The 126,753-nt window shown below is 45.7% G+C and overlaps 16 protein-coding genes and 1 non-coding gene across 22 annotated transcripts; 9 read left to right on the top strand and 8 right to left on the bottom strand.

The window, feature by feature from the left end:
- Positions 1–2,740: 2,740 nt before the first annotated feature.
- Positions 2,741–5,677, bottom strand: LOC128303539 (uncharacterized). Its single transcript, XM_053040522.1, has 3 exons — positions 5,589–5,677; positions 5,010–5,502; positions 2,741–4,938 (listed from the first exon to the last, which is right to left on the bottom strand). The coding sequence occupies exons 2-3, from the start codon at positions 5,486–5,488 to the stop codon at positions 3,333–3,335; spliced, it is 2,085 nt and encodes a 694-aa protein (XP_052896482.1). The 5' UTR covers positions 5,489–5,502; positions 5,589–5,677; the 3' UTR covers positions 2,741–3,332.
- A 729-nt stretch (positions 5,678–6,406) lies between these two features.
- Positions 6,407–7,194, top strand: LOC128301246 (40S ribosomal protein S13). Its single transcript, XM_053037627.1, has 2 exons — positions 6,407–6,687; positions 6,788–7,194. Exons 1-2 carry the CDS (start codon positions 6,478–6,480, stop codon positions 7,031–7,033), a joined length of 456 nt encoding a protein of 151 aa, XP_052893587.1. The 5' UTR covers positions 6,407–6,477; the 3' UTR covers positions 7,034–7,194.
- A 2,019-nt stretch (positions 7,195–9,213) lies between these two features.
- Positions 9,214–12,589, top strand: LOC128300573 (kynurenine 3-monooxygenase). Its single transcript, XM_053036686.1, has 7 exons — positions 9,214–9,480; positions 9,895–9,964; positions 10,058–10,297; positions 10,422–10,509; positions 11,298–11,952; positions 12,015–12,176; positions 12,418–12,589. Exons 1-7 carry the CDS (start codon positions 9,391–9,393, stop codon positions 12,568–12,570), a joined length of 1,458 nt encoding a protein of 485 aa, XP_052892646.1. The 5' UTR covers positions 9,214–9,390; the 3' UTR covers positions 12,571–12,589.
- Positions 12,590–13,027: 438 nt separating this feature from the next.
- On the bottom strand, positions 13,028–16,330 carry LOC128301589 (2-acylglycerol O-acyltransferase 2-like). Of its 2 annotated transcripts, none has more exons than XM_053038155.1 (6): positions 16,050–16,330; positions 15,819–15,980; positions 15,650–15,747; positions 15,444–15,575; positions 13,890–14,431; positions 13,028–13,806 (listed from the first exon to the last, which is right to left on the bottom strand). In XM_053038155.1, the coding sequence occupies exons 2-6, from the start codon at positions 15,948–15,950 to the stop codon at positions 13,649–13,651; spliced, it is 1,062 nt and encodes a 353-aa protein (XP_052894115.1). In that variant the 5' UTR covers positions 15,951–15,980; positions 16,050–16,330; the 3' UTR covers positions 13,028–13,648. The 2 variants fall into 2 exon arrangements, with proteins under 2 accessions (XP_052894115.1, XP_052894113.1); XM_053038153.1 differs by having other exon boundaries at positions 16,079–16,330.
- Positions 16,331–17,098: 768 nt separating this feature from the next.
- Positions 17,099–17,195, top strand: Trnay-gua (transfer RNA tyrosine (anticodon GUA)). Its single transcript has 2 exons — positions 17,099–17,135; positions 17,160–17,195. It is a non-coding gene; the product is annotated as a tRNA-Tyr (tRNA).
- A 21,832-nt stretch (positions 17,196–39,027) lies between these two features.
- LOC128304703 (basic proline-rich protein-like) lies at positions 39,028–41,469 on the bottom strand. The gene is made up of 2 exons (XM_053041915.1): positions 41,458–41,469; positions 39,028–41,328 (listed from the first exon to the last, which is right to left on the bottom strand). Exons 1-2 carry the CDS (start codon positions 41,467–41,469, stop codon positions 39,028–39,030), a joined length of 2,313 nt encoding a protein of 770 aa, XP_052897875.1.
- Positions 41,470–50,506: 9,037 nt separating this feature from the next.
- Positions 50,507–61,799, top strand: LOC128302515 (basic proline-rich protein-like). The gene is made up of 6 exons (XM_053039354.1): positions 50,507–50,676; positions 57,784–58,762; positions 58,835–58,850; positions 58,923–59,941; positions 60,025–60,954; positions 61,024–61,799. Exons 1-6 carry the CDS (start codon positions 50,674–50,676, stop codon positions 61,680–61,682), a joined length of 3,606 nt encoding a protein of 1,201 aa, XP_052895314.1. The 5' UTR covers positions 50,507–50,673; the 3' UTR covers positions 61,683–61,799.
- A 264-nt stretch (positions 61,800–62,063) lies between these two features.
- On the top strand, positions 62,064–67,709 carry LOC128300246 (calcium homeostasis endoplasmic reticulum protein). Its single transcript, XM_053036248.1, has 10 exons — positions 62,064–62,308; positions 62,388–62,558; positions 62,659–63,080; positions 63,141–63,303; positions 63,946–64,018; positions 64,603–64,677; positions 65,171–65,247; positions 65,336–65,534; positions 65,615–66,628; positions 66,698–67,709. The coding sequence occupies exons 1-10, from the start codon at positions 62,278–62,280 to the stop codon at positions 67,509–67,511; spliced, it is 3,039 nt and encodes a 1,012-aa protein (XP_052892208.1). The 5' UTR covers positions 62,064–62,277; the 3' UTR covers positions 67,512–67,709.
- Positions 67,710–67,874: 165 nt separating this feature from the next.
- Positions 67,875–69,933, bottom strand: LOC128301573 (ubiquitin-conjugating enzyme E2 J2). Its single transcript, XM_053038127.1, has 2 exons — positions 69,710–69,933; positions 67,875–69,639 (listed from the first exon to the last, which is right to left on the bottom strand). Exons 1-2 carry the CDS (start codon positions 69,777–69,779, stop codon positions 68,975–68,977), a joined length of 735 nt encoding a protein of 244 aa, XP_052894087.1. The 5' UTR covers positions 69,780–69,933; the 3' UTR covers positions 67,875–68,974.
- A 959-nt stretch (positions 69,934–70,892) lies between these two features.
- On the top strand, positions 70,893–72,245 carry LOC128302313 (mitochondrial E3 ubiquitin protein ligase 1). Its single transcript, XM_053039107.1, has 3 exons — positions 70,893–71,064; positions 71,148–71,317; positions 71,385–72,245. The coding sequence occupies exons 1-3, from the start codon at positions 70,960–70,962 to the stop codon at positions 72,127–72,129; spliced, it is 1,020 nt and encodes a 339-aa protein (XP_052895067.1). The 5' UTR covers positions 70,893–70,959; the 3' UTR covers positions 72,130–72,245.
- LOC128302310 (FGGY carbohydrate kinase domain-containing protein) lies at positions 72,092–74,494 on the bottom strand. Its single transcript, XM_053039106.1, has 4 exons — positions 74,274–74,494; positions 72,821–73,924; positions 72,520–72,738; positions 72,092–72,453 (listed from the first exon to the last, which is right to left on the bottom strand). The coding sequence occupies exons 1-4, from the start codon at positions 74,460–74,462 to the stop codon at positions 72,307–72,309; spliced, it is 1,659 nt and encodes a 552-aa protein (XP_052895066.1). The 5' UTR covers positions 74,463–74,494; the 3' UTR covers positions 72,092–72,306.
- Positions 74,495–74,899: 405 nt separating this feature from the next.
- LOC128302284 (ribonuclease P/MRP protein subunit POP5) lies at positions 74,900–77,294 on the top strand. Of its 2 annotated transcripts, none has more exons than XM_053039072.1 (3): positions 74,900–75,105; positions 75,183–75,423; positions 75,496–77,294. In XM_053039072.1, the coding sequence occupies exons 1-3, from the start codon at positions 75,086–75,088 to the stop codon at positions 75,670–75,672; spliced, it is 438 nt and encodes a 145-aa protein (XP_052895032.1). In that variant the 5' UTR covers positions 74,900–75,085; the 3' UTR covers positions 75,673–77,294. The 2 variants fall into 2 exon arrangements, with proteins under 2 accessions (XP_052895032.1, XP_052895033.1); XM_053039073.1 differs by having other exon boundaries at positions 75,056–75,105; positions 75,270–75,423.
- Positions 75,990–77,460, bottom strand: LOC128302283 (protein yellow-like). Its single transcript, XM_053039071.1, has 3 exons — positions 76,892–77,460; positions 76,617–76,813; positions 75,990–76,542 (listed from the first exon to the last, which is right to left on the bottom strand). The coding sequence occupies exons 1-3, from the start codon at positions 77,282–77,284 to the stop codon at positions 75,990–75,992; spliced, it is 1,143 nt and encodes a 380-aa protein (XP_052895031.1). The 5' UTR covers positions 77,285–77,460.
- A 1,036-nt stretch (positions 77,461–78,496) lies between these two features.
- LOC128302476 (uncharacterized) lies at positions 78,497–80,635 on the top strand. The gene is made up of 2 exons (XM_053039306.1): positions 78,497–80,051; positions 80,125–80,635. The coding sequence occupies exons 1-2, from the start codon at positions 79,214–79,216 to the stop codon at positions 80,436–80,438; spliced, it is 1,152 nt and encodes a 383-aa protein (XP_052895266.1). The 5' UTR covers positions 78,497–79,213; the 3' UTR covers positions 80,439–80,635.
- A 360-nt stretch (positions 80,636–80,995) lies between these two features.
- On the bottom strand, positions 80,996–82,094 carry LOC128300760 (60S ribosomal protein L7a). The gene is made up of 2 exons (XM_053036947.1): positions 81,997–82,094; positions 80,996–81,931 (listed from the first exon to the last, which is right to left on the bottom strand). The coding sequence occupies exon 2, from the start codon at positions 81,917–81,919 to the stop codon at positions 81,104–81,106; it is 816 nt and encodes a 271-aa protein (XP_052892907.1). The 5' UTR covers positions 81,920–81,931; positions 81,997–82,094; the 3' UTR covers positions 80,996–81,103.
- A 469-nt stretch (positions 82,095–82,563) lies between these two features.
- Positions 82,564–97,441, top strand: LOC128303331 (protein zer-1 homolog). Its single transcript, XM_053040257.1, has 11 exons — positions 82,564–82,638; positions 84,778–85,431; positions 94,100–94,700; positions 94,798–95,019; positions 95,093–95,295; positions 95,370–95,541; positions 95,954–96,115; positions 96,220–96,381; positions 96,496–96,645; positions 96,716–96,961; positions 97,046–97,441. Exons 2-11 carry the CDS (start codon positions 85,253–85,255, stop codon positions 97,259–97,261), a joined length of 2,313 nt encoding a protein of 770 aa, XP_052896217.1. The 5' UTR covers positions 82,564–82,638; positions 84,778–85,252; the 3' UTR covers positions 97,262–97,441.
- Positions 97,442–98,983: 1,542 nt separating this feature from the next.
- Positions 98,984–113,501, bottom strand: LOC128303573 (protein slit). Of its 4 annotated transcripts, none has more exons than XM_053040564.1 (5): positions 113,407–113,501; positions 111,322–111,854; positions 102,781–103,798; positions 102,492–102,690; positions 98,984–102,220 (listed from the first exon to the last, which is right to left on the bottom strand). In XM_053040564.1, the coding sequence occupies exons 2-5, from the start codon at positions 111,621–111,623 to the stop codon at positions 101,223–101,225; spliced, it is 2,517 nt and encodes an 838-aa protein (XP_052896524.1). In that variant the 5' UTR covers positions 111,624–111,854; positions 113,407–113,501; the 3' UTR covers positions 98,984–101,222. The 4 variants fall into 4 exon arrangements, with proteins under 4 accessions (XP_052896524.1, XP_052896526.1, XP_052896527.1 ...); XM_053040566.1 differs by lacking the exon at positions 113,407–113,501 and adding an exon at positions 113,159–113,179; XM_053040567.1 differs by lacking the exon at positions 113,407–113,501 and adding an exon at positions 112,903–112,965.
- Between the last annotated feature and the right edge of the window lie 13,252 nt (positions 113,502–126,753).

Here is a 126,753-nt window from a genome sequence, read left to right as displayed (position 1 = left end):
TACGACGCTCGCACAGGGCAGGCATGGACACTCTCCATCCAGTAACGTACGTCAGCCAGCCATCCAAACCTTGTAGTCAACGACGATGGTTGCTCCCCGCAAAACTCACCAACTGATAAGAAATGATCCCGCCAGCACGGTGAGAACATACTCCTCCGTTGTCTCGGGCTATGCTTGCTGGGTGTTAGTAGGTGAGTGTCTGATCTTCAGACAGCTGGGAATGGTTTGGAGTTTCCAGTGACGCCGGAAACACGCGTTACAAGTCTCGCGACTCTAGCGCGACACCAAAGGCTGCTGCCCCGCAAGCAGCGATAATGTTTATGGCCTCCGATGGGAAACAAACCACCCGAGCCGGAGCCGGATGGACATAAAAAGCCCGGGAAAGCATCTTTGGTCGTAAAGAATCTTCGTACTAATGAGTTTCCTGTTGCTCTTGGCATGGTTCATTAAGCAAGCGAGTGCATCGCAAGATCTGCACCTTCAGGGACAATGGATGCGGCTATGATCGTGCTTTCGCCTTATATGTCAGCTAGAAACAGCAACCACACATGTTCACCAACGGTCTGCCATTTCGTGTTGGCGCGCATGGCTTATCAAAAACCCATCCCAAATAACGATCGTCCGAAACATCGAGAGAATGTACGAACTTTTATAATGAAAATAAGTGAGCAAAAAACATCAACAGTTTTGTTTCTTCAAAACATTCAAAGAGGACATGTTTGTTGTGTGGGGAGCCCCCTTTCGTCACGCGTGGCACACGAGTTTACGATAGGAACGAAAACGTGGACAGCCATTCGTTCTGTCACATGTGATCAAAATGCTTTGTCCCATATTGAACCATGGTTTCCTCTGTGTTTAAATTCTCTGTTTCTGCCTCCGTGGTTTTGTGACAGACATTTGCTTTGGGGGTTTCCAATAAGCTCCCAATTGTCTCCCAGTGGCAATGTTTGAAGTGATCATGTTCAGATCTTCCTGCACGTTCACGGCAGCAAACAAACGTTCGCATAGTATTCCAGGAATTATCTGTGTATTCACTTAGCTCTAGGAAAGCTGTTGACGACGATAGTGGCGGATTTCAGAATCTCGGAACCCCAAACGGTGCGAGAAAATGGAACTCCCTCTATCGCTCCTGTATGTACAGGTGGATTTATCTTATCACGGAGCTCCAAACGGTATGATAAAATGCTCCCAAAATGTATCAATACCAACACATATTCAACATTAATCAATTACTATTTTAAATAATAACATTTAATCTACAAAATATTTGTAGACGTAAATGTCCTAATGGACCATCCGGTATAGGTTCCGAGGCTTAAGGAGTTGTTAGTCCGTAGGCCTTTCGGTGAATCGGGCTGTGTTCCCTGACTGTGACAGTTGACGACATTGCTGTTGATATTTTATATACCTCTCCAACCATTTCTTTCGGCTTTTGATATAATAAGACCAGTAAAATATTCCGAAAGGACTTGCTCATCATAACCTCATAAACTGCCCGAAATAACATAAAATCCCGAAAACTTCGTAGCTTCTTTCGTTGCGCGCATTGAAGAATCAAAAATGTAAACAAAACGTAATCTCGACCTAGGAGGTTTGATTATTAGTGAGGCGCTCTGCATGACCATTTTGTCTAGACTTGAGACCATCAACAAATTTATTCAAAAACAAACTCAATTTTTTATTGTTACGAGCAAGACACGCATGTGCTGTGTGCATCGACTTAACTCACTGTTGATAACTGCAAGAACAAATGTAATAAAATACTGTTCACCAAACAAAAACGAACTGTTATATTGAGTAGTAAAATACGCCACTGAACGATGGTAATGATGAACATACTTTGTCATAAGCAATTTCGAGTGTGGTTCAACAGTTTCGAAGAGGGTGATGTCTAAGGGAAGTGTTGGAAGTGGGTTTTTGCTCTTAATTACTTACTTGCATTTCCGGCGATACCACCGATTCGCGGTCTTGGCCAGCAGTCTTGCTAAACTGCCCAAGGTCGAGTGCCGTCCTTAGCCAATCGATTATTCAGGCAATTCTGGTGGACTGATCAATGCCATCACTCCATCTCAATTTGGGCCTACCTTGCCTCCTCTGTCCCCTTTAAGGACCTAAAAGGACTTTATAGGCTGGGTTGTCCGGTGTCATTTTTACGACATGAGCAGCCCACCAGATTCGGCCTTTCTGGCGGGCACATCAACGTCATCACTCCATCTCAACTTGGGTCTACTACGCCTCCTCTGTCGATGTGTACGTCCTTCAAGGACTTTCCGGACTGGATCGTCCGGTGTCATTCTCATGACATGACCAGTTAACCAGAGCCTCAAAGATCTAATTCGCTATAAGATAGTGAGTTCGTCGTACAGCTCTCGTAGAGCTCGTCGTTGTAATGGCTCCTCCATTGTCCTTTCACACATCCTTCTAGGCCATAAATCCTTCTGAGCATCTTTCTCTCGAACGTGGCTAAGAGGATTTTGTTAGTTTTAGGCAAAGTCCATGCCCCTAAGTCGTATTTGAGTACTGGAAATATATAAGTTCTATAAAGTCCTGGCTTTTCTTTCCTTGCGACAGGTCTTTTGTGTGGAGAGGTCTCCTCAGACTGTAGAAAGACCGGTCGGAAAGTCAGCCTGGAAATGGGGTGTTCCCGACAATATGGACTCCTCAAGAAATACTCAATAAATTTCTTTCTTCAAGGTCCGTTAGGACAAATCAAATAAGTCGAATTACTTACTGCTAGACATTTGATTCACATTTCTATTCAACATTAGGTCCATATGGATTTATATTCAACTGTTATGTTTCAATCTCAATCTCTTCGCTCTGATGCGAAGTACTTTGTCATTTCGTTTGATTGCATGTTTTGTGTATACTAAAAATACAAGCGTGCGCGCATGGTATAGTGTGCATGTATACAAGGACACGGTTCGGTGCAAACAGTGCAGCAGGAATAGTCACTACTCGTACAAGAGAGACAGAGCGGAAAACTGGAGTGGGAAACTGTTTGCTTCTGTTGGCTTATTGCCACCTCAAGACCCGTATTGGCCACTTACACCCGGCACTTCTTCCCAAATCTTACCAAATTGCTATCATTATCGTCTGTTGGACTTGTTTTGCTTATCCTATCTTCACTATTATTAAGCTGTACGGGTTGTTGGTGAATATCGGCACCCTTTTACTAGCCTAGTGCACAGTGACAATCCTATGAGGAGAAAAAAGGAAACGAACGACATTGATGTAACGTAAAGCTAGTGGAACGAGGTTGGTATGAGATCACAAAATCACTTGTTTTTTTTGGAATGCGACCTTCCTTCTGCTGGATGGTCACTCCTTCTTTAACGATGCTTGACGCCATCCGACTCCTGACCGGCAGACGGAGTGTACAGTTTCGGTAGCTCCGACTCGAGCCGCAACAGCTGGACGAACGTCTTCAACTTCATGGTCGCTCCGGGTCCAACGCCGACACCGGCTCCCATCCCGTCTGCATCGTTGGTGGCGGTTTTGACGAAGGTCGAATAATACGACACAAGCTCCTGCGAACCATCGTCGTCCAGATCGGCGATTAGTAGCGAGTTTTCCTGATAATTCAAATCGGGCTGGCAGAGCACCTCCGCCGGATCGCCGCTGATCGTTTCGCGGCAAAACTGGATCACATTGCTCTGGCTCGTGTTTTCGATCTTGATGTAGCTCGAGTTGAACACGATCAGCTTGATCGTTTCCTTGAGGTAGCGCATGCGCGTGCGGAACACACCGGACGGGCGGGCCGAGGAGCTCGATTGGTTTTGACCCCGCGCTGACGAGGATGTTTTCGAGATGGCGTCCAGCCCGGGCGGCCCTATCCAGGGCTGCTGATGGATGAAGCGCTGCTTGCTATCGTCATCCCGCGTGCCGAACAGCGCGCGCTTGAACCGCGAGCTACGGTTGTCCGGATCACGCTGGCTCCACTCCCAGAACTTAATCACGAACCCGTACATGGTGGAACGGTTATCGGCACCGAAGTTGGAGAAGCTTAACCGTACCGGTTGCATGCCGTACAGCTGGCGACCGGATACGTTCCACAGCAACTCACCGGTGGACTCTTCCGTCAGCAGCACGGAGGTGGAACAATTCTCCGGACATTTACCACGATTCTCCACCACGAGCTGTTTGCCACCGACGTTTGTTATCGTACGCTGCTTCTCGGTGTTGCGCCTTTGGCCAAAGAATTTGTGCTGGGGCAGATCGGTGGGCATTCGTCGAACCACACGCATATCTAGCGCTTTGCGATGTATGAGCTTGTACAGCTCGGGTAGTGACTTGGCTTTCTGCTGTTCAGACTTTTCCTTGACGCAGTTAAACTTCACGTTTAGTTCCTCGTCCAGCATGAGCTTGTGGACGTACAGACACTCTTTAACTGCGTATGAATCCCCGATTGTGATGCCCTTCCGACCAGATATCATTACCAAACGGTTGTGTTTGGTCTCACTGGAGCTGGTCACGAACAGCAGATCGTACACGCCGTCCCCATCGACGTCCGGTATAAGCAACGGGAAGTCGAGCATGTCGTTCTGCTTGCCACTGTTGCTTCGCTTGTTGTATCCTTCCGCGTGCCACAGCCACTCCCCGGACAGCGGATCGATACACTCTAGCTGACCGTACTCATCCAGCACCAGACAATCTGGTGCACCGCTACGATCCGCATCGAGCAAGGTGCAATCGATACTCTTCGGTTCGTTTATCATCTGATCGTACCAAGCGACCTTGCCGGAGCTACCGACCAGGGAAATGATGCCGTTTCGTCTTCTGTACGACTCGTCAAACTCTGGGAACAGCTTATCACCGCGGTACATGAAGACGAGGTTCTTACTCTTACCGTGTACACCCTCGACAACGTTTATCACACCCTTCAGTTCGATTTTCTCGTAGTTACGTATCCAGTTTTGCGTTTTTACCCGTTCCGCGCTGGAAGATGGAAGTTTTTCGAGTTATGAACAATCTGAAAAGGCGACAAATTGGGCCGAGTAATAACTTACCGTGCAGGACAGGACAGCTCATCCGAACACGGAATAATCCAAAGAAACACTATCACCGCAAGGAAACATATGACCAGCGAAGCCACGAAGCAACATTTTCTCGGGAAGGACATTTTGTGATCCGGAATCGATACGGCCTCGTGCAAAATGGCCACATTGTCCGCGTGAAAGACGCCACTGGCATCTTCCACATCACTCGGGCTCGGTGGATAACCGCCGTTGTACAGGGTAGCACCACCATTTTCGGTTCCTGTAGCCGAGCGAATCTCCGCCACCGGTCGTCCCTTCATACCGTTCATCATGATTGCCGTCACAACACCGCCGCTCCCACCCCTGGTACTTCCGCTAAACGTGCGTTCCGATATTCGGCGGACTGTTACTGTGGTGCGTCGCAGTAGCTCTTCTTCACTCTCAGAATCGGTCAGTGTCGTCTGTGGAAGAGGGGAGTATATACCACCGGACGAATCACTATTGGGCATGCTATGGAGAGACACTGTGGCATGCGAGTAGGATGGAATCATGCAAAAGTTAATTAATCGCCTGCGTTAACGAGTAGATTAAAGTTCGTCCTTTCATTACCGTTTGGAGACGTGCGAATCTTGTTCCCGGGAATGTGCTCCAACAGTGATGAGCGAAGTGTTTGTGGCTGGGCTGCACATTTACGACCAGCGATGTGGTTCCGCTGGGCAGTTGTAGACCCACCCCACTGACTCCATCTTCACCCGTGACACGTTTTTAATCCCGATCGAATCTAATCAAATTTAGGGCTTTCCCACAAATGAACTTGTTTATTATTCAAGGAATCGAGGACAGTGCAAAGCGATGGGACGATTGTTTTGCTGTGTTTTTGCTTTTCCTGACAATTTTTCCGATCATGCGTGGAAACAAAAATTTGAACTCCTTCTTGTTGTTTTCTTTTTCCGCGAATGAATTGTGCATTCAACTGTCGAATAATAGTGAAACATATGGGACAAATTAAAAACATTAGCTGATTGTTGCTAATGGTGTATTCGATGGATATTGGCTCCCAATGTCTTTTAAAAATATTAAATTGTAAATGAAACAATCAAAAAGGAAGCCAAGTTTAATTATTCGCGCGCCTCTGAAAAGGCCTTTTTAGTGCGATGGCCCTCTAGCTGTGGAAATGCGAACTAATCATTTGCACTGTTCATTTTGAAAATCGCATGGGACTTACAACATAACAGAATTGTAAAATATGTTTTTTAAAACAAATACACAGCCGGAATCGTTCCCAGTAACAAATTTACAAAAGTTTGTGGAAGAAAATAAAAACCTGTTGACACACTCCGTTTGACAGCGCAACTGTGACGAGTGATGTCCCGAAGGGCCGCCCTATGTGCGGGAACCGTGCCGTGTCATAAGTTGACGTCTTCCTCCATCTTTCTTTTTGTCAAAGTCTCGGTGAACTAAACACGCGGTGCGAAAGCACGAATAAAAATATCGAAAAATGGGTCGTATGCACGCTCCTGGTAAGGGTATTTCCAAATCCGCGCTACCATACCGTCGTTCCGTGCCGTCGTGGCTGAAATTGAACGCCGATGATGTCAAGGAGCAGATCAAGAAGCTCGGCAAGAAGGGCATGACACCGTCGCAGATCGGCATCATTCTGCGGGATTCGCACGGTGTCGCTCAAGTGCGCTTCGTCAATGGCAACAAGGTTAGTTTGGCTTCCGGCCGGCAAATGTCGTCGGCCGTATTTGTGTTGGGATCGGATGCTACAGAACAGTGTATTAATGTGCAATGGTTTGTTGTTGTAGGTCCTGCGTATCATGAAGGCCGTTGGCCTGAAGCCTGACATTCCGGAAGATCTGTACTTCCTGATCAAGAAGGCCGTATCGATCCGCAAGCATTTGGAGCGTAACCGTAAGGACATCGACAGCAAGTTCCGTCTGATTCTGATCGAGTCTCGCATCCACCGCCTGGCCCGGTACTACAAGATCAAGGCAGTCCTGCCACCGAACTGGAAGTACGAATCGAGCACTGCTTCCGCTCTGGTTGCCTAAGCAGGAAAGTGGGAAGTGAGACCCCCGGCGAAGAGACAGACAGACCGGTGTGAAGGAAAGAAAAATGCATTGATGGTCTGATGATGTTCAACTTCAAAAGTGGGATGTTGAAAATGTAATAATACACAGCAGCTGGCATCTGGACGGAGTCAGTTTCTCTACGAAGAAAGTGTCGATTGTTCTTGGCGAAGCCGAAAATGCATTTCAACAGTTAGTTATTGATGTTCCGTCGTAGAAGAGTGGTTGAAAAATGGTTGCAGGTATTGTTATGATAGCGTCCGGTGATGTTGTTGGTGTTAGGGTGGTCAATTTTGTAATCGATTATTAACTTGAATCAATCGTCAACTTAGCAAAGGCTTTCCTTTGTATATGTAACAACAGGTTACATTTCCAAGACTCAACAACAAAGCCGTTGATGTTGAATATTGTCTATTATCAATGGAATTTACATACAGCACAGGGAACATTAGTTTTGCGTAACATACACAATGGATGTAACGCATCGGTGCTATATGGTAAATGTATGATGGTGTACAGAAAGGTTAGTCCTTAATCTGATTTTAGGTTTTTTTTTTGATTTTAGTCTTTTTGAAAGGTTCCAATTGTCTTCGAATTAATTTGCTCCAGCTCTTCCTAACACTACACCTTTTTTATGTCATCCCTGTAACAAAGCTGTTTAAATATTTTTCCGCTTAACTTTTCGAGTATTTGCCGAAAAAACATGCTAAAACCTGACCGATGTCACATACGGCGATGCGTATCTGCGATAAGACCAATCGCCATGGATCAACAACAGCACGTCGCTTCGCTCTATGGGTCGTGATCCTCCAGTAGGTTTAGCGAACCGTGGATAATCTTTCCGGATTGATCACCAACGTTTCGAACGACAGTAACATACTGATAACCAAAACAGTTTTGGTGCTCCTATGAGTCAACCCCTATATACGATCCACTAGACATTGTGATAAGAACGGGCACACTCTAGATTTGTCTGCATCTCGTCTAGTCTGGCGGGCGATGATCTCTGCTGCTGTTTAACGCGTGACAGTTGCAGGAGACCCTTCTTGATCTTATCATCCGAAGAAAGCGTATGTATGTACGTATCTCTCACTATTCGTGGAATTTACCGTCGTTTACAACGAAACAAGCATACTGTTAAACTATTTCAACCAATAGATTACACTCTCCAGCAGAGAGCATCTACGTGACAATAGCGACGGGGGTACTTGTGTTGGATGATAAACGGTAGCACATGGCACCAGTAACAATGCATACAGTCAATAGGCCATTTATTAGAGCGCTGTAATCCGCTGTAAGATTTTGCTAAGAGTTTTATTTATAACTTAACTTAACCAAACAAAATGTCCGTTGGAACTTTCCGGTGACTTTCTTTGTTGGCATTAGGGAATATTGTGATTAGTGCGTATCGTATGCCTCATTAAACTACACAAAACATTTTAATCATCCAAATTATGCATTGAGCATTTTTCCCATAAAAAAAATATTTTCCACCATGATAACACCGTAACCAATCAGGCGTAAATAATCTGTATTAAAAAATGTATGCACATTGATCCTTTGTGTGTGTTACCGCTACAGTGTAGTTAGTCCGACGAACCACGTGTTTTTGTTTTTTGTAGTGGATTCATTTCATTTTAATTAACTTCCTTCGCAAAGAGTAATCAAACAAAAACGTACAGAATCGTGTTGTTATCACTCCCTTTCGTCAGGACACAAAAAAGTTATCTTCCTCCTCATGCGGTTATTGGTAGGGAATGGAATTTTCTTTGCAGCTTACGGAGCTAATGTTACCACTAGAAACAGCGTTTGGCATCGTATTAGCGGCACGCACAAATACCCCAGCAGTGTCAAAGGAATGAAAACTATTGGTAACGTGATAACGGGCCCTGCCCCCCTCATCATGTTCTACTAAGCTTTTGTGCCGGCAGCAGCAGCAGCAACGTGATGAGACGCATTGAAGGAGAACCAGCAGAAGGGACTGATTCGAGTGCCGTGCAGAGAAAAGGTACGAAAGAGATAGACCACCGCAGGTTGAGCAGCAGTAGCGTGAAGATAGAAGGAGGAGGATACGGCAGCAGGACGATCGAGTCGCGTCGAGGCTTTTTCTGTCCAGTTTGATACGGCGCTGGGTTCAATTCCATTCGGGCGCTTGACCGTGCTGGTTCTTCGAATTGGTACCCCAAAAAAGGGAGCCACGTGTAGTGTAGGTGTGTCTAGTATTTATTGTTTGCGTCCCAGTCAAGGCAAAAGCTGTTTGTCGTCTATTGATCGTCCATTGCAAGAGCAATTGTTTTAGTGAACCTTATTTGTGTGAAGTTGAACGATATATTCGCAAAATGGTAACCGCTAGTGGCCAGTACAAGCGTACAAACACCAATGGTATGCAGCATCAGCCACTGGACGTGGCCATCGTTGGTGGCGGATTGGTAAGTATTCCCCTGACAGGTTTTAAACAACAAATGTGTCGAATAGAATTTTTATTTTGGAAATGTTTTTTTTTGAATAATAACTCATTTGTCTATAAGCATCTTTCGCATCTTTGTTAGCTTCTTGGCTTTCTTGTGCGTTCCAGAACATTTGTGTGTGTTTTTTTGTTACAACTAAATACCATTCCTCGTCGGCCCGCCTTATCAATTACGACTTTGACGGTTGTTTGGCGGTAAAGTTCTTCTGGAAGTAATCTTGCGCCTATTTCGCAACATAATGCGATCGATTCACCGTCACACTGACCGTGGTCAATAGTGTTTTTTGGGCCCCAATCCGTTCGGCTAGAGATAATGGCGAGCGGGACAAATGATAGTAACTACAAATAATGTATTCTTCTTTTGTTCCTTTAATAGGTTGGCTCACTGTTGGCATTGCATTTGGGTAAGAAAGGGCACGAGGTGAATCTGTACGAATACCGCGAAGGTAAGGATTTGGAAAGTGCACACCATTGTGCATGGTTCTGGAATGTAAATTATTTTAAAATTAACCTTTTTTTTTGGGGCGAATGTTTTACAGATATACGCACCGCCGAATTGGTAATTGGACGGAGTATCAACCTAGCCCTGTCGGCCCGTGGTCGGCGGGCGCTGGCCGAAGTTGGGCTTGAGGAAGCCCTGCTGGAACACGGTATACCGATGTCGGGACGGATGCTACACGACATTCATGGCAACCGGAAGATTGTACCGTACGATGCAAACACCAACCAGTGCATTTATTCCGTTGGCCGCAAGCATCTGAACGAAGTGTTACTAAATGGTACGTTGTACAGCCGGGCCGTTGAGGCAGCAGGGTATTAGGTTACAGTTGTCGGAAACTATCGGTTTCCACCGGTTGGGTACAGAGTTCTAAGGTTTCTTTACCTCTTCTGTTTTGCTTACAGCGGCCGAGAAATACCCGAACATTCACATGCATTTTAACCACAAGCTGGTCGGCGCCAATTTGGACGAAGGCAATCTGTCTATGGTTGAGTAAGTAGCAAACATGTAACCTGCGGGCATTGTACCTTGAAGGAATTCTTTCCATTTCTGGAGCGTTCCATGAATTTTGACGATTGCTTGAAATTTATGTCAAGAATACCCATTTAGAACCATTAGGAGAGAGAGCTTCCGATTGTGAAGAAGATGAACGTTTAACGTACGCGTTTTATATGCCTCACGTGTTTTCTCCAAAACTGATGATTGAAGTCTTTTCTGGACCCCCCATGATGGCGTGATAGAATTTGCTACCGTTTATAAATGACACAATCTTCAATCATCGCATGTATCGCATCAAGATCGTGCCTGAAGATGTCTCGATAGTTAGCGTTGTAAGAAAGCAATCTAATGTCACTCATTATATTTGTTGGACGGTGAATTGTCTTTCATTGATTGTTACGCGTACGATGCGGATGCTTCTTATCTGCTTAGATGATTGCAAGAAACCCCTATTGAGGATTGTTCCGTGCGCAGTTGATGCATTCGGGGGTTGTAAACTGTCCTCGCCAGACGGTGGGTTTTGCAGGTAGTTGTAGATTCATTCAGAGGGATTTCGTTATCTTGAAGAGTCCTTTAATCATTCGAATTTTCCCTCTGACTCATCACATGCATGTCTATCCAGCAAGTATCTTGAAGTAGTTGGAAATGCCACACAAGTGCGGATTAAGACAAGTACTTTTTTCATACTGCAGAATACCTTACACTCGAACTACACCATTCGCGTGACATTCGATTGGACCAAAATAAATAATTAAACCTCTTCCACCCGCCGTCACTTGCAGTCCGCTCACGAAAGAGGTGAAGAGCGCCAAGGCGGATCTGATCGTTGGATGCGACGGTGCGTACAGTGCCGTCCGGAAGGAAATAGTCAAACGGCCACGCTATGACTACAGCCAGACGTACATTGAGCACGGCTACCTGGAACTTTGCATTCCGCCAAAGGCTGATGGAGCGTTCGCGATGCCGCACAACTATCTGCACATCTGGCCCCGGGGACAGTTTATGATGATTGCACTTCCCAACCAGGACCGCACCTGGACCGTGACGCTGTTCATGCCGTTCACACAGTTCCACAGTATTACCGATCAGGACCGGCTGCTCGAGTTCTTCCGCCAATACTTCCCGGACGCGATCGAACTGATCGGACGCGAGCGACTGATAAAGGATTTCTTCAAGACGAAACCACAATCGCTCGTGATGATCAAGTGTAACCCGTATCACGTTGGTGCGAAGGCACTCATCATTGGTGACGCCGCACATGCGATGGTACCGTTCTATGGGCAGGGTATGAATGCGGGCTTTGAGGATTGCAGCGTACTGACGGAGCTGTTCAACAAGTACGGTGCTGATCTGACGCGTGTCCTGCCAGAGTTTAGTGAGAAGCGCTGGGAGGATGCCCATGCCATCTGTGACTTGGCGATGTACAATTACGTTGAGGTAAGGTCTATTCCGTTTGGGTTTGATTTTTTTTACCGTTCTGGATTTTCTTTCTGTTTTAGATGCGAGATTTGGTCACCAAACGTTCATACCTATTCCGCAAGAAGCTGGACGAGCTGCTGTTCTGGTTGATGCCGAACACTTGGGTTCCGCTGTACAACTCCGTATCCTTCTCTCACATGCGCTACAGCAAGTGTATTGCCAACCGTGCCTGGCAAGACAAGGTATGTTTGTGCAAAATAATGCGCCAATTTGCGTGTGGCTCTAGTGAGATTAATGAGAGGCAATGGCATCGCTTCCATTTCGGACGGCGGAACAGGTCAATCATTGCAAACGATCGTTAATTGCACCAATTGTAAATAGGCTGCCCATGCACATGTCATGCCAAAAAGATCATCCATTGAAAATGCCCACAATCGTATTTAACTCTGATAACGGTTTCTGCATGTGCTTCTTTTGTTGCAGATTCTCACACGCGTATTGTATGGCGCTTCATTTGCCTCGATCGCAGCTATCGGTGGTTTGTGTTACCGCCACGTGACCATGGGTCATCTCGAACAGCTATCGTCGGCAATCTTATCCACGTTCCAGCTACTGAAACCGAAAACAAGCGTTTAATAAATGCATAATATTTACAATACACTAGACATATTCTTCTGTTGGTTCAACTCAATTGCCATTTGCAACCTCTGCTTCTCGCAGTCAAGACTTACCACGCTTCACCTATCTTTGTAAACATGTTGATCAGTGACCAATGTTTTGGACAAGGTTGATAGCTCGAAGGCTTCGCACATGAGTTCCGGAATTGTTTCTTTTTGTTCTACAACTTTTGCTGTTCTTTCGGAATGCTCAGCTCGAGTTACTAAAAAAGAATCCTTATCATGAGCAAACGTTTTAAAACGCAGGAATAAAAAGAAAATAGCTATTTTGTTTATTTCGCTTCAGATGAGGTCAGGGGCTAACTGTTCGCGTTCTCAATCGTTTCTGATAGTTATCAAACACGTAACAACATACTTGCAGAAATATCCATGGAATTAGTTAATTGTGAAAAAAGGAGACAAAATCTTCACACAAGTTATGATTCACATTCAAATTTATTTTCACAATCATTCCTTCTTTACCGTCACATACAACTACTAATTTGGCAATAATGGGGGAAAACAGACTAAAGTGGATACATTTGTCACCAGTTCGTTTAGTATGCTATCCTATTCATGCTTAGAAAAAAAAACGAAGAAAACCCCTTTTTTCACCCAAAAATACATCCCAAAACGGAAACAAATAACAAAAAAAAAACACCCCAATAAAGGATACAATTAAGCCTAAAGGATTTAAATGCTAACACACCCAGTTCGCCTAGTGTTTCCTTATGCGCTAGTAATTGACTCCCAAACCTGGACAGCAATATCACCACAAACTGTGTGCCAGATTGGTTCTTAGGTATCGAAGAGTTACGGTTTTGTCTTGCAGTCTCAATCCTTGCTTTCCGAATGGCAAACGAGCTCAGCTCGCTGGTGGGATCGTCCTATGTGTTGGCCATTAAAGAACAATATTCACGAGCGCCCTACGTAAGATGTTGCAGCGCAGGATCGTGATAGTGTGTTTCTGTCTCTCGCAGTATCCCATACAGTAGCTGGCATACACATTACGTTGTGTAAGATCCAATGGAAACCTTGTTTTTGTCTGCTTTTTAGTTTTACTCCAGCACAAGCTTGACGTTCTTGTGATCAGCAATGAAGCGTGATTTGTTAGTTTCGAACAAATTCTCCAACTCGCGGCAGAATCGTTCGTGCACCTCGTTTACCTGCTCGTTCGTAGGGTCGTCTATCTGCGACACCTCCACAGGAGCACCGACTGCAAATACAATTCAACATTAGCTTGATGCGCAATTGTACACTGCTACCTTAATTTGCTTTGATGGAATTACATCTACTTACCGACTGTATTCAGGGGCTTCCGACGAGGAATCAACCCGTAACTGTACTGGAAGAACCCACGTCCCACGAACGCGGCCGGTGCGATACCGGTCGTATTTTTGACGAACTCTTGGAACCGGCGCAGCTTCGAACCGGGTGGGTTCGGTGGCTGGTCGAACAGATCTACCTCGCCGAACGTCATGACTGGCACGATCGGCGTACCGGCCTTAATCGCGAGCTTACAGAATCCCTTCCGCTTGCGCAAGACTAGCGTGTAGTTGTTCGGACGGCAGTGCAAGGATTCGGCGGCACCACCCACAACAATTGTCACTGCGTTTGAGGTAAAGCCATCATCATTTAACGGGTGGTCCGGTTTGTTCGATGCCTTCAGCAGGCTCAGAATGCTGTTCGGGTTTGCGGACACCAGGCCCCAACTTAGCAATATCTCCCGGAAGAAGGGTATTACGAAGTGGAAGTTCAACGTCACTGGACGGGAACGAATTTTGGGAAACTTTTCATGGAAGCCGGTTGCATTGGTTGCGAAATTGATGAAAGCCCCCAACCTGGAAGAAATTGTATAAGAAAATCAGTATAACTAGACTAACATAAATTAAGCTTATGAAACTAAATATGAGCACTAGTCCTTCAAAAAACGTTTAGTGCATTTCTGAGCAAATTAACCGGACTATTTAAAATTCCGACGAGTAAAGAGTTTACAATTGTGTGGTAAACTTGAGGCACCTCAGAATTTGTCAAACATTAATGAATTCAAAATGGCTCTTACTAGCCAACATCCTGCAAATTTAAACTACTTAAGCTCTAGTGAATCATGAGGATGAGATACCGTACGATCCAGGGCTAATTAGGTGATTTTATGGTTCGTCTGTAACTGCAATGACTCTAGTATTATTCGCACGGCATCGAAGAATTTCTGATATTCCTGCTGCAAATCAATATCAGGAGCCAGTTGTGCCTGATAAGCGAGAACATAATTCAAATGAGCTTTCAAATTAAGAGGTCTGATAAACGGGGGTTACAAATGTAAGCTGCCAGTTCCTTGCACCCAACCAACCTAAGTCTGCACATTAATGTTTCGAGATCTTTGCCGGTCATACCTGAGATTATCGCGGCTGAGAAACAAGCCAATCGATAAAATCTCCTATCCCCAGCAGTACACCGATACGATTTGTTCAATTACGCACGCAATACGAGGTGGCGTTATCTTCCACAATTGAAATCTCCCACAAATCGTGGCCGTTTTTGGTTGTAAACAAAGTCAACCGCTTGACACTTTGGACCCTTTGGTGGGACCCGCACTGGAACTTGAAGCGAGAAGTTTTACTATACCAGCGAGAGGTCGCGTATCTTATCAGCGTTCGATAGACGATTGCTCGCTTCGGTACCTCCTCCCCAGTGCTCGCTCATCTTGAGCTTTGGGAAGGCTCAAGAAATTGAGTAATTATTTTCGGCGTAATAACAGCGGACAGCGGAGCTAGGTGGGGATCTTTCAGCGGCTTTCCAGAATGTTTAGCAACGCTCCTATGAACACGGGTTCTATTTATAGCGCATACTCACCCTAGAACGCCGTGCGGAAAGGCGGCAAATAAATAGTTCCGGTTAGGATCAAGATCGACCGTCTTGTGCAGCTTCGCCGGGAAGTAGCTCTGGTAGAGCTTCCACCAGAACAGATCTCGCCACCATTTTACTCTGCAGAATACAGTTGATTGAATTACAATGTGTAGCGTACGGGCCCGTAACCTCAACGTTGTAGCCCTACTTACCCCTGTCCTCGGCCACCGTTCACTGTGATCTTTCGATCCGTATAGATGAAATATCCGTAGATGACACATAGAGTTTTAATAAATAGGTTACCCCAAATCTAAAGCAAACACAAAACAGGTTAGGTTGGCTTGTGACATGCGGTTCCACGAAGGTGTCGGCAAGGCTTACCAGAAGGACGAAGTACGATATGAGCATTCCCAATTCACCGAATAATATTAACCACATCCACAGGGCAGTGGATAGAGTCTCGAGTCGTCGCCGCATGGGCACATTTAATGGGGCCCATTCGATTTTACCCATGTTGATCTGTGTAAGCTCCTCGGTTTATACCTGTGTAGGACGAGTAGTGACAAAACCATGTGATTATCCTGATGATAGCCTAGTTGGAAGCTGTTGTACCAATTGCGAACTGGTCGAGAAACACTTACTAACACATTAAAAAAACACGTAATACAAAAAAACACAAACGTCGCTGCACAACAGGTTACAGATATCGTTTAGAACAAAAAAGGTGTGCACCGGGTGTTCTCGCGTGGTATCGGGATCAGCACGGGTGCAAGGTTAGAATGTGACTGCACGCACTATTAGAGCTAGCAATCGCAGCAGGCGTGTGCTGTTGCTAACACTCCTCCTCTAGCCCAAGATCTGGAGCAGCGTCTACTCCGTTTGGTGTCCCGAGTGTGTACTGGCACTAGTCGTGGTATGTCAAAGACACGCAACACAATCGTAACTTTCGGTGGTTTCGGGTATTTGTCGAATGTATACACAAGCACGCGCGTTATCAGGCTCGCTTGGTTTCCCGAGGGGAACTCGCTATTTCAATTGTATTTTTCGACCACTAACGCAACTGATAGGAGCAGGTGAACTCAGCCGCGATAAGCTTGAGCCTATTCCTTTGACGATGCATTGGAATGAGTGATGAATTTGATTGTGTCTGTAAGACAGAGCTGCATCGCTGTAATGCAATTCCGTGCCTTAGCAGATTGATTTCGACGGAAGAGCAATTGTATTTGTAATTGGTGACATTGGATTTGTAATGTACGTAATATGGGGTCCTTCGCAACAAACAGCCAAACAAAGATCCACTTTACCTTGACCCGGCGACAACAGTGGGGCCGAAATGGTAGCAAATCGAGATATAGCGTTGATTTGATAAGAGTTCAATGAGCACATGCCAATTGCATAATCTAGTTTTATATGGATGTAATTCCATGTGGGAGGGATCGAAATCCGAATTTCCTGATTAAAGGATTTCGATTCTGTATCTTTGTACATTTATTTGTAAATTATAAATTAGAATTAGTACATCAAAAACTTCCTCCTTAATGTGGTAATAGTTAAAACAATAGATAAGTTTTCCTCTGGCAAAGGACAAAACAAAAGACTGTTGTCCTTAAACACAAAGCAACACGGAACACGTATGTTGATTAGCGACCAATCAATCATCACCTTCGATAGCTCAGTTGGTAGAGCGGTGGACTGTAGAGGCAATGAACATTGATAATAGTGATCCATAGGTCGCTGGTTCAAATCCGGCTCGAAGGATTCAACAAAATGAATCTTTTTTTTATTTCCACTGTTTATATACGATTTGTTTAAAATAATGCAATTTGCTTAACACCTTGCGATTGAAAACATGTTAGGCACTGTTCCCCGTTTTATTCCTTGGGATAATAATTGCTTGACGTCAATGTTCGCTTGCCGCGCACGTGACTGTTTGGTGACGATCTTTTTTCCGATGTTTCAGAATTAAAACCAGCCATAAACCATCACTCAATCGCTGTTGTTTACTGTGTTCGCAATATATCCTTGTTCAGTGGAAAATGGGCAACACACATAACAATACACGAGTTCACCACCTACGGGTGGGAGTTCTAGCGTCAACACTCACATCCAACGGGCGGCGCGAATTACAAATCAAGACACTTGACAAACGCAGATCTTTAACGACTGATCTCGCGCGTTCTCAAGTAAGTACGCTATTATTTAGTGCGCGCGATGGAACCGACCGACCGAGAGAGCACGACGTCAAAACACTGTCCCCCCATACTACACGTACCGGTTAATCAACGCTTGTTTACCGTGGTTAAACGCTACTGCTTTTTCATGCCCCTGCGCAAAGCGAACAACTGGGGTGTTTGTACCACATGTCGCACAGAATGTGTTGTACGACGGGGACAAAACGTTACCAGGCGCATGCGTCTTCATATACGGGTTGTCAGAACGTGAATCAGCCCGCTAGTTCTCTATCCCTGTCCCCTTTGTTAGTTAGTTTGATCAGTTCTCGGCTGGGCCAACACGATAAGTTATCGGGAAGCTTCCCTTTCACCAACCTCCGCCTAAGCTTAAACTGATAAGGGTGAAAACGGCTGCCAGATACGGACACCGAAAGGGCACAAAGACTCTGTCTCAATCGATGTACACAAATCGGTCCCATAAATCGCAGTGGCTACTTCGATGTTATCAGCTGTACAGCTGATGATGCAATTATCAGTGATTGCTTCTTGTTCGGTAGACGGCTAGATTTAATGCGAAATAAACGCACCTGCAAAACGCTTAACGTGCTTTATTCCAGCAGTTGTTGTATCAAACTGAGAACTATTACCGCAGTACCACTTTCACTGGCGACACTGACACTGAGACGAGTTGTGGGCAATAACAAACAGCAAACTAAACGGTTACTGATCTGATGAATCAGCACACTCCTTGGATCGTACACACATTGTATGGTTTGTGCGCTGCTTTCTTCTGACCACCCTCGAACGTGACTAATGGTACAATGTAGAATCCGATAACAACGCATGCGGGAGGTCGTTTCCTTGGCTACAATAATTGCACACTCAACTGTTCTCTTCGCTCACGATCATGCACACGCTCATTGCCTCTCGCATCGCTCATCACTGACAGCTAGGAGGAAAATTGGTGGAAAAACACTAATACCGGCTCGTCGTCGATGTGTGTGATGTTTGTACCGAACAAATAGTTTTCATGCGGGGGACATTTCTCTGAACATGAGAGATGTAATTTATGTTGTGCGCTTGTGTTGGGATCATATATTGCCAAGACGAACAAAAAAAAATCACGATAGCTATTAGGGGTAGTTTATTTACAGGAGTATGGATAATAGCATCGTTTTGCGTTTTTAGTCTTCAAGTCAAGTTTCTCACCGGAAATCAAGGTCAAGGTCGGGGAAAGATTTATTTAATCGAGCTAAGATCCCATGTTGAAAATGCCACAAGAAACTGCTCTATGATTCCTCTAAAACCCATAAAAGATAAAAAAGCTAATGAATCTTTTTGGATCAAATCGAATTTATATTTGAACCTACTCCAGCTGGTTCTCTACTTCTGAAAAGAAAATCTTCAAAACGTGTCTGAGGCCCTCTGGACCGTGAAAAGTGATGTTTTTCATCAATTAAAGAACATCGTCAGAATTAAGGAACAAAATTTCACCCAAAACGCGCTTAAGCTTGCACCTACCGGAATCGTTGCATCTAATGGACCTACTGAACCTGATTCAATCCAACTCCGCTCGCTTCACTTTGTACTTATTGATCCTATTTGTAACTACTCGGGTTCATTCTAGCAGCGGCGGATCAAACGGTAAGCGGAGTAGGCGTTCGCCTAGGGCCTCGCCGTGTTGGGGGCCCCAAATTTGTGCCAATTGTGCGATTTTTGAAAATTTAACAGCAGAGTTAACTAATAGCACAAAATCTAATTTAAAAAGTAAAAAATTGATCGAAAATATCCTTGGTATATCGAAAATTTCCTTGGATTTTATATATCCTTGGTTGTATAAAACATTTGTTTCTATTTGATTAGCTATTTCGGCACGGTTACATGGCTACGCAAGAGAAGTATGCAGTGTACTCTAACTCCTTCTTCTTTATCGGCACGACATCCTGAGGATGTTGAAGCCTACCATTTCTGGCTCTTTTTACTTTATTTAGTAAAGTAGGATAGTTAGTGCTGCGTACGGAGGTTTGATAGACCAATGTAGACCCCACATGATCGTGATATTTCTTATTTATATTTAAACATTCAATATAAGTTAAAAAGTTATAAAAATAAAACAAAAATATGTTAGAAAATAACTTAAATAATAACTTAATAACTTAATAAATCTTTTTCACGATTTTTTAGACCGTTCATTGTTGAGACAATTTTCAAAACAGTGAATAATCTTAACATTTAAATAAAACCACACGAATAGAACCACAGACATTATCAGCATTGATTAATGAATTTATCGGCAGCTAATAACAACCGCATGACAGTTTACAAACATGCAACAAATAATATCATTAGTTTCACTTAATTACGCTACAATTCTCACTTAAAATTCACACAAAATTATAATGCAAATTTTTAAAATTGTTGTTCTAACATTTGTTTTCAACCACCCTGTAGTGGATGATCATCCGGTTAAATATCACCTCCTGATTTGGATGGTCTCCTGTTACATGAATCGTAGCATTGGTGCAATTTGTATTTATATTATTTTACTAGTATTATTAAAAACGTAAAGATAATAAAATAGTTAGCTGATAACGGATTGTAATAACGTTGATTTGATAAACGTTTAATAACAGGCATAAAACAAACAGGAAAAACGGTCTGCTAAAAACAGGATAGAACTCACGGAAGGGAAACCTTAAGCAGGTAGACGATAAAGTCATTGAAATATTACATTATTATTTTTAAATCCTGTTGAGAGTCGGATTTCATTTGCCATTTAAAAAGTTTATTATTGTAAGCTTCTATTCCACACGAAGCGCAATAAAGATAATTAGAACTGATGCCACCATTCTGTAGTAGTAAAGTACATGAAGCGGCCTGTTGAATGGTTAAGCTCTAGTGTAATATACGGTGAGCAAAACGCATATCGAACAGCACGTTGGATTGACATTCTCACATCAACCACAGACACCCAAATGCGATATTGATTAAGTCGTGTAGTGACAGTAATAATAATTTGCTTCATTTTTTTCTCTCTCTTTGCTCCGCTGCGTGATCCGCGGCGGAAGGTTAATTTCCTTCCCTCTAACCCGCTAAGGTTATGCTGAGGAGCGCGCGCGCGCGCGAAAGGTTACGGGCAGCCCGCGATTGGCGTGATCGAATCGACGTCGTTTCGATTAGCGGTGCATCGATGCGGGTATACTAATTAAAGTGAGTCCGGTCCGGGCGGGGAAGAAGGCTTAGAATGATGGGTGATGCGTGCGGAAGGAACCGGTCGCGCGGGATGATGTAATTAAATGTACCTTCGTATATCTGGTCGTTATTTAACAGGAGCAGTGCCGAACGATCGCGTGTTTTGTTTATATATTTCTTTTTTTGCTCCACAAACGAACAAAGCAGGCTGACATATTCTTTGGCTGCTTTGGTTTTTTAGAAGTAGATATTACAGTGACAAATAATTGACATTAGACGTGGTGTGAGATTCTTCCCACGTTCGTGTGTCAGCTTCATACTTTGGCAGTCCTAGAATGTGTTTCAGCCTGAGGGTGGTGAAGCAGGTGCTGCGGTGCGTAAGATGTCTTGCCTAGCTATTCGGCACTGTTTAACGTACGCCTTCCAACGGTTCCAACCATCCCAAAGACACCCGCACGCGGTGTGCTAATATTGATAAATGACAAAAAAATATTAATGCGAAAATGTCAAGCCTCTACCGATCGCTCGGCAGCGTGTTATGATCGTGCGTCGTATTTCTGTTCCTGTATTTTTTTTTATTTACTTACCCCGGGTTTACAGTTAGACCCAGCTAAACATTTGGTGCATGTTATCGGAGAATTACAACTCATTTCCTTTGTCTCTGTGCTGTGCTGTGCTGTGTATGTGGCTCCAACCCTAAACATAATATCGGAAACTGTTTCAACCCCCAATGTGAAATTTGAATAATCGAATTCATTGCTGGTCAGCGCCGAATTAGCTGGCCAAACATGATTACTGCCCAGGGAGGAGCGAACAGGGGGAGAATGGAGAAGAACCACAGTGTTTGCGTTGAAAACGAGTTACTGCCAACCGACGGCACAGCCATGAAGCGGAATCTCTAATGAGTCGTGCAAATTTTCGACCTCTCTTTCGTGCGGTTTAGACTTCCTGGAGGGTTGAATATTTGAATACTGCTGCTGGTGCGTACGCATCGTGTCGTTGGGGTATGTCTTTGGGGCTGTTTGTAGAAGCAGAATGCTGTGCACAACCTTCGACCTCCCGTTGTTGACGTTGATGCAGGTTTGGAGTGGTTGCCACCGACGAGCGTGATCCGGGTACGTCACATACTTCAGTAAGGTTGATAAGTATTGGTAAAAGTGTGATTCTTGGGTTACTTTAATATGATGCTAGTCGAGTCAGATTATTATAGTAAAAATTTAGTTATTTGTAGTAAAAGTATTTAAAATCCACCAATAACAGAAACTTTTCAATCTTTCAAACTTAGTTCACTGGTCAGCCTTCACTTTTTCTTCAATTCTGCACTTAGACAACAATGCGGACCACATCAATGACTAGCATATGACTACTTCCAGCCTGTCAGCACGACTACTTCTCCGAAGTGACTGAAGTCACACAAATCAACATCTGATTGCACTAGGTCCGGGAATGGAACGGAATCTCCCTTTCAGCATTCTGTGAAGTCTATTTTTGGTCAGTCATTTTTCGGGGAGTTCCCAGACGACGGATACGCGTGGCGGATCTAAGTGCCAAACAATATATTTCCTAGTGTGTTCCCACCAACCTTTCCCGTGGTGTTGCTAGCAGCGCAATAGCTTCATTATCTCTTGAAGACAAGATGCTTGGTGGAAGACTTTACACATCCTTCGTTACGTCCGCAGATCGTGTCATCCGTACCGTATCGAGTATCACCTCGCCTATGGATGCATGATGTAATTTGTTTAATTAATCAACTTTAAGGCGGTAACATTCGACCCGTTCTTACCTCGCATCGAACCAGCCACGAGTTGCTCAAGTTCCGTGTGATCCGTACGGATCGGGCGTGTGTGTGCGCGCATCATCTGCCAGAGCGTACCGACAGCAGACCCTCGTGGCTGATTGATCGACCGACTGATCTTTGACTTGAACCGCTAGATACATCACGGATGTGTGCGGTTCTTGCAAGGTGGCAGGATCTAATCGGGTGTCCTAATCGCATGTGGGCTCGGGTTGAAGGGGTCAATACCGTTTTGTTGAGGTTCTGCCAGGGTCCACAAAACAGCGATCGCTAGCAGTTGGGATTGCTGGAGATCCGACATTAGAAGAAACGTTTATTTTTGGAATATCACCACCAGTCCGCACAAATTCAATCCTTTCGGTATGATTATCTGCAGATGACGTGAGTGTTTTGTGTTCAGCAAACAATTCCTATTTCCTAGTGTGTACGATCGTTATTGTTCACATCTCGGATGTCTTCTAAAACCCGGTACCGTGTGCCCAACCGTGGGCAAATTGTAAACATTCGCTTCGGCAAAGATTTCCTGAGGATCAATTCGGCTCTGGTGACCTTCACCTTTTACAGAACTTAACACATCGTACGTGTGGGACGGAGTGATTTGATTCCAACACATCAAATACTAATCAACGTAACGCTTGCTCGCAAACTAATCAGTGAAATTTGCTCACTGGACAATCCTAATGACACTGGAACAAGTGAAGAAGGAAATACAAAAGATCATTCTAATCACCACAAATGACTTCATTGTAGTGAAGCAATTGTTAATCTTAGAACAACCATTGAGCAAGTGATCATAACCAGCTGACATTCTAGTGAAATGTACAGCACGTATCTCAGATACCTCAGCGGCTACTAGTGTCATTGTCGGCCGGTTGCAACATACTGCCGGTAAAATGACGTACGATTGCGCAGTTCTAGCGTCCTACCCGCGAACGACGGCACGAACAAAGCGGCAACATTTAATTTGATTTGATACTTTAAATTCAAAAATTATCACGTGATTGCACAAAATGACAGATAGCCAGTGTTTCGCGTCGCCATAAGGTGGATTTTTTTTTGTTTCTTCTTCGCTTCTCCGAGCCTCCCGAGTGGCGGTAGAGGATACATTTAATAACTCTCCACTGACGAGCATGATGACAATGCATGCGCTGTTGCCGCTGAAGAGTTGATTGCCGCCGACGGGGGAGGAAGATCAAGCACTTCGGTTTGCACACCAATTTACTGGGTGACCCATTGACATTTGACGTTCGCGTTCGGTTACGGCGACGGCCCGACGATGCGAGGCAAGGCATCGGAGGCGTTTGGTAGGCACACAAAGCGCCAACACCCGGTTGGAACAATCTGTCATATTCAATTGTCAAACGAAATGTTGTGCATCCAACCAACCAAGCACCAAGCTGGTTCCAGCGCCTGGTTTCGGTATCGGTTGGAAACGAGAATTGTTTTCCCGGGGAGTCCGCGTAGCGGTGGTGTCAGCAGCGCCACGGATGCCAACCGCAACTGAGTGCGTAAAACAACACCAAAAAAGCCTATACGAGATAGCCTCCAAATTTCGGGTGTAGCACGGAACGTGTTTATGCCACACAAACATTTAGGTAATCGATCGAACAGCAGCGCACACATGACACCGACCGAGTGGGGAAGAGTGCGCCGTCTCACCGTTTTGATTGCCGACGAGTTTTGTGTGTCGTTCGATTGCAATCGTAGCTTCTCTCATCGAAATTGAACGGCGAGGTGTCCTTCGGCAAGGAAATTACTCATTACCACTGGTCAGCCTGTCTGCAAAACACAACACCGGCAGCTATAAGGCCACCGTTGACCCCTGTGTCGAATAGCAGCATTGTCGTAAAGTGTGTGATCGTCTCCTAGACAAGACGCAATAAAATCGCAATAAGACGAGTTTAACACGATACGGTGGTGCATCATTTGGCCGAGGTATCTCTGTCTATTATTGGAGGACATTGGAATTTGTTTCCTTTCCGGTTGCACTGATGATGAATCCAAAAGTGCTAGAGAGGTGTTGTGATGGGAGGAGCTCTCACTCTCTCTCTTTCTTTGATCTTGGCAACAATAACCTACAAAATCGTGATCGTGCCTGGGCCTGGCAATTTCGGGCATACCAGCCACGACCTATTTTATTACGTCGGCCGGATAGATAAAGTCAGTCCTTGGCGCGCTATTGGAGAGATTGGGTCCCGGATGGGATTTTGGTCCGGTCCCGTTCGTGTGAAAACCACCGCCGCCACCATCATGCCACCGGGCCACTCTGACGGGAGCAACTATTAAGCAAAATAAACAGCAACTGATCATTTAGGGACAACTTCTGTTCATCGTCAGCATACAAAAATAACAGCCATTAAGATAAGATTGTGCGTAACGGTATAAACTCCCAATTTAGACACGCATTTTTTTTTTTTGAAACAAAAGGAGAAGAAAAGGTTTAACAAATAGCCTACCGTAAAATAAAACGGCAACGTTTTGAGATAAAACACAACGTTAATTAAACAATACCCACCCAGAAGCACAGTTAATCTCCGGATCATTAGCACACCACCGTCACGCCAAAGATGTTCCGCCCGATTGTTTATAATCTGCCGCAAAAACCGTTTATTGTGATGGATTTACAAGCTTAGAGCATCGGCTGGTGGATGGTGGAGTTGCGTCTGCTTGACAGCTAATGATAGCGCACTTTTGGGGCGCATTTCATTGGCCATATTTCACCGCAGGAGGCTCGCCGTCATCGTTAGCGTCGAAGGCGCGATCTGTGCTATGCGATCAATCGTTCAGTGATCAACCTAGCGCGATCGATGTGATGATGGATGTGAAACCCATTATAGGTTTGATCGGATTAGATCGTTGCTGAATAGAAGGGAGGTGCTTCGGTAGTTAGCTTCCGATTTGGGTTTTTAAAGATGATTGCATAGTGACTGGATCAGAGAGAATGGAATCGTATACGAGCAGGACTATTTCTCAGATACTAGGTTATGGATCGTACCGGATACAGTAAATAAGTAAGTGGTATTACTATAACCAGTGGCGTGTTTAGCTCATTGGAGGCCTTGAGCGGAGTTGGAGGTCCTGGTAGTACAGTCCATTTACAGGTCATTTACAGTCAGTCTATTAGCAGAGACAGAGTGTCGCCAAGAATGTTGCTGGTCTGCGGAAAACGTTATCTTTAACCATTCCAAATTAATTTTAGCACCAGAACGTTCAGTTCAACTCCTTCTAGGATATTCCCTGGTATTCCTACTGGTAATATAATGCCTGACTCAATTGAAAAGAATACATATTTATTTTTTTTAAGTTACGTCGTTACTGTTTAGTGTGATTAACAGGGCCTTTGATCTTAGGATCGCTTAGATCATGATCTCCATATTCTTGATCTTGAGATTCTGTTGCAATTTACGGTCTCGTGTGTTCTAGATTCGATCGGGTCAGCGTAAATGGGATCAGACCAAAAACGAATGCGTTTTCCATAAGGCAGCAGGGAACTCGCGTTAGGGAAAATCGTTAAAATCAGTCCTTTTTAAATTACTATTTAAAAATTGTTTCATGTCTTAAGTGGCTTCCAGGTGCTGTAGTTTTAGCAATGCGGCCCACAGGTTGAATAGTTTTGAGACCCCTGCCCAGTACAACAGATTTTTAGAGCCTACTTAAAAATGTCCATCACGACGCACATACTCCCACGTTGGTTTAGCTCGCTTCCTGGAGTAAGTCAAGACTTAGCTCAGGTCCTCATTGGTTCGGGACCCTTCGCAACCGCTTAGATTGCTTACCGTCAATGACTATAACATAGTTCTATTGTTACGTGAACATGTTAAACAGTTTTCTACAGTAATCTTCGCTAAATGTTTCCAGATACGCTGATAAGTAGCTAAATTAAATTAAAATTTAATCGCTTGTTTCGCATCAATAAAGACGCACCAACGTATCCAAGGTATTTTAATCCTCCAAATATACACGAAACCCATCATAACTTTAATCCGATGGCTTCATCTCGGGCATTGGGCTTCGTTTGTGTTTGCTTTCGTAAGGGCGTCGGCTGTGACATTTCCAATCGGTTGAAGATTCATTTGGAAGCTGGCCACCTTCAAATCCCTTTTCGTGCTACGGGGAAGAAAGAGGTCGCGAACGGGGGGGAGTGAATACGGTGAGTCAAACACCATTGACACCAATCTCTGCTGGAGCTACCTCGCGTGGAAGAACTATGCGATAGCTCGCATAATAATTATAGATTCCCTTTCATTAGCCAAACAGGCAAACAACGCTAGGCATACCGAACAGGTGACCCGTCCGTCCGTCCGCCGGTGGAGTCATGCTCTTCGTGCCATCATGCCAGGAAGAAGACCTTCGCCAACGAACCGGTTCCACGGGTAAGGTCCCTCCTGTTCCTTGGCATCGGCGTTAGGCACCGCACGGCCGTACTTTTGTTCGTGGTTTTGGATGTGCTTCTTTACGGACGTGGTTAGGAGGGGTTGCTATTATTAAACAACGAATCACTTGGCTGCCACTGAACCGTGCAGAACGACACTGACGCTCTCGGGTAAATAAATTTGGATTTCTAATTTGAACCTTACAATCCTTCTGAGCTTGTCAGGCGTCAGGCGTGTATCGGATTAGATAAGCTTATGATAGCATAACACATTTAAGAAGCAGCGAGTAAATAGCAGTGAGTTCCTGCGCCACCAATGCTGGATGTCTCAGTTGTTGGTGATCATACAGCAACACATCACAAAACAACTTTCCCAACCTACAATATGCTTCGCGCCACACTTTGTTCAGCTAAACGGTTAACAAACTGATGAACTGATCGCATGGAAGATGTAAATTGATATACCCACATTTGGATATCAGATTAGCGAAAGTTCGTAGTTGGTGTTATACCTCTTATTTAAAATGCATCGCATGTTGCAAATTTGCAATGGCCTTTGATGGATCTTGTTGAAGGTCGTGGCAGTAGAAACTGCACACCGAAAGTAGGACTTCCAGTAAGAAATGTCTGGGCGATCACCTGGGTGATGCCTGGGGACCATTTCTGACTTATCAGACATCCTTTGCCACGAAGCTGGGCATTCAGATTGAATACCAGATAGGACTTGTAGCACATACCATATAGAGTAGAAGTTAAAGTAGGTAAACTCTTTTATTGTAAAGCTCCTAACCAGTGAGAGCTTTGTTAGTAATCGGTCAAACATGACGACTTTTAAATGTCAAACTTAATGCAGATTCAAAAAGCTAGAATGGGTTCTCAATACGCCATGTTTGCGATCATGTTTATATATCGCTTAAGAACAATTCTGCTGGGAGACACTCCGTTCTATCACGCATTGTTATGGTTCTATTCTAACCTTCTAAAACGGCTGTACAATAACACCTCACGCGATTATATCTCCTTTATATCTGTAGATCTAAACCTTTCAGAATGGTGTATATCTTAGACATTTGACGCTGAACACCGTTCCTTTGATCGCGATCATAGATGTTCATATCTTAGCATGACATCCGCATCACTCGCGAAACAACTCCTCCGTTGGACGATTAATCGAGCGTCTGACATTTTGACAGCAATTGTACGAGGGGAGTGCAGTTACGATCGCGATCAAAGCGATGATCGTCCCTAGCTCCTTAAGTAGTCTTAAAGTCAGGGCTTTCGTTAGAATTCCTATCCTGCGTAATGACATCCCATCAGCCATATCCGGCCCGGTTGGAAGGTACATAATTGAGGTGCTTTGCACGGGTAACTATTTTATCAAACCAGTCAGAATGCATCTTGCTTCCGGTGTGACGTCCATCCGACAACTTCCGATGGATGCGTATAAACCGGTCGGATGTTATTACTCATACCCATACCGACCACCGGTGCACATTTCGGCAGTGGCGTGCGAATCCACTCGACAAGCGACCTCCAAATGTACTCTCCCTTTCACTGGATGTGTGGTACACCCATGCAGCTCATGAATGAGAAGAAGCCCGCCGGGTAACGAGCATTGATTAATTTTCCTCCCACCGAACCGACCCATTCCCCGGACTGATTCGGATCTGGTCTTGAACTTTCGGTGCTGCAAATAGCCCACCACTACGGCCGATCTGGCTTGAAGAGGTGGCTTGAAACCATCAAACCCAAACCGCGGGAACCGCGTTCGATGCGTTTTGAAGAAGATGAATGTGACAATTGCACATAATGTCACCGCGTGTGGTGTTGCGATTCTCGTAAAGCGTAAAATACGCAAGCCGCAGCGAGCCGATATAACGCCGGGTTCTAAGGGGCCGATGTGGGGAACATCAGCGATACTCCACGGATGGTCATTACCGATCAACCGGCTGTCGGTCGGCGAAAGAATCAACCTTCATTTCACGCAAATTAAAATGAAATCATCGTACGAAGAGCGGTCAATCCGCGGTGGACGCGGTTTGGGCAGGTGAGGATGATTCAATTTTGTTCCCAGGGAATTCTGCCACGGTTTTGTGTGCGATTGAAGACTGCTTAATTGATTTATGTATCTCAAAGTCGTTTAAAAAACTAACTGTTTCAAAAACCGTTTCGTTCATCATTAATAAAAAATTAAAATGAACGCAAAGACCTTTAAAAGACACTTCAAAAACCGTGACCTCCTCTGTATGGTCCAAAGACAAATGGTGATCTACAGAATTCTTGTGATTAAAGTTAAATTTCATTTCATCCACACGGAATGTACATTCTACATATTTTAAAATGACATTTCCAGCTCCTGTGTTCATCTATTGTAGCGACCATTAGGGACGAATCTACACCTGCCGATGTCGAAAGGTGCATCAAGGCACTGCTCCTAGCTTGCGATGACTCACACAACACTGCACACGTCATCCAAGAGCATGGAATTCAATCACCATAAGGTGCGTTTCGATGCATCCGACGCGTCGAAAGACTGGTTGCAATGGAAATAAATATAATGTCCTCGGTGCCCTCGTTTCAAGCCGTCCAGTCCAGTGCCGTCCGGAGTTTCGGAGGCCAGCATCTATGTTCCGCCCATGCTCTGGACCCGGAGGAGATCCACTCGCGTACGTCCGCCGCGTAGGTGGTTTCCAGTTCCACTTACCGATCGACACATCTTCACATCGTGCCCGATTCGGATGATGCATTGACATGCTCCGCAATCCAATAGGTCGTTACGAACCTCATAAGATACGCCGTAATGGTGTGCTAATGGAACGCGAATGGCAAAAATCGAGAACGCTTGGGCATTTGACGCCAAGCGAGGTCTCCGAACAGGATGGGTTGGTGAGAACTGGTTTTGAAGGTTCTCCCAGGTGTGGACATCTTCGGACTCCATCAAGACATTAGACGACGTGATAGAGGGAAACATGCAGGAGGAGGTGTCATCAATTAGAACAGCTCAGAAGCCCTTTTTTGTGAATAATTCAATTGCTCCGTCGTTAATCTATGCACAAAAAATCAACTCGACAAGCGATGTACGGTTAGGGTGTTTACTGATAAAATACTAAATAACAGTCCCTTTAATAACACCACATCGAAGGGACCGTCGCCACCCATTTGCACCGCACGAAAGCATTCATTACTGAGGCGCTAATTATGTCTTGTGCTGTCAAGGGTTTTTGAATTAGACGACCAGTGCAGACCTTACCGAGGCGACTGAGCACATCGTCTCCAAGAATCACACCATCACCCCCAATGTCACCGTACGGTGGTGGTAAAGACATGCTGGTGGTACATTATGTACCACCTGTTGCTTGTCGAGCGACATGCATCTTAAGTGATGTTAAAGCTCGCTACCCAGCGGGTAATTAGTGGTGACCTTCAGGCGTGAGAACTACGCGAGCGGGCGAGGTTAAATCATCACCGAACGACGGAAGCGAAGCGGAAGCGATTATATGTCTTTTTCTTACACCTTCGCTGCGTGTGACATGTATGTAGGCGATCGGCGACAGACGGGGTCTTCAGTAGGTTAGTAGGAATTAACCTACAAAACCATGCGCCCATGCCAAAGCAGTCACGCGTGATTATGCTCAGCCTCATGGGGAACATATAAAAGGGGAACGTAATTTTTAGCACCTTTGCCCGGTGTTTCAGCTCCATTCCCGGCACCCGTTTTCTTAAATGCCACCAGACAGCACTAAACTCATCATTACCACATGCGGCAAGTGAACGCTTCCCGAATGTCTACCGTCCACCCATTGTGGTTCCATCAGCATCCAGCCGGGGGCACGGGTGACAAACGTAAAGATTATGTCACTTACTGTCAACAAGCGCGTATCTTGGCGCGCGTGCTGCATCGTTTACGCGCGTGATGCAAGAGCACACCGTGCACGTGGCCGTGGGATGGTAGAGCTGGGCGGAGTGTGTAGCATGTGTCTAATAGCGGGATGAGCTTATTCCAGGTTACCAACCCAAAGCAAGCGCTCCGGATCGATAAGCGCAGCTTGTTTCTTTCGCTTTACATAATTCCTGTTTTCTTTTGAGGTTGTACCATTTCCCGATACGGATTATACAGTATTGGGCGGTATACCCATTCAAAACTAGATTGAACTGATTGCATGTGGTTGATAGTGCTGGATCGTAGATGGAACTGTGTGTCAATTAGCTAATGTCAAGATGTTTCATTTGATATGGCAAAACAATCATCATTTTTGACAATTGAAGCAAATGTCCAAGGAATCCTCTAAGACCTAAGAGCATCCTTTAAGTCTTCAGATCACTTAGGTAATTAGTCTTCTTAGCTTTGTCAATGAGCTAATGTCAATATGTTTCATTTAATATGGCAAAACAATCAACATTTTTAACAATTGAAGCAAATGTCCAAGGAATCCTCCAATAAGACCTAAAGAATAATTGAAGTCTTTAGATAACTTGTGAGTATATTCATGTCTAGAAATAACTGACGATATTCTATGTTAATATTCTGATTGTTTTGAAGAACAAATTTGTAATCTTCACACAAATATTAATCTTCCAATAAATGTCCCAATCATCATACATCTTCATCAAGGTGTCATCACTTCAGAAAAAAGCCTTTTGCATAACATTCTTGGGAAGTGACTGTTTGATTTCCAGATCACCTCTTCATTGCGAAATCATCGTTAGCATCGTTCCATAAATTATACATTTCTGCACTGACTATCTCTCCTGCTGGCCAAAGTACAGGGCACCAATTGTGCTTGGCTTACCACAGTTGCACCACAATCACTGCACGTGGTTCATCGCAACTGGCATCTTCGCTTAGTAAAATTCTTCTGCTCTTGCAGTGCGCAGTGCGCAAAAAGCGTGAGATTTGTACCGAAAAATCATACCCAAACCCAATGGAGTACGTGCATTTGCACGGGTCTGTCACTGTCACTTGAAAGAGCGTGAAGGCAGCGTGGAGTACGCATGCAGGTCGTGAACCATTATTCCTCTGGGTGCATCCGTCCACAACATTCATATTTAGTCGGTTTTGTCGGAGAGACACCTTTCACGTACTGGAAAGACATCCCAAAAAAAAGATGAATTACTATGCACTGCCGTGGGGCCTGGTGACATACAAACCGTTGCCAAAGGGTGACGAATTGATGCACGTACGACAACTTAACTGTTTAAGCGTATACGGCTTACGAGCAGATGCGCAGAGGTCATCGGTGTGGGTTTTTGCAGCGGGTTATGCAGGTTGCAAAAGATGTGGAAAATAGTTCGGCTACCCAGAAGGAGTGCCAATAATGAATTTTGTGCTGAGGTAGTAGTGCTGATCACACCGGCAGCAATCGGGTAATATCGAATCAAAAGCTTAAGGCTACGGCTAAGGCTTAAGGCTGTTGTGTTTACGATCACCTTTTGCAAGCAAAACAGTGCTGCTTGAACAAGAACGAGTTTAATATTCAACAAGCTATAAAATGGTTCATAAAATGCTCCCCCAAAACCCACTTTAAGAGCCACAACCATAAACCCGTGTTCGATTGCACTCGAAATATGGGCAACGTTCTCGTGTATTGAAACTGTTTCCAGTGCGAGAATATCTGGCGCGTATCGTTGTTCCTTATTCGGTGATGACCACACACAACGATCCGAAAAAAAAATAGTGACCTTCCCAACATGGAGCCCAAGCGCAGTGCGTGATGTACTTGACTTTTAGGCGCCACTTGAGCCGGACGCGACGCAGAGGCACACCAAATTTTTCTCACCAAACATGCAGAAGTATCAAGCTTTGTAGGATTTCGTGTATATGGAAGTGAAGAATTTTCGTTGCAAGTGTCTAGACGGATGTAAAGTTTGTTTTTGTACGGAGTACTCCTCGAGTCCGGGGAATCTGGAGTCTTGAAACGCATCAAGATTTGAGCACTAGGAAGTATGGTTGTATTGTGCTAGATGCTTTCAGTATTATCTCTACAGTCTTAACTTCAATTCTTAACCATAATTTGCTAATACTTCATTGACGCACCGCTTGAAATGTGATCTTTAAATATGCTCAGAATTGAAGTTTTAAAATCGGAGAACTTAAACCTCAGATACTTATCAAGAAAGATCACAATCAAAGCGACATAGGCAAAGGTCAATTGTTTTGATGGAACCATGAAGATCATAACCGGAGTCATCGGAATCAGGTATCGGGCTTACCGTTTGACGTCACCTACAGCACTACTGCAACACGAAATCAATCGATCAAGGATCTGCCTGCGAGATGCCATTGCTCCCGGGCTCTGCCAAATCCAGCACCATCGATGTCGTGTAATGGTTTCTCCGACTCGTTAAAGAGCAACTAGTTTTCCGGAGCCTCGTGGTCAAGTGTAGCTTAACTTAGACTCCCTCCCCCCCCCCCCCCCCCCCTGTCCACAACCAACTCCAACTCCAACTCCCTTGTTGTATGCTCGTTCGTAATAGCATCGCACGCGCTCGGACCGCAAATATTTGCTTTTATCACGCCGCACGCTTTGTTGGGTGTGAAGCTGCGCATAACTTCCCACAGAGCACAGTGCTTCAGTTGTCCGGTACCAGCACGGGCACCAATTTACATAACCGACCGGCAGGACAACATTGTCGTGGATCATTACGATCCCCCCCGGTGCAGAGGGCAACGCTGATGCACCCGCTACTAACCACACCAAATCACCACCCTTCGACCAAAACCCTCCACCATCAGCGGCAAAAAAAGTTACGCCAATCATTGCGGATGCTGTCGCTGATCATGATGATGGTTCCGATCCGCGCATCATCATCAACCCGTACAGCGCATCGCGATAACCCCATCGGGTGGCATTGGTCCATGAAACGTTGATCGAGTTAGCGCCACAACGGTGGCCCACCTTTCGCCGGCCGGCGGTCCCGGGTGGGTTTTGCCCTTTTTTTATTCTTTTCGTTTCGTCTACGTTCCGCAGCAAATTACATCGCGTTCCGTGAGTGCAGCCTGATGCGATGCCAAGGGCTGATGTACGGAAAGGACGGTAAAGGTCTGGCCTTCCGATGCTTCTAACAGGTACTAACCGTGACCTACTGCACCGGTGCGGTGATGCCACGGGAAGGCTAATAAATTCATTTTCGCTTTCTATTCTAAGAGAAATCAATTACCTTCTTCATGATTCTGCGTCACAGCTTGCGTCGAATGGAGTTGGAATTGCGATTCCGCTTAATGCAATTGCAATTCGTACTGCAAGTCAGAAAGCTTTATACTTTATACTAGATGAATTAGTCTTTATAGTACTTTGTAAGATATCTAGACATATGGTTTCCCTTGAAGTACTCTTCAAATATCATGTGCTCTTCTGCAGAACTCTAAACTCCAAAAAACTTTCGCCAACTCAACAAACCTACGCCTACTACCAAAAAAATTGCTTGTTAATGCATAAGTTATATCCCATTTACTACATCCATTCAACGGCCATAACGTTTACGGTCGGAATGGAACCGGCTTCCCGCGTACGACGGACAACACATCCCCAAGGTCACAGACAAATTGAAAACTTGAACTCTTTTTCCACGCTTATGCCCATTTGTGAGCCACTTGCCGCCGATCGGGTTCACCATATCTTGATCGAACTGGTTGTGGTTTGTTGTTTTGTCTAACGACTTTTCGGGTTTGCTTTTCGGTTCGCGGCCTGAAGATGAGAAACTTTTGAGGAACGCGTTTGCTGCAGCAGGATACGCGTCACAGTATCCCCAAGGCCGATCAACCGGTCCGATCAACGCCGTCTAGGAGTTTCTCTTTTACGTGAAGTTTCGCCAAAAAATCTTGTGACTTTGCGGGAAATTTGCATAAACTCGCATCGGCACACCGGGCCCGAATGTGTGCTAAAGATGGACTGTGAGGGTGGGCGGGTATTTTATGATGCGTTTTAATGTGATCGCCATTTAACGGAAAGCGCAATAAACTAAGCAAAACATCGAATGAATGAGTACACCTGTTTGTGGCTGTGGTGTCCATCACGATGTTCTAATGCTGCATAATTCTTAGATTTTTTGGCAATGGCGTCTTTTGTTTATTTATTCAACACTCCATCATTGGAGGTTCTGAGGCATGGACGTTTCGCGATCGATCTTACGAATTGAAGGTTTAGTAGATAGTGGACTACAAGGCTTTGCTACAAACTCATCACCTTGGGAATATCTTCGAAGACACCGTAACCCTGTGCATATCTGCATTCAATAATGCTGGTGCGATTTCTGTCTAAATCGTCCGAAATATGTCGTCAAGTCATGATTGCACTACGCTCTGTACAAGCACCCTGCTGCCCATTCTTGCACTGCCTTTTCCAAACCCTTTCCGTGACGCAAAACACAATCTGTCCATTTCCAAACAATGGCCACCGGTTTCACACTTCATATGCGTTAGCAAACCCCATACCTCAACATTCTTCCACCATGGACCAAGACCGTGCCAATGGTGAAAAACTCCTCACCACGCCGGAATTGGGGCAAAAGGGGAAAAATGTTCCCGCTAACTGCAACGGATTTGCCACGCACAGTCCACCATGCAAATGAGTGTGCGCCCGACCGCTGATGGCGCAATGTGTGTGTGTGTGCCCACCGTGCCCCATTAATCTTCACTGCGCACCGGCCTGAACCCATCCGGTCCGACATCCGAGGTATCATTTTTCATACTTCCCCGGGCCGGGCCAATGCGTTGTTTATGGTGCGAGCAATAAAAACTGCGATCGCGCGATCGGTATCTTCATGCCGGGCATGCCGGGCATCACCCATTGGTTTTGTTGCACAGCCGCGCAAATGGTTACGCTTTTCGGATCACGGAATTTAGCGCGTGGCTCTTCAGAGATGCGTAGCGTCCAGAGAAAAGAGACGCTCCTACGAAGGTCATCTCTTCCCCAGCGAGGGTGCAATAAGTGCGCCGTGTGAGCTTTTATAGATGGGTTTGAAGCTTTTGTTTTTTGGTTGTGGCTCCTTTTTTTTTATTTAGAAGCCCCCACACAATTTGCCCCCAAATTGTGGACACGTTTAGCGCAGCGTTTAGAGGGAAAAACTTCTTCGACCGTGTGAAACGATGGCAGACGTGCAAGCCCTTGCGCGTCATAGTCCGTGCACTACACCGTGTGGTGCAATCAGTTGCAATAAGCTGCGTAAAATCCACCGATCGAGTCGAGTAACTATCGGCAAAAGCTAACTTTATCGTGCACTAGGGCACTAGGGGTTCATGGGCTGATAGAATTGTTTGACAGACATACAGTACGCAATGGGTTTGATGTCTTTTTTGTTCGCCCTAACGTTTCATCGACATCCATTATTGAAGCTGATTGGAGCAGTTGAAGGGAATGGGGTCAAGTTTGTACGAAGTTGCTAAGTAAGGTGCGTTCTAATGTGTGTGTGTGTTAATGCACAGATAACCCTTAAATCTACAACGAAAACTAAAACCATGTTATAAGCAATCTAACCGGTACCCCTCGAACTCTCTCACGACTCTTACTTTCGCAAGAAAGTCAGCCAAACATGTGCCATTTTGGTGCCTCACCACGATGAGACCCCCAAGTGCCAGGTTGCGAAAAGTTGCTAACAAAAATCAATGCCTGCGAGGATCAGCGTAATAAGATGGTTCACCTTAAACCCGCGATCACGATGATTGCGTGCCTGCGGATGTGGGTTTGTGTTGCTTTTTTTGTGGTTTATTTTGTCATGTTTCTTGATTCTTCCATCCCCACCCCCCTCAATTTCGCTGCTCCTCGCATCTTTCACGAGGAATCTTTTAAACGTTGGGTTTCCGACGACAGGCGAACTAATGTCTGCCCTTAACCCGTCAATTTTCGTCCACACTCCCCCAAAAACGAAAGCAAGACATCTGGGAAACCGACCGATGTCCTTCACGTCAGTAATGATTTGTTTCTTCTCGTTGCAATATCAGAGTTTGTTGTGTTTGTTTTTCATGCTCGCAGACTGACCTGTTGTACCAAAACATGGTTCTGGGTGCGCTCCAAAATGAAAGACAAGGTTCACACCGGCACGAACAGGAGCTTAAAGTTCTTGCCGGAGCAGTTCAAATCAGAGAATTACTATGCGCTTCCGGTTGTTTGATGAGCTGAAAGATTAGTTTACGGTTGGTGGTGTTTTCGCGTGCAACTTCGAACGGCTCTGCAGGGAAGACAAGCAAGCGAAATTTACAACGAGAGACTCTTACCATGGTTATGCAAATGATCACCACCAGAGAGCTACACCTTGACCTTCAATAGAGTGGGAATGAGATGGTTTCGTTCTCACTGATGATGTGAGTTGGCAGAAGTAGGAAGTTGAATGAATTTCACCAAGTATGATGAACTGTTGTGACAGTGCACAACAAAACCTCAAGAGATCTAAGGAGGCCTTTTCCAATTCTGACATTCTTTGACATTATTTACCCATGGCTATATAGTCACAATCCCGCGTACGGGGGATTGGTCCCGATGGGATTTTTAATCCGGCCTGTCGTGTGAAGACCGGTCCCGCTACCAATACACCACCAACCAACTGTTGCAACTGTCCAAAATTATTACTATACGGAAAATATGTACAGGGTGTTCAAGGTAAATTTGACAGTTATGGCTTTGTTTATAATTCGTGATTGCCTTGACACATCAAACGATACGTCAATCGAAAGTTACTAATTTAAACAAGTGTAATATAAACTGCAAAAATCAACCGGAACGAGTTCCCCACCACTTCACCGCGCCGAATGTGTGGCCTCCTAACTCGCCGGATCTTAATCTACTGGATTATTTTGTATCGGGAGCAGTTGAATATGACACTGATAGATCGCTCAGCAACATCAACTAGTGGAACTAGTGGAGAACATTAAGTTCGTTTTTGCGGCCCTTCGCAGGGACACGCTTGCCAGTGTTTTACTCCAGGTTCCAGAGCCGAATCGAAGATGCCGAAGGCGGATATTTCCAACAAATTTAAGTAGCATGGTAAGCTACTCGTTCTACAAAAAAAGAACTGTCCTGAATTATTATTTTACCCCAATTTATTTTTCTTTTTTCGTTAGTACCTGTCAATATTGTCATGAACATCCTGTATATAAAAAAACAGACGTTACTCATGGAACGTATTGTATTGTTCCGGTTCATAGCTCACAAAAGTAGTCCTTTCAGACTCTTTAAATTCGATTAGTTCTCCACGAACGTATAAAACTGTGGAAATTTATGGCAACTAACCAAAACTTGAAACATACGCCTAACATGATTCTTTACATAACCTGTTCCCAAGCTGTTCCGAACATACAACACTTGATCTTGATGAATTTCTAACTACATGGAGCTGAACAAACAATCTTCCCACTATCTTGAATGCCATAAATAATTTATTTATAAGGGCAGGGGGATAGATTTAGCAGATTTTATGCACGCAAGACACTGAGTCACACAACAACATAAAAAAAACCATCCCCTGGAAATCGCTCTCGTTAGAGTTCATCTTTCAGTTCGCCATCTGTTTCATGGCTACAATAAAGATGGACAACATTCGACTCTTCCCGACCGGTCGTGCCTTTGGTGCAATGAGCCCAATTCGTCACGTTCCGCGTCACTTTACCGGGGAGAGTACCACAAATCGATATAGCACCGATACAGATAAGGCTCGTGAGTAGCACAAAAGCTCGGCTTTATGGAGAAGTCGTTGTTGTTGATGGCACTCTGTCTAGCGTGGTAATGGGTCACAAATTATCGACCTAACGTGGTGCCGCGAGGGATGAATGATCCGAGATGTTTAGTGCGACCTTTACACTCCGGCAACAAAGAGAAGAATACATGACGTAGTGAATGTGTTGCCGCATCAAGCAGTCCGTTGCCTAACCGAGCCTTTTTATAACAGTTGCGCCATTCGATGACCAGATAGAAATGCAGTTTTGAGCAGCTCGAAATGCCGATCGGATAACCGGTAAAAGCACAGAAAAAAACCTCAAAAAAATATTGTTGTCCCATCAAGCACGGCGGAACCACCATTCGTTTATTTACATGTACCCATCTTACTGCATACGGAATGTTTTCCTAGTGTCTAAAATATGACTGCCTGATCGCCGAGTTTGTAGTAGAAGCCATGCTCACAGTTAGATCCTTCGCATTGTCCTGCTCCGGCAACGGAAGCCGGCTTTACCGGTGTCTTGTTGGAGAAATCTTTGTTAAAGCCACCGCTTCCGGCATTCTGTCGCTGGGGTGCTGGTGCCTGCGGTCGAGCCGAGGGTTGTTGTCTAGCTGGTGCTGGAGTTGCTTGCGGTCGTGGCGTTTGTGGCTGGGGTGGCTGCCTTGTCTGAGTGTTCTGGTTTCTGGGTGGAGATTGTGGCCTTGGCGGTTGCGGAGCCGGTGGCGGACGTGGTGTAATGGGTTGTACAAATCCATTTGCCGGCGATTGTCCACCTGCGTCCACGCGTGGCCCGGCAAAGAACGGTGCTGCTGTAGAGCTAGGCACAATGGTCACCGTTGGTGGTCGGTAACCGTAGCTGGGTGCGTTAGTGGGTCGCTGTGGCTGGAATTGCGGTTGTTGCTGATATTGCGGTTGTTGCTGATATTGCGGTTGTTGTTGCGGGAAGAACGGTTGCTGTGGCAAAGGCGCCTGTCCGCTAGGACGATTTCCCTGGGGCACCACGACCGTACTAATCGGTTGGTAGACCGGGTCTGTGTAGATGACAGTCGTTGGTGGACGGACCTCGATCGCTTGCTGAATCTCCACGCAGTACGGTCCGACTCCTCCGTTTGTGCAGCAGAACGGTGGTTGACCTCCGTTATCGCACGCTTGGAGTTCTGGAATTTGTGGTACCTCACAGTTCGGTCCAACACCGCCGTTTGTGCAGCAGTACGGGCCAACGCCTCCGTTCGGACAGCCAAGGTACACTACCGATGGTTGCGTCACGGGAATAATCGGATAGGGAGTCGTTGGTGGCGGTGGTGGCGGCGGTGGTCTGGTCGTTGGTGGTGGTCTAGGGCGTGTAGTGGTAGGTGGAGGTCGTGGCCTCGTTGTGGTCGGCTTTGGACGCGTGGTTGTCGGTGGCGGCTTTGGACGAGTAGTTGTTGGTGGCGGTCTTGGGCGGGTCGTTGTTGGCGGAGGGCGAGGTCTCGTAGTAGTAGGTGGTGGCTTAGGTCTAGTAGTAGTTGGCGGTGGCTTAGGACGAGTAGTTGTTGGTGGTGGACGTGGCTTCGTAGTGGTTGGCGGAGGTCTCGGACGAGTTGTCGTCGGAGGTGGCTTAGGACGCGTCGTAGTCGGTGGAGGTCTCGGACGAGTCGTCGTCGGAGGTGGCTTTGGACGTGTCGTAGTTGGCGGAGGTCTCGGACGAGTTGTCGTCGGAGGTGGCTTAGGACGCGTCGTAGTTGGAGGTGGACGTGGCTTCGTAGTTGTTGGCGGAGGTCTTGGACGAGTCGTCGTCGGAGGTGGCTTTGGACGCGTGGTAGTTGGCGGAGGTCTTGGACGAGTCGTCGTCGGCGGTGGCTTAGGACGCGTCGTAGTTGGCGGTGGTCTCGGACGAGTCGTCGTCGGCGGTGGCTTAGGACGCGTCGTAGTTGGCGGAGGTCTCGGACGAGTCGTCGTCGGAGGTGGCTTAGGACGCGTCGTAGTGGGCGGAGGTCTCGGACGAGTCGTCGTCGGAGGTGGTTTCGGACGCGTTGTTGTTGGCGGAGGACGCGGCCTAGTGGTAGTTGGTGGTGGTCTAGGACGAGTGGTGGTCGGAGGTGGAGGAGGTCGTGTCGTTGGCGGTGGTGGTGGTGGCGGTGGTGGCCTCGTTGGCGGTGGCTGTGGTGGTGGCGGAATGACGATCGGAGGTGCAGTTAGAACGCAGTCCGGTGTGTTCGCTCCATTTGTACAGCAGTGAGGTCCAGTGCCACCATTCGTGCAGGCTCCGTAAACGAACGTCTGCACCTGCACAATCGGAGCTCCACTGTGGCCATGTACGTGTATCGGCGGCAAAGGTGGAACTTCGGGAAGTACACAGTTCGGTCCGTTTCCTCCGTTGGTGCAACAGTGCGGAGGAACTCCACCCTGGGGACAGACAGGTGCGGCAGGCTCACAGTTCGGTCCGTGAACGCCTGGTGAGCAGGGTGGCAGGTAGCCATTGTCGGGTTTCGTTGGCTGACAGTGTGGCCCATCAGTTACCAGACACAGCGGGTCATGCGGGCGATCGTAATGGTATCCATCTGCATCCTTTTGACCCGATCCACGGCGGCCAATGTCGGAAGTGGTCGATTCTTGCTGCAGCAATGCCTTCAACAAGTTCTGCTTATTCACTGATGTGATCAGGAAGCTTTCATCCGGTAAAGCTTCCGTCCACGAGGCGCATAATAGTGCCCCCAGGAAGAGTAGGAAAACGACCTACAGGAGAGACAATAAAAGTAGAAACACATTCGTTTATCCATTCCATTCGTACAGGGCACCACAATCACTGTCGGACACTGTTGGAAAGCACTGTTTTTAGCCTGCCTGGTATAACGCTCTCCGTACCTTGTTTTCCATCTTCTCCCGGCACGCAACGATAAAGTCCAGCTAACTTCTATTGCACTCCTGGCGGATTGTTATCCTCATACGGGGACGGAAACCATAAGACTACTAGCTACACCTTGCTACACAGAACTGAGACTAGTTCAGAGAATCCTTTGTGTGGACATATTTATACCGTGCCGAGCGGCCGATAGTGCAGTCCAGTTTTACTGCCCCGAAGATGTCTCCATCCACGCACGGGTTAGGGTGCTCAACGCTGATAGTGGTCCGAATTCTTGCTCAAACCATTTCGGTTCGGTTTTTTGGCTCATTTGAATATGGAACCAAAACTTTTTTTTTGCACACACACACACACACACATGGACCCGCGCTGGTCGCTTCTGATGGGTGGGCAGCGAAGTGGTTGGACTGTTCGCGGTCTTTCGCCCGAAGATCCATCTGCTATCATCGCTTAACACATCAGGTGACCTTCGACAGGAAGACGGCATCGGCGTCGGGTGCTCACACATGGGTGAAAGAAATTTTTGCAAAATACAGGCTGAACTTTGGCTGAACAAACTGCTAGAAAGAGTCCGCATATTGGTGTGCCGAAATCTAAGCACCGGGGTGGAGAGAAACAAAAACAGAATCGGACATTAAAAAATCTCGTCAGAAACAAGCATTGAAAAAAAAACCGATCGCGATAGACGCGAAACATTCAGGTGATTTCGATGCGACGGAAAGTGAAACTGGTTCCCTGGTTTGTTGGCGAGGAACGGTGGTGGACACATGATAAAGTTCGCGAATCGACCCGACCGACAGCCGGTCAAAGCTACGGGCCTAGGCGGCGATAGTACATTATGTGCCGGACGGGTTCTGAACGTTGGTGGTAGGAAATTGGTCGCGGGTGACATGATTGCGCTGGAAAACCGAATGGACGCCAGTATAAGGGAGGCCTAGAAGAAGCCAGGTCCAATATTGTTTCACCGCCCCAAAACACATACTATAAAAAAGCACGCTGAAAGGGGTTAGTAAAAAGTCAAGGATATTCTTCCACCAATTTGATTGATGTCAACGAAGATGAGACGAAAATTGGGCGAAGATGTTTATCACCGTGACTGTTGCAGAGCAGTGTACCTTCAAAGACGGAAGAAGCCTAGCTGGAATTATATTTTAAATAATATATTTCCATTAACAGCGCTCCGCGGCAATTAAGCAATCGAATGATGCAACAATGAAGCTGTTTCGGTATCACTTGGAAAAACATGCCCCTTTGCTGTTAACTTTACTCTAAATTTCCGTTCTGCATTCATAAAACTCGATCGGTTGGGGCACGGGTAGGTCGTACCAGTTTTATGTCTCAGCCGCAGCTTCCCACAAGAAGCTCGGTAGGAAGCTACCCATTGGGTGAATCCTATTGACCTTTTGATATTTATCCCCTCCCGTAAAGCCAACCGGACAGAAGAACTGGCTGGTCCTTTTTTTGTGTTTGCTTGGTTCTAAAACTCTCCCATCAAGCGCACAACTTCAATGGCCAAAAAGTTGAAGAGGTGAACTGGTTATAGCCTTGTTTTGATCGTCTCTTATCGTATTGTGCTTCTTTGATTTGCTATACATATATTTTCCAAAATTAAATGCATGGAATTTGTGAGACCTGCGGTTCCGGATTCGCTACCTGTGGGTACCGTCAGAACCGCCGTGGTTTTAGAACCCGTGTGCCGTACAAGCGTGCAAGTGGGGACAAAAATATATATCAGGATTGTGCTTTGGGACGCAGGACTAGCCGAGTTTCGCACCGGCTCCGAACCGGATGCTTGCAAATGGTTCTAAATTTATGCGTTCGTTTAAATTTATAGGCATCGGGTGGAACTAGTGCGAGCACTGATTGGGTTTGTTCCTGCGGGGATACGTTTGATCAGCAAGGATTGTAAAATACATCAAATGAGAAGCATTTCCAGAGGCATTAAAGGAGCTGCTCGTAAACTTTTCACACAATAAAAAAACATTATTGCGTATTTGTTACAGCAACTCGTATTTTTAGAACGACACAACTCGACAGTTCTATCCATTATGGAGTGTATTTTAAAATGCCTTTATTTTATTGTCAAAAAAATGTGCTTATCGCGAAAATTAGCATTCCCTGCTGATGACACACCTTTGACATTTGGCACTTTGGCTAAAAACACCAGCGTCGAAACAAAATTAGTTTTGATAAGATGCCTTGTAGAGCAGTAAAACTGGATGCGTATAGCTACGGGATAGAATCAAAACTAGAGTTCAACGAATTGAGTTAAATGTCGTAGCACTATTTAACATACCCGATGCGCTTGCTACACGGCTGTCCGCAAGGTTGCCGAAATGTCTCGAGATTGTTTAAGGCAAAATAGTGAAATCTATTTCACAACATGATGGCCGGGATCCACCTGATCATTCACTGTCACAGTCTGTCTGTATCGTGCTTTCGTGCCGAAGAAGAGATGCGTGGGGATGTGTTTGAGCTTATCTACTATCTTCTCTATTAGCTGATATCACGGCAGAGATACAAATAGCGACAGTTTCTATGGAAAATAAGGCAGTCGCGTTGGAATAGTTCAAGTGGAAGGATGCTTCGCGAGCAAACGTGCATCTGACCGAGAAAGAGCCATTCATTCATAAGGAGATTGCTGTTGTTTAAAAATTGAACAGTGAACAAACAGATCAGATCGGAGGAAAATGATCTATCATTGGGCAGAAATATCTCAAGAATACGTGTTAAGTTACTCTACTTCTCGTTTCTTGCCAGTGATCAATTGTATAAATATATTGATGTTTTTAATCTGGAAAGAACGATACAAGTTGGCTTCAATCCTCAGCAGAAAAGTATAGTGAAGGTTCCGAAATAAGACATCCATCGTTAAACTTTACAGAATGCTTATAGCAAATCGGGATCTTGCTTGGATATTGATTAAGAATATGTTAACGAAGTTCATACGATAACGCCTTTTTCATGTGTCTAAAACCTCATTTGGAGTGTGTGGCTCGCAGCTCCAGAATTGTTTCCACTGTCTAGCCCTATTCGTGGAAGGTGACCTCTGCTGAATTGACCTCTGCGCATTGTCCAGTGTCCTGGATAGGCTTTATCCTTTTAGGTCACAGTTAAACGTCTGTCCAATGAACTCATTGCAGCGTTACGGTTTGGTATTAACAGCATAACCCGATATTTTTAGATTCCTTATAGTACCTAAAGTTATGCAAATAAAATCCGAGAATGTAGTCGCGAAAGAATTGAATAAGGTTATGTCATATCTTTCTATATACAGCTTGGTTTTACTGCCTAAAAAGTGAAAATGGAAACAATATTGTTTTGACAATTTGATGGAATATAATCTGCCAATGTACCACTCCCCTGGACGTTACTCCTTCGGATTACTATCTGTTTTGGGTCGATGGAGCATGATCTGGCTTCTCCAATTACGTTGAAATTGAAAGATGGACAACGATGCACGACAGAGTAGCAGAAGGCGATAGAAAATGTTTTGAACCATTTCAAAATCAATCGCTTATGCTGTTCGGTGTCGTATGCTAGGTTTAATGACCCTTCAGGATCGTTGCTCTGCCTCTCAAGCATTACTTAATAGTGGTTTGCTTCGGAATGAGATTGATTCTCTTGCCTTACTAACCAGAATTCCGCTGCAAAGTAGTGTGAATTTATTTTCATTCCGGCAAGAAGGACGCTATGCGGCTCTAATGATCCATTTTTACAAGCCTACCTTTGCTACAATTCTGCTGCTGGAGTCCTCTAAATCGCTCACGATCGAAGGCCGTAATCAGCACGTATTATTCCGACCTTTCTGACGGACGCATCAACGCCAACACTCCATCTCAATTTCGGTCTTCCACGCCTACTCTGTCGATGTGTACGACCTTAAAGGACTTTACGGACACCGGACTACTCAGGTGTAATTCTCATGACGTGACCAGTCCCAATGGAGCCTGGCGAGTCTCATCCGCTGTACGACAGTGAGTTCGCCGTACAGCTCGTAGTGCTCGTCATTGAAAGGGCTCCTCCATTGTCCTTACACACATACGAGATCAAAAATCTTCGATCTAAGTTGTCCTCAGTTTCAGACAGAGTCCATATCTCAGAGACACTGCAACTATCTCTCTTTGCTTGGAGACGTAACGACCTACTAGATCATGTCTGGCCCCATTTCTGGCTTACTAGACTTATTTTCCCACGCCTGCTGGATAATCAGTCCATGCAACGTGGGATTGGTCCGGATGAGATTTTGGTCCGGTCCGTTCGGGTGAAAACCTGCACCGCTACCATCATGCCACCGGGCCGTTCCGGTGTTAAATAAGTTTGTCCCAGCTTGGTTCGTCATGACAGTTGTTTTGAGTAGCGAAAGTCAAGTCCAATTTAGTAGTAAACCTTAGCATTGATTATCGATTTGTTGAGTGTTTATTAAACTAATAAAACCCCAATTCAAACAAATAAAATCAAACAAACATCAGTTGTTTGGCTGGGGAGCGAAACATGAACTCTTATGTACTGATTATGTTAGATCCCTTTTTGCTTGAAGTTCAACATCCTCCCAAACAGGCATGCTAAATTGTCTGTCAAGGACTGCATCAATCATCGCTACACCGCCGGCAGGAGAAAAGCTCCCGCTGGCAAAATGCCAATATTTATCAAACATTATTGTCGGCTTCCCATGCGACATAACCGGCGCCAAATTGTAATTCATCAAACAACGGCGATTGCGTGTTTGCGGTTCGCTTTGCCACCAAAAGCCACCAGCCGGGCATAAGCAACCTCGCCCGCACTTGCTCGTCGATAAAACATATCCGTATATCGTTGTTATGCTGGTCAGACGAGTATGAAGATGGTTTGTTCGGGGCTAAAAAAAACAAAGAAACAAATCATAACCAAAATCTTCTAGTCGGAATGGCGAGCTTTTATTGCCCTGCGCAACCAGCGGCAGGACGGACGGTTATGAATATTCAACCAAAAGAAAGCGCCCACACAATGCCGCGAGAGCCGTGCGAGAATGGTGCGTCCAAAGACAACAACGTCTAACGCGTTGGCTGTTCGGCAGTGTCGAAAACGCAACCCGACATACCATTTAGCATGATGCCCGTGTTCGTTTGGCACCGAACGCTTGCAAAACGTTATCCCAAACCCGTGTGCCAGTTGTGCAAACATCCGAGATCCGAGATGCATTGCGAAAAAAGCGTGTTAGCGAAATGGTTAACCAAAGCAAAGTGTTTGCTGCATCGCACGAAAAAAAAGGAAGGCAATCGGTGCACCCCAACTGGTGATTGGTTGTCCTGCAAACCGGATGACCTTGCCGTGACGCGTCCAGTTGGGTGTCCTGTTCTCCGGAAGCCTTGCGGTTGAGTGGAAAATTGTTCCTGACGTGTCACGCTTCCATCCGGATCGCAAAGGGGTGATTGATTTTGATTGACTCCGATAAAGGTAACAGGAAGTAGCAGCAGTACGGGCACATCCTTTCCCTGCCGAATGGCATTACGATAAAATGTGAGCAAAGTCACGCAATCACGGTTCGTTGATCTCATCCCATGCAAAAAAAAAACACAGACACAGAAAGCAAAGCAGATGGCAGACCAGATCTGCTGGGGACTCGTACGGCCACGCCAAAACGGATGACCTTGCGCTAGAAACCTTAGCATCGTGGCACGTGTTCGCTCGATGAAACATAAATGCAACTGCAAAAGTGAACAACAAAAACAAGAAAAACGACGATCATCAATAGCACAACATTGATCAGGTTTATCGGTTCTGGATTAGCAATGTAGATGAGATGGAAATCAAGTCATATTTCGCCGAACGGTATGATCAGTTCGTAGAAATGTTTTAAAAATAGTATAACTCATTTGATATGGTGCAATGGTCATAGGAGGTGTTGATAAAGGAATTTTAAGTTGGCAAACAACATAAAATGATCTGTTGTTGTCTGATGTTGTCTTAAGAAAGCACATGAAGCATGCAATATTGTATTCCTGCATGATTCAAGCACACAGTTTCGTGTCATTATTAAGTCAACTTTTTCTTAGTACCAGAGATGTTTGACGTTTAATAATAGTTTATCTACATATGATTTTTTTTTCGGCGAAACATCCTCAAGAGAGGTCTACTAGATCTAGTAAGTAAACCTGGCTTACTTGACTATATTTACCAGTAGCCGGATGGTCAGTCCCGCGTACGGGGGGATTGGTACGAATGGGATTTTGGACCGAGCCTGTCGTGTGAAGACCGACGTCGCTCCCATTATACCACCAGGCCGCCTCGAATGGATATGTGTTCTTAGTTATAGCATATCTTAGCATGTGATCTAATACACTCAGGGTCTCATTTGGACAGGACACCATGGTATCCAAGGATTTTAGACTATTCCGAAACAGGAACTTCAAGTTACAGATATCTAGCCATTGGCCATTGCTGATCGTGTTATCATCTGTAAATGAAATTTAAAGTGTCATATAAACAAAAGAATATTTAATTACTAAATGCTAGGTAAACTAGTTAACTATTGCAATCTATTCACTTCGTTATTAAGAGAATTAAAAACAAAAGTTACTTAAGATACTAAACATATAATAATTGTGAAACTGCCCTATAGTTTCATAAAAATGTTATAATAAATAACATAGCTAGATAAATTATGCATATTTTACTGCAAAAATCACAATAATTTTTGAAAAATTTGTTGAAATAAAATTTTAACTTTATATTCAACACAAGCTATATTCCCTTTTCAATTGTTAAGCATTTTAAAATGATTAACAACTTATCGCCTGTGCTTTTTTTAGTAAATTCAAGGTCCTCATAATTTCTTTCTTTTTCGCAAATTCCACCATACACCCATAGCTGTGTCTCTTTCATTCGTTTGCTGTCGAAAAAAACTGCTTTCCCAACTGAAACATGATGCCGCATGCAATCGAACGTTAAATGAAAATTAAGTTGACAAATTACGAATACGGCTCACCAAACCGGGGTTGACACGATCGTAGCTCAACACAATCGATTACCCAGTCCCCTTCTGCAAACAAGCGCATCCGTCGGAATTTCGCATCATTACCAGGACCGATCGATGAATGGCTTTATCTGGGTATTTCCACCCGAGAGCAACGAGAGTGTGAACGAGGTTTTCGAAAGACTGTCTGGCACATTTTTAATGCCGCAGAATCAAGGCGAAGGTGCATTTTCTATTGAATAAAAACCAAAAAAAAAACGGTAATCAAATCTTAGACGAAAACGAAGCATGCGTTCCGTTAAGGTTAATGTGTGGCTATTTTTAGACGATCAGCAAATGGGCTTTAAATTGATCAGAGTTTGTGAATACTTTTTGTTTTGCAGGGCAGATAGTTCCGATTTTTTTGCTGTCCCCACTGGTATTAATAGATTGAACTAATCAAATTTAACTTCACTTAATGTTAGTGTAATATTCAGTAGCACTTTGTTGGATGTTCAAGATGCATAGTAATTTATTAATTGTTTGTAAACATTGCCACCTCAATCGCCAATCTCCAAACATTTTAATTCCATTTCATATCGTTTTTTTATGTTTTATTTTACATTTATACCTGTTGTATTGCTATATCTTCATTTAAATTCTACTGTTAATGCCGCATAAAGTCTTCCTGCAGCATCTCAATCCTTCACGTTTGACACGCTTTAAGCTACAGTTTAGTGGCTTGATAAATGAACGAACCACACTGTCACAAATGGTAGTTAATTCTAATCAGTCATCGATTAGTGGCGGAGATTCCGGTTGCGTCTACTACACCGTTGGCTAGCATCCAGCAAGGTGCGAATGACAGATTGACCACGGTACAAACCGGTGTCATACAACAGGCGACCGAGGCGTGGTCAACGGCACCTTGAAAATTGAACCAATCCGATCCATAAATTAGATGCGGCCAAAGCACTCACAGCACGACGTAGTCTAATGAAGTCGAAATGTCACCCCCTACGAGGGGATGATCAACGCCCGTACGATCGAACCGGACCGATAAGCCGATAAGATGGTGATACTGCGGCGACACTCCACGGTAGTGATTTAATCCTTAGCGCAAGGTAAATGAGTTTCTACAGCGTGCGCTATTTGTGGTGAGTTTAGTCCAACAACTCTCAGGATCCGGCCGCTCGCTACGCTACTACCGAAGCACAGTACATTCTGTCCAGTGCCGGGATCGACAAGCAAGTGAAGATGCAGCCGTAGATCGGCATTCGGTTGAGCTCCGTGCGGGAAGAAGCCGGTGGTGTGACCTTTTTTTCTTGCTGCTGCCGTTGTGGATTCGCAGCATAATCACCACTCTGGAGGGATCGCACGATGCTGGGGGTGGGACTGACAATGCTCGCCTGTAGCTGACTGATCACTCTCACTCTCCGTGCAGATCGATCGCTCGCGCTCTCGCGCTTGGTTGCGGGCTCTTAGTAGTAGCATCGGATGCTGTGCCGTTGGTTCGCCACCACTGTACGGGCGCAGGCATTGTCTTCCCCTACCGGGGATTTTCCAGTGGACGGGGAGCGCGAGCGAGAGCACTCGCGTGAGTTGTACACCTTAGTGTGTTCCTAAGCTCAAAAAGGGTGGGGTGTGGTGCGATCGGGTGCGCTCACTAAGATTCGGACCGCACGCACCCTTTCGGTACTGGGCCAAACACGGGGTTTTGCACTTGCGGGCATAACTAATTCTCACCCACCCTTCTCCCGGTGGTGAGAATGTGGCCGCAGTCACACACAGCGTCGGTCGGTCTCACTCGCACGGGAAGGATGATGAGCACGAGATGAGCCAACGTCTCCTGCGGGCCGGTAAGGCCATGGGACCCGCCGTCAAACGTCGCCAGGGCCGTCCGACGTGTCCGGGCCGGACCAGACGGGTGGTACACCGCACCACCCTTCAAACTACCGACGATATAAATAAACCGTGCCATACGGATCGATCGTTCAGTCGTGTGAACCTATGTACCCCGGGTGCTAGTGTGACACCGTGACCCACACACACACACTCTGCACGTGTCCGTGCAACACCGCGACTACGATCGAGCATTTGGTTTGGTTCCATCGGGGGGAGAGGGTTCAACACACGCCAGGATTCGGTGCGTGCTGAGCGGAAGTGAAAGTGTGTGAAAGGACATTCGAAAGGACATCGAAAAAAAAGGACAGTCGGTGTATTATCAGTGGGCGCGCAGCGTCAGCTTTTGCGTAAAGTGTGTGAACGATCGCGTTAAAACAAAATGGTGAGATTGCAAGCTTTTTTTGTTTGTTTTTGCTTTGTTGTTCAAATAGTTTTGTTACTGTGCCCTAATGCCCCATCCAGCACATCCGGGTTGTGACATTTGCGTTGCTGCGTGTTAACCGTGTGTGTGTGAGTGTGTATTACGTGACATTCTCCTCATTAAACACTTGCCTGTGCGGTGTGCGGCACGTGCGAAAATTCCCCACGCGAAAAAGGAATGGAATGTCCTTTCGAAGACGAATTCTCGTCTTTTGTCGCAATTATTGCCCATCCAGCGACTTTGATGAGCTGCATTATTAATTGGAAATTAGCATAACACTCAGCCCGCTGACAATTGCTTGCCAGCGAAACGGGGCAAACATTACTTTGTTGCGTTGTGTTTGACGTAAAACACAGTCGTCCGATCGTGAGAATTTTATTTGTCTTGTTTGTGTGTGTTTTTTTCGTTTGTTTCTTGTTGTGTTAACTCAATTCTCCACCCAGCCCACAAGCGAGTGGTAGAACGATAATGGCACAGAATGTAGCAACAACAGCACGTTGTTGGTTTAAAACAAAAAAAGAAAAGCCCTTTTCGGGAGTGTAAAACAACACAAAACCTTGCCGATGCAATGTGCAACGAAGTGCAATGTTGAGAGTGAAACAACAGCAAAAAAATGCACAAACAGACAAAAAATCTTCATCATTTTGCAAACATTTAGCGAACAACAACGAAAAAAAAACCCCTCAACCAAACAAGATAATGTGTAGTCGCTCGTTTTGTTTTACGTTCCATGACGAATTTTCCCGCACGGCTCTGGATGTTTTGTTGCTCGTTGTGTCTGTTGCTTTTGTTTCGTACTTTCCTCGGTACCGGCCACGCTCTCCCCCGTTTTGCGAGATGTGAGACGGTAGTAGATTGAGGATTGATTTTACTGACCTCCCCCGGTTGGGTTTGTTGAAGGCTTTCGGGAAGCGTGAGGAACAAACTAATCTCCCTCCCCGCGACGACAACGGTTGCTCATCGCCGACCTTTAGCAAAGTGGTGCTACCACCGGCAGATTATTAGTTTTTTAGCTACAGTTCGATCCCGCGAGATCGCCCGATTATGCAATGCCGTGACGCCCTCAACGCCGTGCCACGGCTCATCCTCCCGTGTAATTTTCAGCGATCGCGTTACACGTGTGTCTGTGGCTTGCACCGGTGGAATACACGGCGCATTTTTTTTTCATGCTTTTTGTGCGACATTTATGTCAAGTGGGCTTTGATTAGGGGTTGGGAGAGCAAAGGCAACACAAAAAAAAAACCCACACAGACACACAGAGAGAAGAGCCTGCTGGTCATTTTCCCATGCCTTCCGCAATCCGGGATCTTGGATCTATTCTTGGATCCGGGCCATCAAACCAAGCACACTGACATTTCAATCGGGCGATGAATGAGTTTTGTTACGTCTCTTCGCCGGTGCCCTGGTTAAACCTATGCTGGTAGGCAAATGACATTTCTATTTGACGCGGTTATTTGCACACATGCAATAAACCCGTCCTACAAACGCGTGAAAAGCTTCGTCGTTGCTATTTTCTTCCATATCTTTTTTTTTTGCACCTCCAAAACGCATCGCCGGGTACGCGCGATCATGATCCTATCCAACAATTAATCGCGACCATCACCATCTTACGTACTACTAGCAGGGGTCGACCACCTTCAACCTCCCCCCGGGTTGGTGCAGGTTAAAGGCAAAAGCCTACAAACGATGCTCCGTTCCGTAAGGATGGCAGGTTTAATAGTCGATTACGACATCAGCTCACGGATATGCTAGTGATGGGAATGTTTCACTTTTTTCGGAACGGAACGGAACCAGGTTCTTTCGATGACACCGCTTGATCGTATAAATTTAGAAAAGATGAGTAAATAACATAATATTATTATAATATTTCGTCTTGACCAAGCTTGTTTTGCGGTAATAGGTGTGACTCATCATCATCATCATCATCATCATTAAGAAACTTAGAGGTTCTTTTCTGAAAGGAACGGTTCGTTACCTTATAAGTTCGTTGAATCTACTTTCACAGAAAAATGAAAATAATCCTATATGGTATGAATTTCACACATTCGTTGCAATTGTTAAACATTTTAGTATAATTCGTTTACAATTTTTGATTTACAATCAGTTTCGAATGCTAAATCTGTTATTATTAATTCTTCGCAACCATCAACGATATTTCTTATCAGAGCTCTCATCACTAAACGTCATCATTAACTAGAGGAAGAAATTTAAAGAAACAAACTGAACAAGGAAGGACATGAATGGTATGTCCAGATATTATTATCGTATATTAAACGATGTAATATTCGAACCGATGAAATGTCTTATAAACGTATTTTGTTAAAGTTTGTCAAACGTTGATCTATTCCGTCGTTCAGTCAATATTTGCCCAGTTATAGATAAAATTAATTCCTTACAAAATCCAACCTTCTAACACTTCCGTGGCAAGTGAGAAAGGAATACAACCTACATTGGTTATTGGAATGATTCTCCTTAAAAAATGGTTTCAATTTTGCATAAGATCATTGAACAAATATGGACACATTCCATTACAGTTTTAAGCAAGCAAACTTTAACGTTATAATCTTCGAAAGACAAACAACACATTTAGGTGCAAAAGATCTACTTTATCTAATTTCTATGCACCTAGGTTCGACCGTTCCACAGTAGGTTCGAAAAGAAATTCCCATCACTAGGCTATGCATGCAAATAGAACGGTGACGGGATGGCTGTGAGTGACAAACATAGCAAAAAAAAGCACCACCCCTTCAGGTGTGGAATGATAGATGGCAGGAGCTTCCAGCATCTGCCTCCATAATGGGTGTTGCTGATCAAGCAGGCGGCGAATGATTTATGCTGCAGTGTCTCACCCTCTGGCTAAGGTAACAGGACGGTTTTTTTTTAAGGTCGCGATTGCGATTTTGGCATAAGCTTAGCTGGAAGTTATTTTTAGCACACACAAAAAGTGCAACTTAAAATGTTGGGTAGCTTGATTGAAATTGGTTTGAATGCTTCATTGCAGTCGATAAATAGTTTTGTTAGTAACATTCCATACTTGCGTAGAGCTCGTGGCGTCAGATGCAGACACGATGAAAATTTTGGCACCAAATATGACATTGACATGAGAAAAGAATGCTTGTGCTAATGAAATTACGGGCAGCTTTCGTGCACGTCTTCAGTTCGTTAGACACATGTGGGACACTGGCAGGTTGCAAATATCTATGACACTCTGAAGCACACCGGATCTTGATGTTGAAGTCTCCACAAGGCTATAATTTGTGTCTGATGCTCTCTCAAAAAGCTTCCAATACCACCTTCCACCAGTAATACCACTTATTACCGCTCAGATTCATCAGTTTAAATCTCTTAACACATGCCGCAAGTGAGCCGCAACGAACGCTTCTGCAGCTGGGGTCGCTCCACACCCTGCTCGCGTGTTGTCCACGAAAGCACGAAAGCAAACCGAAGCTTTTCTGCACCTCACCCAAAACATCGCGGTGCATCCGTGGGCGTTCGGAAGAGGTTGGGTGGCCATTTTTCTGCTGCTTCGTTCACATTTCTCGGACGGACTCTGTGAGGCGGGTGTGGAGGGTTTTCTGCGATGCTGCGATGGCGTCCGCCCAACTCTACCGGGACGACATTCTAACAGTTTGCAGTTTTGCTGCGACCATTCTACAGCCAACCACCAATAACCATAAAACGGTGTCGGTGTTGATTAATGATGCGCTGAAAAGTTCAATCGATTCCAATTGGACCGAGCGCGCGGGGCACCACACGACCGAACTGTACGGCCGTAATTTCGTTAAAACCGATTGTGCGGTTAAGTTGTTGCCGTCTTCCGAAGGCGTTGGGAGGAGGTTTTTTTTTGCTTAATGCTCCTCTTTTCGGGGGGCCTGATTCCTATTTATTTCATCATAATCAATTTTCGGATAAAGTTGCATTTGAAAGCAACGCCTTTCAATTCACCTTTTCCCGGGTTTGGTGGGTTTATCGTGGCTGCGAGTGCCTTCCTTCCCCGGTTGTCTAGCAAAATGTCACCAGAAGAGCAGAGCAGATGTTATGAAATGGTCGTTCCCATTACTACCTGATAATTGAAAATGCTAACCCATCCGTACGAGGCAAGCGACTCGGCACGGTGTTTCCTAACGTCTCTCGGTCTCTAGAATTGCCGCCTGGAGTTTGTTGGTGCTCGCATCGCTAGTTGCACTTTCGCTTTCGCCATTTTCGCTACCAACTTAAGGATTAGTGATAATTTTGAAAACAAAACAAAAAGGAACACCATCAGTGCATACTCGTTTGTTCGGTCGGAATGTGCGGTGTGCGGTCCGGTTTGTGCATCAAAATTAGGAACAAGGTCGACAACGAATCGAAATAAAAGTGTTGCATATTAGCATAAGGTGTTTCCCAAATATGCTACAGCAAATTAGGATTAAATCTGCCAGTTTATAATTAAATTATAAAAACATCCCCCCCTTCTTTTTACTGTCGTCCACGTCCGATCGCGGTGCGTCGGGAATCTTTACGACCTCGTCAAGGTTACGCATTACGCGTGTGCTTGACATAGACATATCAGAGATCCCCGCCCGTAAAAGGGGCATCATCATCGTCACGAAAACATAACGTTTTTTTGTCCGATCGATTACTTAATGATCAGTGGTCCGCGCGCCCATCAATGAGGATCGGCGTGTTCCAACACACACCTGCATCGGGTGTGTGTTGTGTTGAGGCCAAATAGAAGACACACGCGAGGTGTATGGCCTAAGGGCGCTTTATCGTTTTTTTTTTGTTTTTTTTAATTTATCATGCCTGATCTTCGACATTTGCATCCGATGAGAAACACATTAATTTCGTCTGTACCGACCAGCAAAAGGGTCCGTCGTTTTGGGTCTTCTTAAACGCCCAAACCGGTGCCTAGATGTCACTCGCGATGGGTAAAACAAATTCGTCAAACGAGTGGAACTGAAATTTATTAGAAATACTCAGCACATTCAATGCCACCGCAAGGATCCGAACAGAAAATAAATAAATTAAGAAACCAACCACCGCTGTGCCACTGTTTTTTGAAGGTCAGCTCATAAATGCAAATATGAGTTTACGAAATGTTGACGCACCGATTTAAAACGGTCCGTGTCTGCCGAAATCTTGGACCCTCACCGCCCAAAACGTTTGGCGTGTGAACACCCAAATATGCAAATATGTGTGTATATCCTCAGCTGGAAAACATGAGCAGCTTACACGATGCATTGTGATGGTGCAGATGTATTTCGATCATCATCTCGTGCGGTTTATAATGTTTGCAGTACCGATAACATTGCGGTCAGGGTCGGTTAGAGAAAGTGTGACCATGTTTGGTTCTATTTTTATCATGGCCAGCTTCCCCGACATTGATGCCTGTTTTTAGCTTGAACAAATTATGGAGCTGCACTTCACTGTCACTTCGGGCATTCATTTGGAATGAACCGTAGGCGAAATAGAAAAGGAACAGTACATTCACCGACGCCGATGTCGTATGGGAGCCATCTTCACCTATGCTTACCTTTAACATTTAAGCGATAAAGTTATGTCATACAATTACGATAAACCGCAACAATACTGCCTAGGTGAATGGTGCAATATCATCCGATGCAGTGTGTATGTCACTGGGAATGGCGCCACATGCAGTCGATCCGCAGTATTTTCATGACACACGATCCAGTCCACGATACATTGTGGTTTGTAGATAGTAAAACGATCGATAGAACGTTTAATAGCAACGAGCTAATCGATGGGACAGCTCGCTAGCTGCTCCGTTACGCTCGGCCGTACGAAAGATCACAACAGGAGCGAAGCGACGAACCCGGATACGCAAGCGTTGTGACATAAAGTGTTAATATTTAATTGTCAGCTAGGAAAAAATGTGCGAATGAGGCGTGAAAAGTTAATTTGTAATATGATTTTCTAATCTTCGATTCGAATGTTAATGACCATTCCGTCACTAGTGGTACAATTTACTATGTTAACACTATTTTATTCAAACCCATCACCCAAATATTCCCTCCATGCGCGACATGCAATATTTCACAATCGATAATAAATAATTAAAGCAACCTTTCAAGAGATAACTTACCACACCTTGCCATCTAGAGGCGTCCACAACGTTCCCTGCTGCTATAGACAGCTAAACAGACGCGCTTTGTCTTGTGCGGCAAGAATCTCTTGCCATCCTCACTGTTGCCGAAAAAAAAGAAAAGATTGACAGAAGAAACCAAACGGTTCACGCCACCCGAACGATGAAAGTAAAAGGTGGAACTTTGCCGAAAAAAGAATCATATACCCACGCAAGACGTGTGGTTCGCAGCGCAAAGTAGGTCGTTGTCGATCTCTGTGACTCCACCACGCCGTGGTAGTTCATTAACTGTACGAGACGACGACGCATCAAACAGATGTTCCCATCGAGATTGCCGTTGCTAGGCAACCGGGCCCGCAGTTCGCACCAAAGCTTGCTATAATCAATCTTTTACCAATTACCGATCAAATTGTAAGCTCGGGCGTTATGGGTGATCGTAATTATGATCACCAGCATGAATGTGAACCAATGATTGAAAGGTTAAACTGTCAATTTGTTGAGCATTTTAAGTTTTGTTGTCTTTCCTAAGCAAAACACTCAATATGCGTTGATACAGCACCATGTTTGGCAACGAAGTGGCTTCTTCTCCATCGTTCCGTATGAATTCCGTTACACATGCTTTCGCACCGTAATACACGACACGATGTTCACACCACACGATGCGAAGGTGGCGAACGATTCTAAGCAGAAAACGATGAGTTATGTTTCTTATTCCAGTAAAGTTGAACATCTTACATTGTTATGAAGGTGTAATAAATTGATCGTGGCTGGGAAACCCCCACGTAGGCCAACGCATTATAGCCGCGTTAAAAAGTTTGATTTGTAATAGTGCACAGGAAGCATTTCGAGACGCACAGTAGCACAACAGCATTCGCCACCGTTGGTGTTTAAACGTTGCATACTGATCAGAACGACCCCAATGCAATGGGTTCAAATAATGAATGGCTTTAACACATCAAACACTTCGTTTGCATTACTTTTAGCGATTGCTAGTGCTGCTGGGTTGTCTGCTAGCAGCATCTAGCAGCAATGCTGAGATTACGACCGTCCTGGGACAGAATGGTTACGACTACACTCCACCGAAAGTGCCCTTCCCGCCGCCACCAAGTTGCCCGGCTGGTGGAGTCCCGCCGTACTGCTGCACTAACGGAGGACAAGGACCTAACTGTGTAGTCCCTAGACCGCCGCCGCCTCCACCCCCACCGAGCTGCCCGGCCGGTGGAGTCCCGCCGTACTGTTGTACCAACGGGGGATCTGGACCGAACTGTTACGTTCCACCACCTCCAACGCCTCCACCGACACGGCCACCTCCACCACCGCCGGCATGTCCGGCCGGTGGAGTCCCGCCGTATTGCTGTACCAATGGAGGATCTGGACCGAACTGTTACGTTCCACCACCTCCAACGCCTCCACCGACGCGGCCACCTCCACCACCGCCAGCATGCCCGGCCGGAGGAGTCCCGCCTTATTGCTGTACCAATGGAGGATCTGGACCGAACTGTTACGTTCCACCACCTCCAACGCCTCCACCGACGCGGCCACCTCCACCACCGCCAGCATGCCCGGCCGGAGGAGTCCCGCCTTATTGCTGTACCAATGGAGGATCTGGACCGAACTGTTACGTTCCACCGCCTCCAACAAGGCCTCCACCACCACCAAGCTGCCCGGCCGGCGGTGTTCCGCCCTACTGTTGCACGAACGGAGGTACCGGACCCAACTGCTATGTGCCACCACCACCCACACCACCGCCAACGAGACCTCCACCCAGCTGTCCGGCCGGAGGAGTTCCTCCTTACTGCTGTACCAATGGAGGATCTGGTCCGAACTGTTACGTACCACCGCCTCCCACTCGACCACCAACTCGACCTCCACCGAGCTGCCCAGCCGGAGGAGTACCGCCTTACTGTTGCACTAACGGTGGCCAAGGACCCAACTGTGTTGTACCGACGAGACCACCAAAGGGTGATGAATACCTGCCACCTTGTCCGAACGGAGGTGTAGGACCTAACTGCGTTGTACCGACACGTCCACCAGTAACTCCAGCCCCGAGGTAAGTTAGTCTAGCGATACATTTTTAGAACAGGCATTAACGGAAAACCTCTTTTTATTCCTTGCATCTTAGACCTCCATTCGGATGTCCTAATGGAGGAGTTCCACCGAACTGCTGCACAAATGGAGGACAAGGGCCTAACTGCGTGATTCCCAGACCTCCTCCGCCACCGCCTAGCTGCCCGGCCGGTGGAGTTCCTCCCTACTGCTGCACAAATGGAGGCACAGGACCTAACTGCTACGTCCCACTTCCACCTACTCCGCCTCCTACACGTCCTCCTCCACCCCCGCCAACTCGTCCTCCACCAGCTTGTCCGGCAGGAGGAGTTCCCCCGTACTGCTGTACCAATGGAGGAACTGGCCCGAACTGTTACGTTCCACCTCCGCCGACTCCACCACCGACCCGACCACCGCCTCCTCCGCCAACTCGCCCACCGAGCTGTCCAGCCGGAGGAGTTCCACCATACTGCTGTACCAATGGAGGAACTGGCCCGAATTGTTATGTACCACCTCCCCCGACCCCACCACCGACTCGGCCACCGCCTCCGCCACCAACACGTCCTCCAAGTTGTCCGGCAGGTGGAGTTCCTCCTTACTGTTGCACAAATGGAGGATCTGGACCTAACTGTTACGTACCACCGCCACCAACTCCACCACCAACGCGTCCCCCACCTCCTCCACCGACTCGTCCACCGAGCTGTCCAGCCGGAGGAGTTCCACCGTACTGTTGCACAAATGGAGGATCCGGCCCGAACTGCTATGTTCCACCACCACCGACACCACCGCCAACTCGACCACCTCCTCCGCCACCAACGCGTCCTCCAAGCTGCCCGGCTGGAGGAGTACCGCCTTACTGTTGCACGAATGGTGGAACTGGTCCGAACTGCTATGTCCCACCGCCACCTACACCACCTCCAACAAGACCTCCACCGCCACCACCAACTCGCCCACCCAGCTGTCCGGCCGGAGGAGTTCCTCCTTACTGTTGCACGAATGGTGGTTCAGGACCTAACTGTGTTGTACCAACGAGACCTCCGCCACCAACGACCCAAAGCAATCAATATCTTCCCCCTTGTCCTAATGGGGGTGTTGGTAAGTGTATACACAATTTATCAACTGTTAACTTGAGCTACAAAGGAGCATAATAACTGATGATTGCTTTTTTTGTACCATAGGACCCAACTGCCAAGTACCACCAACTCGTCCTCCGAGCTGCCCGGCTGGTGGAGTTCCTCCTTACTGCTGTACTAACGGAGGTACTGGTCCGAACTGTTATGTACCACCACCACCAACAAGGCCTCCGCCGCCACCACCAACTCGGCCGCCGAGTTGTCCGGCCGGTGGAGTTCCTCCCTACTGCTGCACAAACGGAGGCACAGGACCTAACTGCTACGTCCCACCTCCACCTACTCCACCTCCTACACGTCCTCCTCCACCCCCGCCAACTCGTCCTCCGCCAGCTTGTCCGGCAGGAGGAGTTCCCCCGTACTGCTGTACCAATGGAGGAACTGGCCCGAACTGTTACGTTCCACCTCCGCCGACTCCACCACCGACCCGACCACCGCCTCCTCCGCCAACTCGCCCACCGAGCTGTCCAGCCGGAGGAGTTCCTCCGTACTGCTGTACAAATGGTGGAACTGGTCCGAACTGTTACGTTCCTCCACCACCAACTCCACCACCTACTCGCCCGCCACCGCCACCACCAACGCGTCCCCCAAGCTGTCCGGCCGGAGGAGTCCCTCCCTATTGTTGTACGAATGGAGGAAGTGGCCCGAACTGTTATGTTCCACCGCCACCGACACCGCCTCCAACTAGGCCTCCACCACCACCCCCAACTCGACCACCATCTTGTCCAGCAGGAGGAGTTCCTCCGTATTGCTGCACGAATGGCGGAACTGGTCCTAACTGCTACGTACCACCGCCTCCAACACCTCCACCGACACGGCCACCACCGCCTAGCTGCCCAGCAGGTGGAGTTCCACCGTACTGCTGCACGAACGGAGGATCTGGACCGAACTGCTACGTTCCAACTCGTCCACCACCTCCACCACCTACTCCTGGCAAGGACAATGAATATCTCCCACCGTGCACTAACGGAGGAGTTGGTAAGTATCACTGTACTGAAAGGAAAATAATGTAAAACTAAAATAAACTTCTGTGATATGTATGTTCAGGTCCCAACTGTGTTGTTCCAACGAGACCTCCTCCTCCACCCACTCGTCCACCGCCAGCATGTCCGGCCGGAGGAGTCCCGCCATATTGCTGTACCAATGGAGGATCTGGACCGAACTGTTACGTTCCACCACCTCCAACGCCTCCACCGACACGGCCACCTCCACCACCGCCGGCATGTCCGGCCGGAGGAGTCCCGCCGTATTGCTGTACCAATGGAGGATCTGGACCGAACTGTTACGTTCCACCACCTCCAACGCCTCCACCGACGCGGCCACCTCCACCACCGCCAGCATGCCCGGCCGGAGGAGTCCCGCCTTATTGCTGTACCAATGGAGGATCTGGACCGAATTGCTATGTCCCACCGCCACCTACACCTCCCCCAACTAGACCACCCCCACCAACTCGTCCTCCGCCGGCATGTCCGGCTGGTGGTATTCCACCGTACTGTTGCACGAATGGAGGTTCCGGACCGAACTGCGTTGTTCCGACGAGACCTCCACCTCCTCCAACAAGCCCTGCGCCTAGCTGTCCTAACGGTGGTGTGTTGCCTTTCTGTTGCACTAATGGTGGCCAAGGACCGAACTGCGAGGTACCGTCGCACATTCTGGACGAAGATGGCTACCATTACAAGCGGCCAAGCAAACCGTTCACGTTCTAGTTTTAATAACAGCGCATGCGGTCGGAAGCTGTATTTTATGTTCATTTAAATTTGTCTTTACTATTTGTTTAAGTTGATTCGTTCATCTGTGAATAGCAATAAACGCAAAACCCTCTACTCATGTACAATTTTAACAAATGGATCGTTTTTGCCTTGCCTCCAAATGACATATATACTCTGGAATAAGACTCTTATAACCTAAGAAACAAACGATGAAAAATTTAACTCTCGAGCAAATATAAAAGAGAAGTAAAGGAAAAAGGAAGAGGAAGTAAGAAATAACGAACAATTTAAAATGTATTGTAAATTTGTTGGACAGTCAGCCGAATTCCCGTTGCCCGTCTCAAGTGCTCAAGCAGAGATTGTATTCGTACAAGCACTTTGACGTTAAGGGACGGCCAACTGTCAAACAACAGTCAATGGCGTCTTTTTTCACACGATCGGCAAAAATAGCAAATTTTCCTGTTTGGAGATTGAGAATTTTATTTAGCTGTGTTAATAAAAGTGGCTGCTACTAATGCCGGTCGCTTGGTGCACTAGATAAGTTTTAGTTTTTTTTCTTTTATTATTGTTTTCCACCAGTTTCTGTTGGACGATGGAAATATCAGCTCCATCACCACCAAATGGTAGGTTTGCTTACTTGTCGATTCGTATTGGCAAAGCCGACGTGAAAACAAGCAAATTGTAACCAATGTTGTTTTCTAGATATCGAACTACGGAACATTATCGACAAACTAGCCGATTTCGTGGCTCGCAATGGACCAGAGTTTGAGTCGATGACCAAATCTAAACAGAGAGGCAACCCAAAGTTTGCGTTTCTGTACGGCGGAGAATACTACAATTACTATCAGTACAAAGTGATAACCAAGCAAGCAAGTAAGCAAAACTTCTGCAACCTGGTCCCAGAGGATCGGTCAGAGAGGTCTCCGTTTAAGTGTCGCATTCAAATGCTTTGTGTTTGTTCCATGTGTATTAGTGATGAAGCAGCAACAACAGCAACTCCCACAAAACATGTCTTTGCCTCCGCTAATGGGACAGCACGGTATTCCTCCGTTGTTGGCGGGGTTTGCGCAGCAACCGCCACCACAAGCACAACTATCTGGTGTCGCTATGCAGCACCAGCAACAACTCCATCATCAACAACAGTCACAAGCGCAACTAGCTTCCCAACTAGTACCCTCGTCGAATCCGAACGGAAACAGTTCAAATAACTCAATGCCCCAAATATGGTCCAATCCACCGCCGGTAAATGCTGGACCACCAAACACCGCGGTACAGATGGTGCCCAACAATATAAACAGTCAGTTGACGGCACAGCTCGAAGCACTTACCAAACAGCAGCAGATTTTAACCGAACAAATACGTCAATCGGAAATGAATCTCACGGCTCAACATGGGGTAAGTATATGGAGAACGCCACTTTCCTTAACGGTGGGTTTCATTGTTGATACTTTCCAGGTTCTGCTGCAACAGCAACAAGCGAAGATAGACGACGCCCTGATTCGAGCGCAGGAAGAAATGCTTATCAATCAGTCGAAGGAATACAACATCCCACTGCACGAGTTCGACAGCAAACTGCAGCCAATAATAGATTCCTGCACGAAAGACAGTATATCCAATGGTAAGTTGTTCGTTCGCTGTTTCGTTCGTTTTCTCTCGGTTTACATTCGCAAAAATGAAAACAAACAACGAAAACTCCCTTTTGATTCAACGATTTAACGTGCTTGAATATCCATGTATCCCTGGAATCCTCTCTAGACCGGAATCCCGCTGTATTTTTACTTTTTATAATTATTTACTATTATGGTCATGCTCTCGATCAAACGTATGTTTATGGAGTAGTTGTTTCTAAACAATCATTCTCTACTACATAAAGTATCCATTTTTGTACGTGTTTTAAAACTATGGAAAAATCATTTCCAAGTAAAATAATGCGCTCCCTCTTATAAAAGGCTCTTCATATGATTAAATTTAAAATAACGTACATACAACAACACAGATGTCCAAAACTATCAAGTTCTTTGCTGCTACATAAACAAACACGAGTCTAACTTTTCTGTGCATTATTCGTAATTCAGTTCCATCGATTAAAAACGTGAACATAATTTGGGTGATTTATTTTTCATCCCGCTAATTCCGCTACCGTAAAACGATCCCTCCATCCCCTTAAACCCACACAATATGCATTATCAAACCTAACAATCCCATGTTTCTAATGGCAAATTTCAATCTACATATATTTTTTTGTTAATTACAATTTTAGGAAAAGGCTGGATTTTACAGCATTGTACCGATTCGGGAAAATGTCAAATTATTTCGCAGTATCTTTTGAGAAAGTAATCATCATATTTACCGTTTATATTGCCCTAATACTAAATGTTCTATCGTATACTTTCTTATATTTTATGCCATTTTGGTATCGAGTTAAAATTCGTCATCCGCTGTTCGGACGGATATGTCCGATACGCAAGTGTTCGAAAGGAATGGATACGAAGATTGTCTTGAAAACAAATATGCCGCCATCCAGCACAGGAAGATTCACCAGTGGTTTTTGTAACATTTTATTGGTTTCTGCAGTCAAATTATTTACACAAGTGTTTATTTACGACGTTCCAACGCGTTCGCTTTGCATTTCACGACCGGACATTAGTTCGTGTTTTTGCTTGACCGAAAGTCATACTTCCGCACAGTCTGCTGTGTTAAACTTTCTCTTGGAAGTGTTAACAAATGTTACAACATCTCCGTTATCATACGATGGTAACTAGTAGCGAGATAACACACAATGCTTTTAATAATCATTTCGCAGCCACCACCTTTCGAACCTGCTATCCGGCAGTGCTGATGAATTTTGATGAAGCAGGACAGCCAAAAAGACCTTAGCGAACTTTCGTTTTTCCGATCTTTATCTATCTACTTATAGGGCGTTAATAGCTGGAGTTTTATTTACGCAAAAATTGCACCTGATATATTTAGTAAATGATGTTATACATCATTGGTAAGTGTCTAATGCTTCTTTTTCGTATCCTTTTAACTCCCTAGACGTGTTCCATTAGTTGTAGAAGTTTCAGCAATATCTAACCTTTTCAAAATTTGTCAGTAGATATCGAATAAATATCCTCCTTTCCGCTATTCCGCCACACCTTCAATGATTATAGTAGTACTCGATATAGCTGTGAGCCATAATACAACCCAATTTTAAAATCAGCCCACTGACCTTTGAAAGTGACTGTAAAATATGTACGTAAGTTAAGTAGAAGATCAGCTAACGTGTTAAACTCTCCATATTTAATTTTCTGTAAGCCTTGTATAGCAAAAATAAGGATATAAAATAATCTTGCGAAATCGTGGTACACACTAGGCGTTAGAAGTTATGTTTCGCACTGTCCTCCTAACAACACTCCCTTATGCTAATATGCGAATTGGCTTGATTGCTTTCTTAGTGCGAGATTTTACAAACAAGAACCCATACTTAGTAACAAATCTTGCAGCATCCGGAAAAATGCCGACGAGCTGAAAAAATGTCTGGAAAGCGCGGTAATTCCTATGTTCTGCAACGCTCAGATAAGTAAGTTCGCAACAAGTTCCCTTAAGCGGATTAATTACGAGTAGCGATGTATGACTGTGCTGATTATTGGTGTATTTGTACATTGTAGCCGCCAATGACGAACAAAGGGTGAAACTTACCAAGCTCCTGTCGCTGTGGGAATCAAAAGGAAACTTCTTCGATGCCTGCGTCATTTCGAAGCTGAAATCTCCTCCTTCATCGCTGCAGGAGTACCAGACCAGTCTGCTGACACAGCATGCTAATGTCGTCTCGGCGATTACGCAAGCCACTAAAACAACATTTGAGAAGTGAGTAACATACGAATGGAAATGGAAATTACATTTCGGTTAACAACAACGCGGTTTACACGCACTATTTTCATTTCTAGCTATCAACAACAGCATCAAGCATTTGTGCAGCATGCCACACAACAAATGGCAATGCTGGAAAAGCAAAAACAGCAACACCTTGAACAACATGCTCGTAAAGCTGGTGCACACGGTGCTTTGGCCGGAGGTCCTCCACCACTGTTGCCGGAACTGATGGCAGCAGTAGTCGGAGCAAACAGTGGCGCGGTGAATGGTGGTGGAGGTGGCGGTCTCGTTGGTCCAACACTACCTTCCGTTGGACCGCCTGGCCAACCACAACCACCTCTGTCGCAGGCTAATGATCGTGGTGGACCTCCATCAGGCGGCAATGGTGGGGGACAGATTCCCTCCCTTTTGGATCAAAACATCAATTTTGGTCTACTTTCGGCCGCGTTGCAGAAGTTGAAAAATATTCAAGACAACGGCCCACTCGGATCGGGTGTTGCCGGAGGCGGAAATGCGAATAACATAGCGCCCCCACCACCGCCTGGCCGGGATGGGGATAACAGTGGAGATTATACGCAGCCACCACCCAACTTCCCTATTCCGGATCTGTCGCGACCTCCTCCCAATTTCCAGTACGGTGCAGCAAACCTTCCACCACCGGGTGACGGTATGAATAGTAACAATAACAGTGGTGGATTGCCTCCGGATCATAGGCACTCCCAACACCATCCGGATAATCGATCGAATGACGAACGTGATGATAGGCAGTTAGCTGGGCCTGGAGGTATGATGCTGGACGACCGTGATCGAGATGATCTGGATCAGGATCCATCGGATCTTCAAGATGATCATGATCAGCAGCAGCAAGAAGAAACGGAGGAGGTTGCTCCACCGACTCCTGTGAAGATACCTTATTTTGAGCTACCGGCTGGTTTAATGGTACCGTTGATTCGGCTCGAAGATTACAGCTATCATCCGCTGGATCCGGACGAAATTCGACTGCCTCCACCAACACCAACCAACGATCGTTTGGTGGGTGCGGTTGAAGCATTCTATGCTCCTCCAAGCCACGAACGACCACGAGATGGGTAAGTATTTGTGACAGCGAATGGGAAATTGTCGTTTCTTGTTGACTAATGAATTCCTTACGCTTGTAGTGAGGGATGGGAAAAGCTGGCCCTGTACGAGTACTTTAAGGTGAAAAACGCTTCTCGAAAGCAGAAGGAAGATGAAATCGATCGAGGCCTGCGAGACCGATCGCGATCACCATCACCGATCAATCCGGAACTGTTGAAGGCAACGAAAAAGCAAAAAAAGCGCACTTATCGTTCGAAAAGTCGCTCTCGCTCGCGTTCGCGCTCTCCGGGCGACAATGGCGCAATGCACGGATTGCAGCAACAGTCGTTGCATGGACCGGGACGTAATAACCAACGTCATCACCGAAATCATAGATCGCGAAGCAGATCTCGATCCCGGTCACGCTCACGGTCACCTACTAGACGGTCGCCCTCATCGGGCCCTTCTCCAATGCCAGTGTCATCCGGTGCTCGGCCGAGCCGAAGTCGATCGCCTAACCGGCGAGGTGGTGGTAATGAGCGAGATCATCGAGAACCGCGTGGTGGTGGCGGGCGTGATATTAGGCGATCACCGACTCCGCCTAGCTTTGGTGGCGGCGGGTACATGAAAGCGGCTAGCAATTTTCTCGAAGAAAGCAGCAAACCAGGAGGCAGTGGAATCGGCACCAGTGGTAACCATCAATTTCACAATACAATGAAGGTAGGTGGTGGTGGTGGTGGTGGAATGGGCGGTTCGAGTGGCGCTATGGGAGGAGATCGTATTGGGCTAGGCGCCACGGTAGAACCGATACGACAGGAGACCTACAATCCGGCGGATCCTTACGAAAGTTTTCGTAAGAATAAAGGTGCCGCTTTTATCACGCGTATGAAGGCACGGGCGGATGAGCGAAACTAGTGGGATGGAAAGAAAACGGAAAAGAAGCCACCAACAACCACCAGTCAAGTCACGGCTTCTCCTGCCTGTGCAACTTTAATAATATATGTTTAAGAATGCTAAAGATAGCAAATAAATGTAGACTAACATTCTGTCCAGAAGATGCGTCGTTTCAAAACAGCAATGTGTATAATATCATCCGTCTACTCTAGGGTACGTTTTTTCCTGATTTATTTTCCTGCCCGCGATATTGTTTGTAAAGAAAGAACACAACTTTCGGACGCACATCCTTCAAACTGCAATCGTTTGAATCGCATGTTGAACCTTTTTGTTTGAAACTGCGACAAACAACAAAGTAAGAATAATTTTTAATCATATCGCTATATTTACGGCTGGAAATAAATACTGAATAATGATGAAAAGTAAACATTTTCCTTTGGGAATTTCCAAAATGCAAAATTTTCATCCGTGCTGTCCCTTTTTACTTCTTTTTTTCTAAGCCATGATGGTTTCATGGTTTTAAGCGACATGTGGTTGATTGAAATCGTTTTTCTATCAACGGCTGTAAAGAATTTTACAATGCATTGTGCTTCTGAGAAGTTTAATTACTTCGTAGGCTGATTATATGTATGTGACAATGTTTGCTTTAGCATTGATCAACTCTTCATGATGTCCGTAGCGATCGAACGTTCAATCGATGCAATACTTTATTAGAGCTTTTCGTTTTCTTAATGAGCACAGCCGCACCAAACCCCTCTCGTACCACTATTTCCCTTTAGTTCGTTACAATTGCGTTCTATTGTTGCAACGATATATTATTTTTATATGTGTATATTCATACATTAGATAGTTGTATAATCCATTACGACGAATTCAACCCAACGCAGCGTCGTTGAACGGGCAGAGGCAACGAATGGCATCGGGCAACAAAGAAGAATAAAAACCATGATAAAATTATGTATATGTTACAAACCCTACAGCATGCATCGGCAGCACCTTTCTTGCTGTATCTTCCCCTGTTGCTCTTAACATTTCTCCGCAATTGCAATTGATTATGATTTCTTCAGGAGCGTTACGCTTTCTGCTTAGCGCGGGAATTTTCCCAGAATTGTAGTCCCTACGTTTACTCTTTGCTTTTAACGCTTAGGATTTTCTTTAAACTGATATTACCTTCTTCTAACATGCAAATTTGGTATATGGGTTTTAGTGGCCGTGAGATGCAAAACGATGTTACTTCATCTTGCATAACATCCCAAGCGCCACCGTATCTCTTTCCGGCATTTATTGGTTGTCGATTCTTTTATTATTTTTTACGATAAGATTTTGTAAACTAGACATTCCTCTTGGAGGATTATTTGCTGAAGAAGGAAGGTTCTTCCCGATGTAAGGTAAGCTAGAACCAAGCTCAACGTTTGACGCAACAAACGCACCTCGAATCGTGTACGCATTACGCGCAGCATTTCTTGCGAACCAGTTGACCATTATTAAATGTTCATGCTTTTAATAACGTAATGCACTATTAGCGCAAACACGACGAAACCCACGAGCACTATCAGATTGGTGTACAACGAATGCCAAATGTTGCTATCATCCGCACCGGAACGGCCGGCCACAAATACGCCACCGTCCGTCGTTTCCGTGTCGCCCGAGGTGGATTCCTTACCGTTGCTACCGTCTTCGGCGGTTGCGGCAGCCTGTTTGCGTTGCTCTTCGATCTTCTGCAACCTCTCGTTGATCTCCTCGCAGATCTCGGGGAACAGTTCCTGAAACACTTCGTTTTTCATGTTAAACTCCAGCGACTGCTGAGCGTAGCGGCGTTTTTCGTACGGCGTCGTCTCGCACGAGCCCATCGTGGGCGTCGTTTCGAGCATAAAGCTCAACAAACCGGTCAAGATGGTAGCCACAGACCATGCAGGGTTCCAGGTGTCGGGATGGAAGTCCGATATGCTCAGACAAAGTCGTTTGTTCGTTTTGAACCGTCCATTCGGGGTAGTCATGTAGATGGACGGTGGTTTGAACGGGAACTCCTTGGTGAAAAGCAGCGTCCCGTGGTAGTATCCACCGTAATATAGCGAATCTTCCGGTCCCTTGATCACATAGTGCCATTCGAGGATATTCGACGGTAATGGTTCAGCTGTTATGTACGGTACTGAAATGAAAAAAAGAATAATGATAATTTAATATAAAAAAAACTTCAATTGCCAGTCTTGGCATCATACCTGGATCTCTCTTCAAACGCATATAGTCCTGTTTTAGCCGGCATGTGGCAGTCGGTTTCTGGTTCGTCATCGTGGCACTTTGTGTGTGTTGTGTGTTTTTTACAACCCAACAGATGGTATCGCTAAGATAGCGCTATAACAGATGTTTCAAGGAAAGCGAGTAATTCAACCTTGTTTGGATAACCGCTTTACACCAATTTTTAACTAATGTTCTCCAAAGAACTGCTGTCGGTCCAAAGGAACTAACTCGGTCGCCAGAAACAAACTTCCTGTTCTTGATTGAGTGGTGAATGGATGCGGGGACTCAAATCAACGTACTACGAATTAATACCTTTTACGAGTTTTTCTTCGTCATGCGGTATATATAACGCTATTGTTCATGGAAATAGAAACTTTCAGCTCCTATTTTTTTTCCAATTTTTCGTTCCGGGTAATGTCGATACGAGTCTTCACGGACACAGCATTGCAAAGAGACTTTAATCGCAAATTGTTCTCGGTATGGGTTTTATTACCCTGTCGCCTTCACCAGCCAAGCGAGTGGCGTAGTTTAGTTTACGATGATGGAACAATTCTGTAGTCTGAAATTGTACACAAAACGGAGAACTAATCACCAGATGCACCAAGTGCAACTACACGTCAGCGCTCAACATGGCTATGTGTTCACGCCGTCCCTGTTACGGATTATTTACCGATATTCTTCGATCACGGGATAAGATATTCAAGATGATAGAATCGCACACAGATCGACAGCACAGAAACGACAAGTGCACTCGACGAGAACGGGGCAGGAAGTTTAAGTTAATCGCCCGAAAGAGAGTTTCACATTCCTCGAACGCAACAAAAAAATAACACCTTTGATTGGAAAACATCAAAACAGTTTGACAGAGAGCAAAACATCCTCCATCGACCTGCAGCAGTCCCGCAGTGCAACCGGATTTTCTGCAGCGTTTGATTGATTCTGTTTTCAAATTGATAGCGACAAATCACGTGAGATTTTTAATTTATTTGATATCCCACCTGAAACAGCGACATACACCCGAGCTGCTTCTTATCCTTTTCTGTGCATATTTTTCGCGACCGAACATAGTCATCCATGTGACCATTGGAGCAGTGCCGTCCGCAGTATGACATATGCGAATGTAAATAAGCTAGTGCGAATTTGCAAGCGACGGCAAACAAACTAGCAAGAATACACCGGCCAAAATGTGAGAAACCAACTATTTTTGCGGAGATAAAATAGAACACATTAAATGGAATACTTGCAAGAAGCCGTTCTGCTAGGCGTCGATCTTTTAGTGCTGGTGCTGTGCAGCAATCAGTACTATAAACTCAGGAAAAATTGTCGTGCATTGAAGGTATGGAGTCCGCCGATAGGTTTTTAGGAAGGGAAAACAACCAAGGATTATGTCATAATGCCAATGTCTTTACTTTGCTTTAGGATGCGCCTCAGCTACCAATCGATGACCAGCTGTCCGATCGGTTACGCAAAGAACCGGACCAGAAGCTCAAATATGCCGTTATTCGGGGAAGCGTCACACCCATCGGTACTGCACTTCGGAGTGCAATGTCCCCTTCGGTCACCGGGGTGCTTCAGACGATGACCTTAACGTAAGCAGCCATAGCATGGCAACGGTTGTTTACTATCCATTTTTTTATTTGTCGTAAATGTTTTTAGCGAGCATCGAGTTGCACGCGCAATGCTTGGCTTTTGGCAGGAAGAAAAACAAATCATTCACGTATCGGCCAACGAAACTCCTTTCAAGCTTGTGAATGGCAAACAAGGGGTGGAAATCGTTAATGGCCTTTCCGCAGAGCTGCTTGATATGGATACGGTGTACGAAAATTACGAACCTTCCTCGCTGACCGTGTTCGATCATCTGTTCGGTTTGTTTTCGGGCGTACGACAAAAGGGTTTGCAAACAACGGAAGAGATGTTGCGCGACGGCAGCTTCATCACGGCCGTCGGTGAGCTGGAGTTCGATGATAGCGGTGTGCGTCTGCATCCACCATCGAACGGGTCGCCGATGTTTCTTACCACAGCCACTAAAAGCACACTGCTCAAGCGCCTGGAGGAGGCTAAGTCTTCCACCCTGCTGAAGATGATCGTGTGCGGCACAATATCGGCGGTACTGATCGGGCTAATTACGCGAAAGATTTACAAGCGCAAAAAGCAGGAATGGGAGGAAAATAAGCTACGCAAACAGCTGGAACAGTCACGCGCTACCCGCCGGGCGCGTATGCGATCGACTGTAATAAGCGAGGATCAGCTGTGCGTTGTTTGCATCGTGAATCCGAAGGAAGTGATCTGCCTGCCGTGTGGCCACGTCTGCTTGTGTGAAAATTGTGCACAGAAAATTAACCTACACTGTCCAGTGTGCCGAACGGTCATTGAAACCAAAGCAGCCGCTTTTATTTCGTAAATGTACGTTTTTTTACTGCGGTTACCCCATGTTTTGTTTTACCAGTTGTGACGGTCGCTTAATTTAAGGTACTTATAAACGTTGCAAGTTTAGAATATAATTGGAACAGGCTGGGCTTAAATGTAATGTTTTGTAATAGCTTTTGCTTGGAATGTATTTACGGCATGTGGATAAACATTATCCTTTCATGATACGTTCATAGCCACGCTGGTCAAGGTACATCCGCTGGAACACACGATACTTGCGTTCGTGATAAACACGATTGTCGTCGCTCAAATTGGGCTTTACAACGGTTGCACTACCACCCATGCCTGCAGCAGCCAACTACAAAAAATCAAGATGTAACAAGTGACAGTAACCAATTCTTTACCAATTATGCTATATACAAACCTCTAAGCTATCGTAAAGCCCAGCTGCATAAGCCCCCATCATGGCGGAGCCAAGAAGCACTGCTTCAGGTTCACTAGGAAGCAAAACCGGCACGGAACAAATGTCAGCATGTGTTTGTACAAAAAGTGCATTTTTGCTTAAACCTCCACACAACAGTATCGAAGTGATTGCCTCGCGCCCTGAAGATTCCAGAACCTGCAAGATGTGGCGCGTTCCATACTAAAAGTCACGGGAAGAATGTGCGTTAAGAAATCTCATTGAAGGGTACTCCAATGTTTTACCGTCGAGTAAGGATACTTACTGCCAGCGCTTGCATGAGCGCTAGGTACGCCAATGCAAGGTTTTGGACGTCCTTTGTCATTGTCAGACCGGAAATCATGCCCTTGAGATTGGGATCGGCCAATGGAGATCGATTGCCGTGGTAATCTGGCCAAATGTGCAGATCTATCGTTAATCGGTGCGGAGAATTTTCACCCTGCGTCTTAGCCAGCTCATCCAGGAATGCATTGAGGAAGGCATATATCTTTCCGTTAGAACCATGCTCTTTAAGTAACTGATCGTAACAGGGATGTGTTTGGAGCATGTAGTCGATTAGCACGCCCGTAGCACTCTGTCCTGCCTCATTTAGATACAGATCCGGTATGATGGCATGCTTGTATGGACCCCATATTCCTGGAGCCAGCACTGGCATCTTAGTAAGGCTCATGTGACAAGATGATGTCCCGCATATAATGGCTAGTTTAGTGGTTAGTTTACTTTCATCTCCCGCACCACCTGGCCCTTGACATCCTAGCAGTGCCAGCGCTCCAGCATGAGCATCAATCATCGAACTAGCAACAGCCGTGCCAGGCTCCATGCCAAGTTCCTCTGCGGCTTTTTCCGAAAGTCCGCCATCGATCGATGTTCCTGGAGATAATATTTGCGTGCCGATGCGTCGCCAATTATCAACCCGCAAATCTTCGTGCAAACCGATCGATCGAAGGAAATCTTCCGACCAACGTCGATTCTCGGCGTCGTAGTTCCATTTACAGACAGTCGAACAAATCGATCGATGATCGACACCGGTTGCACGGAACGTTAAGTAGTCGGGCAGATCGAAAAATGCACCAACCTTGGTCCACACCTCGCTGTGCATGTGTCGTTTAAGCCACAACAGCTTTGGAACTTCCATTTCGAGAGAAATGCTACCACCGACATAGTTGAGCATTTCATGACGCGTTGCGTTTATAAAGCGTGCTTCCTCCTCTGCGCGGTGATCCATCCAAAGAATAACGTTACGCTGGTTGTCCTTGGACGATGGGCTGACCGTCAATGGTTGCATTCCTCCATCTAGCACCACGAGTGAACAGGTCGCATCAAACCCGATTCCTTTAATGTCCTGCTTTGCATAACCGGTGGTAACGTTCTGAAAAATGATTATTTAAGATTATTAACTATTGAGAACTTTTTTGTTTTTTGAAATTTCAGTTTAAACCCGATTATTTTTTTAAAGAGACAATTCATGAAAAACCAAAGGCTATTATACGCAATCTTTTCCCACTGAGCACTGCTTCCCGGTGCCATAAAACGCATGCTTATCTCGGAGCCGTCTTTCTATCAGCGTCCCATACCATTAAACTAATCGTAGTACTATATTTCCGTCAAACAATCGCTCTCAAAGCGGTCATAAACGCGTCATCAAACAAGTGCATCTGTATGGTGTGAGTACCCCCTTTTAACCTTAGCGCGTATTCATGGACAATGCCGAAGATCACCTTGACACACTCGCAAACCGCAGACCAAATATCTTCCGACGATTGCTCGTAATAATTGGGCTGAGTGTTCCACGTTCGGATGGGTTTTACGCATGTTTGCAACACTTCACCTTTGCTGGTAACTAGAGCGGCTCGAGCACTGCCCGTTCCCACATCGACCCCAACCAGAAATGCTGGACTATTGGCCATGCTGATTGATACACGGTGATTGCAACTTTCACCTTTCCCTTTTGAAAGCACTTCGCAAAGTGTGCTGAGTCCCGGCGCGTACGCGTGAAACTGATCTTAACTACGCGGAAGTCGGGAAGTATACTGAGGCGAGCTCGCGCTCCAATTGACCTCGAGGTGGGTATTTGTTGCTCCAGGCGGTCCCGGCCGGTACGGAGTGTTGGCGGAATGTTATTATTTGTTGATAAAGCTTAAGTTCCATCACAGGGTGACTCTCAGAACGGTTTCGAGGCGTACAATAATTGTACGGATTAGAGTGAATCGCCAATGTGCATTAATTCATGTTCAGGGCTTGACGACAATTGAGAGCCACGTGTTGATCAGCTATTCCCGCCTCTCACATTTCTCTTTTCAAAAAACCGCATCTACTCGAATTATGCACAAACTGCATTCGAGCTGTTACTGATTGCGCATGCTGGTTTTGACAGCGGCAATGAAAAACAACAGATGTTTGTTTACTTTCGAAGCACGCCGCCGATTTGCCGCTACACGTTGCTGTGGTTGCTAGATTTTATGTTTAATTAAAACATAAAGCGTCCAGAAAAAAAACATACCTAGTTCTTACATGAATGAAATAAGGTAAAATGGTTCGAGTCAAGTACAGGTAAGATTGAAATGCACTGTGGATGCGGCCAACTGTTCTGGTTCTGTTTCATGCTGTTTTTCGATCCCTTCCACTAGGTACATATTGGTGCAAATACGATGCAATGATCGACCAGCCAGCGAACCAGTATCCATTTCATCTCATGCCCTGTTCACGTACATCAGCGAACAGGTGGAACGATACTACGGAGAGTTCGGAAGTGCGAGCATGCTGCGGCTGAATGTAATCTACTTCAATGCCAAAACTCACCTTTGCATCATACAAACGCGACATGGTCCACACCGTTTTATCACCAGCATTCTACCTCTGTTAACTGTCGTACGTATTTGCTTCTTTTCGTGAGATCATGTAGGGGCATACTTTATTGCTAACATCTCCCTGCTGTTACAGGCCGGCTCCGAAGTTGCTCGCTATCGCACGCTCTATGTGGGAGCAACCCTGAAGCAGTGTCAAAAGTTTATTGTAAAATATCAACATCGCTACATTAACAAGACTATCGGCGAATATCGAGGTGTGATGCAGAAACAGAAGCTGATCGAGGATGTTACCAAGATGAAGCAATTGTAGAAGCGAGTGTAAGGTAAGCAAGGATCTTTATTAAACTAGGCGTTTATGGCCCTGTACAAAGTGAATAAATTATTGCATGGAATTTCGCGACCATGTAATATGTGTACGATCGATTGGAAGCGAGGTTAAGGTGCGTATAATCAGGTCAGTACAGTCAGTCCAGTTTAAAGTTCGTCAGTGGTTACGCTCTTATATCACAGAATCCACCAGTTTGCGAGCTAACAAGGGCCAGCGGGTCAAGTCATGTCAGTCACAGGTCCAGTCGTCCTACATGTAACCTCTTCTTCCTCTGCACACAGATTAATTGTTCTCTTATTCTAAAAACAATCGTCGTCACACTCCTTACAAACGTACTTCAACCGACTCGAGGCTCCACCAACGCCACACGTGTTGTTCAGGAAATCGCTCAAGTTCGACGAAAGGGACATCAAATGTTCGTTCTTGGCTACGCAGACGTGCGTAGAAAGTCGGCATTCGTCCGCGTTCTGTACCAGCTCGAAGTTACACTCCCTGTAGGGTTGATCGGTGTTCCAAAGGTACAGCTCCGCCTCGCTGCGATACCGAAGAATAACACCGTTACCACCATCCGTACCCAGCAGGACGGAGTGTTTCCTTTTCGATCCCATCTCAACAATTGCACTCGAACCCTTGCCGCTGCGCAGATGTTCAGACTTTATCGAGTAAACCTTTTGGCCGCAAAGGTAGCTGAAGATAACGATGCTCTGTCCCTTGGGCTTCGGGATGAGTAGCAGATAGAGCACATCAGAGTCACCGCAACCGGCCGAGATGGCTCGCGGAAGCACGACGCGGAAATTTTTATTGTTGTTCACGTCGAGCACAATGATTGCACCATCACCGTCGGAAATGTAGCTGTTGGTGGACAGGACGATTAAATTGGTACGCAGTGTCTAGCGGTGAGGAACGCAATGCGACAAAGTACTTACACAAATGGATGTCCCATTTCGTTGTAATCCGTTACAAGATACTGCAAGCGGGAGCTAGATTTCACAATCTCCGACAGATCGATCGTTTTGACCGTCTTGTCGTTGCTCAGCGTGAAGGCGAACACCTTTGGCGGACACCGTTTGATCGGTTGTTCCAGGAAGTTTGTAATTCCAGAATCAAGACACCACATAATGCGCTAATACAGTACGGAAAGGAAGTGGTTATTGGTACGAACGGTTAGCCTGGTTTTTCATCTGCCACCAACGAAGCTTACCTTCACATCGGTGTACACATCAATCACTGATTGGAATGAGTTGCAGTTACCCTCTTCCTGGTAGGCCCAGCACGGGAACGGTTTAATGTGCGCATAGCAGTTCGGTTTGTTCAGATCGATCTGTCCGAGCGTGGTAGGAACACCGGCCCGTAATCTTGGCAGGCATATCAGGGCCCGATGGTTGTCGTACTGAAACCGTACCGGCATCACATTCCGAGGCATGTAGCGCTGGGTCGAGATGTAGATATTCTTCGTAGATTCGCAGGGAAAATCGATCGAATTGCCATTGATGCGATAGACTTTGTCACAGTATTCGTGCTCTTCGTGACTCCCCAAAACCGAAACAAGCACAAATAGCAGGGCCAACACCTGCCCTGACGTACGGGAACCCATCGCTAGCTGTGTGTCTGGAGAGTTTGACTGGTCAGTTGTTGCTGCTGGTGGCGGCACGGTCCGCACAAATGTTACTGGCTGTTGGTAAAGCTTGCACGGTCCATATATACTACGCTAGGCATTGTGTGGTTAGTTTTGGTTTTGGCGACCTCGCGAGCACCAGCGGTACGTGCATGGGGAAGATTTTCTTGAACCTGACTCCGTAGTGCGTTCGTCTAGCGACACGAAGCTTTGCTGACCATGACACTGCCCTGGCGCGATGTCGGAGTGTGTGTTGTCTTCAGATTCATCACACGTTGAAACGAATTTCACCATCAAAAGGACAACTAGAAACAGTTGTCTGATAGGAAGCCGTCTGGTTAGTAGAGATGATATGAGCGAGAATGTGTTTGATGTAAATTTGCTAACGAATTCGTGCGTAACCGGTTTAAGATGTTGCTGCTGTGTTTGATTATCACGTACAGTCCTGCGTATCTGACCTACGCATTACGTCTAATCATTCAGTGTTAGCCACTAAAATGCGTACTGGATCTACTGTTGAAGGATAGTATCGTATCGCAAAAACGTAGTATCATTTTTACGCTAGCTAATTGTAAACTTAAAGACGCAACATTACGCATTTTACGCACTGGGACAAACTTCAGTCACTATAGGCGGAGTACACACTATCACTAACTACTATACTCGGTTTATATCCTAATTCTTTATTTCTCCTATCGGACGAACTGAAAGGACTAAACCTACTAAATAGCCTAGTTACACTCACATACATGTCAAAGAAGTAGTAAAATAAGGCTAAGTATCCCAAAGGACAAACGTATTGCTCTTTTTCATGGAGGCATTAGTCGTACTAGTCACACGCGTTATATCGCGATAGTTACAATCGCGCTTACAAATGGCGGCTGACCGATTGCCCTACAGCGATTGAACTAACTATCGTGATCGCGAATGATCTTGTGCAGTATCGAAAAAGACATATTTTGGAATGTGATCTTCGAAATTATATTTGTTCTTCAAAAGTTTCATGTCCAACAACTTGTAACACTAAAATAATAACAGTATTCATATTGTTCCTACCTGTCCCTGTCCACAAATGGACATGGAAGCAAACGTTTGGCGGAAATGTGAACATTCATTGAACGTGCTTTAGACACGTAGTAGCAGAAGTTTAAAACGTCTTCTGAAGGTTTCAGTAAATTTCACACCGAAAGTTCCGGGTAGTAGCAGCATACTGGACCGATCGCTTCCGAGATACCATAACAAATTTCTTCCAGTGGTTCGTTATGTTGTGCATAGTAGCCTAAATACAACTGCATCAACTCGGTGCCGTTAGCGCCAACAAAACGGATGACGACACTCGACAGTAGTACGTGCCGGTAATGATGGTCAGGTGTTCAGAATTTCTCAATTTTTCCAGTGTACGAATTTCACACGTATACCTTTCGTCAAAAAAAAATGGATGTAGTTTACAAACGAACTCTCACCAAGACTAGCCTGGAATGCCGCCCTGCAGAGCGTCACCAGCCCGTTGCTGCGACAACTGTTTTAAAACAAAAAACACAAACAACACGAACAAGGGCGCTTGGTGCTTGGTTTGTAAGCTATCACAAACCGTGACCATCGTTCGCCAAACGACTGTTACCCTTAACATTGGCTGTAAACTGGGGCCATAGAGACATGCGTAACTGAAGTCCGGATCGACAAACCTGAAGCAACCTGAAGAGGTAAGGCTATAAAACGTTTCGTACCGGATCGTCGGGAGAACAGTCGGGTGTAGGGCGTTGTAGTCAAATGCTTTGAAAGCTCCGAAAGCACTGGATAGCAGGATAAGCGGATAGAAAAGGCGCTATCATCATATTCGACATCCCGACGCTACTTGCGCAGGAATTACGCAACGATACAAGCGTGTTAGTACGATCGTTTTGAAGAATGCGATCCACAGTTCAAATCGGCTTGGTGCCGATCGTTCTGGCATGCCTATCCGCCGCTGTAGCGGTCCACGGATCCTGTACGTCGGAAAACTGTACCAGAACGATCTACACCTGGGAGGGTGGTCGTATCGTCTGGCCGTGTCCTACAACGAAACGGCTCATCACCAGCACCGGCAAGTACACGCCACGTGACTTGATCGCGATGCGTTGCCAACGTGCCAACACACACACGCTGTGTGTTTTTCCGCGCTTTAAAAGCAGCAATCCGATCACGCTGAGCAAAGTGTACGCCACCAAGAAGGGTTGCGACGTTAAGTTCGAACCGTTCCCATGCTGGAACGAGCAGGAGGAGGGTAACTGCAACGCGTTGCAGTCCGCCATCGATCTGTACAGCGACGGAGACTATGTTTGGGTGCTGGACAACGGTGTGACACAATCGCTTCGTTCGCCGGTACAACGGTGCCCGCCGAAAGTCGTGGTGTACTGTAGCAAAACGGGCAAGAAGCTGAAAACGATCAACCTAGCACGGTTTGTGACGGAGAAATCGCGCCTCCAGTACATCCAGGTGGAATGTCTCAAGGGTGGTCGGTGTTATGTGTACGTAAGCGATCCGGGTAACAATGCGATCATCGTGTATGACGTGTATACTGGCCGTGGCTATCGTGTGATTCTTCCGAAGGCAGTCCACATGGGCTGTCGCTATCGAGATATGCTGTACATCTTCCTATCCAAGCACAAGGACGGCACGCGGCTGTACTTTACCTATCTGGGTGGACATCGACTGTTTGCGATCAAGACGGAGCATCTGCGCAAGGGACATGGTGGCAATATCATAGGTAATGAACCGGTGGAATTTAAATCGATAAGCAGCTGTGTGTAACGGTATCATTCTTCTCTTCTATTTTTTAGACGTTGGCGAAAAACCAAACGTGCCGATCTTCCTGGGAACGGACGGAGGGCATGGGGTGTTCTTCCGGGAGGAAGGCGAATCGCATATTTACTACTGGAACACCAACAGCTGCTACAAAAAGTCCAACTTCAAGCTGGTGTACAAGAGTGTGCTGGGACTGTACGCGACGCACGTGTTCCCCGATCTCAAACTTAACCGTATGCTGTTGTTGGAAAACGATTTCCCGAGCTACACAAAGGATCATGCCGGTTGTGGAACACTACATCAGATTTCCATCCTCGATGGAAGCTGCAAGTGTCATGGAGGAAACTAAACGCGTCCTCTCCTTTAATATTACAACGGATGTAATTTATTAACAGTTAGCAGCATTGGAGAAGAACTTTGTTCCAATGCTGTTACGCGAACATGTGATATACAGAGAGCTAGTAGAGAATAATGAAAAACGGATACACTGCCCACACGAGACTCCGCAAACTACCAGACAAATGTTAGTAATAAAGAGATTCAACTATTATCTTAATCATCTGAGCTATTTTGTCTTTAGATCATCAATCAAGCATTAATTTGAGCCTAAGTTTTGGAGAACCAAGATGAGTTCCTTGTGAATTTTTAACGGCAAAAAACATCTAACAGTTGCTTGTCGAAAATTGGAGGGTAAACAATGGCTTGGTTCGATCTGTAGACCCTAATGCAAAGATCTTTTGCTGAACAAGAACGATAAAGCTTCTTGAATGCTTAGAGTTACTTTGAAATTAGGGAGTTTAATATTTCATGGGCAAATTACTTAGGTAATCATGTTCGTTTGAAAGAGTTCCCGATTGTCGAATGCAATGATACATCTAGCAGCTGAGAGCATGAAAACAGTTGGAATTGATGTTGTTCGAGTGTTCGAAAACTTAATATTTATTATCGAATGCATACAGACTCTGTGCAAGGGAGAGCTGGAATCTCACCAATATAATGTCTGACGACACAGATCTAGCTCTTCTGCAGCATCTCACGCTTCTTGGCCTTCTCGATCTTGGCCAAACGGGCCATACTCTTCGGTCCGAGCAGACCTCCACCCCAGTGACGACGGATGTCATCGAACCGATCGTTGAAGTTGGTCTTGATCGTTTCGACCAGCTTGGCCAGATTGGGCTTGTCCGAGTTTTCGACCTGGGTCAGGGCGACACAGGTGCACGTCTTGCGGTACACCAACGTTCCGAGGCGCGACTTACCCTTGATGATGCAGTACGGCACACCCATCTTGCGGCACAGGGCGGGCAGGTAGACGACCAGCTCGATCGGATCGACGTCGTGCGCGATGATTACCAGCTGAGCCTTCTTCTGCTCGACCATCTTCACCACGGTGTTGACACCCTGACGCAGCTGGTTAGCGCGCTTCGCCGGCGGTTCTTCCTTGCCGGCTGCTTTCGCTTCGGCCTTCGCCTTCAGGCGCTGGACGCGAGCGATCGGGTTCTCCGGGCGGTATTTCTCCAGCATCTTCATCACCTGCTGTGCCGTCGGTCGGTCCAGTGTCTGCGTGAACTGGTTAATCGGCGGCGGGATCTTCAGACGCTTCTGGAGAATGGCCTTGTGGCGCTGGATACGAATGTACTTCGGCCAACGCACGAACCGGCTCAGGTCACGCTTGGGCTGCACATTCTGTCCGATGCCGTAGTTCTTAACACGTTTCTCGAACAGAGGGTTCACCACCTTCTTAACCTCAACTTTTTTCGGTTTGGCCAACGGGGCCGGTGCAACCTTCTGCTTCGGCACAACCTTCTTCTTGACGGGCTTCTTCGTCACCATGGTGGATTGAACCTGCAACGGGGACGGATATTATGAGTAAACACACTAAATTACGACGGAAATAGTTAACAGCACACCTATTCCTTTCGATAGCCAAGTGGAAAAGAAAAATACACGCTGCTGTCATGTGCCAGAGAGGCTTTTTGTCTTCCTCTGGTTGCGCTGTCAGTTTCGGATCTTATCGTTTTGATGCACAAAGCGAATTCATTCCGGAGAAAATCAAATCAATGAAAAGTTTGAAGCTTGAATTACGAGCATAATTATTTTACAAAACATGAACAACGTTCATATTTAGTTATTTTTCTATTATTCATACAACGGTTAGGCGAATATCTTCATTTTTCTGAGATCCCGTAAAGGCCTTTTGAAGAGCTGTGGAACTGTCAAAATATCGTTATGGTTAACCTTTTTCGAAGCAGGAAATCTTAAACAAGAATGTCTGGAAATATTATTAAATAATTACACAACAGGGAATGTATAATGCTACTTAAAATCAACAGCAAAATAATCATTATAGCACATCGAACGAATTGCTGGAACTGCCATAACTGACCGTTTCGATGGCCGATTCCAATTCAATGCTGTGCTGTCAACTAGGCCTCAATGTGCTAACCTGCTGTTATGACATATTTATTTGGAACAGCAGCAAATTCTAGGAAAGTGGTGTGAATTTTTGCGAAAATACGAAACACTCGTACCGTGTACAGTTCAGCCGAAACGTAAGCAATCATAAGTGCACTGAGTGCTCCGTGTGATCACAGGTTGATCGTTCAGTATTGTATGAATGAAAAGTGATTAAAGGCATAAGCAAGAATTCGAAGATTCTTGCCCACTTTACATCACGAAACTTCTCGATGCGGAAGTGGGCGCTGATAGTTTTTTTCGTTCTTATTGCGTTGTGAAACACCACAAAACCTGATCCGACGGGAGGTTACCTGCTGTATGCTGAATGGTGCGTTTTTTTTTTCGAAAATGACGAATCATGTGGTACACCTTTTGTGTGACAAATGTTTGACGAAAGTTGGGCTCAGCTGGTGCACAATAAGCATAACAACACATGTGTGTCTCATATCCGCTCTGACGTAGCGGATGGAACAGAAGGCGAACGATGAGGAGGAAAAAATTAGCAAGGCTACTTCAATGTTTATCGTGCTTTGGAAGAGCACACCGTGAGAGATATATCAAGGTCGCCCGCGTGCCAACAATGATAATAAAAAAGGTGCAAAATAGCCACCGAATGGAAAACAGGTTGATGCACAGGCATTGATAGAGGAGGCATGGGTCGATTTTTCGAAACAGCTGCTGATGATTTGCGATCGAACGAGTCGGATAATTCTGTCCGACTCGTGGCTGTTGCTGCTACTGCTGCTGCTGCTGGTTGACAAGAATTACCCCAGGCAACCTACAGGCCAGGTTGCTGGGAGTAGGAAAACACTGCAGTGGCATTGAGATCGTGTGAAATGGTTTAGTACATACGCGTACCAGCGTGTATGTGTGCATGCAGTAAGAATGCTATTTTTTCCTCCGTCCTGCTGTATACACCGCGCCTGCCGAGAATAATACTAAAAAAGTCGGTGTATTTTTAGATTTTTCTGATATTCACGTCCATCTCTTCGGACAACTCATCATCCGTCCGTCGCTACCCGATTACCCGTGTGGCCGATGCCGAGGGTCACCGTGAAAGGTCCTCCACAGCGCATCACCAGCATCCAACCAAGAGGCCGTGGTGTCGAGCTAATCGGAGTGGAGCGAACGAGCGGCCAGGCGACGAGGAAGCTATTTGAAAAGGCGTCAAAAACAAACAAACGCAACGTCAGAACATCGTCAGAGAAGCAAACCCCATAGCCCCAGCAAACGTTCAAATTCATAGCCCTCCGTCATCGTTCACAGCTGCACAGATTGTAGTTTGCTGGGTTTTTTTTTGTTCACAGTTGAAGTACTTGTGCATCTTTGTGTAATTGTTTACTTTCGATAACAACAGATTGCACCGTGCGTTAGGCAGGCTTTCTTGCTTCTGTTTGAAGCGCGCTGATAATGGTGAAGTGTTACTTTACTCCGCCAGTCGTAAAAAAGATTGCTGGATCGATTCGTGTCTCGGGTCATGTGATAGGTGGTTTTTTTATGTGCGAAATCGATGCTGGTTCGAAATAGTGGAGAAGGGAGAGCATAGAGCCTATTCGAACACGCGGTACACGCGATGATTCATAGCGTAACGCACAGAAATCATACCATTGGGTGGGTAGAATTCCTACGTGGTGCCGTACCTGTTGGGTCTGTAACGTGAAGTTCGGTTTAACTGTCGGAAAGGCAACTCGCTACTACGCGATACGCAAATTCATCGTGTGTGTAGCAAAGTGTGCATGAAGGTGCATTATGCTGACAGCTGGCAATTGACAGCGCAACAACAAAGAAAGCAACATTAGGGGGATGGCATCACCCATTTTAACGGTAAATCGCTAAACCAGTAGCTAGAGTGTGCCATTGAGAGCGAACGAAACAGTCCGATGAGTTTTCATTCTTGCGCTCTCGCAAAAAAAAATCACAAATGAAAATCCACTCTCCGCTCTCTCTCTCTTTCCTGCTAGACAGCCAGAGAGTGATGAGCAGCATATATTTGTTTACGTTACGACGTCATCGTCGTTTAGTGTCAGAGCAGTGGTGGTGGTGTCTAGCAGCATAAGCAAGCATAGAATGACGACGGCAACGACTGGTTGGTTGCAGCATAGTGTGCAGTGTGTTGTTGCTGTGTGTGGAGTAGAATAGATTGATCGACCAGCAGCAGCAGCAGCAACACTGCAGCGTGCCAAGCAATAATCGTGTGCGAGATCCCATTCGTAATGTTCTGTTCTTTATCTTAGCGCTGTGTTAAACATTATTCAAAGTTGAAGCCCTTGTTGTTGATGTTCTGAAAGAGTTGTGTGTCACCACGGTGTGATAAATCGATTCGTTTTTCTTTATTATACGTCATCCAAAGGTAACAAAAAAACCCCACAGTGGTGTGTGTGTGTAGTTCGGTAGTGATTTTTGGGTGAAGTTTCAAATGACTAGAACACAACAACGTATTATGCGTGTTTAGGGAGGTGCAACTAGCAAGAAAAAAAGTTCCCATCGATACACTCACACACGCGCGCGTTCGGCCTCGTGTACTATATAGTGCAAGTGACAACAACGGTGCGTCATAGTAAGCGAACAAAGAGGCAGCAATTAGGCAACAATCGTAGTAAACAGTTGCAAAGCTTCAACCCTCGGTGCGTGGAGTGTGAATCAGTGCGTGTGTGTGTGCGCGTTTAAGCTTAAATTAAAGCAACATCGTTAAGCTACGGTAAAACAAATATGTTGGGACGTGTGCGACTCAAAGAGAACGGCATCATGGATGAGGAGCTACCGACCCTGCTGGAGACGACCATTCGCTTCCTGGCGAAGAATCTCCACGTCATTTGTAACACCGATCCGGTCACGCATCAGCTGGAGCTGAAGGACGACGTGGTTGTACCGAACGAAATTTGCGACAGGTGAGTCGAACGGTTGCGACGGAAACGCGCGCCACCGCACCATGAACTTCGATTAGTCCTGTTTGGCCTATTTATTTTGCTCTGGCGATCGGTGATGATGATCGGTGTGACGCAGCGCAACACGCCGCCCTAGAGTCGAGCACAGAGTGAAAGCTGGAGGTGAACTTTCCATTCAATGCAAAACACTCTCCATCATCAAAGGCAAATGATGATGCCGGGGGGGGGGGGGGAAAGGGTTTGATGGCGAAGTGGTATTGTGGTGGGTATTCCCGCGCTGTTCTGTCCCTTTCAACCTACCCTGTATCCCTGTATTGTGTGTTATCAGTAGTGATTTGACGTGTGTGCGTGTGTTTGTTTGCGTACAAGGGCTTGTAGTAGTCCCGTTAGTAACCTCAGCCTGTTTGCCACGACGACCGCGACTGGAACGCTTCTTTTCCTTTCACTCGCAGCTACGCAAAAAAAAACGACTACTATGAGCCAGCGGAACAAAGAACACCACCAAATGAGGGGTGAAAAAAGAAATGTTTGTGTCGTAGCTATCACGACCCTTATAATGCGCCGCACCCTCCACTCCACACTGCACGGTGTCCGCGTGCCATCACACACATGGTAAAGCGCATGTTGTGTATGCACTCCTCTGCAAGATAATGCAGCGCTTGGTGTGGTGCAGTCCGGGGAGGGATGGGTGGAGTTTCCCCTCAAAGGGCTCCATCCCCCCACACCCTCTCCCATCATCCATCCCCTTGCATGAGAGACCACCGAACGTCGTAAGAACGTGTGAACGGTGGGGGAGGGCGGGTGGTGGTGTGGGTTACATAATTTGTCTATCCTCGTTCTACTGAGGCAGTGGCCCCCGGGGCCTTTTCGTTTCGTTCGCTTTCGGTCAGCACAATGATACGAAGCATGCTTTTTTCCCCCTATCTCCGTCTCAGCTAATCAGCTGATTCCATTTGCGCGCTTGTGCTGCTTTGCGCTGTACATGCCCGATTCCGATGGTTCCGCCCGATACGATGCAACATTCTTGTTAATGTAAGGCAGGGAAGAGCAACCTCGGTGGCCAATCCGAGGTTAATGAGTGCAGGCGAATCGGGAAGATTATTTATTTCGGACACTTGGAAGGAAACTGACCGACCGACCAGCTTTTAATTGGAGTTTGAGCTTTATTCCTGAGCTTTTAGTTGGTGTTTGTTCCAATACTTTCAAGAATGGAGTTGTGACAAAATATGGATCATTTTAAATATTGCCTTATCTTATTCTTCCCCTTTTGGGACTCCGAAACTCCGGTCTGTTGTAGGCCCCAGGGCTCTCGAAATATTGCAACCATCTCGACGGATACCGTGAAACCTTGAAGTTCCCTGCTGTCACCAGCGATAGCGACCGGAGTTCCCTGTTTCCCTGGCTGTGTGTGTGTGTGTGTGTGTGTGTGTGTGTGTGTGTGTGTGTGAGTGCGCATTAAAACGCTATAGATTTGTTGCAGTTATTGCGACGTACGGCAGGATTCCCTGTCCTGCGCCTATTGCCGTGCATTCACCGCCTTTGCCCACGTTCTAATCGATTCTCGGTCTCGCCTTTCCCCTCTACCACAACCACCGGGTGAACATTCACTCGAACGCACTGGTGCCGCGTGTTCATTCGCTTCGAGCAGGTTTTCTTTATGTTGGGCCGAGGTGCACTAGTGTGTGGATAAGGTCGGGCCTTGTATGCAGTTTTCGCCAGCTGCAGCTGCCATTTGCTTACGTTTGCTTTTATCCTTCAAATCGCTTCGTGATTTGTATATAAATTTTGCACATAACAACAACCACAGCCTTCCTCCGCTACCTTTTCCACGGTCGGTTCCTCGATTATCACCCTCCCCCCGGGGTAGGCGGATGTGGTTCTCTCAGGTGTTTCTGTTCGGTGCACTGGTGAAACTTGACTCCCTATTAACCCCCGCCTCTTCCCTATCCCACCACCATCCTCTGGTTTGCAATTGCACCACCACCACCTATCTGCTGAGCTAGGGCACCGTGCTCCAGCCTCTAGGGTAGCCCTGTTTTTATCGTACCCACCAGAGCCTCTATTGGGGGTTTGCTCTTTGTTACGAAAGTAGGCTTTACTACGGTCCTATGATCTACTTTTCACTCACGAAGGGAATGATCGTTGAAGGAAGACGCAAAGAAGCGAATGGGGATTGACTGTTCTTTGTTGTTCCTTCTGGATTTTATTAGCGCGAAGCTAATTACAAACAAATTGACCTAAATATGGAAAAGCTTTGTAATGGTTTATCTTGGCTATTTTATGTTACAAATTGATGATATTTAGAAACTGCAATTGTTTGTTTGGGTGGCATAAAACAAGACTTTGGATTTTTGGACAAACCTCTGCGCTCCTCATTAAGTCGACTTTATGAAAGTTGCTATCATTATCACAGTAATTACATGTTTGTGCTGTGTGATTGCGCGTAGGCAAGTAGGTAGTGGTGTGCACAATGAATCAGAATGAATAAATCATTTAAATCTTTCCAGGCAGTTCAAGGAGTTGATCCAAATCTCCTAGCAGAGTATTTATTTACAAGAATTTTATTTAAGAGTTAACTCTTGTGTGAGATAACTCAAGATTTTACTCTTCACGGTGATCTTCAACTTACAATTTGAATCATGAGTTTAAATCATGACCTCCAACTCGTTCGCTTACTTCAAATTGTTAAAATCTCTATGATTTTGTCTTCCAATAGAGCGTTTAATTTATCTAGAATAATATCGCAAACTCTTCCCTAATGATAGCCGAAAAATACACCAGTTTCTTGCCATAATGCCCATCGCATAGCAGCATCGGGTTCGGATTCCCAAATTGTTATCCTCATTAACGCAAGGGCAGACGTATATAAACTACTCGCCCATTCCGCTGGGAATGACGATAATTGAGCAAGTCTGGTGTCAAAATTAACCTCAAGTGAAAGGAACGTGCCTTGACCGGACCACTAGCCGAACTCAAAGTGCACCTCTGTTGTTATCTTTGTTTGTTGTGTGTGTGTGTGGCTGTATTTTTTCCTTTCTTTTATTTTGGCCATCTTTCTTGTCACACACCCATTCACCAGGACTAGCATAAACTCTATTCATAGCGCAAAACATGAGGAGTGTTCTGCTCTGCCTGCTATTACCCGATCGGTACTGCTCGATTCGTTGTAGATCGTGCGATCAACTGCGTTCTATTCTGTCGCAGCGAAACGTTTTTGGTTGGGTGTCAAGCTCGTGACGTGCGGTCGACATTTTTAAAATACATGTGCAGTAATGTTGTTGACCCTTTTTCTTTTGAGCTGAGACACATGCCGATTTCAGCATGTGCAAATAAACATTCGAACAGCTGTGAATCGTTTAAAGGGCTCGAAATTGTTTAGATTGTTTTAGAACGTGCTAGTGATGGGAGTGTGAGGCTCAAAGCATGGATATGACCATTCCGAATCATTCCAAGGCGATTAAAGATGCACATTAAGGAGGAAGTAGTTGAAGATTCGGTGAACATCTTAGGCACAACCTGCTGCTCAGTAAATATCATATAGGCCACACTGTTGGAGCTTGAAAAAAAAATCAATTTATTGCCCTTAATCTGCGCCAATTTACTCTTCATCGTACGTAGGATCTGTAGATTAAGTTGAAATATTAAATTTATAGAAAAATTATCAGAAACAGCTAGAGGTTAAGATTAAACTCTAAGTATGAGTTTTAAATATTTTTCATCATTATTGAACATATTAGTGTAATCAATCTACAGTTTTTGGTTTGTCAAAAGGTTTAGGTGTAAATTTAGATGTAGATTTAGACGATAATTTTGTTTTTCGGAGTTCTGCAAAAGTGTCATTGGAAGATGAAATTTTCAAAATCAAACAGAAGAAGTAAGGAAATTAATTGTTGCTCTCAAGATCGAGTGATCTTTTATAAAATGAACCTAGGTTCGATCGGTTCCACAGAAGGAGCGGAACGAACCTAGAAGGATCGGAACGAAATTCCCATCACTAGACAGAACATGTTGATGGTTAGTAGCTTTGGAACGGAGCATCTCATCAACTTTGGGTAGGAACGTAAAAGTGTGGTTGACACTCCAAAGCATTTGATTAATCTTTCAGAGTACTTTCTACCACAAAGAACTCATGTACTATCGCCCCAAACCACCCAAAGACACCAATTCTCGGAAGTAATTGCAAGTAGGTTAACATTGTTTACGATTAGCAACAAAACAACCACCCTGTACCATTGAAGAGGGGTTGTGCAATGAACCGGCGGGTGGTTCCTTCACAACCACCAACGCAACCCAACGGACGGCCTAGCGAAAGGTAGAAGTGGGTTTGATTTACTCGAACGTTTCTAGAGTGCTTAGAATTGATTGAGCATTCCCCCGCGGGCGGTTGGTGTCTACTCGTGCGGAAAGCGCACCGAATTGTTCGATTGTACCGTCCACCGTTCCATGCTGCTTGCTTGCTTGCCGCTCAATGTCAGCAAGCAATATTTGTTTGCCATAAAATTGCGCATATGTTCCTATTTTTTTACTCTTTGTTTTGAAGGTTTATTGTGCGCGGTTTTATTGTACCAAAGTTTGCGCGCGTTACTCTACAACTTTCACTATCTCGACATACAGTACCGCCAAAAGCAAATAAATAACAAAACAAAATCGTTTAATTATTTCTTCCACGAAAGGCCACAGTTATGCTTCGCTTGCGTGGTGTAATTGATGTACCAGCGTTGTCCTTGCACTCTTAGCTTAGCGATAATCGTATCAGAAGGCAACGGGACGTCGACCAATCGTTGGCCGCGATCTGCATACACCGAGGCGGATGTGATTACATAAGGCTCCTCTCATATAGAGACGCAATGCAAGGAATTGCCAGTATAACTACCAAAAATAAATAAATAAACACGGTACAATGGGGGGACAACATTGGAGATAAGTTATGTCAATGAACTTCGCCCAGCAGCATCATCATCATGTCGCACTAATCGCTTTCTCCCCCTGCTTCTTTCGTTGCCCAAAGAAACGATCTTCTTCGCTGATTGGTGCTGTGGGGGGATGCCATCGCAAATGTCGCGCTTCGGTGAAGTTCGCTCGACGCTGTGACGAAGGAGAATTGGTTATATCTCCCGTCCCGCGTGTGCTTGCGTTACTCGATGCTGGTTGTGGCGCACACATCATCGCGACAATTGTCACAAATCGCTCCGTGGCTGCAACGTGCCCCGGGCGCCGTGTGATATTCCACAATTGGTCATATTGCAATCGCGGGCGGCCCGGGGAACTGGGACTCGGAACGATCGGATATGAAGAGGCGTGTGGTCACGCGAGAACATGGGCGCGCGCAAGCCGCTTATTTCAACCTTCAAGCAGGCGCAGCAGCACACACATACAGAAGCGGGTGGCCTCGTGAAAGGCTGCTCGACCGTCGCACCGGGTGTGCACTTGAAATGGTAAATTGACGAAGGTGACGTTTGCGTGTTGTACACGGATCGAGAATGTCATCCATATGACGCCAAAGTTATTTAAGCGGCTTTTGGGGCATTGAAATGGAGAACTGCTACTGGGTATAGTGTGACCAGTGCCCGCGCGACATTGTTCACGGTTCGTGATTTTTTGTCAGCTTCTGTTGCATTGTATTGCACTGAGGCTGTAAAGCTCGGTTGGGATGTATATCGCGAGAATTTCTATGAGAGTCTTCAATTGCTAGCACGCGAAACGTTATTGCGTTCGGTTGGAACTTTATAGAACATAACGAGTTGTTGACGAGTCTAAGTCCAAACTTCAGCCAGGGTTCATACTAAAGTTGGATGAATCAATGTATCTGATTCTCTATTCTAAAGATGCGAAGAATCGGAAACATAATTTAAAGAAATTATTCTTTATTCTTCTTTAAATTTATATTTATTCTTTTTGCTTCTGAAAAAGATTTTTTTTATACAGCTTAAATCGGTATAAAACACTGCAAGAATTAGGTTGCATAAACCGATCAAGATGATTTTTTAGTAGTAGCTATGTAAGTTCATAATTATGTGTAACATACATACATAATTGTTTGTATGTGTAAAAGTATGATATAATTAAAATATGTTGATTAATTACCCAGCATTGGTATTCACAAAACTAATTGCAAAAATACATTTGTTCAAAATGTTCTTGATAAATGTTTGATGATAGTTTTACTACTTATTTTCTGTACCTAAACTAACTAACTTAAATAATCTGTGCAAATCTTTCAGGAGCAAATTCATGAATCTATGAGGATCCATAGGAATCTTAAGAATTCAAGAATGTTTTGGATTCACGAATCTCCTGAGAATTGATTCCTCATTTGAAAGACTCCTCACTCAAGTTCCATATGAATGACTCTTCTTAAAATATTCAATTGGCACAGCATTAGTTCATAGCACTAAACTACACTTATTTAAATAGCATTTTATCTTAAATTGTGCTCCATAGTTTACAGGCGAATATTGTTCACAATCAGGTCGTTCGTAGATTTTGGCTGAAAATATTTGTAAATCGCCTGAAATGTGATTGAAATGATATTATTAATATGTTGAACTAAATTTAAACTAAAGTGTGTGGCTATTTAAATTAGTTTAATTAAGTTTATCTATGCATTAATCAGTTGATCTATTCCTTGCAGTGATCTTCACCATAGTATCGTGCATAATCTTCTAGTGTTTTTGCGGAGGTCATAGACCGAATCTCATTTGGACGAGATTTCCTCAGTATGAAGGACTCCTTCTACTGCCGCTGCTATGTGGCACAATAAATCCTCCCCGACAATCGAAAAAAAAAACAAGAGATTTGCATTTGCAACTTCAGCAAAGAACAACATTGTATGCGTTTGTTTTTTGGTGTGTGATTCAGCTTGACTCTCGTATCACCATTCCGCCGGCAGTGAGTACGCATGTGAAATTCACGTGTGGTCGCTTGTATCATGTCTGCGGTACGTGCTTCGGGTGGTGGCCAGTAGCAACAACCTTGCCCATCTACCGGCTGTGATAAGAAGGCTGAGGGTGCTCTGACATCAAACTCAGACAGCGGACAGGTCGATCTGCATCTGTTTTTTTTTGGGTCTCTGCACGCTTCTTTTGTAACCTTGGGCAGACGGAAAACAACAAAAAACTGTTTCGTATCGTTTCCGAACAGCTCAAAACAGTCGCCTGCTGTTCATGTGTTCGGTATGCTTTGTCCAATTCCGACTTCCAACTGCAGAGACGATCCACTGAACTTAATGTCAGATGTGGAATAGGATGACATTGTGAGGGAATTAAAAGTCGATCGTTACTCAAACAGGAATTTGAGTAACGATCACGATCGTGTGTTCTGTCAAGGTTCTGATCGTACAATGTACATGTAATCACTTCCAGAGTGCAGTCGGTCGATTTTTCCTCCCCTGTAGGCATAGTACAAAGATGCAATCTTTGTGTGGAAGAAGAATGCAGCTTAAAAATAGGAAGTGGAGGTTGTAAACCATTAATTGATTATGATTAAACGATTTAATTCCATTAGAAACTTCGCACGGAATCGATTTCAATCAGTGCTGTGAAGATAAGCTACCGACCGTGTTTAGGCTACTAAATCACCAATCAAACACCAATCATCGTCGGTGCTTTTGGACGTTTTCCCGTGCTTAATTGCTTTACCACTGTCTGCCTCCTGCTTGAGCCGCAGATCCGCGTGGATCGTTTCCACCCCTTTCGACACTTTGTCTCCGTTTTGGTGTGGGTTTTCCTTTTCCTCACTTTTGAGGTAGCGGCGGCGGGCACAAGGTCATGGGAAATGAATGATGATTATGGCCGCGAAACATGATGATGTTTTCGCGATCCTTCTCTTCGCCTTTGAATTTCAAACGCACCACGGTTTAACGATATGGAAAGCAAGGGGGAAGAGAAAAATATTAATCACTGCGGGCTTCTGGGGTTTTGTTTTTGAATGTGCGACGATAGAATCGCGAAGTTTACAACACCTTAATGATGATGGTGCGAACCCTAATCTCGTGCAGGGTTTGTCTTTGGATAAAATTTGGAGTTGGTGCTTGCACAGTGTAGAAATACCAGTTTTCTACACTGCTGCTTTCTACACTGCTTGCAGCAAAAGCATTGCTGCTTTTGGAAAGATGGAGCAGAAACAAAGAACGTTTCTCGTTATTTATATGACGACAAAGAAATTATTCTATTTGTGGAATCTACATCGTAGTTGACGCTGTCTCCGTCCGGTGGCAAATGATTTAGATTTATCCTGGAGATTTTCGCTGCAAGACTAACTGCACGGCAAGGCATTCCAACGCCTTGCGGGAACTTTGTCTATTTTTGCGAAACAAAAAATGTTGGAGACAGCAACCCCTCTCCTCTGAGTCATTTTCTGGCTCCCGAATTGTGTTCCATATTCTTACGAAACGCAACAGCTGATGTACGACATTTGACCTAAAACGGGTTGTGAATAATGAAGAATTGCAAATTTCATTTCTCCTTTATCAGTAACAACAACCTCAAGTGATCTGGGTTTTGCATTTCTGGCTTTCTTTAACCCGCGTACGGGGATTGGTCTGGATGGGATTTTGGGAGACCTGCGCCGCTACCAAATCTTCAACAGAGCCGCCCCAATGAACAGCAAACTTAACACCCACAAAATGCTATTACAAGTTTATAACCTACATCTCTTTTATTTCATCTTCCAGATTCCTCCGCTACCAGCAGGACTGCGGGCAGGACATCAACGATCGCTTCATACAGATATTCCGCGACACGGAGAAAACACCGCTGCGCCATGTCAGCCTGCGGAACAGCACCATCACGAACGAGGGCATGCGCATACTGTTGCGACACCAGCTGAACTCACTGTCGATGTGGTACTGCAACAAGATCACGACCGCCTCCTGGAACATCCTGATCGAGCACTGTCGGCAGTTACGGTCGCTCGAACTCGGCCGGTTTGTGGATATGCTGAAGCATAGCGAACCGAACGAGAAGACACCGATCGACTTTCAGCTGCTGTTACCCCGTCTGCAGCGTCTTAAGCTGAACGGTGTCGTGCTGCAGCCAACGATCCAGTTCAGCCATCTAACCGAGCTGAGCCATCTCGATCTGACCGCGTGCATCTTTGCCGAGTTCAGCCTGAAGGCGCTGGTCGACCTGCCGAACCTGCGCACGCTCATCCTGTTCAATGTGTGGCCACTGGAGCACGAGTTTCCGACGCTGTGCAGGCTAAAAAATTTGGAAACGCTCGACCTGTCCGTGTCACGCGCGAACGTCGATGGAAACTATCTAACGCCTAACAAAGTAAGTTTAATGCCGTCACGATGGGCGTAGTGGATGACACGCTCTGTTCATCTATATGCTTATCTCGCTCTATTTTGTGTGTCTTTTCCGGTACTAGTTGCTAGCAAACTTAGTTGAAAATCTACCAAAACTGCGACATTTGGACATCTCCGGTACGAACCTAGCCGGTGATGGTGTGGCCGAGCGGGCCGGCTCTTGCACCGGCAACAGCTCGGACATCCCGGGGCTGGTTAGTCGGGTGGATCGACCGTTGGATTTTCTCGGCATCTACTACACCTCTCATTCGGCGTGCAAATGGCACGACATTCCGGCCCTGAGGGTAAGTTGTACGATCGGGATAGGGATGGAAAGCCTTACTTACTGTAACACTGCTCTTTTGTATCCGGTTTTAGGTCGCCGGTGAGGCAACGGAAGAACAGATCTTGGTAGCTGCGGTGGCCTATCAGGACCGGCACGAACTGCTGACGAAGGTACTGAACGACCTGTACCATCTACTGCGGTTTGAAACGTGCAAACAAATACACAAAGCGTTGGACGTAGTTCTGTCGGCAATGGATAAGCACATACGCGTAAAGAATATTCAGATCAGTGGCAGGTAGGTTAAGAAGATATGCACAGTAGTTCGAGGATGTACACACTAATGGATTTCTTTATCGCTGCGTGTTACAGTGCCACCTTATTCTACATCGTAAAGGGAAGGGAAAAAATGAAGTTTGGCGTACCATTAAAGAACCACATCATTCACACACTGCTGAACGGCATGTCCACACACCTGACGGACGATACAATGATGCGGAATGGTTGTTTAACGTTGTGCCAGTTCAACATACCGCTTGATGTGGTAAGTGTCGCTTAAAAGGATGCCATATAAAGTGGGGACAGCTAAATTTCGAGGTGCTGTTATTTTAGTTTATTTTAAATACGCAATTCTGGCATATTAGAATTATTTTATCACGTAGTCGGATAGGCAGCAATCTTCGATACGGGGGAATGGCTTGGTTGGCAATTTGAACTGGTCCTGTCGTGTGGGATCGATGCCACTACGAAACACATCACCGGGCCGCCCTTAGGCTGTTAGAATATTATTGATTAACTGAGTGTCGCTAACACGATGTTGTTGACCGCGTTGCTGACTTTGCGACACAAACTTTTAAGTTAATTACCTCTATTATGTTATTTTGCACCTCGAAAAGCGTGTTTTAATTTGAAATGTATAGAAAATATATTAACTGGTTCTATTCATAACATGGTAGATGTTTGAATACGAGCGGCTGGTTCACATACTTTTGCACGGCGTATCGTATCGAGAGCAGGAAGGATTCGTGCAGCGCATCGCAATCTATCTGTTAAACTCACTAGCCTGCCAGGTGGACGGCAGCCAGAAGCTGTTTTTGGGCGATCTCGGTGCTATATCGGTAAGTGTGTACTCACGGCGTTTATGGGTTCTATCGGTTATGAAATTGCACCTCCAATCTCATTCTTTTCTTGACTCTCCTGGCCCCCACCCCTCCCCCAACAGACGATGTTGAATTTGATCAACGACCGATTATCGAGGCGTGTCTTTGACGACGTAATGGAGGTGGCCTGGTCGACGATGTGGAACGTAACCGACGAGACGGCAAAGAACTGTGAACGGTTTCTGGATGGTCGCGGCATGGAATATTTCCTCGGTTGTTTAAAGGTGCGCAGGTCGCGGAGAGTGATTATTCTACGTGCGATTGCTAGAGAACGATTTATTTATAGTAATTCTTGGTGGTGTCTGTGGTGGTTTCCTTTTGCTTTTCCGCTCCTTTAGTTATTCCCTGATCGGGATGAGCTGCTGCGCAACATGATGGGTTTGCTTGGTAATGTGGCGGAAGTAAAGGAGCTACGGCCGCGCCTGATGACGCCCGAGTTTATAACTGAATTTTCTGATTTGCTCGATTCGTCCAGCGATGGCATTGAGGTAGGGGTAGTGCTTATTGACTAAATGGCTAGCCGAATGCATTAACCGTCTCACCAAACTATCCTTCCAGGTCAGCTATAATGCCGCTGGCGTGTTGGCCCATATTGCTTCGGATGGTGCGGATGCCTGGACGATAACGCGACCGACACGGTACAGCGTGTTGGTGCGCATGGTGGAAGCCATCGAGCGATGGGATCTGTCAGCCGAGCGTAATATAAACTATCGCAGCTTCGAGCCGATTCTTGGGCTGATTCGCTGCTACCACACGCCACAGTGTCAACATTGGGCCATTTGGGCACTAGCGAATCTAACCAAAGTAAGTGTGGCGGTTGTTATTGTAGTACCGTAGCGGATAATGGGCACCTCCTTAGAGTTAACATCTTCTTCCGTCCCCATTCAGGTCTACCCGACCAAGTACTGCCGGGTGGTGGAGCAAGAGCATGGTATAGAGCTGCTACAGGAGCTGATCGAACATCCGCAGCCGTATCCGCGGCTCAAGGAGCTTGCCCAGATTGTGCTAACGCACTGTCGGAACCTTAGCGAACCGATGAACGGGACGGCAACGACCGGTGGCATCAACAACACGGACCCGAACGTGATGGAGCTGGACGGCTAAAAGCCTTTTCTCCCGCTTTTGGCGCGTGCACATGTCGATGCGTCCCGAATTTCCCTGCGTCCGGCGTCATCGGTAGGCATAAAACAATAGGACACATAGTGTGTAGCATCACAAGTGATATATAGCGAGAGTGAAAGCAACAAAAAAAAACACCCAAAAGCAACTGGCTTATATTGCCACTAGGATGATCTGTGTGTGTGTGTGAAGGTCAAGGAAAAGGAGGGAGATTGCTTTGGGGGCTTGACGAGCGGTGGGGGGACGGCGTCGTTACTCATTCAGGCAAACATTGTGCTGCGAGCGTAATAAAAATGTCAGTTACCCAATCGAAGCTGCGATGTAACAGGCGCACGGTGTGTTTGGTCGTCGTCATCTCGCTGGGGAAGTTTCGCCGCCATTTTGTAGATAGAACCGTACCATCAATGCCTACTTTTCTTGCTGCCTTCGTTCGATTCTGTTGTTGTTGGAAGAAAACGGCATCCCGCTTCTTTGGTGAGCCGTATTCGCTTTTGGTTTTGCACATTGTTGTTCGAAAAACACAATCAAGCCTCCAAGTGGTTGTCAAGGAAATGCCGAATGATGGGGTGAAAGCCGCTGTGTTTGTGGTATATACTGTACAGGATGTGAAGGCAAGGGTTGAATAGTCAGCTGATGGAGATGCGAAGAGAAAGCATATTTTCGGTTTCATTTTCGCAGAATTATGCTTACGCTGGTACGGTAAGGATTATTTTTGTTTTACGTGTGTGTGTAAATAGTGTGAAGAAGCTAAAAGAAAACCCATTAAGCGGTTAAGCGGAAAGTCTATGATGCGTGTGTGTTTGCTCTGTGAATATGAAGAAAAGGCAATGAAGCAAGAAAGGTACCATACCACACGTGCAAGTGATAGTGGAAGCCAATTGGAACAGTAAAAGAGTGCAAATTTGCAAAAGAAAGATAGTGACATCAAGGAAAACAAACACGGCGTTATCTGTTTTTGCAGGAGAGTATTGCTTCGCGACAGTACTATTTTGTAAGAGAGCATTTTTGGCAAATTATTTGTTTGATTTTCTTCTTTGTTTGCGGAATTATTTGTTCGTATCTTTCGGATTTCGGAGTGAGAGCAAACGGAGCGCTGCTCGTTAGACGTGTCATGGCCCAACATACTCTGTACAATGTTAATTGAAGATGATATTATTTAATTTTGCGTTTTTTCTACTTCACGCTGGGTCTCTTCCTACGCAGGACCCCTGTGACAGTTTGATCAATGATCAGGTTTAAATCGCCACAAATTTAGGTACGCACTATTCGCTGCAGTTGTAATGTTGCTTCTTTTCCGACGCCCAGCCGCCGGAGGTCGTAAAACTAATAAACTAACACAACCCAAAATCCAAAGTACGATAGCGAGCAAATGTCGTTTGTTTAGTGCTTTTAGAACTTCGAGCATCGCATTGCAGTGGTCTCGGGCCCGCGCGGTACGAAGGAGACGAAAAGTTGACTAAGCCAAAACGCCTGTTCAACAAAAATCAGGAGAACGCATTAAAAAAATTGGAGCAAACAAAACAAAAACACATACCAGCAACAATCACAATAAAATTTGAAAAACCATTTTCAAAACAATAGCGTTTGTGAGATTCCGTCATGTGAGAAGTTTGTTAAGTTGTTTTTAATTTGGTATTAGAAATGGTTTAATTTTGCAAATGATCGATGCAAACAATAAAATCCGCATGTAGTCAAGACACAAACCTTAAAACTCAAATGTGCTTTACTCGTGTGTGATCTTGTAATATTTCCCCAACGCACGAAAAACTAAATTTTTGTGCGTTTGGGTTGGTTGCCCAATTGAAGACGCAACGCAAAACAGCTGTTAAATTAATGAAAAAAGTAAACCTAATCTCGAATAAGTACAATAACCAATAGTCAAGACCTAAACCAGGTTTTCCAATTGAAATTATTGCAGAAGCTGTAGCTGTCAATGTTAGGCCGTCTTCACATGGGCCGCGTTTTCCGCGGTACCGCAGAAAACGCGTATAACTTGTATGCCACTTGGCCGCGGTCGCCTGCCAAATCTCCGCGGCAGGCTGTCATTCTCCGCGGCAGGCTGTCAAACAGGCGCGGAAATGCACCGTTGTGAACCCACCAGGGGTAAAACTGCAGTGAAGTGTGTGGTGAAATTATCAATAATTCAACTCAAACAGAACACGGCAAAACGATGCGGATGTTTGTTTTTCTTAACTTTTTATTTGCAATTAAATTCAAGTTTTTTTTTGTTTCGAAAGAAGCGCTATGATGCGAAATGATAGTTGTCACACATTCGCCTATGCAATGGGAGTTTTGATTCGCTACTGAATTTGCACTACTAAGACTTGCAATGCATGCGTTGCTGTTTTGCTCTTTTCAATACTAAGTTTAGCAAACTCGACGTTCGTTGTATCGTAAGAAGTGTTGTTCAACTTCACTACCAAAAAAAAAAAAACAAAACAAAACAAAATAAACAAACGAATAAAAGTAAACAAAAAAGTAAAACGCATCATCTAAAACCACACTAATAATTACAATTTTACCACAATAGCATTTCTCCCAAACCGCCAGTGGCACACACCTCCTTCCTTGGCGGCATCTGTTTTTGGGGTTTGTTTCGTGGTTTTACATTCTGGTAAAGTTCTAATGTACCACCGTAGTGTACTCTACGTGATAGTGGTGCGCGTGCTGCATTCATAATAGTAATAATTATTATTATATTAAACTCATTAATATCCCTACGCTACTAGATACCATTACTATTAGAAATATCAATTAACAGTACAAATGATGATTTTTAGTTGCCATTGCTCAAACTGGGGCTGTAAATGTTCATCGTCTCGCTAATCTTCATGTTTTTCTCCGTGTCGTTCTGTGTTATTTCCACCTGTTTTACAAATTGGCTGCTTTGCTATTACCTCTTGTAACGATTCCTCATAAACTTCCATTTTGTTTTCTATCTGACTTTAGCTACTAACCAAAGCCTGTTTAAAGTGAACAAAATTAGGGCAAATTCAAAACTGAAAAACTGAAAGCAAAACTGAAAAACTTGCTCAGAAACCCTCAAAACTGAACAAAAGAAATATTATTATTAAACCTAACCCTTAGGCGTCTTACATGGCAAGCAGAATATTTGTATATGCATTCAAAATGGCACGTCAAACAAAATTGCATATAGGAATAGAGCTACAATTCCCCACAGTCAGCAGCCATATTGCGCAGCGTTCTCTATCTATCTCTCCTACTCGGTTTCTTTCTCATTCTCTCTCTTTCTCTCGTTACATGAAGGGATATATCAAATGCAGCTTCACTGGAGCAAAGCTGGTACATGAATATTTTGTTGTTGATCTGATTTTGTTAATTTTCCTCGCTGATACTGATGATTAAACTCGTACAAACAAATAAACACATGGCCACACTCACACTTCCAACCACACAATCCCACACATACGTACACTCACACACGTTCAACACACACAATTTACTAACAAAAACGGTCTACTGGGTGGTCATGACGAATGGCAAAAACGGAAAACACGAGAAATAAAAAAACAAAATGAAAGGAAAGGAAAACATTCCCAACCGGAAGTAGTCTCCAACCCGGAGAGTATGTTGTGGATGTTCTCCCTCCTTGCTATCCTCAACAAAACCCACTCAATGTCTATCTGTGAGGACCGCTTTACGATGTCCAATGAAAGGCCCTTCATCTCTCTTCTGCTTAGAAATCTTCTCAGTCATTAGCGTTCTAAGCTAAACAGCCCTGGCCCTAAAATGCCCTCCTAAGCTTCGTCTTAAACACAGAACACAAACCTCAACGCAAAACATAACCACCAGCAGGACGCAGAGTTCGGTGTTTGCTTCTCGGATCTCTTCGATGTTGTCCCCCTAACGAAACTGTCCCCAACCCCCACAAACACGAACTTTCAGAGAGATGTCTTAACCTTCAACCTCAGAGGGGTGATCTCCTTCATTGCACATCACTTTCCAACTCAACGTTCTGGTCCTGTTGCGTTTCTGGCGGTTCCTCCTCCGGTTCGGTCGCTAACCCTTGCGCTTTGTCCAGCGGCAACGGCAAGACCTCCGGTGGTAGCACCAAGATGGCGGACGAAGAAGAGCTACCGTCGTGGATGAGGTTCTTAAACTCCAGGATGGTCTGCATGGTGGTGGTGGTTGTTGTGCTGGGCGTGATCGACCCATCCACTGGGTCACCACCGTTCGGGCCAACTGCCGACCGTCCAATGTCGTTGTTATCGGCATGAAGCGTATGTCCCGACCCGGAACCGACCGATCCGGTATGGTGATCGTGTGTTTCCTCCTGGGCCGGAGCGGTTTCGTACTTGAGCTCATCATACGGCTGTTGCTGCGGGATCGTGAGCACACTGACACCCGGCTCATCGTCCAGCTCGTCGTCGTCCACATTCGCGGGCAGATCCGGCAGATGCGTCTGTGGGATGCTGTTCTGAAGCGAAGGTCCACTGGTGGAGAGAGACACACCCGCATTGACGACACCGGATGGTCCGATCGGTGGATGGAAGGCTGGTGGTGGCGGTGCCGGCGCATTGGTGGAAGTTTCGTAGAGGATCGGTATCGGTGCGACGGTGGCAAGGGTGAGCGGGACACTGGCGGGTAGAATCGGTGTGATAGGGCCAGTCATCGAAAGCGTGGCCGATGCAGATGGTGGGGGTGGTGGTTGTGGGGCAACGGCGGTCGCTGGCATGACGAGTGTCGAGGGGACGAGTATCTGCACGATCGACGGTGGCTGGATCATGACGTTCGATGGTACGAGTGGGGCTTGAGGTTTCAGCAGCGGCTGCAGCATGGCGATCGGTGGTTGGATGAAGATCGGTGTCTCTACTGGCATCTGCTGAGGCACGATACAGTGCGCTACACCGTTTAGACGCGTGTGATAGAACTCCATCTGATTGATCAGCTCTGGTAGCGATTCGTTGCAGAGGACGGGATTTTCTGGAATTGGCATAAGCGGAGAAGAACACGTTAATAGAGATATCGACCCAAATTACAGCGAGAAGCTAAAGTACATCATTGAAGTACGTGGTTGACCACTCCACTAAGAATACATTGGACATCCTAGACCGTAAGGCATTTTCCGTTCTTCAGATAGCCTAAAGATTCTTAGAATTCCGAAGAATTGATCACGTAATAAGAATATTATCGGACATGCCAGACCCTAAGACTCTTTCAGTTCTTCCACCGAGCGAAAGAAGAATAAACATACCATCGAGGAAGATCTCCAACCGATTCGGAACGCCATGGTTGCTGCAGCGCGTGTTCGATACGAGATCGACAGACAGCTCTCGGATCATGTTCTTCGAAAGATCCGCCACACACAGTACAGGCAGTCCGTGGAAGTCCTTGTGCATTGTCGTCAGCTGGTTGTAGGATGCATTCATTGTTTCCAGCGAAGGCAGGAACGTCTACAATAACACACATAATGAGATACCGGTACAGTTCCGATTAAGAATAAGTGCTACGGCGGAAAGCCTCCCACCCGAACGGGGCAATACCTTGGACAGTTCCTCCAGAGTCTTGAGCTGGTTGAATGACAGATCCAGCCGCTCTAGCTCCTCCATGCCGATCAGATCGTTCGGTGTGATCGTCTGCAGCTCGTTGTGTGCCACGTTCAGAATGCGCAGATTGTTCAACCCCATCAGTGCACCGTCAAGCGAACGCAGCCGATTGTTGTTCAGCCGCAGTTCGGAAATGATCAGTCCCGAGTCGATCATGTTCTCCATCCGACCGCTCAGCACCTCGATCCGGTTGTGGGACAGATCGAGCAGGCGCAACTTGCGCAGGCCGGCCACCTCCTGTAGGGAAAACTGCTGCAGGCGGTTCTCGCTAAAGTTTGCATTGATCAGCCCCTTGCAGTTGAGCAGCGACCCGTTCAGATGGGCCAACCAGTTGCCGGCGAGATTCAGCTCCTCGAGCCGTTCCGCTTCCAGGAACTCGTCCCTGCGCAGCTCACTGATCTGGTTGTCCTGGGCGAGCAGCTTCGTCAGGTGGGTGGCACGTGCCAGCAGCCCATCCAGCGAGCGCAACCGATTGCCAGGCACGCACAGGTTGTCCAGATTCTTCAGAAACCTTAGCTCAGCGGGCAGCTGCTCGAGTTGGTTGTGCTGTGCCGTGATCATGATCAGGTTGGGCGAACCGAGCGGCAACTCACCGTCAAGCGTGGTGAGATTGTTTTCGTTGATCAGCAGCAGCTTCAGCTCGTCCAGATGCCGGATGCTACCGTTCAGTGAGCGCAGCTGGTTCACGCTGAGCTGCAGCGAGTGGATCGTTTTCGGCAGGGCGTCCGTGTCGATGCGCTGCAGCTGATTGTTGCCCATGAACAGATGGCGTAGGTTCTGGAGATACCGAAAGGTGTCGCCCGAGATGTAGCGGATGCGGCTGCGGGCTAGATCGAGCGTACCGAGATTGGGCATCTGTTCGAACATGTCCGGTGGTATCTCCTCGAGCAGATTGTCCGCTGCGCTGAACAGATCCAACCGGGGTAAATTACGGAACGATGAGGCCGGTAGCTGACTGTGGGTGAGACACAAGATATTTATATTGACGTTAATTTTGAACTGGTAGTGATACTATGCGCTCTGTACATGATCGATCAAGGGTCCAAGCAAAGTCTGTATAGTATACAGGTCGATGCATATAGTGTAAATTGACAAGTAGCCTTAGGAACGTTTTTGACAGTTAGATGAAAAATTGAATGAATGTTTTCATCCTTACAAATGTGTTGCCGCTTAGAGGCGAATCTTCCGAAGAATGAACTAAACGGTCATTTAGGGGTTCGAGCTTCAAATGACAACGTTATCAATCAATCATCAATCAATCATCAAGGGAAGCTCCGAAGGAAGCTCGAGTGCAAAGAAAAGGGGTCCCTTGAAGGTTGGTAATCATCCCTCTTCTGGGGGCGTCAGCTACCATTGCAGCCCATGGCCACTTTTCATCTAAATTTCAAAATCACGCTCAAAATGGTGAACTAGATTTGGGCTATGCATCGACCTGTATAGTCTAAAGACTTTGGCTCCAAGGTTTATATATATATAGTCCAAGTAGGCAATGTAACACTTTTGACCCGCCTTTCGCATCTCTCACGTTACAATCCTCAAGAATTCTGTCGTGCACTTACTGTTGCTAGCGAACGCGAGATCTCTCTTCTCTTGCAACAGCTGAATAAACCACCACCTAACCTCTATAAATCTTGTTACAGTAGATAACGCGTAACAGTTACCTGTTTAAGTAACGCTTCATCCACTAAGTTACGATGTGTTTGTTTACCGTACAGAAGAAGAAGTATACTTTGTAAATGAAACAGCAAACAACCAATACCGAGGCGGTAAATGCGCTTTTCGCCGTTGCAGCAAAATAGTAAACATCGGTAAACCGAGCACAGCGCAACAACAAATTAGCATCCCATCGATTGCGAAAGCCCATTGCTGTTTGTATTACGACCGTTCGGTATATATGAATAAACGCTCATGAATGGACGGCCCGATCATGGGTCAGTATAAATCATGTCGTACGCTTATTTCGAGCGCGTCAACAACATTGAGCAGCGCTCAGTTGCAGTTGCAGCAACACGTCATTGTGTGTCCACCGTGATCGTGACGGGCAAGTGTTAAATGGCTTCATAAGTTCTGATTTAATTAATTAATATATACTGTGTGTGCGAGCATGAAGTTCACGCCACGATGATGCGTCGAGGCACGAAAAAGGGTCTAACCCGCGCACTGGCGGGAACTGGCAGTCGGTGCCGTGCCAAACGGTGTGTTCGTCTTCGCAATTTCGCATACCACCACAGTGCGCTCGCGTGATAAGTCACCCCACAGCAACCCGTCCGCGATGGTCGGTCGGTTCTGGTGCAGAAGAACTCGATCAGATTCAGGAGCCACGGGAGCCCGGGTGCGATGCGAAACCGATTGATTTAAAATCGCAAGCGGCAAGCGGCGCGAGAAGCAGGGGTGTTGAACGGCAGGATGCCCTGAACCAATTAACACGATCGTAAATCAGTGCTGAAATTATTAAACATTATTGTTATGGCCTGTTCGGGGCCTCTCCAATCGCACGGCGCAGCAGAACACGTTCCGATTGCTACCGCTGATTGATAACGTTGCTTTTTCTTGTGCAAAAAAAAAACGGACCCAGGTCTGTGGGGTGATTCCGTGGCTTTTCCACTCCAGCTCTGTTGTGTTCTCTTGCAGGAAGAGACGCGTTCCAGCGTCTGATCTCAACAGTGGATGTCGCCGGTTGGATCGTAAAATTTGACGCCACCGGGACGGGTAACTGGTTAGCAGCTTTAAGCACCCGAAGATGGGACCCGAGGGGACCACTTCACAGCCCCCGGACACTGTGCGTAGCACGGCCACCGCCTCGGATCGTCCGGTGCGATCCCGATCGATGCGGACTGAGCGCAATCAATTTATAGAAACCTTGGGCGTGCTACACATTTGGGCGGTGCTAAATTTTTCATCACACCGCTTCTGGGGGGAATGGGCGAAATCAGAATGAGAACTGTGTTAGAACTGGTTCGCCGTGGGGTGCGCCAGAAATGGTGCCAGACGGCACTGTAGCGATATTGACCTGTCCAGATGAACCCGAGCGTGAGGCGAATAGAATGGATGTGAAAGCGTGACCATATTTTAATCAGTCTCAGACTTGACCGTTCGGGATGATGTGGAATGCTGTGGGAATAAGCACACTGCGTCACTGCGACAGCGGACCTCGATCTTTCCGCGCATCCGATCATGCCGGAGCATGTGCATTGGTCGTGAAACATTTTCTAGGAAGATCCTACATCAGGGTCTCGATAGTTATTTGCTCAGAGGCTGTATCTTATAAATAACTAATCTTATAAATAACTGCAATAATGTTAGTTTTGCAGGATTTTCCTGAAGAAATTAGAAATGTTGGTCTAATTTGTTTAAAGTGACAATAAGAAAGTGTTGTGCCTAATGCATCTTTTGAGAAGCATCATTGATATCATCAACATCGATCAATGTAACAAGCCAGGTGATGGTGGATGGAAAACTCTCGGGGCCTTTTGCTGCCACCGAGGATCTGTGCCTAGGAGATGGGTTAGCTTGTCTACTCTTCAATCTAGCACTAGAGAGGGACATCCGTGACTCGGAGGTGGAAACTTCGGGGATCATCTAATGACATAGACATCATTCGGTTCTCCTACGTAACGGATGCTTGGACGGGTTGGAGATTAACGAGGCAAAAACTAAATTGACTCCTAAACTCCTAAACCCCTAACAGTCCGAAATTTCCTCCTTAGCTCCAAAAAGGACACGCACATCCTGCGTGAATCCTTTACGAGATTGGATGTTGATCTTTTGGGCAAAATATTCAATCCAATGCAATGCATATCCCCAGCACTTTCTTCGCTAGCAGAGAGTGCTAATGGGTTTGAGCCACTGCGTAGAACTAAGTTACGTGAGTACTCGCCTGCTGAGATGACCACACCAACAGTCGGTTCCAGCATCATCGCAACCATGCACAGCTCCAACCAGTTGACACCGAGACCGGGACAGGGTTTAATTGAATTACCATTGATTGATACCAATTATCGTTCGACTCCAATCAAATCATATCAAGCAGCTACGGCGCCACTCATGCACCGTCAGCGAACCGAAGTGGAAGAAACTCCCCCGCCCCGCTCCCTCCCACTTCTTCTTGCCAAAACGTCCGAAAAACCCCGATCATCAACCCGTTTTCGTCTCTACGGAGGAGAAAACAATCACGCATCATTCAATGCGCAGCGTTAAAACGGTACCGAAGTCTCCCGGGAATGGTGAGGAATCTCCGGTCACCGGGAAACCATACCATCGGGGCCAGTTTTCTTCAACTTGACCCAAGCAAAGCATGGCGACCTGCACCACGAGAAAGCGCCAGCTTGTGTGCGCCAGACCCAAACGAGCGTCGACGCGCTGGGCGACTCTTGCCCCGGGGTGCCAGAAATTCTCAGGAACCGTACCGGACGTTGCCGCATGACAAAGAGTCCGTTTATCCAGTTGTTTGAGCGGGAGCTATTTAGATGCAAATCTAACCTCCCCCCCACATCATTCTTTACTCCAACGGCAAGCAGTGATAGTGATCGGGGTGCGAAGGAAAATGGTATGTGAATTCTTGGAGTTTCTGAGGCAGCTAATGACGGGGCGCGAATTCAACTGGAACGGTGTACTGGTACGGTACGGTGCGAGAGCCCGATGTGATCTGCAGTAATGCATACGACGAAGACACTGATTTCTTTTAGCCCTCTTGAGCATTATTTGCTATTCTAAGCACAAGAAATTAATCGCAGACTCAAACGAATCTGCAGATACATAAGCCATCCGTGGAGTGATTATCTTCCATGTCATGTGGTGAGTTCCTGATGGCGATTAAATGTCTGTTTCGATTGATGGACAACCCGGCTCCGTCGGCTGGTGTGTAACCCCTGCCACATACCTGGGCCTACGAGTAAACGAATATAGAAACCAACTAATTGGCCATTTACGTCAATGATGGCGAATGGCCGGGTCCCGGTGAGTGATAGTGATCTAAACGCCACCCTTTAACTGGACTGGCTCGAACTTTGCGAAACCACGATTCCTGACTGTCGCCGAATGGATTTGTGGCCGGTTCGCATAAATCGATTCCCTCCCCAAAACAGTGCTTAGTAATGCTGACGCAAAAGTGGTCAGCTACCCTGTTGGTCCTAGCGTTAGAAAGTGCGAGAAATAGCGCGAACAAACTATCGATCGTTGGTAGGTAAAAGGAGGAGCGCGATAACCGTTCACACCCCACTCAGATAGAAGTCACACTCCAGTTTGAATGAACCCTCCCACAATGGTGGCGGTTATCGTGGAATGATGGCATGATGGACGAACGGACGTACATCAAAATCCAATCCGATGGCAGAGTGGCAACGGGTGGCACAAAATGCCCTGTGTGTGACTTATCAAAATTCTCCACTCTACGATCAGCTGCGGACCACAGCGTCAAGGGTGGACGACGACGACGGCACGGTTTTTACGGCCGTGGCACGTTCGCTTTTAAAAACGGATATTGAATGGGATGGTGGGGAGGAAAGGGCATAGGTAGGGAACGGTGACCGTGTTGACCCTTCGCGGGAAACGTGTTGAATCTTTGCGAGCGATCTAAGACCGAAGCGAAAGGAACCACTTTTCTGCTAACCCCTGTAACCCCTGGTGACATCTTTAATGGCGCGTTAGATGTTAGAACGCTTCAACACAATGGAAGGGAGCTTGTATTATGCTGGTTTTGTATATTTTCGGCAAACATGTGTTGCTTAACTACCAAGACTGTATTCGTTGTTTGTGCCACGTGCCACACATTTCATTTTATAATTAAAATAATTTATAATATAATAATTATAAATTATTATTATTATAAGACAGGCAGTCCCCGAGATACGCTATTACAGTGGACCGCTCTGATCCAAGAACATGTCAAATCCTGGAGCAATACTGTTCGTATTTTAAAGATAAGGAATCGACTTCCTTCTCTGCTCTTTATTTATGCAGCATTTTAGTCAACTTTTGAAAGAAATCGTTTACGTAAATTAAAATCATATGTTTTATACGACAAAAGAAGGTATTTTCGACCATTTTCTACCTATATGCTTAGACTTTGTGGTATAATTTAATTGTAACTGTCAGTTTTCCAAAAAAAACGCGTATCTCTCAGTCCGCATATAACAGGATCCGAGTATCTCGGGGACAGTCTGTATTTATAAGGCAAAAACCCCTTTTAAAAAAAGGTCTGTATCAAGGACTGACTTACAAGGACTGATTATTATGTAAAATGAGTTAAATCTTGTCGATCGAATATTTGGCTAGTTTGGAAAACACCTCAATGAATGTTCGTAAATTATAAAAGCCACATTTTTCTTTATGCTTTTGAAATTCAATTTCACAAAAAGTGTACAAATTAAAGCATTTGATAATTTGTTGAACTAAACCATTTATTAACTTTAAGGAAGTTCACTAGCGATATCATTCTTAACATTCTGTATTTATTTAGTTTAGATTTAGAAGACTAAGGCTGTTTTTTGGACTAAAACCTTTAAGTTCATACTTAGAAAACAAATGTGTAGAGTTGTTATGCAATTTTAGTTTAAACAATCAATTATTTAACATAAACCAGTTATCCATAATCCAAGGTTTTATAAAGTCTCGCTATGCAACTGCACTAATTACGGTTTTATCTGTATTTTTTTAAACCAAGCAAACTGTAAAATTTGTTTACCTTTATATTATTTCAGCTTCGAACCAAAGCAACAAAAAAGGTATCAAATTTCATCCGTTCATGTCCCGTCCCGTCCGAACGGTTTGTTTGCACTAAAAAGCAAGTAAAACAAAGCGGACGCCTGGTGGGCCGTACCATCGATCACATATGGCACTTGTTTTCTGTCAACCGAAACATTTGATCCCTTGCAGCGACCATGTGCGGAACGTTGTCACAGTGTCACTAGATCACTTATGCCGGTGCCCTGTTGGCAGCCTACGGTTGCTGGACGGTTTTCCCACAACAACAACAACAACAACAACACAACACACACACACAACTCCCGGGGGTTGTTGTTGTTTTCACTGTGACGGGTGAGTTCCCATTAGCATTACGGCAGAGGCAGAAAGTATTATTTTCAGTCGATCGTTTAAGTCTCACACTCGACTGTTTACTTTATGCCCTGGACGGAAGGGAACAAAAATCCCAGCTCTCATATTTCCCATTTCAATGCCCTCAATTAAGTCAGTGCGTGCGTTATGGTGTGCTGCAGGTACGTTGCAAATGCAACCCGCCAGTCACACTAATGGAGGTGAGAAGGACCGTCGGGAGAAAGAAAAAAAGGGGCATAAAGGACAAAAAAGGGATAGCAAGGATGTAAATCCTTTCCCAAACCGCAGCAATAAGAAGGCATGTTGACCGAGTGACGACTGTTGTGACAGTGGTGACTTTTTAATCTAATCCAGCTGAATAAATACCGCATGGCCGAGGAACGAAAGAAGCTAAGCCATCAAAAACCCCGAAAACCCTTCCCAAGCGACATGGTAGAGGATGGGTAGTAAAGATTGTTCTAATGTCCCACGCTGGGTGTTGGGAATTGAATTTCTTGCAGGAGCAGCAGTTTCAGGGTCACCATGTTGACAGATGACGTCCATTCGATCGCTGCTGATAAGAGTGGCCAATTCACCGTACGGCAGGTTATGTGCAAAGCAATAATGCTCCAATTCATGGGACGGATTTGTCTAGTTTGAGACGAAAACTAATGGTGGAAAGAGAGCTCATCTGCTCAGAAGTCTCTATAAGCCCACTAACAGCAACAACCGCATGAGATCGCATTACTCACATTGGGATCGTGATCGATTTCGAAATTTCGAACGTCACGCCACGGTGACACAGGGTATTACAGCATCGTGCAAAAGATCGAAACCTGAGTCCTGGTGCCATCCAGCGCGGACTGTGCACCACCGATCAAAACACGTCATCCATCAAACCACATCGCCACGGTGTGCGTGTGGTTATTCCCACCTTCCGCGCAGCTACTGCGCCCACCGGCGCTATTGTTATTGTTTACAACGGGGTGTAACAGGAACGCGAGAGATTACGTGCGCACAAGCACACTGGTAGCCACCAGTGAGCGCACCACCATTTGCAGAGTTTTGGCCCTTTGCGGAACCATCCCCGTTACCGCGTGGGTTCGTCACTCTCGGGCTCGGATCGTTGATAAGAACGCGAACGCGAACTCACGCACACACAGGCCACTTCAGGCCGGGGGTGGTTTTGGTCACTCGGGCACGGAAGCGGTGTGTGAAAGTGAACCGCTCAATCACGCTCGATTATCAGTGCGATCCGATCGGATTGATGTGGCCGCGGCTCCGCACGTCATCATCATCATCATCATCAAAACGTCAAGCGATCGGTCAATCGGTGTTCCACCAGCGGTGTAAATGGGGAAACCCTTCGGGGAAACTCCTCAAAAGTTGGTAACTTTCACGACGCGTAGCTTAATGAATACCCACCTCCACCCGTCCGTCACTTACCTCAGATTGTCAAAGTTTATCCGGAGCGATTTGATGTTCATGTTCATCTCCCAAAACGATAGTGCGGCCAGATCGAGCAGCTGCGAGTGCGAAATCGTCAGCCAGATGTTGTGATCCTCGGTGAACCGATCCTGGAGCGCGTTGACAACCTGCCCGAACGATTCCATCTGCTCGCACTTGACGTCGATGTTGTTCGCGAACAGACCGGGCGAACAGGTGCAGGGCGATATTTCGCGCCGCACCGCACAGTTGAGCGAGGCCGAAGCCGTCATGCCGATGATCGTGTACAGCAGCGTGGCCATCGCTGCTGGTCGATGATGAACGCCCGGAGATCGCTATGCAGCAGCCGGCTATTCGGAAGGAATCTTCAAAACTACCACAAAACACACACTCACACACACGCACTTGCCTTTGCCACTAAACGCACAGATGGCGGCGGCCGTCCACTGAACACTGTCTAGTGTGGGTTGGTTTGCTGGAGAATGCACTGGTCCTGTTACACTGGTACGTTTGCACTGAATTTAGGGAGGGCGCTAAGGAAGAAAACTGACATTATTCGAGGGTGTCACTTCAGCTGCAGAGTGTCCCAAGTCCTGAGGGACTAACGAAAGGCAAGACCAAACTCTCAGTTGGAGTTTCCTGGATCTTCCTGGAATTCCTGGAGAGTTCCACCCCAAACCAGACCAGGCGTCTGAATGCACTGTCAATGTCTGTTCTAGTCTCGCACCTCTCCGACTAGACTCACTTCCAGCTGATCGGCAGCTGATCGGTCGGGGGTAACCTGCCGGAAGAGTCGCGTACACGTTTGATTATTTGCAACGACGCAGCACTCTGCAACCTCTGTAACGCTGATCTCCCTGGTGTACTCTCTCTCTCTCCCTGTGTGTATGTGTCCGGGGCTATAGTTGTGCAGCTTTGTTGTGTTTGGTTTTGCGGAGTACGCAACGGCTTTTCCGCTACTACTGCTGGCAATCACCAGTGCGGTTCGTCGTCTTTGCCGTCGGCATTCACAATCTGCTGGTCTTCTCTGGCCCGGTCAGGCTTCAGGCATTGTCCATTGGATGTGCGCTGTGTTTACGTTTTTAGCGAGCCACCGTACCCAGCCTCGTTTGCTGGGATCAGCGATAATCGCGAGCGTAATAATAATAAGCGGGGCCGACAGTCTAGCGCCACCGCCAGTGGAGTCACCAATACACACTAGAGCGCACAAGCAGACAAGCGCCACGGTTCGACCGCCGGGTGCGTAAGGGGTAGCAAGGAAGGTTTGGGTGGAGGGAGGGTGAGGGTTCTTTTGGAAGGAAGGAGCGGTAGAATGGAGGGCGAAAGCGAAAAAAAAAAAGAACGCAGCGATCCGATTATTTGCTACACCCGCAGGAGGAGTTTCAATTTTCTGCACTTGCACACCGAGCTGTGAAAATAGCCAACGGTAGCAAAATCGAACCGAATTGTCCAGTTGTTGTTTTGAATAACGGCCGTGCTGTGGGGTTACGGATCACAGGCAAAACTGTACTTTCACTTGCAAGAGCTTGACGGTGAGAAGAAGGTAAAGGTAGCGAGGAATAATGGGCAAAGAATCTTCACATCATCTCCACAAACCACACACTGTGTGTGTCACTGACGTCTGATAAGAGACATCACCGTCTGTCTGCGGCGAAGATTTCAATGTCTCCTTCGATCACTTCAAATGCAAAGGTTGCCCGAATGAATCACTACACACAGCTGCACCACAGCTGAATTCTGCTGCCACGCGCACCTAAAACCCAATCCGTCCACCACGGTGAGGATCGCGTTTGTCTATGGTGTTTGCGGTGGCGTTACGCCCGGACGGACCTCTCACGACTCGCTTGACCCGTTCCCCGTCCGATAAGGAGTAACGCACCAGCAGCACCACCTCGCGGTTTGTCACCGGACTCACACTTCCCAACCCGTGCCGCTGCTTTCGGGGCACCGCACCGACACTGATCGCCACCACCTCACACACAACGCAAACTTAGCTGCGCCCGTTATCGGTATCACTGAGGCGGTCAAGAATGGGGGAGTGCAACCACAGCGGACACCCCAAATGCGCCCAGTGCTAACTGTTACCGTAACGCTACTCCGGACGCGAAATGCGAAATGCTACTGCTGCTGATGCTTCGTATGCTGCGGATCGGACCGAGGTCTGCATCCTACCACGTTCTCAAAACAATTGAGCGCCGAGCGTAACGGACGGTTTCCTTTTAAGAAAACGGTGGAAAAACAAATCACCCGCCCGGAAGCCCGCGACGACTACACCCGGCCGCACGGTGGATCCTGCCAATGCCGTGCTCTCACCGGAGACCTCTCTCTATATTCGCTCTCTCTCTCTCTCTCTATCTATCTTTCCCTTTCTTTTTCCTCTGCGTTTTCTCCCTTACTCGCTCGAGCGGTATCGTTCAGTAGCGTTAATTGATGCCGTTCCTGCTCAATGGCGGTACGGTGCAGATCAAGTGCGTCAAACCTGCCCCGTTGCAGGTAGTTCCCATGCACCAAAGTTTCATGCTCGGGTAGCAAAATGTTCTTAAACCAGGACCGGCTTGCAGCACTTTGTAACATGTACAAATGTGTACATTTTTTCCGTTTTGATAATTTTAATATTAACTAACTTGTTTTGAACCCATTTCACATTCAAAAGACGTTGGAGTTATATAAAAACATAAGAAAATGTGATCCAAGTAGTGGCGTTATGGTTTTCCTTAGCGCATACAAACGCTTATATATAGACTAATCAAATGCAAAGAAAAATATCGACTCTGTGACTTTAAAGCATAAACGAAATTGCACCAGGATTTCTGAATGTATAGTACCAGGAGAGCATCCACGGACGAGGTAGCACCTAGTACAGCAATTTTGCATGAAAATCGCCGAAAGGTATGCAATGTTTAAACACTAACTTTTCATACAAACCAGCTGTTTTCTCCGATACCAGGAGAGCATGTTTTTCAAGAGGTAACACCTAGTACCAGCCGAGCAAGTTGGCGCGCAAGATGGCGCGCAACTTCGTATGCGATGTTGAGCAGCTCTGCATACAACAAACTTGTATGCAACAAACTTGCATTGTGGACCGTATGAAAGTTACATGTTGAATATAAACTAAAGGAGGGTGTTTTTTTCAAATATTTCCATTTTCAAATCACAACATTTCTGTATTTCTGTAAATTATATCAAAATTTCGTAAAGCGCAAAACTCCAACATATTGAGTTAACGACCAACGTCGGTACCAATGATAAATCAAAATTGTAAAACATTAGCTATCAACAGGTATGCGTTACTACGTTACTACAACTGAACTTCTTGAAAGAAATGAAAGAATAATAAAAAATTCAACAATACAAGCAAGAGTAGTTATCGCAAACTTTCTGAAACAAAAACCGATATATTAAAAAAATAGGTTTGACACCCTTGACTCAGATGGTTTTTCCGGGGCTGTACCCGCTCGATATGTTGCTTCTTGTTTTCCATCTCTCCAATAATTGTCGTCAGTTTGTGTTCTTTTTATTTTTTGTTAAAAATTTGGAGAGTCAAGCTTGTTCTTATATTATTTCATTATTTATATTATGAGAACTTTAAGTAATATTCGCTTAATTCCCAAAGAATGAATTCCGAACCGCCCCTATAGGTAGAAACTGGTTATAACTGGATGCAACTCAACCAGAATGGTTGAAATGCAGCCTCCAAACAAAATATACCAGTTGAATGTGTTAAGAATGCCCCTAAAAGTAAAAAAAAAAACGTTCCAACACTCGTAAATCCTCCTCTCCCGTGAGTGGAAACAACGACAAGAAAAGGGTTCTTACCAGTTGCAGAACAGATCCGCTCCAAATGGGAATATAACTCCGGGGCCGCCAAGTATAAAAAAAACCATCCATCCATCTGATTGGCGCACAGTAGCCAGGACGATGATTTCATAACATGCAACCCCCAGTGGGGGTGGTCTGCAAAATTGAACAGATAATATCAAATTAATTTTATTTATCGCTCCAATCATAAACTCTCTCCCCCGTCACGGTAATTTATTTGCATACCGGATCCATCTTTTGAACGGTAGGATGGCGCCTTCGGGCGGCATCTTACGAGGCGCCATTTCGTGCCATGCCGTGTAGGTGGGTGGATGGGTGGTGGGTTTTTAAGAACACGCGAACCGCCGACTGCCTCTTCTGGTTGATCATCCACCTTCCGAGGGAACTTTGCAGAAGGATCGCCTCACCGTACCGTGGCCAATGGCCTGTGGATTCTTGTGCTGTGGAGGAAATAATAAAAAAATGGTATCGCCCCGTGTTTTCTCACACCATTCAGCCGGTACGAATGCGCACGCGCTGGGTTGGGGTCTCTGTGCCTTCGCAGCTCTGGAATGCGAATTATGCGAAATATGTGTACGCGATTTACGCTGCGCGCGCTTTGTTGGGTGTGACTTTCTGTGGTGCTCTGTAAGCGGGAGAATTCATGATAGTTATATGTTTATAAATATATATATTTCGTTGTTTGCCACAAGGGCTGCACAATATGCTCTTAAAATAGGCTTCCATAACTAAAGTATGGAAGGTTGGCAGTATGGAAGAGTAGTTGGAATAAGTCACAATTTCGGAGAAAAAAAATTGAACAAACACTAGACACTAGGAAAAGGATAACGAAAAACGGTTCAGAAAGATGAAAGTGAGTTTGAGAGACTGAAACTAGAAAGAAGCCAAAAACATGGAGAAACCAAACCAACATGTACAACAGGATGTGCTATCAGACGGTGACAATTGTATCGGAGACTCTTGTTCCGAATCTTTTTTAAAGTAGCTCAATTCTGCAAAAAAAACTACGTTTCTCCAAGACATTTCGCTGGCACAACAGGCGACGATGACTCCTTCTCCCATACCCCTCTCAGCCGATGACATCCACTGTTTCCCGATACGATGCGTCAACGGCATTCCACCAGTCCCACCCGATAGGAGTCACCCGTGAATCAGGTCAGACCGCGATGACCGAGGAAGCGACTTCCAACCGTTAATGAGGGGACGGCAAGTTCAGTGAGAGAACATAGGAATAGGGAGAGGGGATGGAAGCGGCAAGAAGCATCCTTCACACCGAAAGGCGAACCAGCAACGAAGGCAGCCTGAGAACGACAAAATGCCAGGGAAGGCAGCTCTAGAAGTTCGCACCGAATTGTACTGGGTGGTAATGGTTGCCCAAATACGCGTATAAAGCGTGTGCTTCCGTCTCAATTTGAGACGTATTTGAGGTAGTTCCAGTGGGGCACTATACAACTACACTGGTATCGATCCTACTATGTGTTCCACAAACTCCTAAGATTCAGAAGACTTCATCAAGACACTGATACGGCCGGAGGTCCCCAACGCTCTCATCATTTTCGAGCGGCTGGTGCTACGGACGGATCTTCTTGGCGGTATCTCGACCACTAGCTGAGATGGCGGAACAGACATACTGCCGGTGACGAAGGCCGGAAGAATACGATGGCTGGGGCACGCGATGAGGACGCAGGACTCTCTCTCTCTCTCTCTCGTACCAGGCAGGTGCTCGCCAGCGTTCCGGTCGGCACAAGGCGCAGCTCGTTCGTTGGCTGGTGGAGCAGGACCTGACGGAGATTGGGATGGAGTATATCAACCCTTACGACCGAGTTTCCTGGAAACGGATTGGTGACCTGGCCATGTCAGCACGACGACCTCAACTGTGAGCGGACCTAAAACAAGAAGAACTCAGATTCACCCAACACGAATCTGGATCCAATAGTTCCGCCGGTCTTTGTTAAAATTACAATGTATACAATGTATAGTACCAGGAGAGCATCCACGGAAGAGGTAGCACCTAGTACAGCAATTTTGCATGAAAATCGCCGAAAGATATGCAATGTTTAAACACTAACTTTTCATACAAACCAGCTGTTTTCAGATTTCCGATACCAGGAGAGCATGTTTTTCAAGAGGTGACATGCAGCTACAGCTGAAGATGTATGAAACGGAAAGCATCATTCATCTCGCTCAAACTTTCCATCGACTGGTACGAAATTACACCACGCCACGCCAAATTATTTACGTAGAAAAAGTGCAGTAAGTAAAAGCTCAACACAGAAATCAAATTTTTTTTTTGGTTCATCGCCTAATACATCAACATGAGCGAAACAGGTTTTGAAGAAATTTCTCTGATTGTAACCGAAAAAGTAAACCGATTGAAAACTGTACCTTGGGCGAAAAATCGTAGAAGGCGTTGGACTAATCAGGAATCGTAAATGTACGTAAATCGATGAAAATGTGATCCAAGTAGTGGCATTGTATATATAGGCCCGTTTACAAGGCTACGCTACAGAACTCTGAGATGTACGCAAGGGAGCTTTCTTTCCGAGACTTTGCTGGTGTTGTTAAATCATGTTTGAAGTACGCCTCCCTAACAACGATAATGCCGTAGCAAAATTATAGGCCCCCCTTTAAAAATTCCGCCCAGGGCCTCCAAAGGGATTGATCCTCCACTGATTTCAATGCCAATAATACAACTGGCCAACAGACAAGTTATATCCGCATTTTTATCCAATTCTCCTGACAATTGTGCGTATACATTGTTGCTATCAAGAGGTGACATCTCGAGCTCGCGCTTGCTGTTCCAAGTGGTCGCCTGAATGAATGTCGTCGAATGAAAATATGTACACTACAGCAAAATAAGCTCATAAACCTGTCACAACAACCGGTAACCGCTGGGTGGCGCCAAACACCATGCCGTTCCATTCCCGGCGCGGCGTTTTCCCTCCAACTGCCGGCAGGCAGATAGGCGCGTAGGCGGAGGTGTGAATCGCCCAAAAATGTTTTTCATTCTTGGAATAACTTATAGGTTTTGGATTTTTTCATTTGTTTTGTCGCCATTTTCCAAATATAAGCCTGTCCTCCGGCAGTGGTTTAATTTTAGCCACCGTTTAGTGAACCGGCGGCACCCGGAAGGTGGTGGCGGATTGCTGATTAACAGGCTAAAAATATGCGTGTGTCCTCGGGGCGGGTTTTAGGTGGCGAAATATGGACACCCCTCGATAGCTGGTGTGTGTGTGTGCATGTGTGCATGGCCGATAATCGCACGTGTGAATCATGGACGATACCATTAATTACTTTCGGTTGCTCTTTAGATGCCGCACTCGACGCAGGCCTGTGCTGTGGTTTTTTTTTCATTCGCATTTTAACATTCCAATTTCCATCGCCCAAACTACTAGCCAAACACTACTTGACACGCCAGAGCTGGTACGTCAGCGATGGTTTAACCCGGCCAAACGGGGCTTGATACCGTGAGTACACGGGTTCCTAAATCAAAGATCAAGTTCTGCGCCTTTTTTTTTCTTCCTTCGTTGGCCTCTGTTGTGTATTGGCCGGACTGCGACCGATTGGCGACCAAAGGGAAAAGTTTTGTACGGTGGTGGATGGAAATTAACATTCCTCACATTCCACCGGTCCAAATGCTTGCCGCTTTGCGGTGCCGCAGTGCGTGCGTGGTGGATTGGTCGCCACGATCACATGATCGGGCTGGTTTGATAATGCGAAAGCATGAATGGAAAACCATTGACATGCTTTTTCCAAAGATCATGAGAGACGGGAGAGGGGGCGGGGAGGGGCGGGGAGATGGATGGAAAACGGTAGGTCGTCGTCATTGGTCGAATTACGTCATCACCCGGTTGGCATTTCGATTCGGTTTGCCGGGCTCGGTATGGTAGATGTTCCCGTGTCGTCTGTGGTTTTCCTCCTCCACGAGCGGCACGAGCTCAAGTGGTATCTCTTCTCGGCACAGGGCACCGGTACCAAAGGTGGCCAAGCACTGCAAAACACATCAACACACACGTATCGCCGCCGTTCCGCCGATTGGCATTTTAATGATGGGCAAACGTTTGTTTTCGATTTGGTTTGCTCCCGATCCCGCACGTACAATGTTGCATCGTGCGTTTGGATGTTGCCACAATCGTTCGAAAATAGACAAGCAGACGCCAAAGATGGGAATGATGTTTTTCGAAATAAACTAATAAAGGGTCGAGTGATAGCAGGCTACTTGTTTTATTTTACTTACCTAAAATAAACTTACCACTACAATGGTTTGTTGCACTAATGAGGCTGTTCCAAATTATTTCGGTGTTCTGGTGACGGGGAATTAGGCTCCCTAAATGAAGGAGACTACAATACCCGATCCTGTACCCACGGAGGTGAAGAGGGTTGGACTCATGGTATGTTTAAGATAAACCGCCGAGGAAGACAGCCGAGACCATCGAGCACGGGGACAAACACAGATAGTGGTGCCGTCATCAATGGGGATGATCCCCAGATGGAACCGAATGCAGAGGAAAATTCATGCAATCAAATTACTCCACTTATATGTCGCATATTGCATATCCTGGCGGGAGATCGCTCATTCTCTGATGCATTGTGAGGGGTAGTCACCCATTATACGTTTTGCAATACAGAATGAGCAGTGGAGGATCAATCCCCTTGGAGGCCCAGGGCGGAATTTTTAAAGGGGGGCCTATAATTTTGCTACGGCATTATCGGTGTTAGGGAGGCGTACTTCAAACATGATTTAACAATACCAGCAAAGTCTCGGAAAGAAAGATCCCGTGCGTACACCTCAGAGTTCTGTTGCGTAGCCCTGTAAATGGGCCTAGTAAGCTAGTCTTTATATAAACGTTTGTATGCACTAAGGAGAACTATAACGCCGCATTTTTTACGATTTACGTACATTTACGAATCCTGAGTAGTCCAACGCCTTCTACGATTTTTCGCCCAAGGTACAGTTTTCAATCGGATTACTTCACGGTAACAATCAGAGAAATTTCTTAGAAACCTGTTTCGCTCATGTTGATGTTTAAGACCATGAACAACACAATTGTTTTCAGATTTGCGATACCATAAAAACATGTTTTTCAAGAGGTGACACCTGCAGTGTGGAATAAATTTGCCCATCACTATTGCATTGCATATTATCGAACTCGTGAGAGCAATCCGCTAGTGTAAGGAAGATGGATGAAACGGAAAGCACGGTTCATCTCGAACAAACTTCCCATCGACTGGTACGAAATTCCATACCAACCAGCTATTTTCAGATTTCCGATACCAGAAAAGCATCCACGGAAGAGGTAGCACCTTGTACAGCAATTTTGCTCGAAAACCGCCGAAAGGTATGCAATGTTTAAACACTAACTTTCCCTTTCGTCGTGAAAAATTTCTTCGAAAACTACCAATTTCCGAATGTATAGACAAGGAGAGCATCCACGAAAGAGGTAGCACCTAGTATAGCAATTTTGGTCGAAAACCGCCGAAAAGTATGCAATATTTAAACACTAACTTTTCCGTTGGTGGAGAAAAATTTCTTCGAAAACTACCAGTTTCCGAAGGTATAGTACCAGGAGAGCATCCACGGAAGAGGTAGCTCCTGGTACTGCGCCGTAAGGTATGCAATGTTTATACACTAACTTTGCAACCAACTTGCAATGCAATGCGCCGTAAGGTATGCAATGTTTATACACTAACTTTGCAATCAACTTGCAATGCAAGTTTGGTGCATGCAAGAAACCTGCAAGATGGCGCCCAACTTCGTACTTGCATGCAACAAACTTGCATGCAAACTTGCATGCAATCTTGCATGCAAGTTTTCGCATGCAAGAACTTGTATGCAAACTTGCATGCAAGTTTGTATGCAAGTTTGTATGCAAGTTCTTGCATGCAAGTTTGCATGCAAGTTTGCATGCAAGTTTGCATGCAAGTTCTTGCATGCGAAAACTTGCATGCAAGATTGCATGCAAGTTTGCATGCAAGTTTGTTGCATGCAAGTACGAAGTTGGGCGCCATCTTGCAAGTTTCTTACATGCACCAAACTTGCATTGCAAGTTGGTTGCAAAGTTAGTGTATAAACATTGCATACCTTACGGCGCATTGCATTGCAAGTTGGTTGCAAAGTTAGTGTATAAACATTGCATACCTTACGGCGCAGTACCAGGAGCTACCTCTTCCGTGGATGCTCTCCTGGTACTAAACATTCGAAAACTGGTAGTTTTTGAAGCAGTTTTTCGGTGGTTTTCGAGCAAAATTGCTGTACTAGGTGCTACCTCTTCCGTGGTATGCTCTCCTGGTACTAAACATTCGAAAACTGGTAGTTTTTGAAGCAGTTTTTCGGTGGTTTTCGAGCAAAATTGCTGTACTAGGTGCTACCTCTTTCGTGGATGCTCTCCTGGTACTAAACATTCGAAAACTGGTAGTTTTTGAAGCAATTTTTCGGTGGTTTTCGAGCAAAATTGCTGTACTAGGTGCTACCTCTTCCGTGGTATACTCTCCTGGTACTAAACATTCGAAAACTGGTAGTTTTTGAAGCAGTTTTTCGGTGGTTTTCGAGCAAAATTGCTGTACTAGGTGCTACCTCTTCCGTGGTATACTCTCCTGGTACTAAACATTCGAAAACTGGTAGTTTTTGAAGCAGTTTTTCGGTGGTTTTCGAGCTAAATTGCTGTACTAGGTGCTACCTCTTCCGTGGTATGCTCTCCTGGTACTAAACATTCGAAAACTGGTAGTTTTTGAAGCAGTTTTTCGGTGGTTTTCGAGCAAAATTGCTGTACTAGGTGCTACCTCTTCCGTGGTATGCTCTCCTGGTACTAAACATTCGAAAACTGGTAGTTTTTGAAGCAGTTTTTCGGTGGTTTTCGAGCAAAATTGCTGTACTAGGTGCTACCTCTTCCGTGGTATGCTCTCCTGGTACTAAACATTCGAAAACTGGTAGTTTTTGAAGCAGTTTTTCGGTGGATTTCGAGCAAAATTGCTGTACTAGGTGCTACCTCTTCCGTGGTATGCTCTCCTGGTACTAAACATTCGAAAACTGGTAGTTTTTGAAGCAGTTTTTCGGTGGTTTTCGAGCTAAATTGCTGTACTAGGTGCTTCCTCTTCCGTGGTATGCTCTCCTGGTACTAAACATTCGAAAACTGGTAGTTTTTGAAGCAGTTTTTCGGTGGTTTTCGAGCTAAATTGCTGTACTAGGTGCTACCTCTTCCGTGGTATGCTCTCCTGGTACTAAACATTCGAAAACTGGTAGTTTTTGAAGCAGTTTTTCGGTGGTTTTCGAGCAAAATTGCTGTACTAGGTGCTACCTCTTCCGTGGTATGCTCTCCTGGTACTAAACATTCGAAAACTGGTAGTTTTTGAAGCAGTTTTTCGGTGGTTTTCGAGCAAAATTGCTGTACTAGGTGCTACCTCTTCCGTGGTATGCTCTCCTGGTACTAAACATTCGAAAACTGGTAGTTTTTGAAGCAGTTTTTCGGTGGATTTCGATCAAAATTGCTGTACTAGGTGCTACCTCTTCCGTGGTATGCTCTCCTGGTACTAAACATTCGAAAACTGGTAGTTTTTGAAGCAGTTTTTCGGTGGTTTTCGAGCAAAATTGCTGTACTAGGTGCTACCTCTTCCGTGGTATGCTCTCCTGGTACTAAACATTCGAAAACTGGTAGTTTTTGAAGCAGTTTTTCGGTGGTTTTCGAGCAAAATTGCTGTACTAGGTGCTACCTCTTCCGTGGTATGCTCTCCTGGTACTAAACATTCGAAAACTGGTAGTTTTTGAAGCAGTTTTTCGGTGGTTTTCGAGAAAAATTGCTGTACTAGGTGCTACCTCTTCCGTGGTATGCTCTCCTGGTACTAAACATTCGAAAACTGGTAGTTTTTGAAGCAGTTTTTCGGTGGTTTTCGAGCAAAATTGCTGTACTAGGTGCTACCTCTTCCGTGGTATGCTCTCCTGGTACTAAACATTCGAAAACTGGTAGTTTTTGAAGCAGTTTTTCGGTGGTTTTCGAGCAAAATTGCTGTACTAGGTGCTACCTCTTCCGTGGTATGCTCTCCTGGTACTAAACATTCGAAAACTGGTAGTTTTTGAAGCAGTTTTTCGGTGGTTTTCGAGCAAAATTGCTGTACTAGGTGCTACCTCTTCCGTGGTATGCTCTCCTGGTACTAAACATTCGAAAACTGGTAGTTTTTGAAGCAGTTTTTCGGTGGTTTTCGAGCAAAATTGCTGTACTAGGTGCTACCTCTTCCGTGGTATGCTCTCCTGGTACTAAACATTCGAAAACTGGTAGTTTTTGAAGCAGTTTTTCGGTGGATTTCGATCAAAATTGCTGTACTAGGTGCTACCTCTTCCGTGGTATGCTCTCCTGGTACTAAACATTCGAAAACTGGTAGTTTTTGAAGCAGTTTTTCGGTGGTTTTCGAGCAAAATTGCTGTACTAGGTGCTACCTCTTCCGTGGTATGCTCTCCTGGTACTAAACATTCGAAAACTGGTAGTTTTTGAAGCAGTTTTTCGGTGGTTTTCGAGCCAAATTGCTGTACTAGGTGCTACCTCTTCCGTGGTATGCTCTCCTGGTACTAAACATTCGAAAACTGGTAGTTTTTGAAGCAGTTTTTCGGTGGTTTTCGAGCAAAATTGCTGTACTAGGTGCTACCTCTTCCGTGGTATGCTCTCCTGGTACTAAACATTCGAAAACTGGTAGTTTTTGAAGCAGTTTTTCGGTGGTTTTCGAGCAAAATTGCTGTACTAGGTGCTACCTCTTCCGTGGTATGCTCTCCTGGTACTAAACATTCGAAAACTGGTAGTTTTTGAAGCAGTTTTTCGGTGGTTTTCGAGCTAAATTGCTGTACTAGGTGCTACCTCTTCCGTGGTATGCTCTCCTGGTACTAAACATTCGAAAACTGGTAGTTTTTGAAGCAGTTTTTCGGTGGTTTTCGAGCAAAATTGCAGTACTAGGTGCTACCTCTTCCGTGGTATGCTCTCCTGGTACTAAACATTCGAAAACTGGTAGTTTTTGAAGCAGTTTTTCGGTGGTTTTCGAGCTAAATTGCTGTACTAGGTGCTACCTCTTCCGTGGCATGCTCTCCTGGTACTAAACATTCGAAAACTGGTAGTTTTTGAAGCAGTTTTTCGGTGGTTTTCGAGCAAAATTGCTGTTCTAGGTGCTACCTCTTCCGTGGTATGCTCTCCTGGTACTAAACATTCGAAAACTGGTAGTTTTTGAAGCAGTTTTTCGGTGGTTTTCGAGCAAAATTGCTGTACTAGGTGCTACCTCTTCCGTGGTATGCTCTCCTGGTACTAAACATTCGAAAACTGGTAGTTTTTGAAGCAGTTTTTCGGTGGTTTTCGAGCAAAATTGCTGTACTAGGTGCTACCTCTTCCGTGGCATGCTCTCCTGGTACTAAACATTCGAAAACTGGTAGTTTTTGAAGCAGTTTTTCGGTGGTTTTCGAGCAAAATTGCTGTACTAGGTGCTACCTCTTCCGTGGTATGCTCTCCTGGTACTAAACATTCGAAAACTGGTAGTTTTTGAAGCAGTTTTTCGGTGGTTTTCGAGCAAAATTGCTGTACTAGGTGCTACCTCTTCCGTGGTATGCTCTCCTGGTACTAAACATTCGAAAACTGGTAGTTTTTGAAGCAGTTTTTCGGTGGTTTTCGAGCAAAATTGCTGTACTAGGTGCTACCTCTTCCGTGGTATGCTCTCCTGGTACTAAACATTCGAAAACTGGTAGTTTTTGAAGCAGTTTTTCGGTGGTTTTTGAGCAAAATTGCTGTACTAGGTGCTACCTCTTCCGTGGTATGCTCTCCTGGTACTAAACATTCGAAAACTGGTAGTTTTTGAAGCAGTTTTTCGGTGGTTTTCGAGCAAAATTGCTGTACTAGGTGCTACCTCTTCCGTGGTATGCTCTCCTGGTACTAAACATTCGAAAACTGGTAGTTTTTGAAGCAGTTTTTCGGTGGTTTTCGAGCAAAATTGCTGTACTAGGTGCTACCTCTTCCGTGGTATGCTCTCCTGGTACTAAACATTCGAAAACTGGTAGTTTTTGAAGCAGTTTTTCGGTGGTTTTTGAGCAAAATTGCTGTTCTAGGTGCTACCTCTTCCGTGGTATGCTCTCCTGGTGCTAAACATTCGAAAACTGGTAGTTTTTGAAGCAGTTTTTCGGTGGTTTTCGAGCAAAATTGCTGTTCTAGGTGCTACCTCTTCCGTGGTATGCTCTCCTGGTACTAAACATTCGAAAACTGGTAGTTTTTGAAGCAGTTTTTCGGTGGTTTTCGAGCAAAATTGCTGTACTAGGTGCTACCTCTTCCGTGGTATGCTCTCCTGGTACTAAACATTCGAAAACTGGTAGTTTTTGAAGCAGTTTTTCGGTGGTTTTCGAGCAAAATTGCTGTACTAGGTGCTACCTCTTCCGTGGTATGCTCTCCTGGTACTAAACATTCGAAAACTGGTAGTTTTTGAAGCAGTTTTTCGGTGGTTTTCGAGCAAAATTGCTGTACTAGGTGCTACCTCTTCCGTGGTATGCTCTCCTGGTACTAAACATTCGAAAACTGGTAGTTTTTGAAGCAGTTTTTCGGTGGTTTTCGAGCAAAATTGCTGTTCTAGGTGCTACCTCTTCCGTGGTATGCTCTCCTGGTACTAAACATTCGAAAACTGGTAGTTTTTGAAGCAGTTTTTCGGTGGTTTTCGAGCAAAATTGCTGTACTAGGTGCTACCTCTTCCGTGGTATGCTCTCCTGGTACTAAACATTCGAAAACTGGTAGTTTTTGAAGCAGTTTTTCGGTGGTTTTCGAGCAAAATTGCTGTACTAGGTGCTACCTCTTCCGTGACATGCTCTCCTGGTACTAAACATTCGAAAACTGGTAGTTTTTGAAGCAGTTTTTCGGTGGTTTTCGAGCAAAATTGCTGTACTAGGTGCTACCTCTTCCGTGGTATGCTCTCCTGGTACTAAACATTCGAAAACTGGTAGTTTTTGAAGCAGTTTTTCGGTGGTTTTCGAGCAAAATTGCTGTACTAGGTGCTACCTCTTCCGTGGCATGCTCTCCTGGTACTAAACATTCGAAAACTGGTAGTTTTTGAAGCAGTTTTTCGGTGGTTTTCGAGCAAAATTGCTGTACTAGGTTCTACCTCTTCCGTGGTATGCTCTCCTGGTACTAAACATTCGAAAACTGGTAGTTTTTGAAGCAGTTTTTCGGTGGTTTTCGAGCAAAATTGCTGTACTAGGTGCTACCTCTTCCGTGGTATGCTCTCCTGGTACTAAACATTCGAAAACTGGTAGTTTTTGAAGCAGTTTTTCGGTGGTTTTCGAGCAAAATTGCTGTTCTAGGTGCTACCTCTTCCGTGGTATGCTCTCCTGGTACTAAACATTCGAAAACTAGTAGTTTTTGAAGCAGTTTATCGGTGGTTTTCGAGCAAAATTGCTGTACTAGGTTCTACCTCTTCCGTAGTATGCTCTCCTGGTATTAAACATTCGAATACTGGTAGTTTTTGAAGCAGTTTTTCGGTGGTTTTCGAGCAAAATTGCTGTACTAGGTGCTACCTCTTCCGTGGTATGCTCTCCTGGTACTAAACATTCGAAAACTGGTAGTTTTTGAAGCAGTTTTTCGGTGGTTTTCTAGCAAAATTGCTGTTCTA

The sequence above is a fragment of the Anopheles moucheti genome, chromosome 3 (genome assembly GCF_943734755.1).
Source record: "Anopheles moucheti chromosome 3, idAnoMoucSN_F20_07, whole genome shotgun sequence".
Taxonomy (NCBI): domain Eukaryota; kingdom Metazoa; phylum Arthropoda; class Insecta; order Diptera; family Culicidae; genus Anopheles; species Anopheles moucheti.
Note: the sequence above shows the minus strand (reverse complement) of the source record. Positions and strands in the feature narration are given on the sequence as shown.

Excerpts from the sequence above, each read along its gene's own strand:
- LOC128303539 (XM_053040522.1), bottom strand. The coding sequence starts at position 5,488 with ATGCCCAATAGTGATTCGTCCGGTGGTATATACTCCCCTCTTCCACAG. Across the intron at positions 4,939-5,009 it reads GAGCTGTCCTGTCCTGCACG|CGCGGAACGGGTAAAAACGC; the intron begins GTAAGTTATTAC and ends TCCATCTTCCAG.
- LOC128301246 (XM_053037627.1), top strand. The coding sequence starts at position 6,478 with ATGGGTCGTATGCACGCTCCTGGTAAGGGTATTTCCAAATCCGCGCTA. Across the intron at positions 6,688-6,787 it reads GCTTCGTCAATGGCAACAAG|GTCCTGCGTATCATGAAGGC; the intron begins GTTAGTTTGGCT and ends TTGTTGTTGTAG.
- LOC128300573 (XM_053036686.1), top strand. The coding sequence starts at position 9,391 with ATGGTAACCGCTAGTGGCCAGTACAAGCGTACAAACACCAATGGTATG. Across the intron at positions 9,481-9,894 it reads CCATCGTTGGTGGCGGATTG|GTTGGCTCACTGTTGGCATT; the intron begins GTAAGTATTCCC and ends TTCCTTTAATAG. Across the intron at positions 9,965-10,057 it reads TCTGTACGAATACCGCGAAG|ATATACGCACCGCCGAATTG; the intron begins GTAAGGATTTGG and ends AATGTTTTACAG.
- LOC128301589 (XM_053038155.1), bottom strand. The coding sequence starts at position 15,950 with ATGGGTAAAATCGAATGGGCCCCATTAAATGTGCCCATGCGGCGACGA. Across the intron at positions 15,748-15,818 it reads TATCGTACTTCGTCCTTCTG|ATTTGGGGTAACCTATTTAT; the intron begins GTAAGCCTTGCC and ends TGTTTGCTTTAG. Across the intron at positions 14,432-15,443 it reads TTTCCGCACGGCGTTCTAGG|GTTGGGGGCTTTCATCAATT; the intron begins GTGAGTATGCGC and ends AATTTCTTCCAG.
- LOC128302515 (XM_053039354.1), top strand. Across the intron at positions 59,942-60,024 it reads TTGTCCTAATGGGGGTGTTG|GACCCAACTGCCAAGTACCA; the intron begins GTAAGTGTATAC and ends TTTGTACCATAG. Across the intron at positions 60,955-61,023 it reads GTGCACTAACGGAGGAGTTG|GTCCCAACTGTGTTGTTCCA; the intron begins GTAAGTATCACT and ends ATGTATGTTCAG.
- LOC128300246 (XM_053036248.1), top strand. The coding sequence starts at position 62,278 with ATGGAAATATCAGCTCCATCACCACCAAATG. Across the intron at positions 64,019-64,602 it reads TCGCAGTATCTTTTGAGAAA|GGCGTTAATAGCTGGAGTTT; the intron begins GTAATCATCATA and ends ATCTACTTATAG. Across the intron at positions 65,248-65,335 it reads GTTCTGCAACGCTCAGATAA|CCGCCAATGACGAACAAAGG; the intron begins GTAAGTTCGCAA and ends TGTACATTGTAG.
- LOC128301573 (XM_053038127.1), bottom strand. The coding sequence starts at position 69,779 with ATGACGAACCAGAAACCGACTGCCACATGCCGGCTAAAACAGGACTAT. Across the intron at positions 69,640-69,709 it reads GCGTTTGAAGAGAGATCCAG|TACCGTACATAACAGCTGAA; the intron begins GTATGATGCCAA and ends TTTTCATTTCAG.
- LOC128302313 (XM_053039107.1), top strand. The coding sequence starts at position 70,960 with ATGGAATACTTGCAAGAAGCCGTTCTGCTAGGCGTCGATCTTTTAGTG. Across the intron at positions 71,065-71,147 it reads AAAATTGTCGTGCATTGAAG|GATGCGCCTCAGCTACCAAT; the intron begins GTATGGAGTCCG and ends ACTTTGCTTTAG. Across the intron at positions 71,318-71,384 it reads CTTCAGACGATGACCTTAAC|CGAGCATCGAGTTGCACGCG; the intron begins GTAAGCAGCCAT and ends AAATGTTTTTAG.
- LOC128302310 (XM_053039106.1), bottom strand. The coding sequence starts at position 74,462 with ATGGCCAATAGTCCAGCATTTCTGGTTGGGGTCGATGTGGGAACGGGC. Across the intron at positions 72,739-72,820 it reads CGCTCATGCAAGCGCTGGCA|TATGGAACGCGCCACATCTT; the intron begins GTAAGTATCCTT and ends CGTGACTTTTAG. Across the intron at positions 72,454-72,519 it reads GGCTTTACGATAGCTTAGAG|TTGGCTGCTGCAGGCATGGG; the intron begins GTTTGTATATAG and ends GATTTTTTGTAG.
- LOC128302284 (XM_053039072.1), top strand. The coding sequence starts at position 75,086 with ATGGTTCGAGTCAAGTACAG. Across the intron at positions 75,106-75,182 it reads ATGGTTCGAGTCAAGTACAG|GTACATATTGGTGCAAATAC; the intron begins GTAAGATTGAAA and ends CCCTTCCACTAG. Across the intron at positions 75,424-75,495 it reads TTCTACCTCTGTTAACTGTC|GCCGGCTCCGAAGTTGCTCG; the intron begins GTACGTATTTGC and ends CTGCTGTTACAG.
- LOC128302283 (XM_053039071.1), bottom strand. The coding sequence starts at position 77,284 with ATGGGTTCCCGTACGTCAGGGCAGGTGTTGGCCCTGCTATTTGTGCTT. Across the intron at positions 76,814-76,891 it reads ATGTGTACACCGATGTGAAG|CGCATTATGTGGTGTCTTGA; the intron begins GTAAGCTTCGTT and ends GTACTGTATTAG. Across the intron at positions 76,543-76,616 it reads GAAATGGGACATCCATTTGT|CTACATTTCCGACGGTGATG; the intron begins GTAAGTACTTTG and ends GTCCACCAACAG.
- LOC128302476 (XM_053039306.1), top strand. The coding sequence starts at position 79,214 with ATGCGATCCACAGTTCAAATCGGCTTGGTGCCGATCGTTCTGGCATGC. Across the intron at positions 80,052-80,124 it reads ACATGGTGGCAATATCATAG|ACGTTGGCGAAAAACCAAAC; the intron begins GTAATGAACCGG and ends TCTATTTTTTAG.
- LOC128300760 (XM_053036947.1), bottom strand. The coding sequence starts at position 81,919 with ATGGTGACGAAGAAGCCCGTCAAGAAGAAGGTTGTGCCGAAGCAGAAG.
- LOC128303331 (XM_053040257.1), top strand. The coding sequence starts at position 85,253 with ATGTTGGGACGTGTGCGACTCAAAGAGAACGGCATCATGGATGAGGAG. Across the intron at positions 95,542-95,953 it reads TCAACATACCGCTTGATGTG|ATGTTTGAATACGAGCGGCT; the intron begins GTAAGTGTCGCT and ends ATAACATGGTAG. Across the intron at positions 96,646-96,715 it reads CGTCCAGCGATGGCATTGAG|GTCAGCTATAATGCCGCTGG; the intron begins GTAGGGGTAGTG and ends CTATCCTTCCAG.
- LOC128303573 (XM_053040564.1), bottom strand. The coding sequence starts at position 111,623 with ATGGCCACGCTGCTGTACACGATCATCGGCATGACGGCTTCGGCCTCG. Across the intron at positions 103,799-111,321 it reads ATAAACTTTGACAATCTGAG|TCAGCTACCGGCCTCATCGT; the intron begins GTAAGTGACGGA and ends TCTCACCCACAG. Across the intron at positions 102,691-102,780 it reads CTCTGGAGGAACTGTCCAAG|ACGTTCCTGCCTTCGCTGGA; the intron begins GTATTGCCCCGT and ends GTGTTATTGTAG.